The sequence below is a fragment of the Somniosus microcephalus genome, unplaced genomic scaffold, assembly GCF_052327205.1.
Source record: "Somniosus microcephalus isolate GS21.2 unplaced genomic scaffold, FLI_Smic_1.0 unresolved_chr4, whole genome shotgun sequence".
In the NCBI taxonomy this organism is placed as follows: domain Eukaryota; kingdom Metazoa; phylum Chordata; class Chondrichthyes; order Squaliformes; family Somniosidae; genus Somniosus; species Somniosus microcephalus.
In genome coordinates this window covers 2,426,443-2,549,773 of record NW_028225182.1, presented here as the reverse complement: position 1 = coordinate 2,549,773, position 123,331 = coordinate 2,426,443, and the positions used below count along the sequence as shown (strand labels likewise).

At 48.8% G+C, this 123,331-nt stretch overlaps 1 protein-coding gene and 2 non-coding genes across 3 annotated transcripts; 2 read left to right on the top strand and 1 right to left on the bottom strand.

Moving 5' to 3' along the window:
* Positions 1-5,333: 5,333 nt before the first annotated feature.
* LOC147088422 (NACHT, LRR and PYD domains-containing protein 3-like) lies at positions 5,334-100,713 on the top strand. Its single transcript, XM_085977180.1, has 13 exons — positions 5,334-5,517; positions 6,565-6,736; positions 48,518-48,682; positions 58,078-58,173; positions 61,916-62,082; positions 69,740-69,911; positions 70,017-70,082; positions 79,804-81,541; positions 90,127-90,213; positions 90,354-90,524; positions 90,667-90,837; positions 90,973-91,140; positions 91,288-100,713. The coding sequence occupies exons 4-13, from the start codon at positions 58,110-58,112 to the stop codon at positions 91,373-91,375; spliced, it is 2,892 nt and encodes a 963-aa protein (XP_085833306.1). The 5' UTR covers positions 5,334-5,517; positions 6,565-6,736; positions 48,518-48,682; positions 58,078-58,109; the 3' UTR covers positions 91,376-100,713.
* Positions 15,350-15,422, top strand: trnae-cuc (transfer RNA glutamic acid (anticodon CUC)). The gene has a single exon. It is a non-coding gene; the product is annotated as a tRNA-Glu (tRNA).
* A 20,324-nt stretch (positions 100,714-121,037) lies between the features above and the next one.
* Positions 121,038-121,111, bottom strand: trnan-guu (transfer RNA asparagine (anticodon GUU)). Its single transcript has one exon. It is a non-coding gene; the product is annotated as a tRNA-Asn (tRNA).
* Between the last annotated feature and the right edge of the window lie 2,220 nt (positions 121,112-123,331).

The window sequence follows — 123,331 nt, the reverse complement described above, 5'->3', positions numbered from 1 at the left end:
GTGGATGTGGTGTATTTGGACTTTCAGAAGGCTTTCGATAAGGTCCCACACAAGAGATTAGCGTGCAAAATTAAGGCACATGGGATTGGGGGCAAGGTATTGACTTGGATAGAGAACTGGTTGGCGGACAGAAGGCAAAGAGTTGGAATAAACGGGTCGTTTTCCGAGTGGCAGGCAGTGACTAGTGGGGTACCGCAAGGATCGGTCCTAGGACCCCAGCTGTTCACAATATATATTAATGATCTGGACGAGGGAATTGGATGTAATATCTCCAAATTTGCAGACGACACAAAGCTGGGCGGGAGGGTAAGCTGCGAGGAGGATGTCGGGAAACTCCAGTACGATTTGGACAGGTTGGGTGATTGGGCAGAAACATGGCAAATGCACTATAATGTGGATAAATGTGAGGTTATCCACTTTGGTGGCAAAAACAGGAAGGCAGATTATTATTTGAATGGCAATAGATTGGGAGAAGGGGAAGTGCAAAGAGACCTGGGCGTCCTTGTGCACCAGTCACTGAAGGTAAGCATGTTAAGAAGGCAAATGGTATGTTGGCCTTCGTAGCAAGAGGGTTCGAGTACAGGAACAAGGATGTCTTGCTACAGTTGTACAGGGCCTTGGTGAGACCGCACCTTGAGTATTGTGTGCAGTTTTGGTCACCTTACCTGAGGAAGGACGTTCTTGCCATGGAGGGAGTGCAGCGAAGATTCACCAGGCTGATACCTGGGATGGCAGGAATGACGTATGAGGAGAGATTGTGTCGATTGGGCTTATACTCACTGGAGTCTAGAAGATTGAGAGGGGATCTCATCGAAACCTATAAAATTCTGTCAGGTCTGGACAGACTAGATGCAGGGAGGATGTTTCTGATGGCCGGGGAGTCCAGAACCAGGGGTCATAGTCTAAGGATAAGGGGTAAGCCATTTAGGACGGAAATGAGGAGGAATTTCTTCACCCAGAGAGTGGTGAACCTGTGGAATTCTCTGCCACAGAGGGCGGTGGAGGCTAGTTCATTAAATATATTCAAGAAAGAGTTGGATATATTTCTTGAGGCTAAAGGAATCAGGGGATATGGGGAAAAGGCAGGGACAGGGTACTGAATTTGGATGATCAGCCAATACATTGAATGGCGGAGCAGCCTCGAAGGGCCAAATGGCCTACTCCTGCTCCTATCTTCTCTGTTTCTATGTTTCCAATTTATATCCGAAGGACCGTGAAACTTCAGTGTAAACTGCAGTCTATGTATTCGGTAGTCTAGGAGTTGGAACCTGTTGTTTCTGAGCAGTAGGTTATATAGATACATATATTTCGTAATACCTCCTCTTGCTATGATTTATTAACGCTTTGTTCTAAATTTGATAACACCTGTTTCAATACATTTTGTATAGAGAATATTGTTCCACGTTATTCGGTTCTGGGCACTGCTCCCTCGTAAGATATATTGGTCTTGGAGAGGATGCTGCACAGGTTCATTGGAATGACACCGGAGATAAAAGTGTTCAATTATGAGGACAGGTTGCATAGACTAGGTTTTCTATTCCCCAGAAGATGAAGTGGTGATTTAATTGAGGTTTTTAAGATGATTAAAGGATTCGGTAGGGTGGATAGACAGAAATTATTTCCTCTGGTGGAGGAGTCTTGAACAATGAGGCAGAACCTTCAAATTAGAACTAAGCTCTAATGATGTCAAAGTATTTCTCCACAAAAAGGGTTGTGGAAAACTGGAACTCTCTCCCCCTAAAAGCTGTTGCGGCTCGGTCAATTGAAAATGTCAAAACTGAGATTAGTAGATGTTTGTTACGCATTAAGGGTTAACGAACTACGGCGCATGCATTGAGTGAAGACCCAGATCAGCCATGATCTACTGGAATGGTGGAACAGTCTGAAGGGGCTGAATGGCCTCCTCCTGTCGCTATGTTCAGTTGTATTCCTCCCACCACTGGGGGCGATGTAGTGAACATTCCCGCTGTCCACCTTTTCCCAGGAGCGCAGTGAAGACATCCCAGTCCCTCTGCCTCAGTCTGAGCAAAGCCATGGAGATTGAGTTGTGATGAATTAAAAGCCTGCTCCCTCTCCAAGGAGAAACTAGACCGCGAGAGGCAGCGACAGCGACCCTCCGCTCAGCAAACTCCAGCCCGGCTTTCACACCGGGAGGCGGAGGGGGATTATCACGCAGGCGCAGTGATGTCACAGTCAGCCTGAAATATCAGAAACAACAACAGGAAATGCTGGAAAAACTCAGCAGGCCAGGCAACATCCATGGAGAGAAAAAACAGAGTCAAGGTGTCGGGTCGAACCCTTTTTCAAAACTGGAAAGGAAATAGATCGAAAGGCAGTGCTGGGAGAGAACAAAAGAAGTGAAGAGACATTGAGAGGTATTCAAAACGAGACGCGATGGTGATAGGACGAGTGGAGACAGAAGACGGCTCCAGATTAGGTGTGAGATGTTCTGGCAGAATGGGAGACAGCTGCCATGTGGGAGATCTGTTTCATTTCCTTTCCAGTTTTGAGAAAGGGTTCGACCCGAAACGTCGACTCTGTTTGTTCTCTCCACGGATGTTGCCTGGCCTGCTGAGTTTTTCCAGCATTTTCTGTTGTTGTTTCGGATTTCCAGCATCTGCAGTATTTTGCTATCGTACTGAAATATCAGAAATAACAACAGAAAATGCTGGAAATACTCAGCAGGCCAGGCAGCATCCGTGGAGAGAGAAACAGAGTTAACGTTTCAGGTCTGGGACCCTTCATCAGAACTGGAAAAAACTGGAGATGTAACATATTAAGCGGGTGCAGAGACAGGGGTGGGGGGGGCGGTTAGGAGGGGAGGAAGGAATTGAAAGAACACCCTGTACTATTGAAAGAGGCAGGAAAGATAAAATGTTGCAAATGGGAATGGCCTCTTACCCTCTCTAGATCTTATCATTGCTAACTGCCGACGTGACGTCGGCCGTCTCCATTTCTCTGCTCCCCTCACTCACTCCAACCTACCTCCCTCTGAACTTGCAGCACTCCGTTCGCTCCGATCCAACCCTAACATTATCATTAAACCTGCTGATAAGGGTGGTGCTGTTGTTGTTTGGCGAACTAACCTCTACCGTGCGGAAGCTGAACGCCAACTCTCCAACACCTCCTCCTACCTCCGCCTGGACCATGACCCCACTAGCAAACATCAAGCCATTGTTTTCAAGCGTGTCACTGACCTCATCTCCTCTGGAGATCTTCCCTCCATGGCCGCCAACCTCATAGTCCCCCAACCCCGCACAGCCCGCTTCTACCTCCTTCCCAAGATCCACAAACAGGACTGCCCTGGTAGTCCCATCGTTTCAGCCTGTTCTTGCCCCACGGAACTTATCTCTTCCTATCTCGACTCTATTTTTTCTCCCCTTGTCCCATCTCTTCCCACCTACATTCGCGACTCTTCCGATGCCCTCCGTCACTTTAAGAATTTCCAGTTTCCTGGCCCCAACTGCTTCCTTTTCACCATGGACGTCCAATCCCTCTACACCTCCATCCCCCACCAGGACGGCCTTCGGGCGCTCCGTTTCTTCCTTGAACAGAGGCCCAACCAGTCCCCATCCACCACCACCCTCCTCTGCCTGGCTGAACTTGTTCTCACATTGAACAACTTCTCCTTTGACTCCACTCACTTCCTCCAAATTAAAGGTATTGTTATGGGAACCCGCATGGGCCCTAGCTATGCCTGCCTGTTCATGGGATATGTGGAACATTCTTTGTTCCAGTCCTACTCAGGTCCTCTCCCTCACCTCTTTTTGCGGTACATCGATGACTGTATTGGTGCCGTTTCCTACTCTCGCCCAGAACTAGATAAGTTGATTCACTTTGCTTCCAATTTCCACCCTTCCCTCACCTTCACATGGTCCATCTCCGACTCTTCCCTTCCTTGACTTCTCCGTCTCCATTTCTGGCGATCGGCTTTCAACAAACATCCACTACAAGCCCACTGACTCCCACAGCTACCTGGACTACACTTCCTCCCACCCCGCTTCCTGTAAGGACTCTATTCCATTCTCCCAGTTTCTCCGTCTACACCGCGTCTGTTCTGACGATGCCACCTTCCATACTAATGCTTCCGACATGTCTTCCTTTTTCCTCAACCGAGGATTCCCCTCTGCTGTGGTTGACATGGCCCTTGACCGTGTCTGTTCTAATTCCCGCACTTCTGCTCGCACCCCTTCCCCTCCCTCCCAGAACCACGATAGGGTTCCCCTTGTCCTCACCTTTCACCCCACCAGCTTCCACATTCAACGGATCATCTTCTGCCATTTCTGCCACCTCCAACGTGATCCCACCACCAAACACATCTTCCCCTCACCTCCCCTTCCAGCATTCCGAAGGGACCACTCCCTCCGCAACACCCTGGTCCACTCCTCAATCACCCGCAACAGCCCTTCTCCTTCACCTGGCACCTTCTCGTGCAAGCGCAGGAGATGCAACACATGCCCTTTTACCTCCTCCCTTCCCACTGTCCAGGGCCCCAAACACCCCTTCCAGGTGAAACAGCGATTTACTTGTACTTCTTGCAATTTAATATACTGTATTCGCTGCTCACGATGCGGTCTCCTCTACATTGGGGAGACCAAACGCAGATTGGGCGACCGCTTTGCGGAACACCTCCGCTCAGTCTGTAAGGGTGACCCCGAGCTTCCGGTTGCCTATCACTTTAATTCACCGCTTCACTCCCACTCTGATCTCTCTGTCCTCGGGCTATTGCATTGTTCCAATGAAGCTCAACGTAAGCTCGAGGAACAGCACCTCACCTTTCGATTGGGCACTTTGCAGTCTGCGGGACTCAACATCGAGTTCAACAATTTCAGAAAATTATCCCTGCCCCCATTTTTCATGCAGTATGATTTTTGCCACTCCCATTTGCAACATTTTATCTTTCCTGCCTCTTTCAATAGTACAGGGTGTTTTTTCAATAACTTCCTCCCCTGGCCATCTCTGCACCTGCTTAATATCTGTTACATCTCCAGCTTTTTCCAGTTCTGATGAAGGGTCCCAGACCTGAAACGTTAACTCTGTTTCTCTCTCCACGGATGCTGCCTGGCCCGCTGAGTATTTGCAGCATTTTCTGTTGTTGTTTCTGAAATCTCAGAGTTGCATTGCCTTCCCGCGCAGGCGCAGTCGCGCTCCCTCTGTCTGACGCAGGCGCAGTACCGCTCTCTGACGCAACCGCAGTACCGCTCTCTGACGCAGGCGCAGTCGCGCTCTCTCTCTAACGCAGTCGCGCTCTCTCTCTGACGCAGGCGCAGTCGCGCTCTCTCTCTGACGCAGGCGCAGTACCGCTCTCCCTCTCTGACGCAGGCGCAGTCGTGCTCACTGCCGTCATTCCAGCTCAGTTTGCCTCTGGTGCTGGGCCGGGTTGATCGATGACTGAGGGTCAGGAACAGGATCATTGCCCAGGTTACGGGGGCCGCGCTCTGTGACTGAGGGAACTCGGCCCGACAGCGGCTGCTCAGCCCGGAGTTTAGATCACAGCGAGGGAGGGTCACCGCTCTGGTCAGTAACTCCGCACAGAAAATGGCGCATTTCCGTCTACAGCAGTGAGAATGCGGAAGTCTCGCTTCTCATTTTTTATATCACAGGGAGGGAGGGGATTCACAGGATCACAGCTCCGGTTAGTAACTCCCCGGGGAATGAGCTGAACCGGCTCACAATACAGGGGCTGGTCCGGGGGTGGAGGGCGCGGTGGGTTCATCAGGTCCCGGGGAATGAGCTGAACCGGCTCACAATACAGGGGCTGGTCCGGGGGTGGAGGGCGCGGTGGGTTAATCAGGTCCCGGGGAATGCGCTGAACCGGCTCACAATACAGCGGCTGGTCCGGGGGTGGAGGGCGCGGTGGGTTCATCAGGTCCCGGGGAATGAGCTGAACTGACTCACAATACAGCGGCTGGTCCGGGGGTGGAGTGCGTGGTGGGTTCATCAGGTCCCGGGGAATGAGCTGAACCGGCTCACAATACAGGGGCTGGTTCGGGGGTGGAGGGCGCGGTGGGTTCATCAGGTCCCGGGGAATGCGCTGAACCGGCTCACAATACAGGGGCTGGTTCGGGGGTGGAGTGCGTGGTGGGTTTATCAGGTCCCGGGGAACGAGCTGGACCGGCTCACAATACAGGGGCTGGTCCGGGGGTGGAGGGCGCGGTGGGTTCATCAGGTCCCGGGGAATGAGCTGAAGCAGCTCACAATACAGGGGCTGGTCCGGCGGTGGAGGGCGCGGTGGGTTCATCAGGTCCCGGGGAATGTGCTGAACCGGCTCGCAATACAGGGGGCTGGTCTGCGGGTGGAGGGAGCGGTGGGTTCATCAGCAGTTTGGACAGGAAATGGTGCATTTCTGCCCAGAGCAGTGTAAATGGGGGAGTCTCAGGAGGGTGGAAATTTACTGTGAGGAAAATCTCCAAACTAAACACACAGCTCCGGAACTGGGGATCTGAGGAAAGGGACAAAATCAAACAAATACTCGGCCTTGAAATTGAATTTTAATAAGCAGATTAAAAGTCTACATTACATTATTTCACGCTTTCAATATTGTTCTTATTTTCTGCTCTGCAGCAATTAGATCTCCCGGTGAATGATGGTGTGATTGCGGAAGGTGATCAGCTCGAAGTAAACAGGGATTGTAGACTGAGGAACAACAGTCGGTGAACCAGCACAGGATTGTGAGCACCAACCGGAGAGAACTCTTCCGATTCAAAGAGCTTCCATCGATGGACTGGGCCGAAAGGTAAGAGAGAGTCCCATTGACTCAGATACACTCTGGTCCTGTAGCTGGACTGGGGAGAAAGGTCAGGGAGAGTCCCATTGACTGAGATCCACACTGGTCCTGGAGATGGACTGGGGAGAAAGGTCAGAGAGAGTCCCATTGACTGAGATACACACTGGTCCTGGAGATGGACTGGGGAGAAAGGTCAGAGAGAGTCCCATTAACTCAGATACACACTGGTCCTGGAGATGGACAGGGGAGAAAGGTCAGGGAGAGTCCCATTGACTCAGATACACTCTGGTCCTAGAGATGGACAGGGGAGAAAGGTCAGAGAGAGTCCCATTGACTCAGATACACACTGGTCCTGGAGATGTACGGGGAGAAAGGTCAGAGAGAGTCCCATTGACTCAGATACACACTGGTCCTGGAGATGGACTGGGGAGAAAGGTCAGAGAGAGTCCCATTGACTCAGATACACTCTGGTCCTAGAGATGGACAGGGGAGAAAGGTCAGAGAGAGTCCCATTGACTCAGATACACACTGGTCCTGGAGATGGACAGGGGAGAAAGGTCAGGGAGAGTCCCATTGACTCAGATACACTCTGGTCCTAGAGATGGACAGGGGAGAAAGGTCAGAGAGAGTCCCATTGACTCAGATACACACTGGTCCTGGAGATGGACAGGGGAGAAAGGTCAGAGAGAGTCCCATTGACTCAGATACACACTGGTCCTGGAGATGGACTGGGGAGAAAGGTCAGAGAGAGTCCCATTGACTCAGATACACACTGGTCCTGGAGATGGACTGGGGAGAAAGGTCAGAGAGAGTCCCATTGACTCAGATACACTCTGGTCCTGGAGATAGACTGGGGAGAAAGGTCAGAGAGTCCCATTGACTCAGATACACACTGGTCCTGGAGATGGACAGGGGAGGAAGGTCAGAGAGAGTCCCATTGACTGAGATACACACTGGTCCTGGAGATGGACTGGGGAGAAAGGTCAGAGAGAGTCCCATTAACTCAGATACACACTGGTCCTGGAGATGGACTGGGGAGAAAGGTCAGAGAGAGTCCCATTGACTCAGATACACTCTGGTCCTAGAGATGGACTGGGGAGAAAGGTCAGAGAGAGTCCCATTGACTCAGATACACACTGGTCCTGGAGATATACTGGGGAGAAAGGTCAGAGAGAGTCCCATTGACTCAGATACACACTGGTCCTGGAGATGGACTGGGGAGAAAGGTCAGAGAGAGTCCCATTGACTCAGATACACTCTGGTCCTAGAGATGGACTGGGGAGAAAGGTCAGAGAGAGTCCCATTGACTCAGATACACTCTGGTCCTGGAGATGTACGGGGAGAAAGGTCAGGGAGAGTCCCATTGACTCAGATACACACTGGTCCTGGAGATGGACAGGGGAGAAAGGTCAGAGAGAGTCCCATTGACTCAGATACACACTGGTCCTGGAGATGGACTGGGGAGAAAGGTCAGAGAGAGTCCCATTGACTCAGATACACACTGGTCCTGGAGATGGACAGGGGAGAAAGGTCAGAGAGAGTCCCATTGACTCAGATACACACTGGTCCTGGAGATGGACAGGGGAGAAAGGTCAGAGAGAGTCCCATTGACTCAGATACACACTGGTCCTGGAGATGGACAGGGGAGAAAGGTCAGAGAGAGTCCCATTGACTCAGATACACACTGGTCCTGGAGATGGACTGGGGAGAAAGGTCAGAGAGAGTCCCATTGACTCAGATACACACTGGTCCTGGAGATGGACTGGGGAGAAAGGTCAGAGAGAGTCCCATTGACTCAGATACACTCTGGTCCTGGAGATAGACTGGGGAGAAAGGTCAGAGAGTCCCATTGACTCAGATACACACTGGTCCTGGAGATGGACAGGGGAGGAAGGTCAGAGAGAGTCCCATTGACTCAGATACACACTGGTCCTGGAGATGGACTGGGGAGAAAGGTCAGAGAGAGTCCCATTGACTCAGATACACTCTGGTCCTGGAGATGGACTGGGGAGGAAGGTCAGAGAGAGTCCCATTGACTCAGATACACACTGGTCCTGGAGATGGACAGGGGAGGAAGGTCAGAGAGAGTCCCATTGACTCAGATACACACTGGTCCTGGAGATGGACTGGGGAGAAAGGTCAGAGAGAGTCCCATTGACTCAGATACACACTGGTCCTGGAGATGGACTGGGGAGAAAGGTCAGAGAGAGTCCCATTGACTCAGATACACTCTGGTCCTGGAGATGGACTGGGGAGGAAGGTCAGAGAGAGTCCCATTGACTCAGATACACACTGGTCCTGGAGATGGACTGGGGAGAAAGGTCAGAGAGAGTCCCATTGACTCAGATACACACTGGTCCTGGAGATGGACTGGGGAGAAAGGTCAGAGAGAGTCCCATTGACTCATACGCACTGGTCCTGGAGATGGACTGGGGAGAAAGGTCAGAGAGAGTCCCATTGACTCAGATACACTCTGGTCCTGGAGATGGACTGGGGAGAAAGGTCAGAGAGAGTCCCATTGACTCATACGCACTGGTCCTGGAGATGGACTGGGGAGAAAGGTCAGAGAGAGTCCCATTGACTCATACGCACTGGTCCTGGAGATGGACTGGGGAGAAAGGTCAGAGAGAGACCCATTGACTCAGATACACTCTGGTCCTGGAGATGGACTGGGGAGAAAGGTCAGGGAGAGTCCCATTGACTCAGATACACACTGGTCCTGGAGATGGACTGGGGAGAAAGGTCAGAGAGAGTCCCATTGACTCATACACACTGGTCCTGGAGATGGACTGGGGAGAAAGGTCAGAGAGAGTCCCATTGACTCAGATACACACTGGTCCTGGTGATGGACTGGGGAGAAAGGTCAGAGAGAGTCCCATTGACTCAGATACACACTGGTCCTGGAGATGGACTGGGGAGAAAGGTCAGAGAGAGTCCCATTGACTCAGATACACACTGGTCCTGCAGACAGTACACACAGGTTACAAAATGAGGCAGGTCTTGGCGAGAATGAGAGTGGGAGTGTCTGACCACCGAGCACAATTATCCAGCATGAGGCCGTGCAATGGGATGTGAAGTGAGGTCAGTTTCTGTCTCTAAACACACAGTCACAATGAATCTTGTGCATGTTTTAAAGTAAAGGGGTTTGATCTAAGAGGTGACTCTGGAGCAGAGCCCAGCAGATGGACACATGTCTGTTTGTTAGGTGGGGCTGAACTCACACCGACACCTTCGGACCTCAGTGTTAAAATATTTCAGATCTGGTGACAAATCAAGGGGAAAGATTGAACAGGGAAACTAATTAAAATCAATTCATTGAACACGATTCAGAGACAAACCTATAGCCTGTGACCAGATATGGAGTATTGTCAGATAGTGAATGCTGAGCACAGCGTTATTATGTCAGAAGTAGGAGCAGAAGTCTGCCACACAGCCCCTAGAGCCTGTTCCACCATTCAATAAGATCATGGCTGATCATCGACCTCAACTCCACTCTCCTGCCCGATCTCCATATCCCTGGATTCCCCTAGAGTCCAAAAATCTATCTATCTCAGCCTTGAATATACTCAATGACTCAGCATTCGCAGCACTCTGGGGCAGAGAATTCCAAAGAGTCACAACCCTCTGAGTAAAGAAATTCCTCCTCACCTGAGTCTTAAATGACCGACCACTTATCCTGAGACTATGCCCCCTAGTTCTCGACACTCCAGCCAGGTGGAACAACCTCTCGGCATCTACCCTGTCAATCCCCTTCAGAATCTTATATGTTTCAATGAGATCACACCCCATTCTTCTAAACTCCAGAGAGTATAGGCCCATTCTACACAATCTCTCATAGAACATTCCTCTCATCCCAGGAATCAATCTAGTGAACCTTCGTTGCACCGCCTCCAAGGCAAGTATATCCTTCCTTAGATAAGGAGGCCAAAACTGTGCACAGTACTCCAGGTGTGGTCTCACCAAGGCCCTGTACAATTGTAGCAAGACTTCCTTACTCTTATACTCCAACCCCCTTGCAATAAAGGCCAACATGCCATTTCCCTTCCTCACTGCTTGCTGTACCTGCACGCTAGCTTTCTGTGTTTCTTGCATGAGGACACCCAAATCTCTGATCACCAACATTTGAAAGATTCTCACCATTTAAAAAGTATTCTTTTTTTCTTCCTCACAATTCCCTACATTATACTGCATCTGCCACCTTACTGCCCACTCACTTAGTCTATCTATATCCCTTTGCAGACTCTGTGTTCCCCTCACAGCTTACTGTCCCACCTAGATTTGTATCGTCAGCAAACTTGGATACATTTCACTCGGTCCCTTCATCGAGGTCATTAATATAGATTGTCAATAGCTGAGGCTCCAATACTGATCCTTGCGGCACCCCACTAGTTACAGCCTGCCAACCTGAAAAAGATCTGTTTATCCCGACTCTTTTTTTTGTCCGTTAACCAATCCTCTATCCATGCTACTTTATTATCCCCAACCCCATGAGCCCACATCTTGTGTAATAACCTTTTATGTGGCACCTTATCGAATGCCTTTTGGAAATCCAAATATACTACATCCACTGGTTCCCCTTTATCTACCCTGCTAGTTACATCCTCAAAAAACTCTAATTAATTTGTCATACACGATTTGCCTTTCATAAAACCATGTTGACTTTGCCTAATCATGTTATGATTTTTAAGTGCCCTGATACAACTTCCTTAACAATCGATTCCAGCATTTTCCGAATGACTGGCCTGTTGTTCCGTTTTCCCTCTCCCTCCTTTCTTGAATAGCGGTGTTACATTTGCGACCTTCCAATCCGCTGGGACCGTTCTAGAATCTCGGGAATTTTGGAAGATCAAAACCAATGCATCCACTATCTCTTCAGCCACCTCTTTTAGAACACTAGGATGTATGTCATTGGGTCCAGGGGATTTGTCGGCTTTTAGTCCCATTAGTTTCTCTAGTACTTTTTCTCGACTTGTATTAATTACCTTAAGTTCCTACCCTTGGTTCCCCACCATTTTTAGTATGCTTTTTGTGTCTTCTACTGTGAAGACAGATACAAAATATTTGTTTAACGTTTCTGCCATTTCTTTATTCCCCATAATAATTTCTCCTGTCTCAGCCTCCAAGAGACCAATGTTTAGTTTTACTACTCTCTTCCTTTTTACATACTTGTAGAAGCGCTTACAATCTGCTTTTATATTTCTTGCTAGTTTTCTCTCATTGTATTTTTCCCTTATCAATGTTTTGGTCAACCTTTGCTGGTTTTTGAATCTTCCCCCAGTCCTCGGGCTTACTATTATTCTCTGCAACATTATAAGCTGCTTCTTTCAATCTAATGCTATCCATAACTTCTTTAGTTAGGGTGGGGGCGGGGGGCTGGGCCAGTGGGTGTGGGGGGGGGCAGAGGCCTGGGCCAGTGGGGGAGAGCGGGGGCCTAGGCCAGTGAGGGGGCGGAGGCCTGGGCCAGTGGGGGAGAGTGGGGGCCTAGGCCAGTGAGGTGGCAGGGGGCTGGGCCAGTGTGTGTGGGGGGCGGTTTTAGTTACTTTCTGTCTCCTTCACTACAAGAGGAGCGAATGCGGAGAAATTTTATGCTCCTGATGCCGCGTTTCCCAAAAGAATGGGAGTGAAACCACATCGGACATGCTGGATCCGGCTCCAACCGTCCGCTGCAAGTTCGAATCCAGTCGGGGTCCCGCCATCTGCTTTTATACCGGGACAGTGTTTGTGGGAGGGGCTGTGGTGCAATAATAAATTTTAGAATGAGGTTTGTTCGACCATAGAGCTGTCTTTCTGTTACTTTGGATTTACACTCTGCCCAGTTGTATATACGAACAGTTAACAATGTTTAAGCGATGTGGTGTGTTCAATGTTTGTGCAGTAACTCGGTCACCCAGTGTGAGGCTGAAAGACAATCTCCCAGCCTGGGTTCGATCCTGGCTAACGGGAGTGTTGTGGCCAGTTAGCTCAGTTGGTGAGAGCGTGGTGCTAATAATGCCCAGGTCGTGGGTTCGATCCCCGTACGGGCCATCAGGATGTTTTCATAATTTTACGCTTTTCCCGCACATTTCCAATACAAACTTTATAAGGAAGCCAATGCACACAGACACTCACGGGGGATATATTTGGATTAACATCCTTTGCCACCGGGACTGAGAGACACATCTTTCTGTTCATTTGTCTTTCTGGGTTTGCTGTTGAAAGTTGAACAGGCGGCCTGTTGCCGATAAGGGTCACAGGCAGGTAATAGACAGACAGAGCGGCTCTGACCGCGCGAGATGGGCAAAAGGCTTCAGTTCAGGACAAATGCGTCAATGAATTGTTCGCCCAGCACCGAGAGAGACAACATCCAGAGAAAAACACAGGAGGAAATCGATTTCAAGTGGATGCCTACCCGCTCTTGGTGCCGTGCTTTCGCGAACACGTCTGTTGTGTTCTCGTGTAAAAAATATAATTTTGTCCGAACAGTTTGGCTGGCGCGAAAGGATCTGAATTGCAAAGGGGCAGGCATGAAAAGCTGCGTTGATGTGCTTGCTGCCAGGAGGCTGGCTGCGGCTTCCCTGGTGGTCTAGTGGTTAGGATTCAGCGCTCTCACCGCCGCGGCCCGCGTTCGATTCCCGGACAGAAGAACAGTGCGTTTTGGGGCTGTTTGAATTGCCACCATGCAATGCACCCTTTCGGAACAATGCTTCACCCCTGATTCAACTTTCCACACCCATGCTCAACATCACTCTTCATATAGCGATACAAAACACACATTCTTGATTTCTGTAAAATGCGTACTGTTTCAATGTCAGCAGGAATTGATTTCTGTCAAATTTAGACTAGCTGCCTTTAAATGTTGCCAACATTTAACTGCAGCTCACAGTGTCAGGGCAGTCATAGTTTTTATCAGTCTTCCGTGTACCTTCTTGCCCACTGCATCTCCCTAACAAACTTAGCTTATCACTGGCACGGCTATCGATTAATTCATTGCCAGTATGAAAAATGCAAATTTTGAAACTTACCAACGTGTGCAAGACTGGAATCAGAGAGTCCGTGATAACTTGAGCATTAAGATGTTCATTAGCCCTTCTTGTATTGCTCAGTTCATTAGCCTTTCCTGTATTGCTCAGTAGCCCACTGTGTGAGGAACTAAGAACCGCGGGCATTTTCACTTCTGTGTGGGGCTCAGCACCATACCTGCAGCTGAAGATTGAACTTGATTTGGCTCGTGATCAGTGCGGCTCAGTGAGACTTCGGCCCGTCTCTCCCTTCACAACCCATCAGTGTGGAGTAAAGAACAGGGAATTTTACACATGTGTTGTGTTCTGTAACTTTATTTGAACATGTCATTGCATTTCACGCTGTGTCCAACACGGTGAGGTCCCCCGTGCTGTGTCAGGTTTGTATCTTTATCAACACTGCAGCTTTACATTAACACAACCTGAGCTCCGAGATCTGTTCGGGTCACATTGCCCGAAGTGAGGAATGAGCGAGAGGGGCAATTCCACCCGGGGTTAGAAAATCCTCCAAGAAGAACGACCGAATACTGTGTTTGATGTGAAGCCGAAATAGCTCAGTTGGGAGAGCGAAAGGTCCCTGGTTCGATTCCGGGTTTCGGCAGGTTTTAGTTGCTTTCTGTCTCCTTCACTACAAGTGGAGCGAATCAGGAGAAATTTTACACTCCTGATGCCGCGTTTCCCAAACGAATGGGAGTGAAACCACATCGGACATGCTGGATCCGGCTCCAACCGGCCGCTGCAGGTTCGAATCCAGTCGGGGTCCCGCCGTCTGCTTTTATACCAGAACAGTGTTTGTGGGAGGGGCTGTGGTGTGATAATAAATTTTAGAATGAGGTTTGTTAGACCATAGAGCTGTCTTTCTGTTAGTTTCGATTTACACTCTGCCCAGTTGTATATACGAACAGTTAACAATGTTTAACCGATGTGGTGTGTTCAATGATTGTGCAGTAACTCGGTCACCCAGTGTGAGGCTGAAAGACAATCTCACAGCCTGGGTTCGACCCTGGCAAACAGGAGCATTGTGGTTGGTTCGCTCAGTTGGTGAGAGTGTGGAGCTAATAGCGTGAAAGTCGTGGGTTCGATCCCCGTATGGGCCATCAGGATGTTTTCATAATTTTACGCTTTTCCCGCACATTTCCAATACAAACTTTATAAGGAAGCCAATGCACACAGACTCTCACGGGGGATATATTTGGATTAACATCCTTTGCCAACGGGACTGAGAGACACATCTTTCTGTTCATTTGTCTTTCTGGGTTTGCTGTTGAAAGTTGAACAGGCGGCCTGTTGCCGATAAGGGTCACAGGCAGGTAATAGTCAGACAGAGCGGCTCTGACCGCGCGAGATGGGCAAAAGGCTTCAGTTCAGGACAAATGCATCAATGAATTGTTCTCCCAGCACCGAGAGAGACAACATCCAGAGAAAAGCACAGGAGGAAATCAATTTCAAGTGGATGCCTACCCGCACTTGGTGCCGTGCTTTCGCGAACACGTCTGTTGTGTTCTCATGTAAAAAATATAATTTTGTCCGAACAGTTTGCCTGGCGCGAAAGGATCTGAATTGCAAAGGAGCAAGCATGAAAAGCTGCGTTGATGTGCTTGCTGCCAGGCGGCTGGCTGCAGCTTCCCTGGTGGTCTAGTGGTTAAGATTCGGCGCTCTCACCGCCGCGGCCCGGGTTCGTATTCCCGGTCAGGGAACAGTGCATTTTGGGGCTGTTTGAATTGCCACCATGCAACGCACCCTTACGGAACAATGCTCCGCCCCTGATTCAACTTTCCACACCGCTGCTCAACATCACTCTTCATACAGCGATACAAAATGCACATCTTTGATTTCGGTAAAATGCGTGCTGTTTCAAAGTCAGCAGAAATTGATTTCTGTCAAATTTAGACTGGTTGACTTTAAATCTTGCCAACATTTAACTGCAGCTCACAGTGTCAGGACAGTCACGGTTTTTATCAGTCTTCCGTGTATCTTCTTGCCCACTGCACCTCCCTAACAAACTTAGCTTATCAATTAATTCATTGCCAGTGTGAAAAATGCAAATTTTGAAACTTACCAACGTGTGCAAGCCTGGAATCAGAGAGTCCGTGGCCCGTGATAACTTGAGCATTAAGATGTTCATTAGCCCTTCCTGTATTGCTCAGTAGCCCACTGTGTGAGGAACTAAGAACCACGGGCATTTTCACTTCTGTGTCGGGCTCAGCACCATACCTGCAGCTGAAGATTGAACTTGATTTGGCTCGTGATCAGTGCGGCTCAGTGAGACTTCGGCCCGTCTCTCCCTTCACATCCCATCAGTGTGGAGAAAAGAACAGGGAATTTTACACATGTGTTGTGCTCTGTAACTTTATTTGAACATTTCATTGCATTTCACGCTGTGTCCAACACAGTGAGGTCCCCCGTGCTGTGTCAGCTTTGTATCTTTATTTACACTCCAGCTTTACATTAACACAACCTGAGCTCCGAGATCTGGTCGGGTCACATTGCCCGAAGTGAGGAATGAGCGAGAGGGGCAATTCCACCCGGGGTTAGAAAATGCTCCAAAAGAACAACAGTATACTGCATTTGATGTGAAGCCGAAAAGCTCAGTTGGGAGAGCGTTAGACTGAAGATCTAAAGGTCCCTGGTTCGATCCCGGGTTTCGGTAGGTTTTAGTTACTTTCTGTCTCCTTCACTACAAGAGGAGCGAATCAGGAGAGATTTTACGCCCCTGATGCCGCGTTTCCCAAAAGAATGGGAGTGAAACCACATCGCACGTGCTGGATCCGGCTCCAACCGGCCGCTGCAGGTTCGAATCCAGTCGGGGTCCCGCCGTCTGCTTTTATTCCAGGACAGTGTTTGAGGGAGTGGCTGTGGTGCGATAATAAATTTTAGAATGAGGTTTGTTAGACCATAGAGCTGTCTTTCTGTTACTTTGGATTTACACTCTGCCCAGTTGTATATACGAACAGTTAACAATGTTTAAGCGATGTGGTGTGTTCAATGTTTGTGCAGTAACTCGGTCACCCAATGTGAGCCTGAAAGACAATCTCTCCAGCCTGGGTTCGAGCCTGGCCAACGGGAGCATTGTGGCCGGATAGCTCAGCTGGTGAGAGCGTGGTGCTAATAACGCTCAAGGTCACGGGTTCGATCCCCGTACGGGCCCGGGTTACAGGGCCTGCTCTGTGACTTAGGGTCAGAAACAGGATCATTGCCTGGGTTACAGGGAACGTTCTCTGTGACTGATGGTCAGATAGAGGATCATTGCACGGGTTACAGGGACAGCGCTCTGTAACAGGGGGTCAGAAACAGGAACATTTCCCGGGTTACAGGTGCCACCCTCTATGATTGAGGGTCAGAAACAGGATCTTTGCCCGGGTTACAGGGGCCACGCTCTGTGACTGAGGGAACTCTGCTCCATTCAGCACACGGCCCGCAAGCGCGACTGCTCAGCCCGAGTTTAGATCAGAGCGAGGGAGGGAGGGGCTTCACAGTGTCACAGCTCTGGTTTGTAACTCCGCAGAGAAACGGAGGGGAGATTCCTGTCAGCATCAGCTCCCGGGAAATGTGCTGAACTGGCTCACAATACAGGGGCTGGTCCGGGGGTGGAGGGTTAGGTGGATTAATCTGAACCCGGGGAATAAGCTGAACCAGCTCACAATACAGGGGCTGGTCCAGGGGTTGAGGTCGTGGTGGGTTCATCCGGACCCGGGGTATGAGCTGGACCAGCTCACAATACAGGGGCGGGTCCGGGGGTTGAGGTCGTGGTGGGTTCATCCGGACCCGGGGAATAAGCTGAACCAGCTCACAATACAGGGGCTGGTCCGGGGGTTGAGGTCGTGGTGGGTTCATCCGGACCCGGGGAATAAGCTGAACCAGCTCACAATACAGGGGCTGGTCCGGGGGTGGAGGGCGTGGTGGGTTCATCAGGTCCTGGGGATTGAGCTGAACCGGCTCACAATACAGGGGCTGGTCCGGGGTGGAGGGCGCGGTGGGTTCATCAGGTCACGGGGAATGAACTGAACGGGCTCACAATACAGGGACAGGTCCGGGGGTGGAGGGCGCGGTGGGTTCATCAGGTCCCGGGGAATGAGCTAAACCGGCTCACAATACAGGGGCTGGTCCGGGGGTGGAAGGCACGGTGGGTTCATCAGGTCACGGGGAATGAACTGAACGGGCTCACAATACAGGGACTGGTCCGGGGGTGGAGGGCGCGGTGGGTTCATCAGGTCACGGGGAATGAACTGAACCGGCTCACAATACAGGGACTGGTCCGGGGGTGGAGGGCGCGGTGGGTTCATTGGCACTTTGGACAGAAAATGGCACATTTCCGCCCAGAGCAGCGAAAATGGGGAACTCTCAGGCGTCTGGAATTCTACTGTGAGGAAAATCTCCAAATTTAATACACAGCCCCGGAATTGAGGGTTTGGAGAGAGGAGTGAGTTAGAATGAAAATAACAGTGAGATCAGACAGTGATTTACCCGGGGTGGATGGACCCAGTGAGATCAGACAGTGTGTAACCCGGGGTGGATGGGTCCAGTGAGATCAGACAGTGTGCAACCCCGGGAGGATGGGCCCAGTGAGATTAGACAGTGTGTAACCCAGGGAGAATGGGCCAGTGAGATCAGACTGTGTGTAACCCAGGGAGGATGGGCCAGTGAGATCAGACTGTGTGTAAGCCGGGGAGGATGGGCCCAGTGTGATCAGACAGTGTATAACCCGGGGAGGATGGGCCGAGTGAGATTAGACAGTGTGTAACCCCGGGAGGATGGGCCCAGTGAGATCAGACTGTGTGTAACCCGGGGAGGATGGGCCCAGTGTGATCAGACAGCGTGTAACCCAGGGAGGATGGGCCAAGTGAGATCAGACAGTGTGTAACCCGGAGAGGATGGGTCCAGTGAGATCAGACAGTGTGCAACCCCGGGAGGATGGGCCCAGTGAGATTAGACAGTGTGTAACCCAGGGAGAATGGGCCAGTGAGATCAGACTGTGTGTAACCCAGGGAGGATGGGCCAGTGAGATCAGACTGTGTGTAAGCCGGGGAGGATGGGCCCAGTGTGATCAGACAGTGTATAACCCGGGGAGGATGGGCCGAGTGAGATTAGACAGTGTGTAACCCCGGGAGGATGGGCCCAGTGAGATCAGACTGTGTGTAACCCGGGGAGGATGGGCCCAGTGTGATCAGACAGTGTGTATCCCAGGGAGGATGGGTCCAGTGAGGTCAGACCATGTGTAATCTGGGGAGGATGGGCCCAGTGAGATCAGAAAGTATGTAACCCGGGGAGGATGGGTCCATTGAGTTCAGACAGTGTGTAACCCGGGGAGGATGGGCCCAGTGAGATAAGACACAGTTTATGCCGGGGGGAATGGGCACAGTGAGATCAGACAGTGTGTAACCTGGGGAGGATGGGCCCAGTGAGATAAGACAGTGTGTAACCCGGGGAGGATGGGTCCAGTGAGGTCAGACTGTGTGTAACCTGGGGAGGATGGGCCCAGCGAGATCAGACAGTGTGTAACCCGGGGTGGATGGGCCCAGTGAGATCAGACTGTGTAAACCGGGGAGGATGGGTTCAGTGAGTACAGACAGTGTGTGACCTGGGGAGGATGGGCGCAGTGAGATCACACGGTGTGTAACCCGGGGAGGATGGGCCCAGTGAAATCAGACAGTGTGTAACCCGGGGAGGGATGGGCCCAGTGAGATCAGACAGTGTGTAACCCGGGGAGGATGGGCCCAGTGGGAACAGACCATGTGTAATCTGGGGAGGATGGGCCCAGTGAGATCAGACAGTATGTAACCCGGGGAGGATGGGTCCAGTGAGTTCAGACAGTGTGTAACCCGGGGAGGATGGGCCCAGTGAGATCAGACACAGTTTATGCCGGGGGGAATGGGCACAGTGAGATCAGACAGTGTGTAACCCGGGGAGGATGGGCCCAGTGAGATCAGACAGTGTGTAACCAGGGGAGGATGGGCCCAGTGAGATCAGACAGTGTGTAACCCGGGGAGGATGGGCCCAGTGAGATCAGACAATGTGTAACCCGGGGAGGATGGCCCCAGTGAGATCAGACAGTATGTAACCCGGGGAGGATGGGCCCAGTGAGATCAGACAGTGTGTAACCCGGGGAGGACGGGCCCAGTGAGATCAGACAGTGAGTCACCTGGCTAGGATGGGCCCAGTGAGATCAGGCAGTGTGTAACCCGGGGAGGATCGGCCCAGTGATATTAGACGGTGTGTAAACTGGGGAGGATGCGCCCAGTGAGATCAGACGGTGTGTAACCCGGGGAGGATGGGCCCAGTGAGATCAGACAGTGTGTAACCCGAGGATGATGGTCCCAGTGAGATCAGGCAGTGTGTAACCAGGGGAGGATGGCCCCAGTGAGATCAGGCAGTGTGGAATCCGGGGAGGAAGGGCCCAGTGAGATCAGACAGTGTGTAATCCGGGGAATATGGGCCCAGTGAGATCAGACAGTGTGTAACCCGGGGAGGATGGCCCCAGTGAGATCAGACATTGTGTAACCCGGGGAGGATGGGCCCAGTGAGATCAGACAGTGTCTAACCCGGGGAGGATGGGCCCAGTGAGATCAGACAGGGTGTAACCCGGGGAGGATGGGCCCAGTGCGATCAGATAGTGTGTAACCCGGGGAGGATGGCCCCAGTGAGATCAGACAGTGTGTAACCCGGGGAGGAAGGGCCCAGTGAGATCAGACAGTGTGTTATCCGGGGAGGATGGGCCCAGTGAGATCAGACAGTGTGTATCCCAGGGAGGATGGGCCCAGTGTGATCAGACAGTGTCTAATCCAGGAAGGATGGGCCCAGTGAGATCAGACAGTGTGTAACCCGGGGAGGATGGGCCCAGAGAGAATAGACAGTGTGTAACCCGTGGAGGATGGGCCCAATGAGATCAGGCAGTGTGTGTAATGATGCCAGCAAATAGTGATGTTATTTGCCTGTTTGATTATCATGCCTTACCAGCATAATTGCATGTATTGATTGCTTATGCCTGACCAGCAGAGGGCATGTGACCGAGACAAGCATGGCAGTTGAGTTTAGTTTCAGTTTCGTTCTAGATGCATCACGAGCTTGATGTCTCCTGTAAATGCTGTATAAAGAGTTGAACAGACTTTAGATTAAAAGACATTCTCTTTCATAAATGTCTCGTCATTGAACCCACAAAGAAATCAATACATGGTGTCAGAAGTGATTGAAAGAGATGAAGAGGAAACATCTGAAGTTAAATCAGCTCTCCACAGATTAGCAAGCCAAAAGAGAACATCGTTACTTACCATTAGAGAATAGCTAACGAAGTGAAAAATGGAAGGTTTACTCCCACCGGCGAAGCTTCACTTGACAGGTAATGTGGCTGAAAATTGGAGAAGGTTCAAACAACGTGTGGGGTTGTATTTATCAGCAATCGGAGCTGACGAGAAAAGTAATAAAAGGAAATCGTCACTGTTCTTACATGTCGTGGGTGATGAAGCGCTGGAGGTGTATAATAACTTCACATTCGCTGCTGATGGAGACAAAATGAAGCTAGAGAAATTAATGGAACAGTTTGAGGCCTACTGCATACCTAAACGTAACGTGACATTTGAGAGGCACAGATTTTTCACGTGTACCGAAAACGGGTGAGCCTATTGATCAGCATGTGACTGAACTGAGAAACAGAAGCAAATCGTGTGAATTTGGGGGACTGACAGACTCGCTGATAAAAGACAGACTGGTGTGTGGTATTCCGGATAATGGTCTAAGGGAAAGACTGCTAAGAGAGCAAGATCTAGACCTGGGAAAAGCCATAGCACTGTGTAGGGCTACAGAGACTGTGAAGTTGCAGGCAAAGGAGCTGTTCAGTGACAATAGCTGCAACGTGGATGCAGTGAGAAAGAACGGATACAAACCGTTTAACAAAACGAGCGCCAATGTGAAAAAAGAGGCGTGGCCAGCAAACAAAAATGAAAGGGACAATCAAAAGTCATGTAGTCGATGCGGTACACAGCATGCATCAAGAAAGTGTCCAGCATATGGTAAAACATGCAATAGTTGCAACAAAAACAACCATTATGCCCGTTGCTGTAAGAACCAAGTGCAACAAAGCAAGGTCCATACAGTAGATGAAAGCGAGATAGAGGAGTTCAATGTAGATCTTGTGTCTGAAAACAAAGAAGAAAAAAGAGACTGGATGTTGACACTAAAAGTGAATGACATACACATTCCATTTAAATTGGATACTGGAGCACAAGTTAATGTGATATCAGAGACTGATTTTAAGAATATTAGACCCAGACCAAAGATACATGGAATCAAAGTGAAAGTGACAGGATACACAGGTACTGATATACCAGTGAAAGGAAAATGCATTGTCAAAGTAACACACAAGGACAGAGAGCACACGCTAGCATTAATCGTGGTGCCAAAGGATGTGCAAGCCATACTAGGTTTAAAAGCCTGTGCGAGACTGAACCTGGTAAAGAGAGACCTCATTGTGGAAAGCGAAGGAGAGACAGTCTATGATGAACTGAATGTTGCGTACACACCGGGTAAGCTGATGTATACAGCAGACATGTTGTCCAGAGCTGTTGACCCAGGAGAGCCCGCAAACACAGTGAAAAGACTGATGTACAAGGCAAAAGACAGTGGAACTAACTTCTACCAAAGCATGCTTGTATACCGCACAACGTCGCTCGAGTGTGGTAAGCCACCAGCCCAACTCCTGATGGGACGTCGGCTAAGGTCAAACCTACCCATCCCGGAGAACCTCCTGAAAACAAAAGAGGGGGAGAAAGTGAGGAAGTTCAAAGAACAACAGAAAGAAAAGCAAAAGTACTACTATGACAGAGGCGCACAAAACCTACCTGAACTCCACACTGGTGACCAAGTAAGGTTCAAAGACAAAACAAACAGATGGACTCAGAAGGGAACTGTCCTGAGTGAAGTTCAACCAAGATCATACACCATTCAGACAGATGAGGTTGCTGTTCTGAGAAGAAATCGTCGAGATCCTCTCATGGGACCAGCCACAGCAGGTCAAGAGACTGATACTGTTGAACAACCTGATCACACAGCTGAGAACCAATCATCTGAGGCAACAACTCAGATTCAAGGACAATCAATCAGAAAATCCTCAAGACACGTGAAGCCTCCTGAGAGACTCATTGAGCAAATTTAAGGACTATTGTTAGAGAAGGAAGTAATGTTATCTTATTCTTTCTTCAAGTTCTAGTGTATTGACATATTTCATGTGAACACACAAAGCAAGGTTAAAAAACCTTGATCATGATAATGATAATGTAAGTTCATTAAGTGTTACAGTTAAAATGCAGATTAATACAAAGAAAACATGTTGTTAGTTAAAAGTAAAATACTTTTGTTTTAAGAAAGGGAGATGTAATGATATCAGCAAATAGTGATGTTATTTGCCTGTTTGATTATCATGCCTTACCAGCATAATTGCATGTATTGATTGCTTGTGCCTGACCAGCAGAGGGCATGTGACCGAGACAAGCAAGGCAGTTGTTTAGTTTCAGTTTCGTTCTAGATGCATCACTAGCTTGATGTCTCCTGTAAATGCTGTATAAAGAGTTGAACAGACTTTAGATTAAAAGACATTCTCTTTCATAAATGTCTTATCATTGAACCCACAAAGAAATCAATACAGTGTGCAACCCGGGGAGGATGGGCCCAGTTAGATCAGACAGTGTGTAACCCGGGGAGGATGGGCCCCATGAAATCAGACATTGTGTAACCCGGGGAGGATGGGCCCAGTGTGATCAGACAGTGTGGAAGCCGGGGAGGATAGGCCCAGTGAGATCAGACAGTGTGTTACCCGGGGAGGATGGGTCCCGTGTGATCAGACAGTGTGTAACCCGGGAAGGGTGAGTCCAGTGAGATCAGACTGTGTGTAACCCGGGGAGGATGGGCCCGGTGAGATCAGACAGTGTGGAAACCGGGGAGGATGGGCGCAGCGAGATCAGACAGTGTGTAACCCGGGGAGGATGGGTCCAGTGTGATCAGACAGTGTGTAAGCCGGGGAGGATGGGTCCTGTGTGATCAGAAAGTGTTTAACCCGGGGAGGATGGGCCCAGTGTGAACAGACACTGTGTAACCCGGGGAGGTAGGGCCCAGTGTGATCAGGCTGTGTGTAACCCGGGGAGGATGGGCCCAGTGTGAACAGACACTGTGTAACACGGGGCTGTAGGGACCAGTGTGATCAGGCAGTATGTAACCTGGGGAAGATGGGCCTGGTGAGATCAGGCAGTGTGTAACCCGGGGAGGATGGGCCCAGTGAGATCAGACAGTGTGTAACCCGTAGAGGATGGGCCCAGTGAGATCAGACAGTGTGTAACCTGGGGAGAATTGGCCCAGTGAGATCAGACAGTGTGTAACATTAGGAGGATCGGCCCAGTGAGATCAGACAGTGTGTAACCCAGGGAGGATGGGCAATGTGAGATCAGACAGTGTGTAACCCGGGCAGGATGGGCCCAGTGAGATCAGACAGTGTGTAACCCGGGGAGAATGGGCAACATGAGATCAGACAGTGTGTAACCCGGGAGGATGGGTCCAGTGAGATCAGACAGTGTGTATCCAGGAAGGATGCGCCCAGTGAGATCAGACAGTGTGTAACCTGGCGAGCATGGGCCCAGTGAGATCAGACTGTGTGTAAACCAGGGAGGATGGGCCCAGTGAGATCAGACAGTGTGTAACCCAGGGAGGATGGGCCCAGTGAGATCAGACAGTGTGTAACCCGGGGAGGATGGGCCCAGTGAGATCAGACAGTGTGTAACCCGGGGAGCATGGGCCCAGTGAGATCAGACACTGTGTTAGCTGGGGAGGATGGGCCCAGTGAGATCAGACAGTGTGTTAGCTGGGGAGGATGGGCCCAGTGAGAGCAGACAGTGTGTGACCCAGGGAGGATGGGCCCAGTGAGAGCAGACAGTGTGTAACCCGGAGAGAATTGGCCCAGTGAAATCAGACAGTGTGTAACATTGGGAGGTTGGGCCCAGAGAGATCACACAGTGTGTAACCCAGGGAGGATGGGCAACGTGAGATCAGACAGTGTGTAACTCAGGAGGATGAGTCCAGTGAGATCAGACAGTGTGTATCCAGGAAGGATGGGCCCAGTGAGATCAGACAGTGTGTAACCTGGGGAGCATGGACCCAGTGAGATCAGACACTTTGTAATCCGGGGAATACGGGCCCAGTGAGATCAGACAGTGTGTAACCTGGGGAGGATGGGCCCAGTGAGATCAGACATTGTGTAACCCGGGGAGGATGGCCCCAGTGAGATCAGGCAGTGTGTAACCCGGGGAGGATGGGCCCAGTGAGATCAGACAGTATGTAACCCAGGGAGGATGGGCCCAGTGAGATCAGACATTGTGTAACCCGGGGTGGATGGGCCCAGTGTGATCAGACAGTGTGGAAAGCGGGGAGGATGGGCCCAGTGAGATCAGACAGTGTGTAACCCGGGGTGGATGGGTCCAGTGTGATCAGACAGTGTGTAACCCGGGGAGGATGGGCCAAGTGTGAGCAGACAGTGTGTAACCCGGGGAGGATGGGCCAAGTGTGAGCAGACAGTGTGTAACCCGGGGAGGATGGGTCCAGTGATATCAGACTGTGTGTAACCCGGGGAGGATGGGCCCGGTGAGATCAGACAGTGTGTAACCCGGGGAGGATGGGCGCAGCGAGATCAGCCAGTGAGTAACCCGGGGAGGATGGGCCCAGTGAGATCAAACAGCGTGTAACATTGGGAGGATGGGTCCTGTGAGATCAGACAGTTTTTAACCCAGGAAGGATGGGCCCCATGAAAGCAGAAATTGTGCAACCCGGGGAGGACGGGCCCAGTGAGATCAGACAGTGTGTAACCCGGGGAGGATGGGCCCAGTGAGATCAGGCAGAGTGTAACCCAGGGAGGATGGGCCCAGTGTGATCCGACAATGTGTAACCCGGGGAGGATGGGCCCAGTGAGATCAGACAGTGTGTAACCCGGGGAGGATGGGCACAGTGAGATCAGACAGTGTGCAACCCGTGGAGGATGAGCCCAGTGAGATCAGACAGTGTGCAACCCGGGGAAGATGGGCCCAGTGAGATCAGACAGTGTGTAAGCTGGGGAGAATTGGCCCAGTGAGATCAGACAGTGTGTAACATTGGGAGGATGGGCCCAGTGAGATCAGACAGTGTGTAACCCAGGGAGGATGGGCAATGTGAGATCAGACAGTGTGTAACCCGGGGAGGATGGGCCCAGTGAGATCAGACAGTGTGTAACCCGGGGAGGATGGGCAACGTGAGATCAGACAGTGTGTAACACGGCAGGGTGGGTCCAGTGAGATCAGACAGTGTGTATCCAGGAAGGATGAACCCAGTGAGATCAGACAGTGTGTAATCTGGCGAGCATGGGCCCAGTCAGATCAGACAGTGTGTAACCCGGGGAGGATGGCCCCAGTGAGATCAGGCAGTGTGTAACCAGGGGAGGATGGGCCCAGTGAGATCAGACAGTGTGTAACCCGGGGAGGATGGGCCCAGTGTGATCCGACAGTGTGTAACCCAGGGAGGATGGGCCCAGTGAGATCAGACAGTGTGTAACATTGGGAGGATGGGCCCAGTGAGATCAGACAGTGTGTAAACTGGGGAGGATGGGCCCAGTGAGATCAGACAATGTGTAACATGGTTAGGATGGGCCCAGTGAGATCAGACAGTGTGTAACCCGGGGAGAATGTGCTCAGTGAGATCAGACAGTGTGTAACCCTGGGAGGAATGGCCCATTGAGATCAGACACTGTGTTAGCTGGGGAGGATGGGCCCAGTGATATCAGACAGTGTGTTAGCTGGGGAGGATGGGCCCAGTGAGATCAGACAGTGTGTGACCCGGGGAGGATGGGCCCAGTGAGAGCAGAGAGTCTGTAACCTGGAGAGAATGGGCCCAGTGAGATCAGACAGTGTGTAACATTGGGAGGTTGGGCCCAGAGAGATCAGACAGTGTGTAACTCAGGGAGGATGGGCAACGTGAGATCAGACAGTGTGTAACTCGGGAGGATGAGTCCAGTGAGATCAGACAGTGTGTCTCCAGGAAGGATGGGCCCAGTGAGATCAGACAGTGTATAACCCAGGGAGCATGGACCCAGTGAGATCAGACACTTTGTAATCCGGGGAATATGGGCCCAGTGAGATCAGACAGTGTGTAACCCGGGGAGGATGGGCCCAGTGTGATCAGACAATGTGTAACCCGGGGAGGAGGGGCCCAGTGAGATCAGACAGTGTGTAACCCGGGGAGGAGGGGCCCAGTGAGATCAGACAGTGTGTAACCCGGGGAGGAGGGGCCCAGTGAGCTCAGGCAGTGTATAACCCGGGGAGGATGGGCCCAGTGAGATCAGACAGTGTGTAACATTTGGAGGATGGGCCCAGTGAGATCAGACAGTGTGTAACCCGGGGAGGATGGCCCCAGTGAGATCAGACAGTGTGTAACCCGGGGAGGATGGGCCCAGTGAGATCAAACAGTGTGTAACCCGGGGAGGATGGGCCCAGTGTGATCCGACAATGTGTAACCCAGGGAGGATGGGCCCAGTGAGATCAGACAGTGTGTAACATTGGGAGGATGGGCCCAGTGAGATCAGACAGTGTGTAACCCGGGGAGGATGGGCCCAGTGAGGTCAGAGAGTGTGTAACCCGGGAAGGGTAGGCCCAGTGGGATCAGGCAGTGTGTAACCCATGGAGAATGGGCCCAGTGAGATCAGACAATGTGTAACACGGGGACGATGGGCTCAGTGAAATCAGACAGTGTGTAACCCGGGGAGAATGGGCCCAGTGAGATCAGACAATGTGTTAGCTGGGGAGGATGGGCCCAGTGAGATCAGACAGTGTGTGACCCGGGGAGGATGGGCCCAGTGAGATCAGACTGTGTAACCCGGTGAGGATGGCCCCAGTGTGATCAGACAGAGTGTAACCCGGGGCGGATGGGTCCAGTGAGATCAGACAGTGTGTAACCCGGGGAGGATGGGCCCAGTGAGATCATACAGTGTGTAACCCGGGGTGGATGGGCCCAGTGAGATCAGACAGTGTGTCTCCAGGAAGGATGGGCCCAGTGAGATCAGACAGTGTATAACCCAGGGAGCATGGACCCAGTGAGATCAGACACTTTGTAATCCGGGGAATATGGGCCCAGTGAGATCAGACAGTGTGTAACCCGGGGAGGATGGGCCCAGTGAGATCAGACACTTTGTAATCCGGGGAATATGGGCCCAGTGAGATCAGACAGTGTGTAACCCGGGGAGGAGGGGCCCAGTGAGATCAGACAGTGTGTAACCCGGGGAGGAGGGGCCCAGTGAGATCAGACAGTGTGTAACCCGGGGAGGAGGGGCCCAGTGAGCTCAGGCAGTGTATAACCCAGGGAGGATGGGCCCAGTGAGATCAGACAGTGTGTAACATTTGGAGGATGGGCCCAGTGAGATCAGACAGTGTGTAACCCGGGGAGGATGGCCCCAGTGAGATCAGACAGTGTGTAACCCGGGGAGGATGGGCCCAGTGAGATCAAACAGTGTGTAACCCGGGGAGGATGGGCCCAGTGTGATCCGACAATGTGTAACCCAGGGAGGATGGGCCCAGTGAGATCAGACAGTGTGTAACATTGGGAGGATGGGCCCAGTGAGATCAGACAGTGTGTAACCCGGGGAGGATGGGCCCAGTGAGGTCAGAGAGTGTGTAACCCGGGGAGGGTAGGCCCAGTGGGATCAGACAGTGTGTAACCCATGGAGAATGGGCCCAGTGAGATCAGACAATGTGTAACACTGGGAGGATGGGCTCAGTGAAATCAGACAGTGTGTAACCCGGGGAGAATGGGCCCAGTGAGATCAGACAATGTGTTAGCTGGGGAGGATGGGCCCAGTGTGATCCGACAATGTGTAACCCAGGGAGGATGGGCCCAGTGAGATCAGACAGTGTGTAACCCGGTGAGGATGGCCCCAGTGAGATCAGACAGTGTGTAACCCGGGGCGGATGGGTCCAGTGAGATCAGACAGTGTGTAACCCGGGGAGGATGGGCCCAGTGAGATCAGACAATGTGTTGTAATGATCAGTAACCTGTCATTCTGGAATGGTACACTATGTGGTGCTGTTTGTATATAAGAGTGGGCTACCCACAATGCACCAGGCAACCCACAAGGTAGCAGTCAAGATGGATGCCTTTACAGATACTGTACCTAGTCCACATGTGCTCAATAAAGTGTCTAGCAAAAGCTAGATGTTCCTAATAAAAACGAATAGTTATTAATGAACATAACATGGTACCAGGATTGGTAAGATCTGTTGAATATTGTGCAACGCGACATGGAGAATTTGAAGCCACCAGAGCGTTTGAAACTCACAGGAAATATCGACTACAATTGGCAGACTTTTAAACAACAATTCGAACTCTACATTGCTGCCATCGGGTACGGTACGAAGCCAGACGCAAGGAAAATAGTGTTGCTGCTCACGGTTGCAGGCCCACAGGTGATAGAGGTATTTAAAACATTTCTATTTAATCCAGAGCAGAACAGAGAAAAATTAGATGATGTGCTAAAGAAGTTTGATACACATTGTTCTCCCAAAAAGAATGAAACCTATGAAAGGTACATCTTCCATTCTCTGACACAGCAGCAAAATGAGACTTTTGATAGCTTTATGACTGATCTGAAACTGAAAGCACAGACATGTAATTTCTCTGAGCTGAAAGCATCCATGATTCGTGACCAGATTGTGTTTGGTATTCATGATAAAAAATTCAGGGAACGTCTGTTGAGAGAAACCGAACTAACATTGGAGATTGCTGTGAAAATATGCCAAGCCAGCGAGCTAGCTCAAAAGCACGCGAAGACTTGCAGTGAAATCAATAATGATGCGATTGTAATGAGTGATAATGCTGCTGTCGGTGCTGTGTCCTACAAGGGGAAGAAACGTCGGCAGAACAGAAATGGAAAGCAATCGGAGGATGAAATTTTTAATTGTAAACGCTGTGGTTTCAGACACCAGTTAAGACAATGCCCAGCGTTTGGAAAAATGTGCACAAAGTGTAATGGAAGGAATCACTTTGCCAAACAACGCTTTTCAAAAGTAAAAACAAAGAAAGGGCAACGAGTTAATGTGATTGAGGACACTGATTTAAGTGAGACATGTTTTGTAGGAATGGTGTCATGTGACAATATCAAAAAGGATACAGAAAATGTGCAGCCCTCAGGAATAACAATGCTGAACATAAAGTTAATGCAGTAGAAGAGAACAAATGGATGATCCCACTGCAGGTAAATGGAGCATTAGTTACATTGAAACTAGACACTGGGGCAAAAGCAAACTTAATCAGTATGAGTGACATTAACAATATGAAAGAAAAGCCAAAATACAGAAAATGTCAGTACTACTGTGATGCGCTATCAATTACCCAAAAGACTGAGGTTAAGCGAGTAACTAACAGGCTTTTATTAACAAGAGAATGAAGGTGTGCCTCGAGTGGTCGACCAGTCCAGAATACAGAGGGACTGTGGAGCAGTCACCTTTATACCTGGACTTGTGGGAGGAGTCAGCCGAGGCATGTACAGACATGTACACAGTGGAATACAAACACCCATACAGGCAGGTATAACAGTGGTTTACCACATTCACCCCTTGTTTAAAAATGAGTCCGGCGGGGTGAAGTGTATTAAAAGTTTGTGTATTGGAGTCTCTCCGGAGGTCTTGTCTGCCGCTGTGATCGACGTGGCGACGGCAGGGGTAGTGAAGCTTCCGGTGTCGAGTGCCGCGTAGGCTGGGGCACTGGTGTGTAGTCCTCATGGGTGTCGAGCGGGTCGCGGGGCCCAGCCATGCCGTCTGCTGGGGTTGGATATTGGATCGTGGGGGGGGTGGTAGTGGGTAGTGGGTTACTGGGGCCCCGGAGGGTGCGAGGTCTCGTATGGAGACTGTGTCCTCCCGCCCATCCGGGTACGCAATGTAAGCATACTGGGGGTTGGCGTGGAGGAGGTCGACCCTCTCGACCAGGGGGTCCGTTTTATGGGTCCTCACGTGTCTTCTCAGTAGGACCGGCCCTGGGGACGTCAGCCATGGCGGTAGCGATGTCCCCAATGTGGACTTCCTTGGGAAGACAAACATTTTCTCATGAGGGGTGGCGTTAGTGGCAATGCAGAGCAGTGACCGAATAAAGTGGAACGCATCGGGGAGCACATCCTGCCAGCGGGAGGTCAGAAGGCCCCTAGACTTTAAGGCTAGCAGGGCGGCCTTCCAACCTGTCGCATTCTCTCTTTCCACCTGTCCGTTCCCCCGGGGGTTGTAACTGGCGGTCCTGCTTGTGGCAATACCCCTAGCGAGCAGGTACTGGCGGAGTTCGTCGCTCATAAACGATGAGCCCCGGTCGCTATGGATATAGCTGGGGAAACCGAACAGGGTGAAGAGGTCGTTCAGACATATAATGACCGTGGCAGTGGTCATGTCTGGGCAGGGGATGGCGAACGGGAAACGGGAGTACTCATCAATAATGTTGAGGAAGTACACATTGCGGTCGGAGGAGGGGAGAGGCCCTTTAAAATCAACGCTCAGCGCTCGAAGGGGCGAGTGGCTTTTATCAGGTGAGCCCTGTCTGGTCTAAAAAAGTGCGGTTTGCACTCAGCGCAGACTTGGCAGTTCCTGGTCATGGTCCTGACCTCCTCAATGGAGTAAGGCAGGTTGCGGGCCTTGATGAAGTGGAAGAACCTGGTGACCCCCGGGTGGCAGAGGTCATTGTGGAGGGCCCGCAGTCTATCGATCTGCGCGCTGACGCAGGTGCCACGTGATAGAGCATCCGGGGGTTCATTGAGCTTCCCGGGCCGGTACAAGATCTCGTAATTGTAGGTGGAAAGTTTGATTCTCCACCTCAAGATCTTCTCGTTTTTGATTTTGCCCCTCTGCTTTTTGTTAAACATAAAAGCAACTGAACGCTGGTCAGTGAGCAGGGTAAATCGTTTTCCGGCCAGGTAGTGCCTCCAATGACGCACAGCCTCCACAATAGCCTGGGCCTCCTTCTCAACAGCGGAGTGTCTGGTCTCCGGGCCATGGAGGGTTCGTGAAAAGAAGGCCACGTGTCTCCCTGTCTGATTAAGGGTAGCAGCCAGGGCAAAGTCGGACGCGTCGCTTTCCACCTGGAAGGGGATGGATTCGTCCACTGCGTGCATGGTGGCTTTGGCAATGCCTTCCTTGATACGGTGGAAGGCTAAGCGGGCCTCTGCTGTCAAGGGAAAAGAGGTGGACTTGATCAGCGGATGGGCCTGGTCCGCATAGTGGGGGACCCACTGGGCGTAATAGGAGAAAAACCCTAGGCACCTCTTCAGGGCCTTGAGGCAATGGGGCAGTGGGAGTTCCATAAGGGGACGCATCCAGTCGGGGTCGGGACCGATGACTCCGTGTTGCACAACACAGCCAAGGATGGCGAGGCGGGTTGTGCGGAATATGCACTTCTCCTTGTTATACGTCAGGTTCAGGAGTTGGGCGGTGCAGAGGAATTTTTCGAGGTTTGCGTCATGGTCCTGCAAGTCATGGCCGCAGATGGTCACATTGTACAGATATGGGAAAGTGGCCTGCAACGCATTTTGATCGACCGTCCGGTCCATCTCCCTTTGGAAGATGGAGACCCCGTTGGTGACGCCAAAGGGAACCCTAAGGAAGTGATAGAGACGGCCGTTTGCCTCAAAGGCAGTATACTGGCGGTCCTCAGGGTGGATAGGGAGCTGGTGGTACGCTGATTTCAGGTCAATGGTCGAGAAGACGCGGTACTGCGCGATCTGGTTGACCATATCAGCTATGCGGGGGAGTGGGTAAGCATCCAGCAGGGTGTAGCGATTTATTGTCTGGCTGTAGTCGATGACCAAGCGCTGCTTCTCGCCGGTCTTAACGACCACAACCTGGGCTCGCCATGGGCTGGTGCTGCCCTCAATAATCCCCTCCTTCAGGAGCCGCTCCACTTCAGTTTTAATGAAAACCCTGTCCCCGGCACTGTATCGCCTGCTCTTTGTGGCGATGGACTTACAGTCGGGGGTGAGGTTAGCAAAAAGTGGGGGGGGGGGTGACTCTGAGTGTGGAGAGGTTGCACCTGGTGCGCGGTGGGCAGTTTGGAAGCTGCTGGCTGTGGACTGTGAGTGGGGGGAGGGGTCCACCATACGCCATCGTAACACTTTTAAGGTGGCACTGAAAATCTAACCCCAGTAGAACGGCAGCGCAGAGGTGGGGCAGGACCAGAAGTTTAAAATTATCGTACACAGTCCCGTCTACTAAGAGTGTCACCGCGCAGTAGCCGCCAATGTCCGCCGACTGGGACTCGGAGGCCATAGAAATCCGATGGTGCACAGGCAGGACTGGGAGAGAGGAACGCCGCACTTGGTCGGGGTGGATGAAGCTCTCCGTGCTCCCAGAGTCAAAAAGGCAGGTTGTTTCATGACCATTTACCTTAATGTCCATTGTGGACCGGGCCAGTTGGTGCGGTCTCGCATGGTCCAGCGTAACGGAGGCCAGCGTAGGGGTCGGTGTGTCGCTGCGGGTATCAGATGAGGCGGTGTTGGGGGCCTGCTGCGTCCCGGCTGGCGTCCAAGATGGCGGCGTCCATGATCCCCATGTGGCTGGAGACGTCCAAAATGGCTGCTGTTCCGGTGGTTCGCACATGGCTGGGGAGGCCCAAGATGGCGGCCCGCACGGCCCACACGCGGTGCTGCTGTGGTTCGGGGTGGCTTTGGCCCTGCAGACGCTGGCGTAGTGTCCCTTCTTCCAGCAGCCTGAGCAGATCACATTTTTCACCGGGCAGCGCGCTCTGGGTTGTTTGGCCTGGCCACAGAAGTAGCATTTCTGACCTTGGGACACTGCTGCGGTAGTTGGGCCGTTGCTGGGATGCGGCTGGGGTGGCACGGCGCTATGAGACGGTCCTACCGTGTCCCAGGCTGTCATTCCCCGCGGCGTCCATGGTGCAGAGGAGTAGGCATCCATGCCCCGGTAGGCTGCGTCCAATGATAGTGCGAGTTCAGAGGCCTTGTTGAGGTCGAAGTCACTCTGCTCCAACAGTCGCTGTCGGGTGTAATTGGACCTGTGGCCCGCTACAAAAGCGTCCCGGATGAGTTCCTCTGTGTACACAGCGGCCTTTACATCCTTACAACCACAGGCCCGGCCAAGCACAGACAGTGCCTGAAGGTATTCCTCGGTCGGTTCCCCAGGTTGTTGTTTACGACTCCCCAGGAGGTGCCTGGCGTACACCTCGTTCACTGGGCGCGTGTACTGGTCCTTGAGTAGCTTGAGAGCAGCCGTGTACGAGGTCGCATCCTGGATGACCGAGTACGCTCGGTGGTTCACTTTGGAGGTCAGGACATCCAGTTTGTCCTCATCCGATTTGACCGTTGCAGCGGAGGCAATCAGGAATTTTTCAAAGCACCTAAGCCAGTGAGCAAACTTGGTGGATGCGTCCGCCTCCCGATGGTCTAAGTCCAGGCATGCTGGTGTGAGGATCTTCTCCATTATAAAAAATCTTGTTAATAAAATTGATGCGCTATCAATTACCCAAAAGACTGAGGTTAAGCGAGTAACTAACAGGCTTTTATTAACAAGAGAATGAAGGTGTGCCTCGAGTGGTCGACAAGTCCAGAATACAGAGGGACTGTGGAGCAGTCACCTTTATACCTGGACTTGTGGGGGGAGTCAGCCGAGGCATGTACAGACATGTACACAGTGGAATACAAACACCCATACAGGCAGGTTTAACAGTGGTTTACCACATACTGAAGGACTATAATGGACAGAAAATAGATAGCTTAGGTGTATGCAGACTTAAAGTTACAGTCAAAGACAAAGTGCATCATCTCATGTTTTCTGTTGTGGCTGAAGGACGTGATTCACTACTGGGTGACAAAGCTTGTGAGGACTTAGAACTGGTCCAGAGAGTCTACTGTATAAACTGTGCCATAAGCAGGCCAGATGACTCGGTGGATTCTGTAGTGAATAATTTCCAGGATGTGTTCAAAGGATTTGGAGTTCTACCATTCACTTACAAGAGCCAGCTAAATGAGGATGCTCAGCCAGTGGTACATGCTCCACGAAGAGTTCCAGCACCCCTGCGTGACCGGCTCAAGAATGAACTGGACAGAATGACCACACTTAGGAGTCATCAGGAAAGTCGAAGAGCCAACAGACTGGGTTAACTCCATGGTATGTGTAAAGAAAAAGAACAATGATCTAAGAATATGCATGGATCCAAAGGACTTAAATGCAAACATAAAACGTGAACACTACCAGATTCCCAAGCGAGAAGAAATCACCAATGAAATGTCAGGTGCCAGATACTTTACAAAGCTCGATGCCTCACAAGGATTTTGGCAACTAAAACTGGATGAAGAGAGCACCAAATACTGTACCTTCAACACACCATTTGGCAGGTATTGTTTCCTCAGAATGCCTTTTGGGATAATATCTGCATCTGAAATCTTTCATAGAGCGATGGAACACATAATTGAAGGTCTGGAAGGAGTTCGGGTCTATGTTGATGATATCATCATCTGGGGCTCCACATTGAAAGAACACAATGAGAGACTGACTAAAGTGCTACAGAGCATACGTCGGAATGCACTAAAGCTCAAAAAAGCCAAGTGTCAGTTTGGCGTCCAGGAAGTCACTTTCCTAGGAGATAATCTATCTGGTAAATGAATAGAGCCAGATATGGAAAAAGTAAATGCCATACTCAAAATGCCCCGACCCACTGACAAAAAAGGAGTGCTACGCATCATGGGGATGATAAACTTCATTGGAAAGTTCATTCCTAACTTGTCAGCCATGACAGCCTGTCTGCGAGACCTGCTACGTAAAACAAATGAGTTCACATGGACAGAAAGACATGAACAAGAGTGGATAAACCTCAAAACAGTGCTGACAACCACACCTGTACTCACCTTCTTTGACCCAACAAAAAGAATCAAAGTGTCAATGGATGCATCAAAAGATGGCCTAGGTGCGGTCTTGCTACAAGCAGAGGGTGAAGATTGGAAGCCTGTTGCCTATGCCTCCAGGTCTATGACTGATACTGAGTGTTGATACGCCCAGATTGAAAAGGAATGTCTAGGCTTGGTAGTTGGACTAGAAAAGTTTCATGGCTACATATATGGACTTCCCACCTTCACAGTTGAGACAGACCACAGCCCACTGGTTTCCATCATAAAAAAGAACCTGAATGAGATGTCTCCAAGGATTCAACGACTCATGATGAAGCTGCAAAGAAATGACTTTGAACTGATGTGCGGGTTAGGTTGATTGGCTATGATAAATTGACCCTTAGTGTTAGGGGGATTAAATACGTGGGGTTACGGGGATAGAGTGGGATATGTGTTGGTGTAGGGGTTACGGGGATCGGGTGGGATATGTGTCGGTGCAGGCTCGATGGGCTGAAATGGCCTCTATCTGCACTGTGGGGTTTCTGTGATTCTGTGTGATCTACACACCAGGCAAATACATAGTGTTAGTAGATGCACTATCCCGAGCACCCACCATGTGAGCTCTACTGAAGAAGACGTGGATGTTCATGTGAGTATGGTCACTGCTGCGCTGCCCGTGTCAGACACAAAATCAAAGCAAATAGCAGAAGAAACAGTAAAAGATACAGTATTACAAACAGTAATAGAGAACATTCATCATGGTTGGCCAAAAGGTTCCTGTCCAAAATATTTTCACATAAGGTCAGAATTGAGTGTCGCAAGTGGTCTATTACTAAAACAGAACAGAATAGTCATTCCACAGGCTCTACGTCAAGACATGCTCAAAAGGATTCATGAGGGACACCTCAGAATTGAAAAATGCAAAAGGAGAGCAAGAGACACTGTTTATTGGCCTGACATAAATAAGGACACTGAGAACATGATAGGCAAATGTGAGACATGTCAGAAACACCAAAACAAACAAGCAAAGGAACCAATGATAGTAGCTGACATACCAACAGCACCATGGCAAAAGGTTGGTATGGACCTTATTCATTTAAATGGTAAAGACTATCTAATAGTGATTAACTACTATTCTAACTATCCTGAGATGGTGCTGCTCTCAATCACCACAGCAAGCAGTGTCATAATGCATGTGAAATCCATCTTCGCCAGACATGGAATTCCCAGGATTGCCGTTAGCGACAATGGTCCGTGCTTGAACTGTAAGGAGTTCGTGTCATCTGCAAACTTACTGAGGGGGCTCTGACCCAAATTTTCAGAACCTCTCTGGCCACAGGGGATGTACCAGAGGACTGGAGAACAGCTAATGTAGTACCATTATACAAGAAGGGTAGCAGGGATAAACCAGGGAATTACAGGCCAGTGAGCCTAACATCTGTGGTAGGGAAATTATTGGAAAAAATTCTGAGGGACAAAATTAGTCTCCACTTGGAGAGGCAAGGATTAATAGGGGATAGTCAGCATAGCTTTGTCAAGGGTAAATCATGTCTGACAAATCTGATTGAATTTTTCGAGGGGGTGACTAGGGAGGTGGATGAGGGAAATGCTGTGGATGTGGTTTACATGGACTTCAGTAAAGCTTTTGACAAAGTCCCGCATAGGAGACTGGTCAAGAAGGTAAGAGCCCATGGGATCCAGGGTGCCTTGGCGCGTTGGATCCTAAACTGGCTGAGTGGCAGGAGGCAGAGGGTGATGGTCGAAGGTTGCTTTTGTGACTGGAAGCCTGTGTCCAGTGGGGTACCTCAGGGATCGGTGCTGGGTCCCTTGTTTGTGATCTACATAAATGATTTGGATGAGAATGTAAAAGGGATGATCAGTAAGTTTGCAGATGACACGAAAATTGGTGGGGTGGTAAATTGCAAGGGGGAAAGCCTCAGGCTACAGGACGATATAGACGGGTTGGTCAGATGGGCGGAAAAGTGGCAAATGGAATTTAACCCTGAAAAGTGCGAGGTGATGCATTTTGCATGGACAAATAAGGCAAGGGAATACACAATGAGTGGTAGGACCCTAGGAAGTACAGAGGGTCAGAGGGACCTCGGTGTACATGTACATAGATCTCTGAAGGCAGCGGAACAAGTAGATAAGGTGGTTAAAAAGGCATATGGGATACTTGCCTTCATTAGCCGAGGCATAGAATATAAGAGCAGGGAGGTTATGATGGAGCTGTACAAAACGCTGGTGAGGCCACAGCTGGAGTACTGTGTGCAGTTCTGGTCGCCTCACTATAGGAAGGATGTGATTGCTTTGGAGAGGGTGCAGAGAAGATTCACCAGGATGTTACCTGGGATGGAGCGCCTCAGCTATGAAGAAAGACTAAACAGGCTGGGGTTGTTTTCCTTGGAGCAAAGAAGGCTGAGAGGGGACCTGATTGAGGTGTACAAAATGATGAGGGGCATAGATAGGGTAGACAAAGAGGAACTTTTCCCCTTAGTAGGGGGGTCAATAACAAGGGGGCATAGATTCAGGGTAAGGGGCAGGAGATTTAGAGGGGATTTGAGGAGGAACTTTTTCACCCAGAGGGTGGTTGGAATGTGGAACTCAATGCCTAAAAGGGTGGTAGAGGCAGGAACCCTCACAACATTCAAGAAGCATTTGGATGAGCACTTGAAATGCCATTGCATACAAGGCTATGGACCAAATGCTGGAAAATGGGATTAGACTGGACAGGGATGGATGGGCGGCGCAGACACGATGGGCCAAAGGGCCTCTTTCTGTGCTGTAAAACTCTATGACTCTATAACAGTTTGCAGCACATTATGACTTTCAACACATCACATCCAGTCCTTTGTATGCTCAGTCGAATGGTAAGGCAGAGAAAGGTGTTCAAGTTCTCAAGCAGCTACTGAAGAAAGCGACAGAAAGCAAGTCTGATCCTTATCTCGCCCTGCTGAGCTACCGAGCCTCACCTTTAGACTCTGGTTCTTCACCTGCTGAACGCCTAATGGGTCACAAGTTGCGTACCACGCTACCCTGCTGTGCAAAAGAAAAGCAGAGTAAGGAACTGAGACAGTTACTTCAACTGTTAAAGCTGAAACAGAAATCATACTATGACAAGTCATCCAAAACTCTGAAACCATTGACAAGGGATGACGTTGTCAGGATTGAAGATCCAGATGCATGGAACAGGAAAGATACAGTTCTTGAGGAAGTAGGACGAAGGTCATACACTGTTAGAACTGAGGAAGGACAGATTCTCAGGAGGAACCACCGTTCCCTCCTAAAAACACAGGAGACTATCGAAGAGCAAATCGATGACAATGCCGCAACTGAATCTTGTCACTCACCACCAAAACAATCTAACACAAATACACATACAGGCTCTCATGAAAACACATCAGACTTACCTGTGCTGAGAAGATCCACACGTGAAGTAAAAAACCCTGATAGACTTAATCTTTGATTAAAAAGAAAACTACATTGAAAATGTATTGACTGTTGAAGATGTTCATGATGCTATGATTGATTGATATTGATTGATACTGATTTTGTTTAAGCTCAAAGAAAGGGGGATGTAATGATCAGTAACCTGTCATTCTGGAATGGTACATTAGGTGGTGCTGTATGTATATAAGAGTGGGCTACCCACAATGCACCAGGCAACCCACAAGGCAGCAGTCAAGATGGTTGCCTCTACAGATACAGTACCTAGTCCACATGTGCTCAAGAAAGTGCCGAGCAAAAGCTAGCTGTTCTTAATAAAAACGATTAGTTATTAAAGAACATAGCCTGTGTAACCCGGGGAGGATGGGCCCAGTGAGATCAGACAGTGTGTAACCCGGGGAGAATGGGCCCAGTGAGATCAGACAGTGTGTAACCCGGGGAGGATGGGCCCAGTGTGATCAGATAGTGTGTAACCCGGGGAGGATGGGCCCAGTGAGATCAGACAATGTGTAACCCGGGGAGGATGGGCCCAGTGTGATCAGATAGTGTGTAACCCGGGGAGGATGGGCCCAGTGAGTTCAGACAGTGTGTAACCCGGGGTGGATGGGCCCAGTGTGATCAGATAGTGTGTAACCCGGGGAGGATGGGCCCAGTGAGATCAGACAGTGTGTAACCCGGGGAGGATGGGCCCAGTGTGATCAGATAGTGTGTAACCCGGGGAGGATGGGCCCAGTGTGATCAGATAGTGTGTAACCCGGGGAGGATGGGCCCAGTGAGATCAGACAGTGTGTAACCCGGGGAGGATGGGCCCAGTGTGATCAGATAGTGTGTAACCCGGGGAGGATGGGTCCAGTGAGATCAGACAGTGTGTAACCCAGGGAGGATGGGCCCAGTGAGATCAGACAGTGTGTAACCCGGGGAGGATGGGCCCAGTGAGATCAGACAGTGTGTAACCCGGGGAGGATGGGCCCAGTGAGATCAGACAGTGTGTAACCCGGGGAGGATGGGCCCAGTGTGATCAGATAGTGTGTAACCCAGGGAGGATGGGCCCAGTGAGATCAGACAGTGTGTAACCGGGGAGGATGGGCCCAGTGAGATCAGATAACGCCGGTTGCTCTAAAGCACAGAGAAATTGTATATTTCCATCCAGATTTCTGGTAATTTTTCAGAAGCCAAAGCGGGCAGGACGAGGATCTGAGGAAATGGAGAAAATGAAACAGAAATACTCGGCCCTGAACTTTTACTTCTCTGAAAAATTGGAGGAAAATTGTACACTACAATCCACTTCACAACATCAATATTGTTCTCATTTTCTGTTCTGTGGTAATTAGATCTCCCGGGAAGTGACGGAGTAATTGAGAAAGGTCCACAGCTGGCGTAAACATGGATTGTAGACTGAGGAACAACAGCAGGTGAAATAGCACAGGATTGTGAGAGCACCAACCAGAGAGAACCCTTGCGATTCAAAGAGCTTCTAGAGATCGACTGGGGAGAAAGGTCAGAGAGAGTCTCATTGACTCAGATACACACTGGCACTGGAGATGGACTGGGGAGAAAGGTCAGAGAGAATCCCATTGACTCAGATACACATTGGTTCTAGAGATGGACTGGGGAGAAAGGTCAGAGAGTCCCATTGACTCAGATACACACTGGTTCAGGAGATGGACTGGGGAGAAAGGTCAGAGAGTCCCATTGACTCAGATAGACACTGCTCCTGGAGATGGACTGGGGAGAAAGGTCAGAGAGAGTCCCATTGACTCAGATACACACTGGTCCTGGAGATGGGTTGGGGAGAAAGGTCAGAGAGAGTCCCATTGACTCAGATACACACTGGTCCTGGAGCTGGACTGGGGCGAAAGTTCAGGGAGAGCCCCATTGACTCAGATACACACTGGTCCTGGAGATGGACTGGGGAGAAAGATCAGAGAGAGTCCCATTGACTCAGATACACACTGGTCCTGGAGATGGACTGGGGAGAAAGGTCAGAGAGAGAACCATTGACTCAAATACACACTGGTCCTGGAGATATACTGGGGAGAAAGGTCAGGGAGAGTCCCACTGACTCAAATACACACTGGTCCTGGAGATATACTGAGGAGAAAGATCAGAGAGAGTCCCATTGACTCAAATACACACTGGTCCTGGAGATATACTGAGGAGAAAGGTCAGAGAGAGTCCCATTGACTCAAATACACACTAGTCCTGGAGATATACTGGGGAGAAAGGTCAGGGAGAGTCCCACTGACTCAGATACACGCTGGTCCTGGAGATGGACTGGGAAGATAGATCAGAGTCCCATTGACTCAGATACACACTGGTCCTGTAGACAGTATACAAAGGTTACAGGTTAATGCAGGAAATGGTGAGAATGGGACTGGGAGAGTCTGACCACTGAGCACAATTATCCAGCATGAGGCCGTGCAATAGGATGTGAAGTGAGATCAGTTTCTGTCTCTAAACACACAGTCACACTGAATCTTGTGTGTTGTAGAGTACAGGGATTTGATCTAAGAGGTGACTCCAGTCTGAGGCCGAGGCCAGTAGACTTTAACTATCTCCCCGCCCCCAGCACCAACTCAAAGAACTGACCTTTATGATGGCCATGATATCAGTATTATACTGCCTGTTAAGGTGATAACAGACATTCAATTATATTTCCTATCCAACTCTCTAAAGTCTTATAATTCTGAACTGGATGCTGGGTTTTACGAAAATGTATTTACTCTGATTCTTTTGCTGGATTTCACAATTGAAGTTGATTTACATGATTAATTTCTTCATAAACTGGTGATAAAATGATATATAAATCTTATATTTTAATAAAGATTTGTAAAATTGCAAACAGTTTATTATTTTGTGTGGTCACCTGATCCAGCTCCCTTCCTTGGCCGAGGGTTCTGTTTATTAAACTGAGAGAGGTGTTTGTCCCGATATTTTCTAGATTCCTTTCCCTGCTCGTTCAGCACAGTCCCCCGATTATCGTGGAGCCTAAAAGCACCATGTTTCAGCTCTTCAAAGGCTGACTGGAGTTTCCAGAATTGTCCTTTACTGAAATTTTGTAACATTTCAGATGTGCAACGGCGACGATCGGATATTTCGCCATCAAGTTCAGTATATTGTGTAATTTAAATGGTTACTGTGAACAGTAACAGATTTAGATGGTTTAAGACAATCTGATTTTCAGCAGTCACAGGGTGTATCTCCAACAATGTGACTTTTATTGATGTATTTCTGTAGATGCGGCGCTGCTTAATGTTCTGTACAGCTGGAACTGATGGTGGATTCAGTAAATCCGCAGTGTCAGGTCTGGTGGTGTAAAAAATCCGTTATTGGAATCGCAGCTTCATGGTTAGAAACACTGGCTGAATGTTCAGGGTTAATGTTCTGAACTAAACTCCGAACATGTGATGTTGGTTTTGCTATTTCTGTGTTCAGTTATTTTCGGCAATCGAGTTCCTCTATTTCTAGATCGCAGCACAAGGGGCCTTGGCTCCAATTTATATCCGAAGGACTGTGAAACTTCAGTGTAAACTGCAGTCTATGTATTCGGTAGTCTAGCAGTAGGAACCAGTTGTTTCTGAGCAGTAGGTTATATAGATACATATATTTCGTAATACCTCCTCTTGCTATGATTTATTAACGCTTTGTTCTAAATTTGATAACACCTGTTTCAATACATTTTGTATAGAGAATATTGTTCCACGTTATTCGGTTCTGGGCACTGCTCCCTCGTAAGATATATTGGTCTTGGAGAGGATGCTGCACAGGTTCATTGGAATGACACCAGAGATAAAAGTGTTCAATTATGAGGACAGGTTGCGTAGACTAGGTTTTGTATTCCCCAGAAGATGAAGTGGTGATCTAATTGAGGTTTTTAAGATGATTAAAGGATTCGGTAGGGTGGATAGACAGAAATTATTTCCTCTGGTGGAGGAGTCTTGAACAATGAGGCAGAACCTTCAAATTAGAACTAAGCTCTAATGATGTCAAAGTATTTCTTCACAAAAAGGGTTGTGGAAAACTGGAACTCTCTCCCCCTAAAAGCTGTTGCGGCTCGGTCAATTGAAAATATCCAAACTGAGATTAGTAGATGTTTGTTAGGCATTAAGGGTTAACGAACTACAGCGCATGCATTGAGTGAAGACCCAGATCAGCCATGATCCTTGAATGGTGGAACAGTCTGAAGGGGCTGAATGGCCTCCTGTCGCTATGTTCAGTTGTATTCCTCCCACCACTGGGGGCGATGTAGTGAACATTCCCGCTGTCCACCTTTTCCCAGGAGCGCAGTGAAAAGACATCCCAGTCCCTCTGCCTCAGTCTGAGCAAAGCCATGGAGATTGAGTTGTGATGAATTAAAAGCCTGCTCCCTCTCCAAGGAGAAACTAGACCGCGAGAGGCAGCGACAGCGACCCTCCGCTCAGCAAACTCCAGCCCGGCTTTCACACCGGGAGGCGGAGGGGGATTATCACGCAGGCGCAGTGATGTCACAGTCAGCCTGAAATATCAGAAACAACAACAGGAAATGCTGGAAAAACTCAGCAGGCCAGGCAACATCCGTGGAGAGAAAAAACAGAGTCAACGTTTCGGGTCGAACCCTTTTTCAAAACTGGAAAGGAAATAGATCGAAAGGCAGTGCTGGGAGAGAACAAAAGAAGTGAAGAGACATTAAGAGGTATTCAAAACGAGACGCGATGGTGATAGGACGAGTGGAGACAAAAGACGGCTCCAGATTAGGTGTGAGACGTTCTGGCAGAATGGGAGACAGCTGCCATGTGGGAGATCTGTTTCATTTCCTTTCCAGTTTTGAGAAAGGGTTAGACCCGAAACGTCGACTCTGTTTGTTCTCTCCACGGATGTTGCCTGGCCTGCTGAGTTTTTCCAGCATTTTCAGTTGTTTCGGATTTCCAGCATCTGCAGTATTTTGCTATCGTACTGAAATATCAGAAATAACAACAGAAAATGCTGGAAATACTCAGCAGGCCAGGCAGCATCCGTGGAGAGAGAAACAGAGTTAACGTTTCAGGTCTGGGACCCTTCATCAGAACTGGAAAAAACTGGAGATGTAACAGATATTAAGCAGGTGCAGAGACAGGGGTGGGGGGGTGCGGTTAGGAGGGGAGGAAGGAATTGAAAGAACACCCCGTACTATTGAAAGAGGCAGGAAAGATAAAATGTTGCAAATGGGAATGGCCTCTTACCCTCTCTAGATCTTATCATTGCTAACTGCCGACGTGACGTCGGCCGTCTCCATTTCTCTGCTCCCCTCACTCACTCCAACCTACCTCCCTCTGAACTTGCAGCACTCCGTTCGCTCCAATCCAACCCTAACATTATCATTAAACCTGCTGATAAGGGTGGTGCTGTTGTTGTTTGGCGAACCAACCTCTACCGTGCGGAACCTGAACGCCAACTCTCCAACACCTCCTCCTACCTCCGCCTGGACCATGACCCCACTAGCAAACATCAAGCCATTGTTTTCAAGCGTGTCACTGACCTCATCTCCTCTGGAGATCTTCCCTCCATGGCCGCCAACCTCATAGTCCCCCAACCCCGCACAGCCCGCTTCTACCTCCTTCCCAAGATCCACAAACAGGACTGCCCTGGTAGTCCCATCGTTTCAGCCTGTTCTTGCCCCACGGAACTTATCTCTTCCTATCTCGACTCTTTTTTCTCCCCTTGTCCAATCTCTTCCCACCAACATTCGCGACTCTTCCGATACCCTTCGTCACTTTAACAATTTCCAGTTTCCTGGCCCCAACTGCTTCCTTTTCACCATGGATGTCCAATCCCTCTACACCTCCATCCCCCACCAGGACAGCCTTCGGGCGCTCCGTTTCTTCCTTGAACAGAGGCCCAACCAGTCCCCATCCACCACCACCCTCCTCTGCCTGGCTGAACTTGTTCTCACATTGAACAACTTCTCCTTTGACTCCACTCACTTCCTCCAAATTAAAGGTGTTGCTATGGGAACCCGCATGGGCCCTAGCTATGCCTGCCTGTTCATGGGATATGTGGAACATTCTTTGTTCCAGTCCTACTCGGGTCCTCTCCCTCACCTCTTTTTCCGGTACATCGATGACTGTATTGGTGCCGTTTCCTGCTCTCGCCCTGAACTAGATAAGTTCATTCACTTTACTTCCAATTTCCACCCTTCCCTCACCTTCACATGGTCCATCTCCGACTCTTCCCTTCCTTGACTTCTCCGTCTCCATTTCTGGCGATTGGCTTTCAACAAACATCCACTACAAGCCCACTGACTCCCACAGCTACCTGAACTACACTTCCTCCCACCCCGCTTCCTGTAAGGACTCTATTCCATTCTCCCAGTTTCTCCGTCTCCACCGCGTCTGTTCTGACGATGCCACCATCCATACTAGTGCTTCCGACATGTCTTCCTTTTTCCTCAACCGAGGATTCCCCTCTACTGTGGTTGACATGGCCCTTGACCGTGTCCGTTCTGTTTCCCGCACTTCTGCTCACATCCCTTCCCCTCCCTCCCAGAACCATGATAGGGTTCCCCTTGTCCTCACCTTTCACCCCACCAGCCTCCACATTCAACGGATCATCCTCTGCCATTTCTGCCACCTCCAACGTGATCCCACCACCAAACACATCTTCCCCTCACCTCCCCTTTCAGCATTCCGAAGGGACCACTCCCTCCGCGACACCCTGGTCCACTCCTCAATCACCCCCAACAGCCCTTCTCCTTCACCTGGCACCTTCTCGTGCAAGCGCAGGAGATGCAACACATGCCCTTTTACCTCCTCCCTTCCCACTGTCCAGGGCCCCAAACACCCCTTCCAGGTGAAACTGTGATTTACTTGTACTTCTTGCAATCTAGTATACTGCATTCGCTGCTCACGATGCGGTCTCCTCTACATTGGGGAGACCAAACGCAGATTGGGCGACTGCTTTGCAGAACACCTCCGTTCAGTCTGTAAGGGTGACCCCGAGCTCCCGGTGGCCTGTCACTTTAATTCTCCGCTTCACTCCCACTCTGATCTCTCTGTCCTCGGGCTATTGCATTGTTCCAATGAAGCTCAGCGTAAGCTCGAGGAACAGCACCTCAGCTTTCGATTGGGCACTTTGCAGCCTGCCGGACTCAACATTGAGTTCAACAATTTCAGATAATTATCCCTGCCCCCATTTTTCATGCAGTATGATTTTTGCCATTCCCATTTGCAACATTTTATCTTTCCTGCCTCTTTCAATAGTACAGGGTGTTTTTTCAATAACTTCCTCCCCTGGCCATCTCTGCACCTGCTTAATATCTGTTACATCTCCAGCTTTTTCCAGTTCTGATGAAGGGTCCCAGACCTGAAACATTAACTCTGTTTCTCTCTCCACGGATGTTGCCTGGCCTGCTGAGTATTTCCAGCATTTTCTGTTGTTATTTCTGAAACGGTGGCATAGTGGTTAGCACTGTTGCCTCACAGCGCCAGGGACCCGGGTTCGAATCCGGCCTCGGGTGACTGTGCAAACTCCACACAGACACTCTCCCCGTGTTTGCGTGGGTTTCCTCCGGGTGCTCCGGTTTCCTCCCACAGTCCAAAGATGTGCGGGTTAGGTTGATTGGCTATGATAAATTGACCCTTAGTGTTAGGGGGATTAAATACGTGGGGTTACGGGGATAGGGTGGGATATGTATTGGTGTAGGGGTTACGGGGATCGGGTGGGATATGTGTCGGTGCAGGCTCGATGGGCCGAAATGGCTTCTATCTGCACTGTGGGGTTTCTGTGATTCTGTGAAATATCAGAGTTGCATTGCCTTCCCGCGCAGGCGCAGTACCGCTCCCTTGCCTTCCCGCGCATGCGCAGTCTCACGCTCCCTCTGACGCAGGCGCAGTGCCGCTCTGTCTCAGACGCAGGCGCAGTGCCGCTCTCTCTTTGACGCAGGCGCTGTCGCTCTCTCTGACGCAAGCGCAGTACCGCTCTCTCGCTCTCTCTCTCTCTCTCGCGCGCTCTCTCTGACGCAGGCGCAGTACCGCTCTCTCTCTGACGCAGGCGCAGTACCCCTCCCCCCTCGCTCGCTCTCTCTCTCTCTTTGACGCAGGCGCAGTGTTGCTCGATGCCGTCATTCCGGGGATTGCCGGTCCGGCTCAGTTTGCCTCTGGTGCTGGGCCGGGTTGATCGATGAGTGAGGGTCAGAAACAGGGTCATTGCCCAGGTTACGGGTGCCGCGCTCTGTGACTGAGGGAACTCTGCTCCATTCAGCACTCGGCCCGACAGCGGCTGCTCAGCCCGGAGTTTGGATCACAGCGAGGGAGGGTCACCGCTCCGGTCAGTAACTCCGCTCAGAAAATGGCGCATTTCTGTCTACAGCAGTGAGAATGCGGAAGTCTCGGTTCTAATTTTTTATATCACACGGAGGGAGGGGATTCACAGGATCACAGCTCCGGTTAGTAACTCCCCGGGGAATGAGCTGGACCGGCTCACAATACAGGGGCTGGTCCGGGGGTGTAGGGCGCGGTGGGTTCATCAGGTCCCGGGGAATGAGCTGAACCGGCTCACAATACAGGGGCTGGTCCGGGGGTGGAGGGCGCGGTGGGTTCATCAGGTCCCGGGGAATGAGCTGAACCGGCTCACAATACAGGGGCTGGTCCGGGGGTGGAGGGCGCGGTGGGTTCATCAGGTCTCGGGGAATGAGCTGAACCGGCTCTCAATACAAGGGCTGGTCCGGGGGTGGAGGGAGCGGTGGGTTCATCAGGTCCCGGGGAATGAGCTGAACCGGCTCACAATACAGGGGCTGGTCCGGGGGTGGAGGGCGCGGTCGGTTCATCAGGTCCCGGGGAATGAGCTGAAGTGGCTCACAATACAGGGGCTGGTCCGGGGGTGGAGGGAGCGGTGGGTTCATCAGGTCCTGGGGAATGAGCTGAAGCGGCTCACAATACAGGGGCTGGTCTGGGGGTGGAGGGCGCGGTGGGTTCATCAGGTCCCGGGGAATGAGCTGAACCGGCTCACAATACAGGGGCTGGTCCGGTGGTGGAGGGCGCGGTCGGTTCATCAGGTCCCGGGGAATGAGCTGAAGTGGCTCACAATACAGGGGCTGGTCCGGGGGTGGAGGGAGCGGTGGGTTCATCAGGTCCTGGGGAATGAGCTGAAGCGGCTCACAATACAGGGGCTGGTCTGGGGGTGGAGGGCGCGGTGGGTTCATCAGACCCCGGGGAATGAGTTGGACCGGCTCACAATACAGGGGCTGGTCCGGGGGCGGAGGGCGCGGTGGGTTCATCAGCAGTTTGGACAGGAAATGGCGCATTTCTGCCCAGAGCAGTGTAAATGGGGGAGTCTCAGGAGGGTGGAAATTTACTGTGAGGAAAATCTCCAAACTAAACACACAGCCCCGGAACTGGGGATCTGAGGAAAGGGACAAAATCAAACAAATACTCGACCTTGAAATTGAATTTTAATAAGCAGATTAAAAGTCTACATTACATTATTTCACGCTTTCAATATTGTTCTTATTTTCTGCTCTGCCGCAATTAGATCTCCCGGTGAATGATGGCGTGATTGAGGAAGGTGCTCAGCTCGAAGTAAACAGGGATTGTAGACTGAGGAACAACAGTAGGTGAACCAGCACAGGATTGTGAGCACCAACCAGAGAGAACTCTTCCGATTCAAAGAGCTTCCATCGGTGGACTGGGGCGAAAGGTAAGAGAGAGTCCCATTGACTCAGATACACTCTGGTCCTGGAGATGGACTGGGGAGAATGGTCAGGGAGAGTCCCATTTACTCAGATACACACTAGTCCTGGAGATGGACTGGGGAGAAAGGTCAGAGAGAGACCCATTGACTCAGATACACACTGGTCCTGGAGATGGACTGGGGAGAAAGGTCAGGGAGAGCCCCATTAACTCAGATACACACTGGTCCTGGAGATGGACAGGGGAGAAAGGTCAGAGAGAGACCCATTGACTCAGATACACACTGGTCCTGCAGACAGTACACACAGGTTACAAAATGAGGCAGGTCTTGGTGAGAATGAGAGTGGGAGTGTCTGACCACCGAGCACAATTATCCAGCATGAGGCCGTGCAATGGGATGTGAAGTGAGATCAGTTTCTGTCTCTAAACACACAGTCACACTGAATCTTGTGTATGTTTTAAAGTAAAGGGGTTTGATCTAAGAGGTGATGCTGGAGCAGAGCCCAGCAGATGGACACGTGTCTGTTTGTTAGGTGGGGCTGAACACACACCGACACCTTCAGATCTCAGTGTTAAAATATTTCAGATCTGGTGACAAATCAAGGGGAAAGATTGAACAGTGAAACTAATTAAAATCAATTCATTGAACACGATTCAGAGACAAACCTATAGCCTGTGACCAGCAGATATGGAGTATTGTCAGATAGTGCATGCTGAGCACAGCGTTATTACGTAATAAGTAGGAGCAGAAGTCTGCCACACAGCCCCTAGAGCCTGTTCCACCATTCAATACGATCATGGCTGATCATCGACCTCAACTGCACTCTCCTGCCCGATCTCCATATCCCTGGATTCCCCTAGAGCCCAAAAATCTATCGATCTCAGCCTTGAATATACTCAATGACTCAGCATTCGCAGCACTCTGGGGCAGAGAATTCCAAAGAGTCACAACCCTCCAAGTGAAGAAATTCCTCCTCACCTCAGTCTTAAATGACCGACCACTTATCCTGAGACTATGCCCCCTAGTTCTCGACACTCCAGCCAGGTGGAACAACCTCTCGGCATCTACCCTGTCAATCCCCTTCAGAATCTTATATGTTTCAATGAGATCACACCTCATTCTTCTAAACTCCAGAGAGTATAGGCCCATTCTACACAATCTCTCATAGAACATTCCTCTCATCCCAGGAATCAATCTAGTGAACCTTCGTTGCACCGCCTCCAAGGCAAGTATATCCTTCCTTAGATAAGGAGGCCAAAACTGCACAGTACTCCAGGTGTGGTCTCACCAAGGCCCTGTACAATTGTAGCAAGACTTCCTTACTCTTATACTCCAGGCCCCTTGCAATAAAGGCCAACATGCCATTTCCCTTCCTCACTGCTTGCTGTACCTGCATGCTGGTTTTCTGTGTTTCTTGCATGAGGACACCCAAATCTCTGATCACCAACATTTGAAAGATTCTCACCATTTAAAAAGTATTCTGTTTTTCTTGCTCACATTTCCCTACATTATACTGCATCTGCCACCTTACTGCCCACTCACTCAGTCTATCTATATCCCTCACAGCTTACTGTCCCACCAAGATTTGTATCATCAGCAAACTTGGATACATTTCACTCGGTCCCTTCATCGAGGTCATTAATATAGATTGTCAATAGCTGAGGCTCCAATACTGATCCTTGCGGCACCCCACTAGTTACAGCCTGCCAACCTGAAAAAGATCTGTTTATCCCGACTGTTTTCTGTCCGTTAACCAATCCTCTATCCATGCTGCTTTATTATCCCCAACCCCATGAGCCCTAATCTTGTGTAATAACCTTTTATGTGGCACCTTCTCGAATGCCTTTTGGAAATCCAAATATACTACATCCACTGGTTCCCCTTTATCTACCCTGCTAGTTACATCCTCAAAAAACTCTAATTAATTTGTCATACACGATTTGCCTTTCATAAAACCATGTTGACTTTGCCTAATCATGTTATGATTTTCAAGTGCCCTGATACAACTTGCTTAACAATCGCTTCCAGCATTTTCCGAATGACTGGCCTGTTGTTCCGTTTTCCCTCTCCCTCCTTTCTTGAATAGCGGTGTTACATTTGCGACCTTCCAATCCGCTGGGACCGTTCTAGAATCTAGGGAATTTTGGAAGATCAAAACCAATGCATCCACTATCTCTTCAGCCACCTCTTTTCGAACACTAGGATGTATGTCATTGGGTCCAGGGGATTTGTCGGCTTTTAGTCCCATTAGTTTCTCTAGTACTTTTTCTCGACTTGTATTAATTACCTTAAGTTCCTACCCTTGGTTCCCCACCATTTTTAGTCTGCTTTTTGTGTCTTCTACTGTGAAGACAGATACAAAATATTTGTTTAACGTTTCTGCCATTTCCTTATTCCCCATAATTTCTCCTGTCTCAGCCTCCAAGAGACCAATGTTTAGTTTTACTACTCTCTTCCTTTTTACATACTTGTAGAAGCTCTTACAATCTGCTTTTATATTTCTTGCTAGTTTTCTCTCATTGTATTTTTCCCTTATCAATGTTTTGGTCAACCTTTGCTGGTTTTTGAATCTTCCCCCAGTCCTCGGGCTTACTATTATTCTTTGCAACATTATAAGCTTCTTCTTTCAATCTAATGCTATCCATAACTTCTTTAGTTAGGGTGGGGGGCGGGGGGCTGAGCCAGTGGGTGTGGGGGGGGCAGAGGCCTGGGCCAGTGGGGGAGAGCGGGGGCCTAGGCCAGTGAGGGGGCGGAGGCCTGGGCCAGTGGGGGAGAGCGGGGGCCTAGGCCAGTGAGGTGGCAGGGGGCTGGGCCAGTGTGTGTGGGGGGCGGAGGCCTGGGCCAGTGGGGGAGAGCGGGGGCCTAGGCCAGTGAGGTGGCGGGGGCCTAGGCCAGTGAGGGGGCGGAGGCCTGGGCCAGTGTTGGGGCGGTGCGGAGTGCTGGGCCGTAGGGGGCGGGTATCTGGGTCAGTGAGGTGGCGGGGGGCTGTGCCAGTTTGGGGGAGGGGGTGCTGTGCCCGTGGGGGGACAGAGGAACAACATCACTTGAATTGTACAGGATCGGTCAGAAGGTAAGTTCCATGTTGCTGAGCCTCTGCAAGTAAAATATGCATTGAATGAGGTGTTTGATAGAAACATAGAAGATAGGAGCAGGAGAAGGCTATTCGGCCCCTCGAGCCTGCTCCGCCGTTCAATTAGATCATGGCTGATCATCCAATTTCAGTACACTGTCCCTGCCTTCTCCCCATATCCCTTGATCCCTTTAGCCTTTAGAACTATATCTAACTCCTTGAATATATTTAATGAATTGGCCTCAACTGCCTTCTGTGGTAGAGAATTCCACAGGTTCACCACTCTCTGGGTGAAGAAATTCCTCCTCATCTCAGTCCTAAATGGCTTACCCCTTATCCTTAGACTGTGACCCCTGGTTCTGGACTCCCCCACCATCAGGAACTTCCTTCCTGCATCTAGTCTGTCTAGTCTTGTTAGAATTTTATAAGTTTCAATGTGTCCTCCTTTGTGAAGACAGAACCAAAGTATGTATTTAATTGGTCTTCCATTTCTTTGTTCCCCATTATAAATGCATGAGGGAGAAAGGAATCTCAGGCTATGCTGATGGGGTTAGATGAAGAGCGCTGGCAGCAGGCTCGTGTGGACCATCAAGTGGCACAGACCACTTGGGCTGAATAGCTTGTTTCTCTGCTGTTAATTCCATGTAAAACAGGAGGTGACGATGCCGCATTTTCTGAGACAGTTTGGTATAAAGAGAACATCAGAAGCTTGGCTCTAATTCTGTAACGTGCAACAAGCAAACTCCTCCGGTGGAACTGGGAGATTCCAGTCGCCCAGCCAGAGCACGTGGAATATTCTGTAAAAGTGAAATGAGTTTAACTGTTTCTATAACATTGAATCACAAATAAGGTTTGTGTATTTCACAGAAGAGGGTTTGATCAGAGACTCGTCCTGTTTGCCACGTGGGTGAAGAGTCAGGCAGGTGCATCTCCATCTCCAGCCTCCCTTTCCTCAATGTTTTGCCGCCTCCCGAATTTCTGCCCATCTTTTTCACAGCCTCATGTTTGAATCTCTCCAATCAGGTTTCTGCTCCTGCCACAGCACTGAAATGGCAGCAACCAAAGTCCCAATCGACACATTCTGAGACTGTGACCATGGTAAACGATCCCTCCTCATTCTTCTCGACCTCTGCCGTCTTTGACACGGTCGAGCACGACATCCTCCAAGGCCTCTCCCCCGTTGTCCAGCTCAGTGGGACTGCCCTCACTTGGTTCCACTTTTACCTACCCAGTCGTAGCCAGAGAATCTCCATCAATGGCTTCTCTTCCCGCTCCCGCACTGTTAACACTGGAGTCCCCCATTGATCGCCCCTCGCCCCCTCCTGTTTCTCATCTCCGTGCTACCCCTTGGAGACAGCCGAAGACAAGTGGTCGGCTTTCACATGTACCCTGACCCCACTCTGCTCCACATCTCCACCAGCTCTCTCGAACCCGCCACTGACTCTGCTTTCTCAAGCTGCTTATCCGACATCCATCTGTGATTAGCTGCACATTTCTCCAATTAAACATTGGTAAGACCCAAGACATGGTCTTTGGCCCCTGCCAGGAATTCTGTTCCCTCCTTGTACCCAATCAGTGTCTCAGATTTAAACATACCATTCACACGTGATATCAAGAAATGGCTGCCTGCACTGGATACAGGAAAGGGTATGGGCCCCGACAACATCCCAGCTGTCGTGCTGAAGACTTGTGCTCCAGAACTAGCCGTGCCTCTAGCCAAGCTGTTCCAGTACAGCTACAACACTGGCATCTATCCGACAATGTGGAAAACTGCCCAGGTGTGCCCGGTCCACTAAAAGCAGGACAAATCCAACCTGGCCAATTACCGCCCCATCAGTCTACCCTCAATGATCAGCAAAGTGATGGAAGGTGTCGTCGACAGTGCTATCAAGAGGCACTTATTCACCAATAACCTGGTCAGTGATGCCCAGTTTGGGTTCCACCAGGACCACTCAGCTCCCGACCTCATTACAGCCTTGGTCCAAACATGGACAACAGAGCTGAATTCCAGAGGTGAGGGGAGGTGAGAGTGACTACCCTTCACATCAGGGCAGCATTTGACCAAGTGTAGCACCAAGAAGCCCTAGTAAAACTGAAGACAATGTGAATCGGGGTGGGGGGGGGAAACGCTCCACTGGCTGGAGTTATACCTAGCACAAAGGAAGATGGTTGTGGTGGTTGAAGGTCAATCATCACAGCCCCAGGATATCACTGCAGGAGTTCCTCAGGGCAGTGTCCTAGGCCCAACCACCTTCAGCTGCTTCATCAATGTCCTTCCCTGCAACATAAGGTCAGAAATGGGGATGTTCGCTGATGACTGCACAGTGTTCAGCGCCATTCACAACTCCTCCGATAATGAAGCAGTCCATGCCCGCATGCAACAAGACCTGGACGACGTTCAGGCTTGGGCTTATAAGTGGCAGGTAACATTCGCACCACAGAAGTGCCAGGCAATGACTATCTCCAACAAGCGAGAGTCTAATCACCACCCCTTGACATTCAATGGCATTACCATCACAGAATCCCCCACCATCAGCATCCTGGGGCTTACCATTGACCAGAAACTTAAACTGGACCAGCCACATAAATACTGTGGCAACAAGAGCGGGTCAGAGGCTGGGTATTCTGCGGCGAGTGTCTCACCTCCTGACTGCCCAAAGCCTTTCCACCATCTACAAGGCACAAGTAAGGAGTGTAATGGAATACTCTCCACTTGCCTGGATGAGTGCAGCTCCAACTACACTAAATAAGCTCAACACCATCCAGGACAAAGAAGCCGTTTGATTGGCACCCCATCCACCACCTTAAACATTCACTCCCTCCACCACCGGCGTACCGTGGCTGCAGTGTGTACCATCTACAAGATGCACTGCAGCAACTCACCAAGGCTTCTTCGGCAGCACCTCGCAAACCCGTGACCTCTTCCACCTAGAAGGGACAAGGGCAGCAGGCGCATGGGAACACCACCACCTCCAAGACCACCTCCAAGTTCCCCTCCAAGTCACACACCATCCTGACTTAGAAGTATATCACCGATTCTTCATCATCGCTGGGTCAAAATCCTGGAACTCCCTACCTAACAGCACTGTGGGAGTACCTTCACTATAAGGACTGCAGCGGTTCAAGAAGGTGGCTCACCACCACCTTCAAGGGCAATTAGGGATGGGCAATAAATGCTGGCCTTGCCAGCGACGCCAGCTGCCATTAGCGAATAAAAAATAAAAAAAAGTTTTATGGGATGGACAATGGAGACGTGGAACATAGAAAAGGATACCAGATGAGAATATATCGAATGCTGTTGGAAGGTGAATGATGGACAAGGAAGGGTTACACACCATGGTCACAGTCACAGAGATTGGAGTTTGTGACTGTTCAGGGCAGATTAGATTTACATCGATACTGCAGCAGAGAAACAGTCCATTCGGCTCTAGTGGTCTATGCTGTGTTTATACTCCACGGGAGCCTCCTCCCACTCTAATTACATCTTGACACCGTATCCACTTACATTCAAGGGCGTTAGACTCGCGACACCAATATTAAATAACATTCAGAATGCCGGAGAACCCATCCTCCTGGAATGGATTGAGCGAGTTTGTCGCACTCCCCTCACTTCAGGAAAAATGAGCTCATTCACGTTGGACCTAAAAAGGATAGATCAGAGAATTTTCTAAATGGTTAGAAGTTAGGAACTATGGATGATCAGAGAGAACTTGGGGGCCAAGTACAGAAATCACTAGAAGCTAGTTGATGGGCACCAAAATAAGTAAAAGTCTGATGGAATGTTGGGCTTTATCGCGAGGGCTGGAATACAAAGGGGTAGAAGTTCTGTTCCAGCTGTACAGAGCTCTGGTTAGACCCATTTAGAGAACCGCACCTTGGGAACAATATCTTGGCTTTGGAGGTGGTGCAGCTCAGATTCACCAGAATGATACCGGGACTAAAAGCTTTAAATTATGAGGATAGATTGCACAGACGAAGCTTTTATTCCCTTGATTATACAAAGTTAAGGGGTGATCTAATTGAGGTGTTTAAGATGATCAAAGGAATTGCTAGGACAGAGAGTTAAACTATGTCCTTTGATGGACCAGTCCAGAAAAAGGGGGCATAACCTTAAAGGCAGAACGAGGCCGTTCAGGGGTGATGTTAGAAAGCACTTCTTCAGACACAGTGTAGTGGAAATCTGGAACACTCGCCCTCAAAAAGCTGTTGAGTTTCGGTCAATTGAAAATGACAAAACTGTCATTGATAGATTTGTGTTAGGCAATGGTATTTAGGGTTATGGAACCAAGGCGGGGAGATGGAGCCATGATCGAATTGAATGGCGGAACAAGCTAGAACGAGTGAGTGGCCTACTCCTGTTCCTATGTTCCTGGGCCTCTATTTATAAAGCCAATGTTCCCATATATGTTTCTAAAAGCCGTATCGCCATGCCCTGCCACCTCATTGAAACTTATAAAATTCTGACAGGACTGGACAGACTTGATGCAGGAAGGGTGTTCCCGATGGTCGGGGAGTCCAGAACCAGGGGTCACAGTCTAAGGATAAGGGGTAAGCCATTTAGGACAGAGATGAGGAATTTCTTCACCCAGAGAGTGGTGAACCTGTGGAATTCTCTGCCACAGAAGGCAGTTGAGGTCAATTCATTAAATATATTCAAGAAGGAGTTCGATATATTTCTTAAGGCTAAAGGGATCAAGGGATATGGGGAGAAGGCAGGGACAGGGTACTGAATTTGGTTGATCAGCCATGATCTCATTGAATAGCGGAGCAGGCTCGAGGGGCCGAATGGCCTACTCCTCCTATCATCGATGTTTCTATGTCAAAGATTTCTGTATCTATACCCCAAAGTACTTCTGTTCCTGCAACCTCTTTAAATTGTACCAGTTGGTTTAAATTGCATCGCCTCATTCTTCCTTCCATAATGCAGCATTTCACACTTCTCTGCATTAAATTTCACCTGCCATGTGTCAGCCCATTTCACCAGTGTCTCGATTTCCTCCTGAAGTCTTCTGCTATCCTCCTCGCGGTTTACGACTTTTCCGAGATTCGTGTCATCGACAAACTTTTAACTTATGCCCTGTATACCCAAGTCCATGTCATTGAAATATATCAAAAAGAGCAGTGGTCCTAATCCCGCCCCCTGGGGACACTGTATACTTCCCTCCAGTGTGAACAATATCGGTTCACAACTGTCTGTTTTCTGTCCCTTCACCAATTTAGTATCCACGCTGCCACTGCTCCTTTAATATCATTGGCTCCAATTTTTTTAACCAGTCTATTATGAGGTACTTTATCAAAGGCCTTCTGAAAGTCCATATACAGAACATCAGCTGCACCACCTTCATCAACCCTCCTATTTCATCGATTCGTTCATTCAAGTCAGCCAGATTTGATTTGCCTTTTAAAACAAATCCATTTTGGCTGTCACTAGTTAACCCATGCTCTTCCAAGTGACGGTTAATTTTGTTTTGGAAATGTTGTCCCGAGGAGTTTCATCAACACCGATGTTAAGCTGAGTTGCCTGTGGTTATTTGGTTCATCACTCTCTCCTTTTTTGAACAATGAAGTAATGTTTGCAGCCCTCCAGTCCTCTGGCACCTTTCTCAGATCCAAGGATTGGAAGATTGTGGCAGAGCGGGTGACATTTCTGCTTTGAGCCCAATCAACCGTTTTAATACATCGTCCTAATCGATTTATACCCTGTCCAATTTCTCTACCACCTCCTCCTTCACTGTACGATTGGCAGCATCCTCTGCTTTAGTGAATGCGGAGGCAAAGTGCTAATTTATTACCTCAGCTGTGTCCTCTGCTTCCACAAGATGATTGCCTTTTTGGCCCTTAATCGGCCCCACCTTTCCTTGGACTATTCTTTCACGCTTTATATGTTTATAAAAGGCGTTCGTGTTCCCTATTATGTTACCACTAATAATTTCTCATACATTCTCCCTGCCCCTCTGTTGCTGTTGTGTGTTTATTACACTAGTGGCAGCGTTTATAAAATTCAGTACGTTGCCGTTTCATTAAGTCTCAAACTGGTACTGAATTAACTGAATCGCTTTGACATTTCCACAGTGGGGAAAGGAAAGACCGCTGATTGATAGTTTCAATGGACACACGTGCGCGGGCTCACGCACAAATGGAGAATTATGATTGTAAAACAGCAGTCACATCTACCATTTGTATATTCATGGTGTTTTCTGAGATCCCAGAGCTGCCAGCTGCTGCACTGTTGAGGGAGGAGGGCCTTGATATCATGTTTAACAAGGCAACGTTCTCCTCATCATTTTAATATTTCCCTCGAACCCTCCTATTAATATTATATTTGTTACAGAGCATCAGAGCCTGGGAACGCCTGTCACCGCCATGGCCGAAGGTCCAAACAGGGAAGAAGATCCAACATCTTCAAAAAGAATGAGAATGGACACAGGTAGGTTCACAAAATACTTCAAATACAATTGCTGTCCTGATAAAATGTCCAGAACTAGTTCAAGAACCTGCAGCTCTCACAGGTCGAGGGAACAGGACAGGGGCTGAGTACGAAGAGGGAAACGAGTGACCATCTAGAGGGTCACTGCAGTCTCGGGTGGAGGCAGTCTCTGAGTACTGAAACTGTCCAATGGATGCCTGGTATTGGGGACTGTAAGGTGGAGAGAGTGATCAGAGGAGGGTTTTCCTGAGCAAACAGTGTGACTCCAGAGAGCAGGAGGCCACCCAGCAGGGTGAGAGTGAGAGGTAGGTGGGGCCCAGGAATAGGAGAGCGGTACTGGTGGCAGATTGTATAGTCAGGGGAATAAACAACCTCATCTGCGGCCCTGAGCATGCCCCGAATGGTTAGTTGCCTTCCTGGTGCCAGAGGGAATAACATCCTGGAACAGGTGGGGCCACCTCTGGGAAGGAAAGGAGAGCAGAAAATAGCCATGTTCAGAACCCGTAACACGGATAGAAATACGTTTCTAGAGGGACTATTGAGACTGAGGCACTAAACTAAGAAACCAGGCCTCAAGCTGTTGAGCTCCGGATTGTTTTGCACTGGGCTGCTTAAGGCGGGAAATATGAGGCTGGTCAATGTGCGGCTGCAGGGCTGGAGCAGGAGGGAAGTGTTCACGTTCTTGGGGTGTTAGTGAGTTCCGATGGAAGGGAAGCGACGGCCGCCATCTGTACCGACCAACAATAACGGTTTTACAGAAAAGGTGAATGGAGCAGTGGGAGGGTATCGGGATGTGACTGGAGATTGGGAAATATCCGGATCGGAGACAAGAGAGCGGAATTAATAAAAATGTAGGAGCTGAAACAGAAGATTTAAGAAATAGTGAAAAAGGTATTAGCAAGAAAAAGGAAGGAGGATTTGAAATAGTGAGAAACAAATTCACTTGGTTTTTAAAAAAAAAAAAAGAAACTGGGACAAGTCAACATTCCCAGTGTTGGAGCTAGTATTGAGTGTTGTGTGTGTGTACAAATCATTCCAAACATTCAGAAGTATGAGATATGTGATCAGGTATCTATAAGACAGGGCCTTGGTTTTCACAGGACTCAGAGGGAGATGTTCCTGGTGATAACATTTTGAGGGAAGAGTGAAAGTTTGTGACTGCCAGTATTAATAAAGCATTCGATGACAGCTTAGAACAACAACATGGACACACTTACGTTTATATAGCACCTTTAAAGTAGTAAAACGTCTCAAGGTGCCTCACAGGAGTGTTAGCAATCAAAGTTTGACACCGAGTCACATAAGGTGATATTAGGACAGGTGAGCAAAAGCTTGCTCAAAGAGGTAAAGTTTAAGGAACGTCGAAAGGAGGAGAGCGAGCAAGAGAGCGAGGCGGAGAGGCTTAGAAGATAAGGGTGTTCCAGGGAGCTATGCTAAGATGGAATCCATATGTACACAGTTCAGCAATAGGAAGGGAGTTAGCACAATTCTCTGGGTTTTACAGGTCAGCGAGCAGTGGAGCTGAGATAAAGGTGGGACTGGGGAAACTAGCTGTGAAGGATGCAATTTTGGGGAGATACCAAATATTTCCTTAACTTTCTAAAAATGATGGTTGAAGTGAGAATGTTGATGTACTGGAGGAGAATGTGGGTCCATAGTTAGAGATCACTGTAGAGAAGGATTTGGATCTGAGTAAAATAGCCAAGGTGGAGAAGTCACTGGGCTCAGAAATAATGCAGCCCAGACTGTTAGAGGAAGTCAGAGAGGCAATAGGAGGGACTGCCCCCAGCATTTCAACCCACGTTTAATATCAAAAATATACTGGTGTACTGAAGAAGCCCAAGTGATGATTCTGTTCTAATGTGGAGAGTGGATTAACCTGGTAACCAGAGACCATTGTATAGAAACTCCACCAAATCTGTTAATCCAGGTCGAATTAGTGAGCATTTAGCGAGAAAGAGTATGCTGAGGGGAGGCTGGAACGGATTGGATGTAGAAAAGTCGTATATGACAATTTTACGAACAATGACGGACAGGTAAAGATCCATTGGTCCATCCAGACTCTCCCAGGCAATTGCGATGCTTTGCCATACTTTGTTCTAGCCATCCCAAACCAAACCATGGGTGAGGTGAAAAAAAACAGGTAAAAACACAGGCCAATTTGGGGGATTAAAATAGGGGAAATTCCTCTCCGACCCTCTAGGCAATTGAAACTAGTCCAGCAGATGAATCTTACACTGAATTCCCGGAAGTGTCTTCCTGTTGCAAGAGGTGATGTCCGCACCGAACAGGAACAGGTCCAGCTCTTGCCTGAAGGAGTTCACCGAGTCACTGTCCACCGCCAGAGAAGGTATCCTGTTCCAGAGGTCGACTATCCTCTGGGAAAAGAACCACCTCCTGACACCTAACTTAAATCTGGCCTTGCACAACTTAAAATTGTGACCCCGGCCCTCCGTAAGCTATGTAATTGGAACAAAGTGTCAAATGGAACACAATCGATTCCCTCCATCATCTTATAAACCTCAATCAGATCACCGCTAAGTCTTTGCTTCTCTAAAGTGTAGAGTCCAAACTCTTAGCCTATCTTGATAACTAAGCTGCTTTATACAGGAAACTTTGTGCTATCCGGCACCCATGGGACCGAGCTACTGCCGTTTTTTTAAAAGCTCCGGATAGACCAGCGTCAATGTTATCAGATAGGAGCTTTTCATCGCAGTATCTGACCACAAACACTGTTGCTCAGCAACAGCTTGTAAACACTCGGCCCGTGGCTTGGAAGCGTCTCTGAAGCTGTTGCTAAGATACAGAGACGCTTTCTAGAGCCTGCTGTATCTGACCACAAACACTGTTGCTCAGCAACAGCTTGTAAACACTCGGCCCGTGGCTTGGAAGCGTCTCTGAAGCTGTTGCTAAGATACAGAGACGCTTTCTAGAGCCTGCCGTGTCTGACCACAAACACTGTTGCTCAGCAACAGCTTGTAAACACTCGGCCCAGTAGCTTGGAAGCGTCTCTGCAGCTGTTGCTAAGCGACAAAGACGCTTTCCAGAGCCTGCCTGTGAAAAGAATGCTAGGAGGAAAAAAAACACCTAACCAAAACGGCTGCTGATTTCTGCTGTTAGATCAAAGTTGCCGGACATTCAACTTCCGGATAGCACAAAGTTTCCTGTACTGGGAATTAGTCTAATGTCCCTCCTCTGCAACAGTTTAAAAGCCTCAATCTCACCCACCATGTGAGGAGACCAAAACTGGACACAGTATTGCAAGTGAGGCCTTTACCAAGGCCTTGTACTAAGAGAAAATAGGTTGTCTTATACCCAACTGTCCTATGAATGCACCCTAATACCCCCTTTGTTCTAACTATCGCTTCACGGCATTGCTCCTGTACTTTTAGAGATGTATGTACTAGAATGCCCGGATCTTCCTTTCTTCCCCTTATTTAATGCCATGAAGGGTGTATGAATGTTGAGCACTCGCCCTGCCCACAGGCATAACATGGCACTGATCCAAGCTAAACATCATTTGCCAGTCATGTGCCCAATCTCCCAACACATTAAGATGCAGTTTTGTGGAGATGTGACTATACAGGGTTTTGGAATGTTGCCCATGCGGTGTGAATGTGTTATCAGAAGGTGATCGATAATGTGGCTCACAGGAAGCTGCAGCCGTTTGGTATACGATGAAATGTAGCCGCCTGGGTAGAAAGTGGATAATGTGTTTAGTTTTCTCCATTTGTGTTCACAGATCCGGACTCTACAATCACTGAGTTCTTGACAAAGTGCGACGATTACCAGCTGTTCCAGTTCACGAAATTCTACCAGGACAGACTGGAACAGGCGATTGAAGGAGGGGTGGACGGAGTCAGCTCGTTGTTAACATACGAGAGGCATTTCAGTGGACAAGAACATCGGGTGAGTGGGAGGCACACAGAATGAGTTTGGAATATTTAAACATCACAGAACTGACAGGATATCAGAACTTAGAATCACAGAATGTTACATAAGAGAAACATGTCAAATAGGAAAGAAATGGATAAAACGGAAAATATTTATAAGGCCCAGAAATTCGGGTCTCCACGGGTGACTACGCACGGGGTATTCACCCGTAGGCCCAATGGAAGTGCCGGTTTCCTGCATGCACGGGAAACCGGCACTTCTGTTCCCCTGAAAGATGGGGTTAAGAGGTCGAACACGTGCGCAGGAGAGGCTGTGCGTGCGCATCGAACTTGTGTTCTTTTTGCAGGTTTTCCCGGGAGGGTAAGTCTCCAGAAGTTACACATTTAAAAAGCAGGCGTAAGGCCTGTTTTTTTTACAAGGTAAGTGGTGAATTAATTAAAATTAAAACATTTTTTCCACAGGTTTATTATTTTTAAATACTTTAAAGCAAGGTAAGTTTATTTTTAGCCCCGTTAGAAAATAAAATTATTTTTTCAAATTTAAATTATTGTATAAAAGTTATTTCATGTAATTTATAGTTTATTTAAAAAATGTGATTTTTAAAAAATTTATTTGAAGATTTAGTGATGTTTTGGGGCCCGTAGTATTTATAAGTTTTGACAGCTCTTCCTGTCAAACTTATGAATGATGCATACCCTGCTCCCCATGGCCCACGTGATCCCAGGGGACGCATCGAACTAACTGCGCCCCTGGGATACGCAAGCACTGCGTGCCGGCAGTTGGAGGAGGCCCAGGATCGGAATCCCACACGGGCCCACAGCTCAACGGTCGGCGCGCCAGGTAAGTGCAGGTCGGGGGCTTGCACCCGCGGGAAGCCCCCGACCCGAATTTCTGGGCCATCGTGAATCTGAAACGATACGAAGAGGTGAAAATACCCAGCGGATCCATCCCTATCTGTACAAGGGACAGGGGAACGGTTCGGGTATAACTCTTTGTGGACTGAAAACAAAGGGAAACAGTTTTAGTGGGACTGGGAAAAGGAGAGACCAGAGGCAACAGACAGCAGTATTTTGCTATCGTGTTAGAGGGAAGGTCATGAGTTTACTGACTTGCAAACGACTTAACGTAAATTAAGGAACTGGGAGATGACAAAAATCACCTGTAGAGTAAATGAGAGGTATTTCAAGAACAAAAACAAAATGGTAAAATGGTTAAAATGTAGAGACCCGAACAAGAAATCTAACGCCCAAAAAATGGGAATTAAAAACCCAAGGCAGTGCAGGTTTTTCCTCCCCCTGCATCACCAGGAGTCAATTCCAACTTCGGCAAGAGACTCAATACGAGCGCTAGAACCTGTTGTGGAGCGTCACTCCCCGGGACAGCACTTCAGGAAATTACAGCAAGCAGCCTGTAATGTTCTATCAATTACCTGTAATGAAACAGAACTAAATGGAAATTATAATCGGGCAGGGTGTATAATGGACGGTTGATCTGCGACCACATTTCCAAGTTAATAATCTGGGAAACTTACTCTCATCCCAACCTCCTGCTCACTACGCATTACTGTTAATATCCCACCTAGTCTAATCCCAACCTCCTGCTCACTACCCATTACTGTTAATATCCCACCTAGTCTAATCCCAACCTCCTGCTCACTACCCATTACCGTTAATATCCCACCTAGTCTAATCCCAACCTCCTGCTCACTACCCATTACTGTTAATATCCCACCTAGTCTAATCCCAACCTCCTGCTCACTACCCATTACTGTTAATATCCCACCTAGTCTAATCCGAACCTCCTGCTCACTACCCATTACCGTTAATATCCCACCGAGTCTAATCCCAGCATCCTGCTCACTACCCATTACTGTTAATATCCCACCTAGTCTAATCCCAACCTCCTGCTCACTACCCATTTACCGTTAATATCCCACCTAGTCAAATTCCAACCTCCTGCTCACTACCCATTTACCGTTAATATCCCACCTAGTCTAATTCCAACCTCCTGCTCACTACCCATTACCGTTAATATCCACCTAGTCTAATCCCAACCGCCTGCTCACTATCCATTACCGTTAATATCCCACCTAGTCTAATCCCAACCTCCTGCTCACTACCCATTACTGTTAATATCCCACCGAGTCTAATCCCAACCTCCTGCTCACTACCCATTACCGTTAATATCCCACCTAGTCTAATCCCAACCTCCTGCTGACCGCATAATGTTTAGAATTCCAATTAGTCCAGGTGTATTCTTCTGTTCAGCCCCCATACTCCAGCATTACCTTCTATCCACGCAGCAATAGAAATAGATTTTATCAAAAAAATGTTGACTTGCTTCCACAATAGTCTGTGGTTGAATTATGCTTTCTTTCTTACCACCTCATGTGTAAATACATTTATCAACCTTCACCTCAATTCTTCAAATTAGCCTAAATATGTACCTGCTGGGCAATCAGTGGAAACTATCAGTAACTTTTTTGATCTTAGCTATTCCAAATCTGAAGACTTGCAGCAACTCCTCACTTAATCTGCTCACCTCTAGTGGAATGAGCCCAATGTTCTCAAATCGCACTCTCTGACAGTAACTCCACATCCCTGGGAACATCCTAGTGCAATTACACGCCAGTTTTTCCATTGCTTTTACATCCTAAACATGGAGTGTCCAAACCTGGACATAACTGGTTAAATTACCTGCCCCTGTGCTCTTGGTGTGGAACGTCACTCCCCAGGGGGGAACATGAGGAAATTGAGATTTCTCAGTCTGTAATTACCTGCCCCTGTGCTCTTGGTGTGGAACGTCACTCCCCAGGGGGGAACATGAGGAAATTGAGATTTCTCAGTCTGTAATTACCTGCCCCTGTGCTCTTGGTGTGGAACGTCACTCCCCAGGGGGGAACATGAGGAAATTGAGATTTCTCAGTCTGTAATTACCTGCCCCTGTGCTCTTGGTGTGGGACGTCACTCCCCAGGGGGGAACATGAGGAAATTGAGATTTCTCAGTCTGTAACATTCCGTCCACTCACTTTAATGGTTTGGTTTCTGCACCATTTTTTTCACTGGGTGAGTGACTGGTAGTTTCATATTTTCGCAATAGGACAGATTTTGCGGTAGAAATAACGATGGGGCTAACAGCGCTCACTTATTAAAGTGTAAATTGGACAGTAACTTCCAACGACTGCACATGCGGAGTTAAACACGAAAATGGTGAAGGTCCTGTCCGAGTTGCCCTGCTGCTCCCAAAGCTGCACGAGGATGGTATCTCGCCGAGAGACTCGCCATTGAAATGCATGGAACGGCGTAAAATGACTGTACTTACCTGATAGATACACAGGAAACTCACCAGGAAAAGTCGGGGCTTGCCTATTCCAGTGTAATTATTTGTTTAACAGCGTGATCAGTCTTAACTAATGCCAAGCAACCTCTCTGGTGCAGAAAATTAACTTTTACAAGTGTGGAGTCTCATTCCTTTGGATTTTAATTATTGTTGAGCTGTATAAACAAAAATTCAATAATGTTTGTATCTTTTCTATCTGACTCTTTTTTCGCTCCCTCTGAACATAAGAGGATAAGAAATATTAGCACAAGTAGGCCATTTATCCCTTTGAGCCTGCTCTGCCATTCAGTAAGATCATTGCTGATCTATCTCATCTCCCCTTTCCTGCAATATCCCCATGTCCCTTGATTCCCTTAATATTCAAAAATCTATCGATCTCTGTCTTGAATATACTCAACGACTGAGCCTCCACAGCCCTCTGGGGTAGAGAATTCCAAAGATTCACCACCCTCTGAGTGAAGAAATTTCTCCTTACCACAGTCCTAAATGGCCGACCCTTTTTTCTAAGACTGTGACCCCTGGTTGCAGACTCCCCAGCCAGGGGGAAACATCCTCCCTGCATCTACACTGTCAAGCCCTGTAAGAATGTTGTATGTTTCAGTGAGATGCATTCTGAATCCAATCTTTCTTTCCCTCTCTTTATTTCACTTTCTGCAGGTGATTTGACATTGCATTCTATATTCTAACTAAGACTTCCTGGTTCAGACTTTGCGTAAAGATTCTTCAAACTGATTGGTTAAGGAAGCATACAGTCGCTTCTCCTGTTCCCTCTGTAGAGGGTGCTGGGCGTTTTGGCTTTAATTTACACTGACGATGAAGGAACGGCGATACATGTTCAAGTCAGGATTGTATGTTACTTGAAGTGGAACTTGGAGGTGGCGGTGTTTCCATGCGGATGCTGCTCTTGTCCTTCTAGGTGGCAGAGGGCGCGGGTTTGAGAGGTGCTATCAAAGAACCTTGGCGAACTGCTGCAGTTCTCTCTGTAAATAGCACACACTGCATTGATGGTGCACCGTTGGTGGAGGGATTGGATGTTTAAGGTGGTGGGTGGGCTGCTGATGAAGCGTATTTCTCTGTCCTGGATTGCGTGGAGCTTCTTGAGTGTTGTTGCAGCTGCACCTATCCAGGCAAGTGGAGAGTTTTCCATCACACGCCGCAGTTGTACCTTATAGGTGCAGGAGAGGCTCCTGGGTGGCCAGGAGTTGAGCCACTCGCCACAGAATCCCCAGCCTCTTACCTGCTCTAGCAGCCACGAGTTTTTTTGTGGCTAGTCAATGGTAGGGATTTGACGATGGCAATGCCAGTTAATAACAAAGGGACATGGTTGGACTCTCTTGTTGGAGATGGGCATTGCCTGACACTTGTGGGACGCGAATGTTGCTTGCCACTTGTCTGCCCAAGCCTAGATTTTTGTCCAGGACTTGCTGCATGCGAGCATGAACCGCTTCATTATCTGACAAATTGAAAATGGAGCTGAACACTGCAATCATCAGAGAACATCCCCACTCCAGGCTTTATGATGGAGGGAAGGTAATTGGCGAAGCAGCTGAAGTGGTTAGTCTGAAGACTCTGCCCCGAGGAACTCCTGCAGTGATGTCCTGGTGCTGAGACGATTCTCCTCCAATAACCACACTCCATGGTGCCACACACGTCGAATACTGCCCCGAGGAACTCCTGCAGTGATGTCCTGGTGCTGAGACGATTCTCCTCCAATAACCACACTCCATGGTGCCACACACGTCAAACACTGCCCCGAGGAACTCCTGCAGTGATGTCCTGGTGCTAAGACGATTCTCCTCCAATAACCACACTCCATGGTGCCACACACGACGAATACTGCCCCGAGGAACTCCTGCAGTGATGTCCTGGTGCTAAGACGATTCCCCTCCAATAACCACACACCATGGTGCCACACACGATGAAAACTGTCCCGATGAACTCCTGCAGTGATGTCCTGGTGTTGAGACGATTCGCCTCCAATAACCACACTCCATGGTGCCACACACGTCGAACACTGCCCGAGGATCTCCTGCAGTGATGTCCTGATGCTGAGATGATTCGCCTCCAACAACCACACTCCATGGTGCCACACACGACGAACACTATCCCGATGAACTCCTGCAGTGATGTCCTGGTGCTGAGACGATTCGCCTCCAACAACCACACTCCATGGTGCCACACACGTCGAATACTGCCTTGATGTGAAGCACAGTCACTGTCACCTCACAGCTGGAATTCAGTTCTTTGGTCCTTGCTTGGAGTCGATTGGTCCTGGTGGAACTTAAATTGAGCCTCGGTAAGCAGCTTTTTTGTGATTAAGTGCTGCTTGTTAGCAGTGTTGATAACTCCTTCCAACACTTTGATGATGATTGCGAGCGGGCTGATAGGGCGGTAATTGACCGGGATGGATTTGTCCTGCTCTTTGTGGAATGGACATATTTGGACAATTCTCCATCTGTGTTCACTATGGAGAAGGACGATGTAGGCATAGAAATCAGGCGGGGGGTTGTGATATACTTGAACACATTAGTATTGAGAGGGAGGAGGTACTAGCAGTTTTAGCGGGCTTAAAAGTGGATAAATCCCCAGGCCCTGACAAGATGTATCCCAGGCTGCTGTGTGAGGCAAGGGAGGAGATTGCAGGGGCTCTGACATTTTTAGAACCTCTCTGGCCAAAGGGGAGGTGTCAGAGGACTGGAGAACAGCTAACGTAGTACCATTATTCATGAAGGGTAGTAGGGATAAACCAGGGAATTACAGGCCAGTGAGCCTAACATCAGTGGTAGGGAAATTATTGGAAAAATTCTGAGGGACAGAATCAGTCTCCACTTGGAGAGGCAAGGATTAATCAAGGATAGTCAGCATGGCTTTATCAGGGGGAGATCATGTCTGACCAATTTGAATGCATTTTTCGAGGGGGTGACTAGGTGTGTGGATGAGGGTAGTGCAGGTGATGTGGCCTACATGGACTTCAGTAAGGCTTTTGACAAAGTCGGGCATGGGAGACTGGTCAAGAAGGTAAGAGCCCATGGGATCCAGGGCAACTTGGCACATTGGATCCAAAATTGGCTTAGTGGCAGGAGGCAGAGGGTGATGGTCGAAGGTTGTTTTTGTGACTGGAAGCCTGTGTCCAGTGTTGTACCGCAGGGATAGGTGTTGGGTCCTTTGCTGTTTGTAGTGTACATTAATGATTTAGATATGAATGTAGGAGGTATGATCAGTAAGTTCGCAGATGACACGAAAATTGGTGGGGTGGTAAATAGCGAGGAGGGAAGCCTCAGGCTACAGGACGATATAGATGGGTTGGTCAGATGGGCGGAACAGTGGCAAATGGAATTTAACCCTGAAAAGTGTGAGGTGATGTATTTTGGATGGACTAACAAGGCAAGGGAATACACAATGAATGGTAGGACCCTAGGAAGGACAGAAGATCAGAGGGACCTTGGTGTGCATGTACATAGATCCCTGAAGGCAGCAGGACAGGTAGATAAGGTGGTTTTAAAGGCATATGGGATACTTGCCTTCATTAGCCGAGGCATAGAATATAAGAGCAGGGAGGTTATAATGGAGCTGTACAAAACGGTAGTTAGGCCACAGCTGGAATACTGTGTGCAGTTCTGGTCGCCACACTATAGGAAGGATGTGACTGCATTGAAGAGGGTGCAGAGGAGATTTACCAGGATGTTACCTGGGCTGGAGTGCTTCAGCTATGATGAGAGACTGGACAGGCTGGGGTTGTTTTCCTTAGAGCAGAGAAGGCTGAGGGGGGACCTGATTGAAGTGTACAAAATTATGAGGGGCATAGATAGAAAGGAACTTTTCCCCTTAGTAGAGGGGTCAATAACAAGGGGGCATAGATTCAAGGTAAGGGGCAGGAGGTTTAGAGGGGATTTTAGGAAAAGCTTTTTCATCCAGAGGGTGGTGGAATCTGGAACTCACTGCCTGAAAGGGTGGTAGAGGCAGGAACCCTCAACATTCAAGAAGCATTTAGATGAGTACTTGAAACGCCATAGCATACTAGGCTACGGACCAAGTGCTGGGAATTGGGATTAGAATAGACAGGGCTTGATGGCTGGTGCGGATGCGATGGGCCGAAGAGCCTCTTTCTGTGCTGTATGACTCTATGACTCTAAATTTCTTGGCCATTAATGAGTGAAACAAGATACTTACAGAATATTCAGCCCATGTTCAGAATGGATCGGAACCCGGCCCAGTGATTACTTTTTGTGCTCAAGAAATAGGAGATCCCATCACTGAGCAGATTCTTTCCTTCTCATTCTCCGTGTTTATCTTTCACTTCGCTCCTCAATATATTCATTATTATTCTTTACAGAAAGTCACTGATCTCGCGGAGAAGGGAAACCGGGCGGACAGTTCCAAACTTCTCCTAAATCTGGTGATGGAGAAAGGAAACCGGGCCCGAAGGGTGATGTGGGAATCCTTTGTGAAAATGCGCCATGGGGTGCCAAAGCTGGAAAAAATACTGAAAGAAATACAGGAACGTGGTACGGTAAACTCCGACACTGCATTCAATTTCAGATTCAAACACTGCAGATTTTACTGTAATATTACACAGATCTGAGTTCATGAACTCTCATTGATTTAAACAGGTTTTGACCAATATGATTACATGAACATCGCACACGGTTTATCCGAAGTACCCAGTCAACTGAAAGGTAAGTGATGAAGTGGAGATTTCAATACATTTATCTCACTTCTGAAAATCCGAATATTTGACTGGATCCGATTGTTTAAAGATTGTCAGAAGCTGGGAATGAGAAGTTCAAAGGCTAAGGAAATAGGATTGACCATTGTTTGGATTCTTGATTAATCCACAAAAGTTCAGCATAGATTCAATTTACAATTAACGCCGATTTTTGATTTATTAAATTTAAGGGTCTTGTATGCTCCAGTTATTGCAACACACAACACATAGACGTGGCAGGATCCTGATACACTGTGAAACCCCATACACACCAGGCAGGATCCTGATACACTGTGAAACCCCATACACACCTGGCAGGATCCTGATACACTGTGAAACCCCATACACACCTGGCAGGATCCTGATACACTGTGAAACCCCATACACACCAGGCAGGATCCTGATACACTGTGAAACCCCATACACACCTGGCAGGATCCTGATACACTGTGAAACCCCATACACACCTGGCAGGATCCTGATACACTGTGAAACCCCATACACACCTGGCAGGATCCTGATACACTGTGAAACCCCATACACACCTGGCAGGATCCTGATACACTGTGAAACCCCATACACACCTGGCAGGATCCTGATACACTGTGAAACCCCATACACACCTGGCAGGATCCTGATACACTGTGAAACCCCATACACACCTGGCAGGATCCTGATACACTGTTATACCCCATACACACCAGGCAGGATCCTGATACACTGTGAAACCCCATACACACCTGGCAGGATCCTGATACACTGTTATACCCCATACACACCTGGCAGGATCCTGATACACTGTGAAACCCCATACACACCTGGCAGGATCCTGATACACTGTTATACCCCATACACACCTGGCAGGATCCTGATACACTGTGAAACCCCATACACACCTGGCAGGATCCTGATACACTGCGAAACCCCATACACACCTGGCAGGATCCCGATACACTGTTATACCCCATACACACCAGGCAGGATCCTGATACACTGTGAAACCCCATACACACCTGGCAGGATCCTGATACACTGTGAAACCCCATACACACCTGGCAGGATCCTGATACATGTTATACCCCATACACACCTGGCAGGATCCTGATACACTGTGAAACCCCATACACACCTGGCAGGATCCTGATACACTCTGAAACCCCATACACACCTGGCAGGATCCTGATACACTGAAACCCCATACACACCTGGCAGGATCCTGATGCACTGTGAAACCCCGGCTACCGACCATAGAGCACATATACCAGAAACGCTGTTTACGGAGGTCACGGACCATCATCAAAGACCCTACCCACCCCAGCCACAGTCTGTTCACCCTCCTGCCATCTGGGAGACGCTACAGATGCATTCGCACCCGAACGACCAGATTTAGGAACAGCTTCTTTCCCAGGGCTGTCATCCTACTGAACTCGACAAACAAACTCTAAAGCCTGCACATCTGCCAATGCACTTTATAATGTTTATGTTAATGTATTACAAGCCAAATGAATGTTGTATGTTTAAATGTCTCCAAATGTACACACTCGGGAGCCGCAAGCCTACGTTTCGTTGTACTGCACTTGTGCACTAACAATGACAATAAAGTTTATTATTATTATACCCCATACACACCAGGCAGGATCCTGATACACTGTGAAACCCCATACACACCTGGCAGGATCCTGATACACTGTGAAACGCCATACACACCTGGCAGGATCCTGATACACTGTGAAACCCCATACATACCTGGCAGGATCCTGATACACTGTTATACCCCACACACACCTGGCAGGACCCTGATACACTGTGAAACCCCATACACACCTGGCAGGATCCTGATACACTGTGAAACCCCATACACACCTGGCAGGATCCTGATACACTGTTATACCCCATACACACTTGTGTATTGTGGGGTGGATGAGGGAAATGCTGTGGATGTGGTTTACATGGACTTCAGTAAAGCTTTTGACAAAGTCCCGCATAGGAGACTGGTCAAGAAGGTAAGAGCCCATGGGATCCAGGGTGCCTTGGCGCGTTGGATCCTAAACTGGCTGAGTGGCAGGAGGCAGAGGGTGATGGTCGAAGGTTGCTTTTGTGACTGGAAGCCTGTGTCCAGTGGGGTACCTCAGGGATCGGTGCTGGGTCCCTTATTGTTTGTGATCTACATAAATGATTTGGATGAGAATGTAAAAAGTATGATCAGTAAGTTCGCAGATGACACGAAAATTGGTGGGGTGGTAAATTGCGAGGAGGAAAGCCTCCGGCTACAGGACGATATAAACGGGTTGGTCAGATGGGCGGAAAAGTGGCAAATGGAATTTAACCCTGAAAAGTGCGAGGTGATGCATTTTGGACGGACAAATAAGGCAAGGGAATACACAATGAGTGGTAGGACCCTAGGAAGTACAGAGGGTCAGAGGGACCTTGGTGTACATGTACATAGATCCCTGAAGGCAGCGGAGCAGGTAGATAAGGTGGTTAAAAAGGCATATGGGATACTTGACTTCATTAGCCGAGGCATAGAATATAAGAGCAGGGAGGTTATGATGGAGCTGTACAAAACGCTGGTGAGGCCACAGCTGGAGTACTGTGTGCAGTTCTGGTCGCCTCACTATAGGAAGGATGTGATTGCTTTGGAGAGGGTGCAGAGAAGATTCACCAGGATGTTACCTGGGATGGAGCGCCTCAGCTATGAACAGAGGCTGGACAGGCTGGAGTTGTTTTCCTTGGAGCAGAGAAGGCTGAGGGGGGACCTGATTGAGGTGTACAAAATAATGAGGGGCATAGATAGGGTAGATAAAGAGGAACTTTTCCCCTTAGTGGGGGGGTCAATAACAAGGGGGCATAGATTCAGGGTAAGGGGCAGGAGATTTAGAGGGGATTTGAGGAGGAACTTTTTCACCCATAGGGTGGTTGGAATGTGGAACTCAATGCCTGAAAGGGTGGTGGAGGCAGGAACCCTCACAACATTCAAGAAGCATTTGGATGAGCACTTGAAATGCCATTGCATACAAGGCTATGGACCAAATGCTGGAAAATGGGATTAGACTGGACAGGGATGGATGGGCGGCGCAGACACGATGGGCCGAAGGGCCTCTTTCTGTGCTGTAAAACTCTATGACTCTATGACACCTGGCAGGATCCTGATACACTGTTATACCCCACACACACCTGGCAGGATCCTGATACACTGTGAAACCCCATACACACCTGGCAGGATCCTGATACACTGTGAAACCCCATACACACCTGGCAGGATCCTGATACACTGTGAAACCCCATACACACCTGGCAGGATCCTGATACACTGTGAAAACCCATACACACGTGACAAGATCCTGATACACTGTGAAACCCCACACACACCTGGCAGGATCCTGATACACTGTGAAACCCCATATACATCTGGCAGGATCCTGATAAGCTGTGAAACCCCATACACATCTGGCAGGATCCTGATAAGCTGTGAAATCCCATACACACCTGGCAGGATCATGATACACTGTGAAACCCCATACACACCTGGCAGGATCCTGATACACTGTGAAACCCCATACACACCTGGCAGGATCCCGATATACTGTGAAACCCCATACACACCTGGCAGGATCCCGATACACTGTGAAACCCCATACACACCTGGCAGTTTCCTGATACACTGTGAAACCCTATACACACCTGGCAGGATCCTGATACACTGAAACCCCATACACACCTGGCAGGGTCCTGATACATTCTGAAACCCCATACACACCTGGCAGGATCCCGATACACTGAAACCTCATACACACCTGGCAGGACCCTGATACACACGGAAACCCCATACACACCTGGCAGGATCCTGATACACTGAAACCCCATACACACCTGGCAGGATCATGATACACTGTTATACCCCACACACACCTGGCAGGATCCTGATACACTGTGAAACCCCATACACACCTGGCAGGATCCTGATACACTGTGAAACCCCATACACACCTGGCAGGATCCTGATTCACTGTGAAACTCCATACACACCTGGCAGGATCCTGATACACTGTGAAAACCCATACACATGTGACAAGATCCTGATACACTGTGAAACCCCATACACACCAGGCAGGATCCCGATATATTGTGAAACCCCATACACACCTGGCAGGATCCCGATACACTTTGAAACCCCATACACACCTGGCAGGATCCTGATACACTGTGAAACCCCATACACACCTGGCAGGATCCTGATACACTGTGAAACCCCATACACACCTGGCAGGACCCTGATACACTGTGAAACCCCATACACACCTGGCAGGATCCTGATACACTGTGAAACCCCATACACACCTGGCAGGATCCCGATATATTGTGAAATCCCATACACACCTGGCAGGATCCCGATACACTTTGAAACCCCATACGCACCTGGCAGGATCCTGATACACTGTGAAACCCCATACACACCTGGCAGGATCCTGATACACTGTGAAACCCCATACACACCTGGCACTTTCCTGATACACTGAAACCCCATACACACCTGGCAGGGTCCTGATACATTCTGAAACCCCATACACACCTGGCAGGACCCTGATACACACGGAAACCCCATACACACCTGGCAGGATCCTGATACACTGAAACCCCATACACACCTGGCAGGATCCTGATACACTGTGAAACCCCATACACACCTGGCAGGATCCTGATACACTGTGAAACCCCATACACACCTGGCAGGATCATGATACACTGTGAAACCCCATATGCACCTGGCAGCATCCTGATACACTGTGAAACCCCATACACACCTGGCAGGATCCCGATATACTGTGAAACCCCATACACACCTGGCAGGATCCCGATATACTGTGAAACCCCATACACACCTGGCAGGATCCCAATACAGTGTGAAACCCCATACACAACTGGCAAGATCCTGATACACTGTGAAACCCCATACACACCTGGCAGGATCATGATACACTGTGAAACCCCATATACACCTGGCAGGATCCTGATACACTGTGAAACCCCATACACACCTGGCAGGATCCCGATATACTGTGAAACCCCATACACACCTGGCAGAATCCCGATATACTGTGAAACCCCATACACACCTGGCAGTATCCCGATACACTGAAACCCCATACACACCTGGCAGGATCCTGATACACTGTGAAACCCCATACTCACCAGGCAGGATCCTGATACACTGTGAAACGCCATACACACCTGGCAGGATCCTGATACACTGTTATACCCCACACACACACCTGGCAGGATCCTGATACACTGTGAAACCCCATACACACCTGGCAGGATCCTGATACACTGTGAAACCCCATACACACCTGGCAGGATCCTGATACACTGTGAAACCCCATACACATCTGGCAGGATCCTGATACACTGTGAAACCCCATACACACCTGGCAGGATCCTGATACACTGTGAAACCCCATACACACCTGGCAGGATCCCGATATACTGTGAAACCCCATACACACCTGGCAGGATTCCGATACACTGTGAAACTCCATACACACCTGGCAGGATCCCGATACACTTTGAAACCCCATACACACCTGGCAGGATCCTGATACACTGTGAAACCCCATACACACCTGGCAGGATCCTGATACACTGTGAAACCCCATACACACCTGGCAGGATCATGATACACTGTGAAACCCCATATACACCTGGCAGGATCCTGATACACTGTGAAACCCCATACACACCTGGCAGGATCCCGATATACTGTGAAACCCCATACACACCTGGCAGGATCCCGATATACTGTGAAACCCCATACACAACTGGCAAGATCCTGATACACTGAAACCCCATACACACCTGGCAGGATCCTGATACACTGTGAAACACCGTACACACCTGGCAGGATCCTGATACACTGTGAAACACCACACACACCTGGCAGGATCCTGATACACTGTGAAACCCCATACACACCTGACAGGATCCTGATACACTGTGAAATCCCATACATACCTGGCAGGATCCTGATACACTGAAACCCTACACACACCTGGCAGGATCCTGATACACTGTGAAACCCCATGCACACCTGGCAGGATCCTGATACACTGTGAAACCCCATACACACCTGGCAGGATCCTGATACACTGAAACCCCATACACACCTGGCAGGATCCTGATACACTGTGAAACCCCATACACACCTGGCAGGATCCTGATACACTGTTATACCCCACACACACCTGGCAGGATCCTGATACACTGAAACCCCATACACACCTGGCAGGCTCCTGATACACTGTGAAACCCCATACACACCTGGCAGGATCCTGATACACTGTGAAACCCCATACACACCTGGCAGGATCCTGATACACTGTGAAACCCCATACACACCAGGCAGGATCCTGATACACTGAAACCCCATACACACCAGGCAGGATCCTGATACACTGAAACCCCATACACACCTGGCAGGATCCTGATACACTGTGAAACCCCATACACACCAGGCAGGATCCTGATACACTGAAACCCCATACACACCAGGCAGGATCCTGATACACTGAAACCCCATACACACCTGGCAGGATCCTGATACACTGTGAAACCCCATACACACCTGGCAGGATCCTGATACACTGAAACCCCATACACACCTGGCAGGATCCTGATACACTGTGAAACCCCATACACACTTGGCAGGATCCTGATACACTGAAACCCCATACACACCTGGCAGGATCCTGATACACTGTGAAACCCCATACACACCTGGCAGGATCCTGATACACTGAAACCCCATACACACCTGGCAGGATCCTGATACACTGTGAAACCCCATACACACCTGGCAGGATCCTGATACACTGAAACCCCATACACACCTGGCAGGATCCTGATACACTGTGAAACCCCATACACACCTGGCAGGATCCTGATAAACAGTGAATCTGAATACAAACCACCTCTGTGCCACGCAGACATTCTGGGATCGCCAAGTGCCTTGGGCCAGTTATTCAGGTTTTCCTGCGACCCTAGAAATCTGTTCCACCATAGAGTGCAGGGAAAGATCGTGACATGCGTAATAGTAAAATGTTAGCACATCTCAGCACAAAATAAGGTTTTGGAAATTGCCATACCTGATCTGAGAAGATGTGCAGGTGTTCACACAATGGAACCTTATTCCGTGTCGAAATGTGAGAAGTGTACTATGTTCAGTTTGACTAGGAAGTTATTGGCTTTCTTCATTATGGTATTGAACGAGAGACCCTCATTCTACTCCAAGAATAGTCCTTTAAATCACGTGTATTTTAACCCAATGTAACGACTAACAGAAACACGTTTGTAATTACCCAAACCAACACTTTAGGAAACTTATAACAAATTGAAAAAACAACAGAACAGTTCAAATCGACGGTGAATGTTTTCTGCTCCAACATTAAACTGGGTGAAGTGGGCGGCAGTTCTATTTCTAATTCTAAAGCAAGATACTGCGGATGCTGGAAATCTATTTCTAATTCTAATCGGTGATATAACAGGCTTGTTATAAAAACATATTTAGTGATTTTATGTTTAAAACTGCTGAAACATTGTTTGTGATTTCAGAGATAAAATGTAAGCAGAGAATGATTAGGGACAGGAAAATACCGGTCGGGTCAATCCAGTCTGTCCCTGTTAGAGAGATGAAGCCACCGAAGATTCCTCTGAGTATCCACAGAAACACCTTCAATTGTCTCTAGACCCCACTTACACTGCCCTTTAGTGCCCTTCCCTGGTAACTGGTCTCCCTGCTGTATTACCCTGTGGGTGAAAAAGTGCCCTGATTTCCATTCTTACTTTTGATTTTCAATTTTCTCCATTATTAATTATTTTGCTACTTGTTTCCTGCACTAATGTTGTGAATTCCATTAAAACATTTCATAACTATATCTCTTGGCCAAAACACCCTCAAGCTAAACTCCTAAAATCTTAAATCATCTTCCTAATTCCCCTCTGTACCATCAGAATGCCAGTAACCTTTACCTGTGTTCAGGTAACTTTAGCAGTGCAGGTAATACCCCAGATAACTGCGGTCAATTCACAGTCTGCCTCTCTCTCTATGCACAACACACCAGATAACCTGCCCGAGTCCTGATTTAATACCAGTGGAACTTCTGTTAAGAGAAGGAGAGGATTCGGGAGGGATTTCCAGAGCTTCGGGCCCAGGAAGCTGATGGGGCGTCCGCCAATGGTGGAGCGATGACAATCGGAGATGCACAAGAAGCTAGAATTGGAGTAAGGCAGAGATCTCTGAGGATACTAGGGCTGGAGATTACAGAGATAGGGAGGGACAAGACCATGAAACAATTTAAAAATAAAAATGTGAAAATTAAAACCAAGGCGTTGTTGCGTCAGGAGCAAATGCAGCTCCGCGAGCGCATGAGGTGATGGATGAACGGGAGTTGGTGCAAGTTAGAATATGAACAGTAGAGTTCTGTATTAGCTCAAGTTTATGGCAGGTACATTGTGGGAGGCCGACCTGGACAGTATTGGAATAGTCGAGTCTGGATGTAACAAATGCATTGATGAGAGTTTCAGTAGCAGATGAGTTGAGGCGGACAGAGATGAGCAATGCTTTGGAGGTGGAAGTAGGCGGTGTTGGTGGTGAACAGATATACAGTCGGAAGCTCAGCTAAGGGTCAAATAAGCCCCCGATTAGAACTTCTGACCTCTTAGTCTGTTTCACACCCAATTCACACAATACCCCAGCTGCCATGCCTACGGTCCGATATAGGAAGAGTGGACCAGCTGAACATTTCGAGTTTATCCCACTCCCAGTACACACAATCCTCCAGATAACCATCCCACGGTCTGATACAATGAGAGTGGGACTCCTGGCCATTCACAGTCCATCCATCTCCCAATATGCGCAATCCTCCAGATACCCTTCCCACGGTCTGATACAATGACATTGGGACCCCTGGTCATTCACAGTCTGTCCCTCTCACAGTACACACAATCCTCCAGATAAAATTCCAACGGTCTGATACAATTACTGTGGGACTCCTGGCGATTCAATCTGTCCCTATCCTCCTCCTCATGTCTTCTAGCTGCTCCCTTTGAAGATTGATCAATGAGAACCACTACTGTTGTATAACCAGGATCATGTGTGGATTTATAATGAGATGTCTGTTATAAATCTCCTCATCATCAAGAAACTACTCATGAAATAACACAGGACGGCCAGCTGGTGGTGCCGTCCAAGGAGTAAAAATACTCGGGCATGGGCCCAGCTTATCCAGGGACATTTTGTAAGACAAGGAGCTAGTGAAATACAACTAGACTTCCATGTTCTGAAACAAGTTGATTCAGGCCTTGCTTTATGCTCAAACCAAGTGTGTAGTGAGTTTTATTACATCAATGTTTCCAGTACAAAGCAGGGCTGATGGCATTAACCGTCCGAGGGAAAATATCACTCGTAGAAATCTCCATATTCAGTGAATATTAGAATCAAGAGGATTTGAAACTTTTCTCGGCCATTGTTAACTTTCCAACAACGTTTCCATTAACTGAGTTTTAATTTCTACACGCAACTCTATTGAAGTTGTGAATTAAATTTTGCAATATTTTACTGAATAGTGAAATGGTATTGAGAAGTTGCTTTATGTCAATGCAACTAACATTGAGACCACTTTCTATCTGTTTTATTGAAGATGTTCAACAGAAACACAAGGAAACACTCCGGGTACAAACTGAAACACTGAGCGTGAACACGATCCTAATAAAGGAGAAGGTTCAGATTTTCCAGCTGGTTGATCGATACGCTGAGCTAACGATCATTTCTAATGTTCGAGATCGGACACTTGTAGAACATGAACTGCTGGCAAGAGGCCGAGACCATGAAGAGTTGAGAGAGAAACATCTCCGGAAAGAACTGGAAAAAATCCGAACTGATCAATTGTTCCAGAGCAGTTTTTCCCGGAGAAAATCCAAATCTGGGAGTTCAGCAGCAGTGAGCGGAGTCCCTGGGATTGGAAAAACAACAATGGTACAAAAGATTGTTCATGACTGGGCCACTGGGAAAATATACCCACACTTTCAATTTGTTTTCTGTTTTAAATTCCGGAATTTGAACGCTATTAACTGTAAAATAAACCTGTGGAACCTGATAATCATTTTCTATCCTTACATCGGGAATATTCTGGGAGAGCTCTGGAAGAACCCGGAGGGATTGCTGTTTATATTCGATGGTCTGGATGAATTCAAGGACGGGATCGATTTTGCTGACAATCGGAGAAAGACAGAACCTCAGCACATGTGCACAGATCCCGAATTCCGGTGTGAAGTGTCTGACATTGTGTACAGTTTAATACAGCACAAGCTGCTCCCAGGATGTTCAGTGCTAGTGACCAGCCGCCCCACTGCATTACATTTATTGGAAAAGGCTGAGATCAGTGTCTGGGCTGAAATCCTGGGATTTGTTGGTAAAGAACGGAAGGAATATTTCAACAAGTTTTTTGAAGATCAGACGGTGGCAGCAGCTGTTTTCAAACACGTGGAAGAGAACGAGATTCTGTACACCATGTGCTACAACCCTTCCTACTGCTGGATCCTCGGTCTGTCACTGGGCCCCTTCTTTACACTTAGAGACAGGAATCAGCAACAAGTTCCCAAGACCATCACCCAACTATATTCCTACTATATTTACAACATTCTGAAAAACCATGGCCGAGAGATTGAAAGCCCCCGTGATGTGTTACTGAAGCTTGGTGAGATGGCCTTCACAGGAGTCTCCGAGAAGAAGATTGTGTTTAGAAATGGAGATTTGATCAAGTACAATCTGCAACCTTCCCAGTTCCTGTCCGGGTTCATGATGGAACTTCTGGAGAGAGATGATTCTGTCCAGAGCGTGGTGTACACATTCCCGCACCTCACCATCCAAGAGTTTGTAGCCGCACTCGCACAATTCCTGACTCCAGATCCCGGGGACATCCTGAAACTCCTCAATGAAGCCCACAGCGAGGAAGATGGGCGATTTGAGATATTTCTCCGTTTTGTTGCTGGTCTCTCCTCCCCACAGGCAGCTCGGCCCCTGGAGGAGTTTCTGGGCCGATTTCTTCATCAAACCACCTGCCGAGTGATTGACTGGGTGAAGGAGAAGGTGGAAGGACAGATTGGGAACACAGAGAGTGAAATTGGTAAAAGGAACCTCCTGAACACATTCCACTACCTGTTTGAGTCCCAGAATAAAGCACTGGCTCGGATAACAGTGGGGTCTGTGGAAACACTGACATTTAGCGGATTGACATTGACCCCGATTGACTGTGCAGTCCTGTCTCACATCATTGGTCTGTGTGATACAATAAAAGAACTCGATCTACAATACTGCCACATTCAGTGTGAAAGACTGCAGCGGCTGGGACCCGTACTGCACAAATGCCAGGTGTTGAGGTAACTGTTTATTTTTCTCTAACTGTTGGGCGAGTTGTAGACCAGTCACGGAACATAAAAACTGACTGTAAAAGCTTCTACAGATATGTGAAGAGAAAAAGATTGGTGAAGTCAAGCATAAGTCCCTTGCAGTCAGTATCGGGGGAATTTATAATGGGGAACAAAGAAATGGCAGACCAATTAAATACATACGTTGGTTCTGTCTTCACAAAGGAGGACACAAAAAACCTCCCACAGATGTCGGGGAGCATAGGGTCCAATGAGAGGGAGGAACTGAATGAAATCAGTATTTGTAGGGAAATGGTGTTAGGGAAATTGATGGGATTGAAGGCCGATAGATTCCCAGTGCCTGATAATCTACATCCTAGGGTACTTAAGGAAGTAGCCCTAGAAATAGTAGATGCATTGCTAGTCATTTCCAAAATTCTATAGACTCTGGTACAGTTCCCATGGATTGGAGGGTAGCTAATGTTACCCCACTATTCAAAAAAGGCAGTGGAGAGAAAACGGGGAATTATAGACCGGTAAGCCTGACATCGGTAGTGGGGAAAATGCTAGAGTCCATTATAAATGATGTAATAGCAGAGCACTTGGAAAACAGTGACAGTATCAGACAAAGTCAACATGGATTTACAAAAGGTAAATCGTACTTGACTAATCTACTGGAATTTTTTGAGGATGTAACTGGTAGAATAGATAAGGGAAAACGAGTGGCTGTGGTGTATTTGGATTTTCAGAAGGCTTTCGATAAGGTCTCACATAAGAGATTAGCATGTAAAGTTAAAGCACATGGGATTGGGGGCAAGGTACTGACTTGGATAGAGAACTGGTTGGCAGACAGGAAGCAAAGAGTTGGAATAAATGGGTATTTTTCAGAGTGGCAGGCAGTGACTAGTGGGGTACTGCAGGGATCGGTGCAAGGACCCCAGTTATTCACAGTATATATTAATGATCTAGACGAGGGAACTAGATGTAATATCTCCAAGTTTGCAGAAGACACATAGAAACACAGAAGATAGGAGCAGGAGTAGGCAATTCGGCCCCTCGAGCCTGCTCCACCATTCAATGAGATCATGGCTGATCATCCAAATTCAGTACCCTGTCCCTGCCTTCTCCCTATATCCCTTGATCCCTTTAGCCTTAAGAAATATATCTCACTCCTTCTTGAATATATTTAATGAACTGGCCTCCACCGCCCTCTGTGGCAGAGAATTCCACAGGTTCACCACTCTCTGGGTGAAGAAATTCCTCCTCATCTCAGTCCTAAATGGCTTACCCCTTATCCTTAGACTATGACCCCTGGTTCTGGACTCCCTGGCAATCGGAAACATCCTTCCTGTATCTAGTCTGTCCAGGTCTGACAGAATTTTATAGGTTTCGATGAGATCCCCTCTCAATCTTCTAATCTCCAGTGAGCATAAGCCCAGTCAACACATTCTCTCCTCATACGTCATTCCTGCCAGCCCAGGTATCAGCCTGGTGAATCTTCGCTGCACTCCTTCCATGGCAAGAACGTCCTTCCTCAGACAAGGCGACCAAAACTGCACACAATACTGAAGGTGCGGTCTCACCAAGGCCCTGTACAATTGCAGCAAGACATCCTTGTTCCTGTACTTGAACCCTCTTGCTACGAAGGCCAACATACCATTTGCCTTCTTAACTGCCTGCTGCACCTGCATGCTTACCTTCAGCGACTGGTGCACAAGGACACCCAGGTCTCTTTGCACTTCCCCTTCTCCCAATCTATTGCCATTCAAATAATCTGCCTTCCTGTTTTTGCCACCAAAGTGGCTAACCTCACATTCATCCACATTATTGTGCATTTGCCATGTTTCTGCCCAAGCACCCAACCTGTCCAAATCGTACTGGAATTTCACGACATCCTCCTCACAGCATAGCCTCCCACCCAGCTTTGTGTCGTCTGCAAATTTGGAGATATTGCATCCAATTTCCTCGTCCAGATCATTAATATATATTGTGAACAGCTGGGGCCCTAGGACCGATCCTTGTGGTACCCCACTAGTCACTGCCTGCCACTCAGAAAACGACCCGTTTATTCCAACTCTTTGCTTTCTATCCGCCAACCAGTTCTCTATCCAAGTCAATACCTTGCCCCCAATCCCATGTGCCTTAATTTTGCCCGCTAATCTCTTATTGACACAAAGCTGGGTGGGACTGTGTGCTGTGAGGAGGATGCCTAGAAACTCCAGTATGATTTGGACAGGTTAGGGGACTGGACAGATGCAGTATCATGTGGATAAATGCGAGGTTATCCACTTTGGTGGCAAAAACAGGAAGGGAGATTATTGTTTGAACGGCAATAGATTGGGAGAAGGGGAAGTGTAACGTGACCTGGGTGTCCTTGTGTACCAGTCACTGAAGGTAAGCATGCAGGTGCAGCAGGCGGTTAAGAAGAAAAATGATATGTTGGCCTTCGTAGCGAGAGGATTCGAGTACAGGAACAAGGATGTCTTGCTGCAGTTGTGCAGGGCCTTGGTGAGACCACAACTTGAGTATTGTGTGCAGTTTTGGTTGCCTTATCTGAGGAAGGATGTTCTTGCCATCGAGGGAGTGCAACGAAGATTCACCAGACTGATACCTGGGATGGCAGGAATGACATATGAGGAGAGATTGGGTTTATACTCGCTGGAGTTTAGAAGAATGAGGGGATCTCATTGAAACTTATAAAATTCTAACAGGACTAGACAGACTAGATGCAGGAAGGATGTTCCCGATGGCGGGGGAGTCCAGAACCAGGGGTCACAGTCTAAGGATAAGGTGTAGGCCATTTCTGACAGAGATGAGGAGGAATTTCTTCACACAGAGAGTGGTGAACCTGTGGAATTCTCTACCACAGAAGGCAACTGAGGCCAAGTCAGTAAATATATTCAAGAAGGAGTTAGATATATTTCTTAAGGCTAAAGGGATCAAGGGATATGGGGAGAAGGCAGGGACAGGGTACTGAGTTTGGATGATCAGCCATGATCTCATTGAATGGTGAAGCAGGCTCGAGGGGCCGAATGGCCTACTCCTGCTCCTAGCTTCTATGTTTCTATGTCTATGTTTCTATTGGGCTGGATTTTAATTCAGGGGCTGGTTGGAGTCGTGTAATCCGCATTTTGTGTTATCCACACAAATCCAAATCGATGTGGGAGATTGATGCGATTTTAACTTAATTGGCCAATTGATTTCCAGCGTGTGGCAACCCATGGCAAATGATTTTTTCCAGTCTGAAATTCGCCGCTGATGACGTCATCATTGCTGCTGCATTTAATGTCTGCAACAAGCCTTGCTTCTTCCGCAGACTGCCAACATTTTGGCCTTTCATGCTACAGGGACCTGGAGGCAGAATGGCCTGTGAAAGACCAAGGTCTGCTCCAAGGTTTGACGACGTTGCCCTGCAGACTTTAGTTGAGGGAGCAAGAGCTCACAAGGAGGTGCTCTTCCCTTCTTCATGGAGGAAAAAGCCTCCCCAGCAGACCAAGGCTGTGTGGCTGCAAGTGGCAGAGGAGGTCAGCTCATTCTCAGTTACCTGCAGAACCTGGACACAGTGCAGGAAGAGATTTCACGACCTTCTGCGCACTGGAAAAGTGAGTATGAATTTCCCATCACCCTCAATCTAATCCCCATTGCTCCTCCTCACCAGCACTCGGCTTTAGCAATTTCTTCCTCCACATCCCACTTGACACTGCCATCCATGCACCCTTACCCATTCCCTCGCTCTCTATGGTCACATTCACCTAACTATTCCAATATGCAGCCCTCACACTCCCTATCACTGTGATGCTATGAAAACAACTAACAACACACAGGGAGGGCCCTTGGTCTTGCCACCTCATTCCATCTTTGTCTCCTTCTAAGTATCTATGCTATGGAATCTCTACACTCACTCCTTCATTCTCACTCACCCTCCACTTGTCTCCGTCTTTACAGGAAAAGGGAGCTCACAATAAGCGCGAAAGAGCGAGGACAGGAGGAGGGCCACCCTCAGTAGCCCACCTCACCCGCTGGGAGGAGGTGGTCCTGGAGATTGTAGGAGTGGAGGAAGTTGCGCAAGTGGCGACGGACAGAGGGGTGCATCACAACAAGCTGGTGACAGAATAGTTTTCCATCTCTCTCACTGACATTGCATGAGTCACTGATAATGATTCTGAAGCTCTAATAGATGGACTTATGATCATCTGCAATGTGCATATAACCTTGGCATCACATCTCTGACTCTTTCCTTTACTCCCCCACAGGACCATCGCAAGCACCCGTCCCCACTAGCCTGGAGGAAGGGCATGAGCCTCAAGACTCCTCAAAGGAAGCTGCAACATCTGAGGGCGTAGCATCAGCAGAATTAAGCGCATCCAGCACCAGCACAGACACTCTCACCTCAGTGGGACCTTCCGGACATAGAGTAGTGTTGTCACCTGGTGTATCACAGCTCACAAGTGAGCATCAGCAAATTGTGGAGACAGGAACAGCAGTGGAGAGTCCTAGTCGGAGGGCGCAGGACTCTGCCAGCTCGGCTCAGCTGCATGGCAACCCTCTGCCTCTGGGTCCATCCATAAGATCAGCAGTGCTGGAACTCCAGGAACAGATGCAAGAGTCTCTGGCAGGTTTTGTCTCCAGGGTCGCTGTGAGTGTGGAGCGAATGGAGGAGTCCATAGCAAACATGAACAGAGCCTTTGTGAACGCATCAGCATGGAAAGGATGGCAGCCTCCATGGAGGTGATAAGTCACCAGAATGCAGAAAACATGGTGAGTGTTCAGAATAGAATGACATCTCTGGAGGAGCGATGGTGATCTATTGAACAGAGAAACCAGACCTTCATGGAAGTCCTCCTGAGTAGGACTGCCAGTGCAGATACGGGTCCCTATGGCCCCCCGATATGCAGCAAGGTGCTCTCAAGCCACTTACAAGTGCTGAGGGGGACCTGACCCATGAGAGGGAAGTTGGTGGCAGACATCAAGGAATTGGGGGCTCCTCTCCAAACATTCACACTTCCATGCCACTGCAGAGCCCTCGGTCGCAGAGCCCTCGGTCACAGCCCCACCAGAGTCCACACCCAACTGAGATCGGCGACTCAACCCCTGCACAGCCGCAGGAGCAGCAGGCTGTTGACGAGCCCTCACAGGTTCGCAACCCAGAGGACGATCGCCAAAGGTGTCGAGACAGGAGCAGCAGGAAAGTGAGCAAGGGGCCTCCACATCTGCTGAAGCCACAGGGGAAGCACCACGTAGGAGCACGCGTAAGAGAATGATACTGCACAAATAGTCACAATGGTAGTCACTTGGGTGAAATTTGATGTTTTCTGTGAAAAAGCCATCAGATGAATAATGTAAAGAAAAAATCTGATGGCTACTGCTGTAGTTGTGGCGTGTGTCTTTTCGCAAATGGGACTTTCACATTGAGGGCTTAGGATTACTTGCAATTGCCAGTATGGTGGTGAAATTGCTTGAAATCCGCTGGTCCTTGGCCATTGTCGATGCTCAGGTAAGAAGCTGCGAGGCAAAAGTGCTTAATTGGCTAGGCTAAGCAAATTTGGACAAGGTGAGTGCGTTCCTTGCATCCTGGCCAGCAATGTGGTCGCGCGCTGGCGCCTTCTGGCCTGTGCAGCTTCAGGTGGGTGAGCGGGAGCTTGGCGCACCTGCTGTTGCTGCTGCTGTTGGTGGTGCTGTTGTTCATGGTTCTGCTGGTGCCGTGGCTGGTCTTCGTCCGAATCTGATGTCCAGGAGGAAAGGAAATAAATGGTTCCCATGCTTCTGGTATATGCCTCAGTTGAGGAAGCGCTCCGTGAAGGTGGCGAGAGGGGTTTCCCAGGAGGTCACACTGGAGATGGGTGTCAGGCTCGAAACTTCCACAGCTGTGGTTAAGCCTTCTAAAAGTTACCCCAGACCTGAGACTACAAAGTCCTGCCACCTGCAAATGATGGCTGATCAAATCTCCTCTTTCATGGTTGACCTGCAGCTGATAGTCAGCAATCCAATTGTGCTCCCGCCAGTTTTCACCGTCGTGTTTCAGAACAGGCGTGTTTCATGTGGGAAAAGGGTGAAAATCGCAAAGGCCTTTCAAAATGGCATTTTAGAGCCAATTTAGTGCTTGTTAAGGGCCTTAACGGCCTCTCCCGCCTCCTGGAGGTAGCACGGAGACAGGACCACTAGACATGAATGATTTAAAATTGATTGGAAACGGGATGGAGGCGGGGTTGGGCCCGCCTGCCAGTTTATGCAATTTTAACCCCCCACAAGCCTCCAATCCCACCTCCATGGCCCAATGAAAATCCAGCCCATTAATTCTGTTTTTCTCTCTAGATGCTGCCTGACCTGCTGGGTATTTCCAGCATTTTCTGTTTTTATTTCAGCATAAATTCTCCTTATATAAAATCCTGGGGGACGGATTTTACAGCAGCAGTTACCGTTTCACAATATAACTCACCCCGATATATTATACAGATTAATATAACGCAGAGAGTATAAATTACAGGGAAGCACCGCTTTATCATTTAATTCTGGGAAAATCATCCCATTTCCATAAAGTCCGGGACTTAAGGAGCAGCAAAAATGAGACAAGTTGCTCCAACCATGACGAGGCCGGTCACTGAGCTCCAGGAGCTAATTCTGATCATCAGGGAATGAGACCGGACTGAGGGACATTTAAAGGCTTCGCACAGACAGCACTTTATTTAATTAATACATTTACGGACAGTCCCTGAATATATGGGAAGTTGGACAGAGTGAGATTAAATCCCAGTGACAGGAATAGTGGTGAATTTCGCAGGGGTCAGCGGGCGTGATCGGTGCCAGGTAGGATGGGCAACTGGATTTATTCCCAGCGGGTCGGGACCCCACTGTCAACCCGCCGCCATGCCCCCGCCCCCACCCCCAGACCTGACCTGCAGTGGCAGGGGAGGCAATTCAGGTCATTATGACCTTGCTAACAAAGGATTAACAACTATTTTCAGCTCACCTTCAGAGTTTATCAGGTCACCCGTGTGGTCTGCGCTGCTCGGGGATCACGTCAGGTAAGCTGGGCGGGAGTTGAAAGGCCATGGAACCATTTCATTACTTGACAGCTGGAAATGTGCTATAAAAGCTCCCATCTCACAGCTGTTCACTTTCCAAGCTCAGAAGCTGTTGCTTCCTGCATTTGGAAGACGGATTGAGCTTTATGCAGTTTGCAAGTGTTTGGAGCAAACCCTCTATCCAGTGACCCCTCAATGGATCAACCTCTTTCACCTTTGACCGTTTGCTTCTGTAATCTCAAGTTCACCTGCCATCTATTACATCAGAATGTGTACGGTTTATACTGTCTCACCTTGGGCCTCAGAGTCACACCACGATCAGCCCCAACACCTGCAGGACCAGGCACACCAGCAGCACCAACACCAACCTTCACCATAACTCCTGATTCTGCACAGCACAGATGGCATCAACACCCGATCACATTGCTGACCGGGTCACCAGAGATAGCCTCAACATGGTCAGATATACTTCACATAACGCTGGATGCCACATGATGTGCCAGGTTAACACCAGCCCACACCAACAACACAAAGCATCCCATCAATGCCCAAACCATTCCTGTCACACTCATCATCATTGCGGGGGCAACGTTATGTCTCACCAGTCAATGAAACTCACTAAGCCATTTCCGAAGGTGCACACAAATCTGTCAAAGAACGGAAAGTGTTGAAAAGAAAGATTTCAATGTTTGACAAAACATTAACAGAAAGATCACATGAACATTGGCTAAAACACACAATTGCCTACCCTTGTGTGTTGTTAGTTGGTTCAATTGGACTAGGATGAGGGTGAGTGTGATGGCTGTCTAGTGAGATGGGGATGTGATAATATAGACAGAGGGATGGGTGGAGGTTCAAGGTAAGTTGGTGTGAGTAAGAATGTGCAGGAGTATGGTAGGGAAGGCAGAGTGAAGGGGATGTGATGAGTAGCACAGCAGGATGAGGTTGAGGATGCCTTTGCAGTAACGTTTCGTGATCTACTGAGATCATTGAAATGTTTGCGCCACTGCAGGCTGGTCCTCCTGACAACATTCCTGCTTGAGCCCCACTGTGCACTGTGCAATGTGCAACCAGGCTGTGTTTGTCTTTTCCACCCCTTGGAAGTGACGCGAACCTCCTTGCATGCTGTGGCTCCCTCCATACGCATATAGAAGGAGTTACGGGAGATCCTGGGTGCAGCCCTGCTCCTCTGTGCTGATGTTGTCAGTGTTTGTAGCACCTCAATACTGTAGAACACTGACATCACAATGGTCAAACTCATGTTGTCAGTGTTTGTAGCACCTCAATACTGTAGAACACTGACATCACAATGGTCAAACTCAATGTGTGAGTCATCAAATGAGGTCATCAAACCCGCTTCCCCCAATTCTCCAGAGCGAGGCCGCGACCCGGCCCCACCCCCACCCGACCCGACCCCGGCCGCACCCATCCTGCCCAGGGAGCGAAATCGCGGGAGGTAATTGGTTTATTAATTTCCTGAAATACTTTCAGTGATTAATGTAATATCCAAGAGAGAAAAATATATCAGATCCGGGCTTTGATTCAGTTTGTTTCCCTCTCTGTGTTTGTGTTTAGACTGAGTTACAATAAACTGGGAGATTCAGGAGTGAAACTATTGTCTGCGGCTCTGAGGAACCCGGACTGTAAAATACAGACACTGTGGTAAGTACCAGACTGTGTGAGATTGTGTTTATAATAACTGGATGTCTGACACTGAACATTATTATTAGTATCAGTAACAGTGTTAGTGTCAATCCAGAGTTTACTCTGATTCCTGTTATTTCTCTCTCTCTGGTCCCCAGGCTGAGTGATGTTGGTCTCACAGATTCTTGCGCCGGGGATCTCGCCTCCGCTCTCAGTACAAACCGGTCATTGATGGATCTGAACCTGGGTAATAATAAACTGGGAGATTCAGGAGTGAAACGACTGTCTCCAGCTCTGAGGAACCCGGACTGTAAAATACAGACACTGTGGTAAGTACCGGACAGTGTGAGATTGTGTTTATAATAACTGGGTTTCTGACACGGTACATTATTATTAATATCAGTGATAGTGTTATTAATAAACACTGGGGATTTACTCTGATTCCTGTTATTTCTGTCTCTCTGATCTCAGTCTACGGGCTGTCGGTCTCACAGATTCTTGTGCCGGGGATCTCGCCTCCGCTCTCAGTACAAACCGGTCATTGATGGATCTGAACCTGGGTAATAATAAACTGGGAAATTCAGGAGTGAAACTACTGTCTGTGGCTCTGAGGAACCCGGACTGTAAAATACAGAAACTGGAGTAAGTACCAGACCGTGTGAGATTGTGTTTATAATAACTGGATGTCTGTGACACTGTACATTAGAATCAGTAATAGTGTTATTAATAAATACTAGGGATTTACTCTGATTCCTGTTATTTCTCTCTGATCCGCAGGCTGTATATTAACGGTCTCACAGATTCTTGTGCCGAGGATCTCGTCTCTGCTCTCAGTACAAACCGGTCACTGATGGTTCTGAACTTGGTAGCAAACTCCTTCACAGACCCATCTGTCCCCACTCTCTGCCGCATCATACTGACCTGCAGGAGTCTGGAACGGATCGTGTGAGTGTGTTAATGTTAATAGGATTCAGTCACATTTTTGAGTAATATTTGTCTATAATTATTATTGAAAAATTAACCCCAGGCTCTCTGTTATTTACACTGTTGTTCAATCTGTTTATTTCCTGTTTAATCTTTAATCTGTTTCAGGCTGTTGGGGAATCAGTTCAGTTCAACCGGAAAGAAACAGCTGGAGTCGCTGCAGGGATCCAGACCCGGACTGAGTGTGGATGTGTGAACATTTCAATTGATGACGTCACTGCTCTCATTATTTGACTATTTTTGGCCGATGACTTGATTTTAATTTAATTTAAGGGTTTCCAGCTCGAGCTGATCGCGTCATCTCCCATTGTGAGGTCAGAGGCCCAGCCACAGGGTCACGAGCCTCAGCCGGCCAGCCCCACAGCACTGCTTCTGCAGAATATCCAGGGCTGAATGTTCCCCAATGGGGCACTGGGCAAATGCACAGACAGGAAGTGCCCAGGGTGGGGCTCAGTCTGGGCTGCAGTGGGACACTGACTATTCCACTCAGTGTTCCTGGGTGTCTCTCCCAGTGAGGAGTGAGGCTCTGTAACCAGTGTCCCTGTGTACAGTGTGTATCTCTCCCAGTGAGGAGTGAGGCTCTGTAACAAGTGTCCCTGTGTACAGTGTGTATCTCTCCCAGTGAGGAGTCAGGCTCTGTAACCAGTGTCCCTGTGTACAGTGTGTCTCTCCCAGTGCGGAGTCACACTCTGTAACAAGTGTCCCTGTGTACAGTGTGTATCTCTCCCAGTGAGGAGTGAGGCTCTGTAACAAGTGTCCCTGTGTACAGTGTGTGTCTCCCCCAGTGAGGAGTCAGGCTCTGTAACAAGTGTCCCTGTGTACAGTGTGTATCTCTCCCAGTGAGGAGTCAGGCTCTGTAACAAGTGTCCCTGTGTACAGTGTGTATCTCTCCCAGTGAGGAGTGAGGCTCTGTAACAAGTGTCCCTGTGTACAGTGTGTATCTCTCCCAGTGAGGAGTCAGGCTCTGTAACCAGTGTCCCTGTGTACAGTGTGTCTCTCCCAGTGAGGAGTCAGGCTCTGTAACCAGTGTCCCTGTGTACAGTGTGTGTCTCTCCCAGTGCGGAGTCACACTCTGTAACAAGTGTCCCTGTGTACAGTGTGTGTCTCCCCCAGTGAGGAGTCAGGCTCTGTAACAAGTGTCCCTGTGTACAGTGTGTATCTCTCCCAGTGAGGAGTCAGGCTCTGTAACAAGTGTCCCTGTGTACAGTGTGTGTCTCCCCCAGTGAGGAGTCAGGCTCTGTAACAAGTGTCCCTGTGTACAGTGTGTGTCTCCCCCAGTGAGTCATAGAGTTATACAGCACAGAAAGAGGCCCTTCGGCCCATCGCGTCCGCGCCGGCCATCAAGCCCTGTCTAATCTAATCCCATTTTCCAGCATTTGGTCCGTAGCCTTGTATGCTATGGCATTTCAAGTGCTCATCCAAATGCTTCTTGAATGTTGTGAGGGTCCCTGCCTCTACCACCCTTTCAGGCAGTGAGTTCCAGATTCCAACCACCCTCTGGGTGAAAAAGTTTTTCCTCAAATCCCCTCTAAACCTCCTGCCCCTTACCTTGAATCTATGCCCCCTTGTTATTGACCCCTCTACTAAGGGGAAAAGTTCCTTTCTATCTAACCTATCTATGCCCCTCATAATTTTGTACACCTCAATCAGGTCCCCCCTCAGCCTTCTCTGCTCCAAGGAAATCAACCCCAGCCTGTCCAGTCTTTCTTCATAGCTGAAGCACTCCAGCCCAGGTAACATCCTGGTACATCTCCTCTGCACCCTCGCCAAAGCAATCACATCCTTCCTATAGTGTGGCGACCAGAACTGCACACAGTTCTCCAGCTGTGGCCTTACCAGCATTTTGTACAGCTCCATCATAACCTCCCTGCTCTTGCCTTCATTAGCCGAGGCATAGAATATAAGTATCCCATATGCCTTTTTAACCACCTTATCCACCTGTTCTGCTGCCTTGAGGGATCTATGTACATGCACACCAAGGTCCCTCTGATCCTTTGTCTTTCCTAGGGTCTTACCATTCATTGTGTATTCCTTTGCCTTGTTAGTCCGTCCAAAATGCATCACCTCACACTTTTCAGGGTTAAATTCCATTTGCCACTGTTCCGCCCATCTGACCAACCCATCTATATCGTCCTGTAGCCTGAGGCTTCCCTCCTCGCTATTTACCACCCTACCAATTTTAGTGTCATCTGCGAACTTACTGATCATACCTTTTACATTCACATCCAAATCATTAATGTAGACCACAAACAGCAAGGGACCCAGCACCGATCCCTGCGGTACCCCACTGGACACAGGCTTCCTGTCAGAAAAACAACCTTCCACCATCACCCTCTGCCTTCTGCCACTAAGCCAGTTTTGGATCCAATGTGCCAAGGCACCCTGGATCCCATGGGCTCTACCTTCCTGACCAGTCTCCTATGCGGGACTTTATCAAAAGCCTTACCAAAATCGATGTAAACTGCATCCACTGCACTCCCCTCATCCACACACCTCGTCACCACCTCGAAAAATTCAAGCAAATAGGTCAGACATGATCTTCCCTTGACAAAGCCATGCTGGCTATCCCTAATTAATTCTTGCCTCTCCAAGTGGAGACTAATTCTGTTCCTCAGAATTTTTTCCAATAATTTCCCTACCACTGATGTTAGGCTCACTGGCCTAATTCCCTGGTTTATCCCTACTGCCATTCTTGAATAATGGTACTACGTTAGCTGTTCGCCAGTCCTCTGGCACATCCCCTGTGGCCAGAGAGGTTCTGAAAATTTGTGTCAGAGCCCCTGCAATCTCCTCCTTTGCCTCACATAGTAGCCTGGGATACATCTCGTCCAGGCCTGGGGATTTATCCACTTTTAAGCCTGCTAAAACCGCTAGTACCGCCTCCCTCTCGATGCTAATATGTTCAAGTATATCACAGTCCCCCTGCCTGAATTCTATGTCCACATCATCCTTCTCCATAGTGAACACAGATGCAAAAAATTCATTTAAAACCCCACCTACATCTTCTGGCTCTACACACAGCTTGCCACTTTGGTCCCTAATGGGCCCTACTCTTTCCCTAGTTATCCTCTTGCCCTTAATATACTTATAAAACACCTTAGGATTTTCCTTTATATTGCTCACCAGTGTTATTTCATGGCCCCTCCTCGCTCTCCTAATTTTTTTTTGAAATATCCCCGTGCACTTTTTATACTCCTCTAGGGTTTCCTCTGTCTTTAGTCCTTTGTATCTGCAAAAAGCCCCCCTTTTTTTCCTAATCCATTCTTGTATATCCCTTGACATCCAAGGTTCCCTGGGCTTGTTGGTCCCACCCTTGACCTTTACGGGAACATGTTGCCATTGTACTCTCTCAATTTCCTTTCTGAAAGACTCCCGTTGCTCCGATGTGGATTTTCCTTCAAGTAGCTGATCCCAGTCCACATTGGCCAGATCCTGCCTTATCATATTAAAATCGGCCTTCCCCCAATTTAGAACCTTTATTTCCGGTCCATCCTTGTCCTTTTCCATGACTACCTTAAATCTCACCGAATTATGGTCACTGTCACCAAAGTGCTCACCTACTAACACATCTACCACTTGCCCGGCCACATTCCCTAGAATTAGGTCCAGTACCGTCCCCTCTCTTGTAGAACTTTCTACATGCTGGCTCAAAAAGCTCTCCTGGATGCACTTTAAGAATTCTGCACCCTCTAAGCCTTTTGCACTCTGACTATCCCAGGTAATATCCCAGTGAGGTGTCGGACACTGTAACAAGTGTCCCTGTGTACAGTGTGTCTCTCCCAGTGTGGAGTCAGCCTCTAACAAGTGTCCCTGTGTACAGTGTGTGTATCTCCCAGTGAGGAGTCAGCCTCTAACAAGTGTCCCTGTGTACAGTGTGTGTATCGCCCAGTGAGGAGTCAGCCTCTAACAAGTGTCCCTGTGTACAGTGTGTCTCTCCCAGTGAGGAGTCGGACTCTGTAACAAGTGTCCCTGTGCACAGTGTGTGTCTCCCAGTGAGGAGTCAGACTCTGTAACAAGTGTCCCTGTGTACAGTGTGTCTCTCCCAGTGAGGAGTCGGACTCTGTAACAACTGTCCCTGTGTACAGTGTGTCTCTCCCAGTGAGGAGTCACACTCTGTAACAAGTGTCCCTGTGTACAGTGTGTCTCTCCCAGTGAGGAGTCGGACTCTGTAACAAGTGTCCCTGTGTACAGTGTGTGTCTCTCCCAGTGAGGAGTCGGACTCTGTAACAAGTGTCCCATGTACAGTGTGTGTCTCCCAGTGAGGAGTCGGACTCTGTAACAAGTGTCCCTGTGTACAGTGTGTCTCTCCCAGTGAGGAGTCAGACTGTGTAACAAGTGTCCCTGTGTACAGTGTGTCTCTCCCAGTGAGGAGTCAGACTGTGTAACAAGTGTCCCTGTGTACAGTGTGTCTCTCCCAGTGAGGAGTCACACTCTGTAACTGTGTCCCTGTGTACAGTGTGTCTCCCAGTGAGGAGTCGGACTCTGTAACAAGTGTCCCTGTGTACAGTGTGTCTCTCCCAGTGAGGAGTCAGACTCTGTAACAAGTGTCCCTGTGCACAGTGTGTGTCTCTCCCAGTGAGGAGTCGGACTCTGTAACAAGTGTCCCTGTGTACAGTGTGTCTCTCCCAGTGAGGAGTCGGACTCTGTAACAAGTGTCCCTGTGTACAGTGTGTGTCTCTCCCAGTGAGGAGTCACACTCTGTAACAAGTGTCCCTGTGTACAGTGTGTCTCTCCCAGTGAGGAGTCACACTCTGTAACAAGTGTCCCTGTGTACAGTGTGTCTCTCCCAGTGAGGAGTCGGACTCTGTAACAAGTGTCCCTGTGTACAGTGTGTCTCTCCCAGTGAGGAGTCGGACTCTGTAACAAGTGTCCCTGTGCACAGTGTGTCTCTCCCAGTGAGGAGTCACACTCTGTAACAAGTGTCCCTGTGTACAGTGTCTCTCCCAGTGTGGAGTCGTACTCTGTAACAAGTGTCCCATGTACAGTGTGTCTCTCCCAGTAAGGAGTCGGACTCTGTAACAAGTGTCCCTGTGTACAGTGTCTCTCTCCCAGTGAGGAGTCAGACTCTGTAACAGGTGTCCCTGTGTACAGCGTGTCTCTCCCAGTGAGGAGTCGGACTCTGTAACAAGTGTCCCTGTGTACAGTGTGTCTCTCCCAGTGAGGAGTCGGACTCTGTAACAAGTGTCCCTGTGTACAGTGTGTCTCCCCCAGTGAGGAGTCACACTCTGTAACAAGTGTCCCTGTGTACAGTGTGTCTCTCCCAGTGAGGAGTCGGACTCTGTAACAACTGTCCCTGTGTACAGTGTGTCTCTCCCCCAGTGAGGAGTCACACTCTGTAACAAGTGTCCCTGTGTACAGTGTGTCTCTCCCAGTGAGGAGTCGTACTCTGTAACAAGTGTCCCTGTGTACAGTGTGTCTCTCCCAGTGAGGAGTCAGACTGTGTAACAAGTGTCCCTGTGTACAGTGTGTCTCTCCCAGTGAGGAGTCGTACTCTGTAACAAGTGTCCCTGTGTACAGTGTGTCTCTCCCAGTGAGGAGTCAGACTGTGTAACAAGTGTCCCTGTGTACAGTGTGTGTCTCTCCCAGTGAGGAGTCACACTCTGTAACAAGTGTCCCTGTGTACAGTGTGTCTCTCCCAGTGAGGAGTCAGACTGTGTAACAAGTGTCCCTGTGCACAGTGTGTGTCTCTCCCAGTGAGGAGTCACACTCTGTAACAAGTGTCCCTGTGTACAGTGTGTCTCTCCCAGTGAGGAGTCAGACTGTGTAACAAGTGTCCCTGTGTACAGTGTGTCTCTCCCAGTGAGGAGTCAGACTGTGTAACAAGTGTCCCTGTGTACAGTGTGTGTCTCTCCCAGTGAGGAGTCACACTCTGTAACAAGTGTCCCTGTGTACAGTGTGTCTCTCCCAGTGAGGAGTCGGACTCTGTAACAAGTGTCCCTGTGTACAGTGTGTCTCTCCCAGTGAGGAGTCAGACTGTGTAACAAGTGTCCCTGTGCACAGTGTGTGTCTCTCCCAGTGAGGAGTCGGACTCTGTAACAAGTGTCCCTGTGTACAGTGTGTCTCTCCCAGTGAGGAGTCGGACTCTGTAACAAGTGTCCCTGTGTACAGTGTGTCTCTCCCAGTGAGGAGTCACACTCTGTAACAAGTGTCCCTGTGTACAGTGTGTCTCTCCCAGTGAGGAGTCACACTCTGTAACAAGTGTCCCTGTGTACAGTGTGTCTCTCCCAGTGAGGAGTCAGACTGTGTAACAAGTGTCCCTGTGTACAGCGTGTCTCTCCCAGTGAGGAGTCGGACTCTGTAACAAGTGTCCCTGTGTACAGTGTGTCTCTCCCAGTGAGGAGTCGGACTCGGTAACAAGTGTCCCATGTACAGTGTGTCTCTCCCAGTGAGGAGTCGGACTCTGTAACTGTGTCCCTGTGTACAGTGTGTCTCTCCCAGTGAGGAGTCAGACTGTGTAACAAGTGTCCCTGTGTACAGTGTGTCTCTCCCAGTGAGGAGTCACACTCTGTAACAAGTGTCCCTGTGTACAGTGTGTGTCTCTCCCAGTGAGGAGTCAGACTGTGTAACAAGTGTCCCTGTGTACAGTGTGTGTCTCTCCCAGTGAGGAGTCGGACTCTGTAACAAGTGTCCCTGTGTACAGTGTGTCTCTCCCAGTGAGGAGTCAGACTGTGTAACAAGTGTCCCTGTGTACAGTGTGTCTCTCCCAGTGAGGAGTCACACTCTGTAACAAGTGTCCCTGTGTACAGTGTGTCTCTCCCAGTGAGGAGTCAGACTGTGTAACAAGTGTCCCTGTGTACAGTGTGTGTCTCTCCCAGTGAGGAGTCGGACTCTGTAACTGTGTCCCTGTGTACAGTGTGTCTCTCCCAGTGAGGAGTCGGACTCTGTAACTGTGTCCCTGTGTACAGTGTGTCTCTCCCAGTGAGGAGTCAGACTGTGTAACAAGTGTCCCTGTGTACAGTGTGTCTCTCCCAGTGAGGAGTCACACTCTGTAACAAGTGTCCCTGTGTACAGTGTGTGTCTCTCCCAGTGAGGAGTCAGACTGTGTAACAAGTGTCCCTGTGTACAGTGTGTCTCTCCCAGTGAGGATTCAGACTGTGTAACAAGTGTCCCTGTGTACAGTGTGTGTCTATTCCAGTGAGGAGTCAGACTGTGTAACAAGTGTCCCTGTGTACAGTGTGTCTCTCCCCGTGAGGAGTCACTCTGTAACAAGTGTCCCTGTGTACAGTGTGTCTCTCCCAGTGAGGAGTCACACTCTGTAACAAGTGTCCCTGTGTACAGTGTGTCTCTCCCCGTGAGGAGTCGGACTCTGTAACAAGTGTCCCTGTGTACAGTGTGTCTCTCCCAGTGAGGAATTGGACTCTGTAACAAGTGTCCTTGTGTACAGTGTGTGTCTCTCCCAGTGAGGAGTCACACTCTGTAACAAGTGTCCCTGTGTACAGTGTGTCTCTCCCAGTGAGGAGTCGGGCTCTGTAACAAGTGTCCCTGTGTACAGTGTGTCTCTCCCAGTGAGGAGTCGGACTCTGTAACAAGTGTCCTTGTGTACAGTGTGTGTCTCTCCCAGTGAGGAGTCACACTCTGTAACAAGTGTCCCTGTGTACAGTGTGTCTCTCCCAGTGAGGAGTCGGGCTCTGTAACAAGTGTCCCTGTGTACAGTGTGTCTCTCCCAGTGAGGAGTCACACTCTGTAACAAGTGTCCCTGTGTACAGTGTGTCTCTCCCAGTGAGGAGTCACACTCTGTAACAAGTGTCCTTGTGTACAGTGTGTCTCTCCCAGTGAGGAGTCACACTCTGTAACAAGTGTCCCTGTGTACAGCGTGTCTCTCCCAGTGAGGAGTCAGACTCTGTAACAAGTGTCCCTGTGTACAGTGTGTGTCTCTCCCAGTGAGGAGTCAGACTGTGTAACAAGTGTCCCTGTGTACAGTGTGTCTCTCCCAGTGAGGAGTCGGACTCTGTAACAAGTGTCCCTGTGTACAGTGTGTCTCTCCCAGTGAGGAGTCAGACTCTGTAACAAGTGTCCCTGTGTACAGTGTGTCTCTCCCAGTGAGGAGTCAGACTCTGTAACAAGTGTCCCTGTGTACAGTGTGTCTCTCCCAGTGAGGAGTCACACTCTGTAACAAGTGTCCCTGTGTACAGTGTGTCTCTCCCAGTGAGGAGTCAGACTCTGTAACAAGTGTCCCTGTGTACAGTGTGTGTCTCTCCCAGTGAGGAGTCGGACTCTGTAACAAGTGTCCCTGTGTACAGTGTGTCTCTCCCAGTGAGGAGTCGGACTCTGTAACAAGTGTCCCTGTGCACAGTGTGTGTCTCTCCCAGTGAGGAGTCGGACTCTGTAACAAGTGTCCCTGTGTACAGTGTGTCTCTCCCAGTGAGGAGTCACACTCTGTAACAAGTGTCCCTGTGTACAGTGTGTGTCTCTCCCAGTGAGGAGTCAGACTCTGTAACAAGTGTCCTTGTGTACAGTGTGTCTCTCCCAGTGAGGAGTCACACTCTGTAACAAGTGTCCCTGTGTACAGTGTGTCTCTCCCAGTGAGGAGTCAGACTCTGTAACAAGTGTCCCTGTGTACAGTGTGTCTCTCCCAGTGAGGAATTGGACTCTGTAACAAGTGTCCTTGTGTACAGTGTGTCTCTCCCAGTGAGGAGTCAGACTCTGTAACAAGTGTCCCTGTGTACAGTGTGTCTCTCCCAGTGAGGAGTCGGACTCTGTAACAAGTGTCCCTGTGTACAGTGTGTCTCTCCCAGTGAGGAGTCGGACTCTGTAACAAGTGTCCTTGTGTACAGTGTGTCTCTCCCAGTGAGGAGTCAGACTCTGTAACAAGTGTCCCTGTGTACAGTGTGTCTCTCCCAGTGAGGAGTCACACTCTGTAACAAGTGTCCCTGTGTACAGTGTGTCTCCCCCAGTGAGGAGTCACACTCTGTAACAAGTGTCCCATGTACAGTGTGTCTCTCCCAGTGAGGAGTCACACTCTGTAACAAGTGTCCCTGTGTACAGTGTGTCTCTCCCAGTGAGGAGTCACACTCTGTAACAAGTGTCCCTGTGTACAGTGTGTCTCTCCCAGTGAGGAGTCAGACTCTGTAACAAGTGTCCCTGTGTACAGCGTGTCTCTCCCAGTGAGGAGTCACACTCTGTAACAAGTGTCCCTGTGTACAGTGTGTCTCTCCCAGTGAGGAGTCACACTCTGTAACAAGTGTCCCTGTGTACAGTGTGTCTCTCCCAGTGAGGAGTCACACTCTGTAAATGTGTCCCTACAACCCTCCGAGATTTCTCCACTCCTCTGACCTGTTGCACATCCTCGATTTTCGTTGCTTTGCATTGTTGCCATAACTTCAGCTGCCAAGACACTGAACTCTGGTATTCCCTCCCTAAACCTCTTCGCTGCTCTACCTCTCCATCCTCCTCCATTAAACGCTTTTTAAAACCTACCAGATACCCCGAGTTTTGGGCCATCTCTGATAAAATCTCTACGTGGCTGTGTGTCAGATTTTGTCTGCTAATTGCCTTATGTCGGTTCATTTCATTAAAGCTGTTATATAAATACAAGTTATTGTTGTTGTCCCTGTGTTGTGTTAATAAAACTCCACCGCTTACTTCAGCTCATGCCTGGTCTCCTCGACATTCTCAATAACTGGTTTCACTGTTTTAATATATTAAATAAAGGTTTCTCTAAAGTACATCCCAACTACTCCCCCTCTGAAGAAGGCCTCGGTCGGTCCCCTCTGAAGAAGGTCTCGTTCAGTCTCCTCAGGACCAGGCCTCGGTCAGTCCCCTCTGAAGAAGGTCTCGTTCAGTCTCCTCAGGGCGAGGCCTCGGTCGGTCCCCTCTGAAGAAGGTCTCGTTCAGTCTCCTCAGGACCAGGCCTCGGTCAGTCCCCTCTGAAGAAGGTCTCGTTCAGTCTCCTCAGGACGAGGCCTCGGTCAGTCCCCTCTGAAGAAGGTCTCGTTCAGTCTCCTCAGGACGAGGCCTCGGTCAGTCCCCTCTGAAGAAGGTCTCGTTCAGTCTCCTCAGGACCAGGCCTCGGTCGGTCCCCTCTGAAGAAGGTCTCGTTCAGTCTCCTCAGGACGAGGCCTCGGTCAGTCCCCTCTGAAGAAGGTCTCGTTCAGTCTCCTCAGGACCAGGCCTCGGTCGGTCCCCTCTGAAGAAGGTCTCGTTCAGTCTCCTCAGGACGAGGCCTCGGTCAGTCCCCTCTGAAGAAGGTCTCGTTCAGTCTCCTCAGGACCAGGCCTTGGTTAGTCCCCTCTGAAGGACATCTGACAGTAAAAGCTGCTGTGGAATCTTTGCATTATTCTACTTCCCCTCTACTCAAATCAAGACAAGACAGGCAGGCAGACAGACATATGAAATTAAGACAACATGCAGAATAGAAATCAAAACAGAAAATGCTGGAGATACTCAGCAGGTCAGGCAGCATCTGTGGAGAGAGAAACAGAGTTAATGCGTCAGGTTGACGACCTTTCGTCAGAGCCTTGACAGAATCTGACGAAAGGTAATGGAGATGATACGTTAACTCTGTTTCTCTCTCCATTGATGCTGCCTGACCTGCTGAGTATTTACATCATTTTCTGTTTTTATTCCCATTTCCAGCATCTGCAGAATGTTGCTTTTGATGCCGAATGGAGAGCCTGTAGCTGTAGGACGCAAAAATTAAAAGACAAGATACTGAAAAGTGTATTTTTGCTTATAAACTGCCAAACACAGCAGAGCAACGAGAGAAATCAACTTTCTTTCATTGCTGATAGTGTTGTGTGCCAATTTTACAGGCTGGCCTGTGTGAAAGAGAGAGAGAGACAGCATTAGCTGGTGTTTATGCAGGGCTTGGCTGAGTTCAAGTTACCTGCCGTGTGCATTGGTATTGCATCTCATGTCTGAAAAAACAACGTATACACCATTAGATCATACTGATTTAATTCCAGACTGCAATGCTGTGGGATCTTACTTTGCCTTTCTTTCAAGACTTTTGTAAAAAGCAAAGCTACACATATACATCAAGCAAATTGATTTTTTCTGTACTTTATCGAGGAATGTATGTGGGCTGTTTCAGAGCATATCTTGCAGTGGGATCTTACTCTACCATTAAGCCCAACCCAACCAAACCAAGTCAAGACTTTTGTAAAAACAAAGCATATATATAAAAAATATTTTCAGAATAATCCATTTGATGTTTTTCGGGACTGGTCTTTATTGGGGAATGTGCTTGGGGTGTTTTCAGAGCAAAAGCTGCTGTGGGATTATTCCATTCATTTTATTCCATTCCACTCAAATCACAGACTAGCAAACATTTAGTTAACAAAATTAAAGTCAATATATTATTATTTATCCCTGATTGTATTTCCTTCTTTTCACCCTCCCGGTCTTTAATTTCCTTGTGGTGAACTGGATTTCTGGGGCCTCGGCTTCTTCTCTTCCTGTTGGATTCTCCTCATCAAACATGGCCGCAGAGCCAGAAAGGGACATCATCAAAAATAGACACTCCCAGGCTGCAGCCCTTTCAAAATGGAAGTGTGAGTTTCTGCAAATTGCAGAGTCTGTCTGAGTGTGTCTATATGGGCGTGGGTGTCTGTTTCTGCAAATTGCAGAGTCTGTGTGAGTGTGTCTATATGGGCGTGGGTGTCTGTGTTTCTGCAAAGTGCAGAGTCTGAGTGTGTCTATATGTGCGTGGGTGTCTGTTTCTGCAAATTGCAGAGTCTGAGTGAGTGTCTATATGGGCGTGGGTGTCTGTGTTTCTGCAAATTGCAGAGTCTGTGTGAGTGTGTCTATATGGGCGTGGGTGTCTGTTTCTGCAAATTGCAGAGTCTGTGTGAGTGTGTCATGTTACTGTAAATTTTAGTTCAATGTAGGATGGAGGGAGACTGAGTGACACACAGACAGTCAGTGCGAGCGAGAGAAACATGAAATCAAAAGGCAAGTTGCAGAATAAAGCCTGTGTCTGTAGGCCACAAAGTGAAAAGATAAGATACTGAAAAGTGTCTTTTTGGTTTTAATCTTCCAACATGGCAGTCATCCCTCTGCAGGCTGGCCAGGCTATGAGTGTGTGTGAGAGAGAGATAGAGAGGGCAAAAGCTGGTGTTTGTGTGAGATGTGGTCTGCTGTCTTATTACCTGCTGTTGTTGTATTGAACCCTATTGATGTCATTCTGGTCTGGCCCACATGTGATGCTGCTGTGTATCACTTCATTGCACTTTATTTCACTTTACTTCAAGACAGACAGTCAGTCAGTGAGATACTGAAAAATGCCTTTGAGGACTATCTGACAATAAAAGCTGCTCCGGGATCTTTTCATTATTGTTATTCCACTCCACTCAAACCAAGACAAGGCAGACAGGCAGTGAGAGTCACCTGAAATCAAGACAACAGGCAGAATAGAAATGAAAACAGAAAATGCTGGAAATACTCAGTAGGTTATACAGCATCAGTGGAGATACAGAGAAACAGAGTAAACGTTTCGGCTCAATGACCTTTAGTCAGAACCTTGCCACAATCTGACAAAAGGTAATCGAGCTGAAACATTAACTCTGTTTCTCTCTCTCTCTCTCCACAGATACTGCCTTACCTGCTGAGTATTTCCAGCATTTTCTGTGTTTATTTCAGATTTCCCACACCCACAGCATTTGCTTTTGATGCAGATTAGAAAGCCTGTTCCTGTAGGCCAGAAAATGAAAAGATAAAGGCCTAGAAATTGGGTTGGGGTGCCAAAGTCGCCTGAGCGCAGGATTTAGCGCAGCGTTCAAGGCTTTAGCGATCGTCAGATATTCAGTTTCATTGCCCCTAGAGGGAGACGGGGCGAGGCTCCAGGTGCTCCGCGTCCCTCTTAGGGTGCTGAAACTGAATATCGCAGCGCAACGTGCCGCAGTGCCACACGCTGCGGCACGGCACGCTGCGGTACTGCAGGCCTTCCTCCCATCGTTAAGGGGGAGGGGCCTGCAACAGCACGGTCCCCGCTCACGAGTGCCGGCAAACGAGCCCGGCACCAAGGAGAAGTGCCAGGCTCTCAGGAAACAGTCGGCAATGCCGCGGGGGGGTGGTTAGGAGGCCGGGGATGGAGGTGCTGGCAGGCGGCCGCCAAAAAAGGCGGCCGCCCCGCACCTCCACCTTAACTTGCGCCGCTGCCGGCACAGCAAGGCCCCGTGAACCGGGCGCGGGTAGCGAACGGCGCAACTGCGGCGTTCGCTACCAAATATCGCGAAAGGGGCGCTAATGGGGTGCGGCGCACACCGATGACATAATCGGTGGCGGCGCAGCGCAACAGGCTAACGCCACCATTATCGCCCTAACTCAATATCGTAGGTGGCGCAGCCAGTGGCGCTAAAGCCACTGACTGCCTCTTTAGGCGCTAACAGGTGGCGCTACTCACCCAATTTCTCCCCCAAAATACTGAAAACTGTCTGTTTGCTTTTGAACTGCCGAACACAGTGGAAGAATGATAGAAATCAACTTTCTTTCATTTCTGACAGTTTTGTGGCAGTTTTAAAGCCTGTTTGTGTGTGTGACAGACAGACAGACAGCAAAATCTGGTGTGTATGCAGGGCTTGTCTGTGTTCAAGTTATCTGCTGTGTGCATTGGTACTGCATCTCATGTCTGGGAAAAAAACCAAAGTATATACCATTAGATCATACTGATTTAATTCCAGACTGCACTGTTGTGGGATCTTACTTTGTCTTTCTTTCAAGAATTTTGTAAAAAGCAAATCTACATATACACATCAAGCCATTTGATATTTTTCTGGACTGTACTTTAGAGGGGAATGTTTGTGGAGTGTTTCATGGCACATCTGCAGTGGGATCTTACTCTCCCTTCAGCCCAACCCAAACAAGACAAGACATTTGTAAAAAAAAAGTATGTATTATTCCTATTTAATTATTTTCAGAATAATCCATTTGATTTTTTCTGGACTGGGCTTTATTAGGGAATATGCTTGGGATGTTTTCAGAGCAAAAGCTGCTGTGTGATCTTTCCATTCATTTTATTACACTCCGGGCAAACCACAGACAGGCAGATTGTTAGTTAACAAAAGTAAAGTATATATATTATTTATTCCTGATTGTATATACTTCTTTTCACCCTCCCGAGCTTTCATTTCCTCTCGGGGACCTGGATTTCTGGGACCTCGGCTTCACTTCTTCCTGTTGGATTGTCCTCATCAAACATGGACTCACAGCAAGGAATGGACATCATCAAAAATAGACACTCCCAGGCTCCACATCTTTAAAGATAAATGTGTGTGAGAATTTCTGCAAATTGCAGAGTCTGTGTGAGTTTGTCTGTATCTGCGTGGATGTCTGTGTTTGTGCAAATTGCAGAGTCTGTGTGAGTGTGTCTGTATGTGAGTGGGTGCCTGTGTTTCTCCAAGCTTCAGAGTCTGAGTGTGTGTGTCCTGTTAATGTAAATTTTAGTTCAATATGGGTGGGAGGGAGACTGTGTTAGTGAGAGCCCAGACAGACAGTCAGTGAGAGACATGGGCCTCGATTTTCATTGGGCCGTGAGGCGGGCTTTTCGGTGTGTGGGGTGTTAAAATCACAAAAAAAATGGCGGGCGGACACCCCCCACCCAGCCTGGTTCCCAACTCCAAGCAATTTTAACTCAGGCGTGTCTGCTGGTCCTGACTCCGTCCCGCATCCAACAGGCGGGACTGGTCTTGAAGGCCCTTAATTACCACTAAATGGCCTCTATAATCCTATCTTAACAGGCCCTTGCAACTTTAACCCTTTTCTCACATAAAACACGCCTGGTGGGAATCACGAATGTGAAACCTGGCGGGAGCACGATTGCATTAGTGACTTTCAACTGCAGGTCAACCACTAAAGTTGAGTTTTGATCAGCCATCATTTGCAGGTGGCAGGACTTCGTGGTCTCCGGTCTGGGGCAACTTTTACAAGGCTTAACCACACCTGTGGAAGGTTGGTGCCTCACACCCATCTCCATTGTGACCTCCTGGGAAACCCCTCTCGCCACCTTCACTTAGCGCTTCTTCAACGGAGGCATATACCAGAAGCATGGGAGCCATTTACTTCCCATCTGGGCATTAGAGGAGCTCGAGCACCAGCCACGCTACCAGCAAAACCAAGAACAACAGCAGCAGCAGGAGCACCAGGCTGCTGCTCACCCATCTGAAGCTGCACAGGCCAGAAGGGGCCAGCACCTGGAAGCCCGTCGGGGCAGGAGATACCCCCCAAACAGGGTCTACAGACGCAGGGTCTGCTACCTCAACATGTCTGGGCAGCAGTGCCAAAAGCGGTTCTGACTTTCACGAGAGGTAGTGACTGACATCTGCGCAATGCTACAGCAAAACCTGCTGCCCCGAGGACCAGGTGGACTACCATTACCAGTGGCCGTCAAAGTCACCAGCGCACTCAACCTTTTTGCCTCAGGCTCATTCCAGGGATCAGCAGCAGATATCAGTGGCATCTCCCAGGCGGCCGCACACACTTGCATCACGCAGGTAACCGATGCCCTCTTTGCCCTCGCGCACAATCACATCCATTTCACCAAGGATCGAGCAAGTGTCACTGCGCGAGCGGTTGGATTAGCTCATCTGGCAGGCTTTCCAAGGGTGCAGGGCGTGGTTGACTGCACACATGTGGCCCTTAGGGTACCCCATCGTAATCCAGGTATTTTTGGCAACCACAAGGGCTTCCACTCCCTCAACATTCAGCTGGTGTGCGACCACAAGAAGGAAATTTTGCATGTTTGTGCCATGTACCCTGGCAGTTGCCATGACTCCTTCCTACTGCGCCAGTCTAGTGTGCCTCCACTATTCAGTCCGCCAGACCAACTTAACAGATGGCTATTTGGAGACAAGGGCTATTCCCTCAGGACATGGCTAATGACGCCATTGAAGAGGCCAGCCAACGAAGCGGAGGAGCGCTGCAACTCCAGCCACATTTCCACCAGATCCAGTATCAAGCAAACCATCGGTTTACTGAAGATGCGCTTCAGATGCCTGGATAAATCAGGTGGAGCCCTACAGTACTCAGCAGCCAGGGTCTCCAGAATCGTCGTGGTTTGCTGTGTACTTCACAACATGGCAGCGTCGTGGCTTGCAGATTCCTGAGGACCAAGTGGCTCCTCACGCATCCTCCTCCTCAGAGGAGGAGGAGGGCGAAAATGAAGATCCTGCAGAGGCCCATCAACCAGCGGCAGCATTACGCGACAACATTGCTGCCCGGGATGCAAGGAACGCACTCATCCTGGCCAGATTTGATTAGCCTAGTCAATCAAACACTTTTGCTTCGCAGCTTCTTACCTGAGCATCGACAATGGCCAAGACCCTGCGGATTACTAGCTATTTGACCAGCATACTGACAAGTGCAAGTAATCCTAAGCCCTCAATGTGAAAGTCCCATTCGCGAAATGACACATGCCAGAACTGCAACAGCTGCCATCAGAATTTTTATGTACAAGAACCAACTGATGGCATTTTTACAGTAAACTCATTTCACCCAAGTGACTACCCTTGTGACTACGTGTGCAGAATTTTCCTGTTACGCATGCTCCTACGTAGTGCTTTCCCTGTGGCTTCAGCAGATGTGGAGGCCCCTTGCTCACTTTCCTGCTGCTCCTGTCTCGACACCTTTGGCGGGCCTCCCCTGGGGTTGCGAGCCTGTGAGGGATCATCAACAGTCTGCTGCTCCTGCGGCTGTGCAGGGGTGGAGATGCCTATCTCACTTGGGGGTGTGGACTCCGGTGGGGCTCTGACCGAGGGCTCTGCAGTGGCATGGAAGTGTGAGCGCTTGGAGAGGAGCCCCCACTTCCTTGAGGTCTGCCACCAACCTCCCTCTCATGGGTCAGGTCCCCCTCAGCACCTGCAAGTGGCTGGAGAGCACCTTGCTGCACATCAGGGGGCCATGCGGACCCGTATCTGCAATGGCAGTCCTACTCAGAAGGACTTCCGTGAAGGTCTGGTTTCTCTGTTCAATAGATACCCATCGCTTCTCAAGAGATGTCATCCTATTCTGAACAATGACCATGTTTTCCATACCCTGGCAACTAAGCTCCTCCATGGCCATAGCCCTCCTCGCCTCTACCGTAGCCATCCTCTCCTGCACGGTAGCCAGCCTTAACACGGAGGTCGCCATCCTTTCTGTGTTGATGCGTTCATTTGCCAATGACTCCACAAAGGCTCTGCTCATGTTCGCTATGGACTCCTCCATTCGCTCCACAATCGCAGCAACCCGAGAGACAAAACCTGCCAGAGACTCCTGCATCTGTGCCTGGAGTTCCATCACCGCTGATCTCATGGATGGAGCCAGAGGCAGAGGGTCGACATGATGCTGAGCCGAGCTGGCAGAATCCTGCGCCCTCCGAGTTACAGATGTGATGCCAAGGCTACATGCACATAGCTTTTTGCAGATGCTCATAACTCCATCTGTCACAGCTTGAAAACCATTATCAGCGACTCATGCAATGTCAAAGAGAGAGATGGGAAACTTGTGTGTCACCAGCTTGCTGTGTTGCACCCGTCTGTCCGTCCCCCATGTGCGAATCATCCCCAATACCAATGATTTCCAGGACGGCCTCCTCCCAGGGCGTCAGGTGGGCTATTGAGGGAGACCCTCCTCCTGTCCTGGCTCGCTCTCTTTTGTTGTGAGCTCTCTTTTCCTGCAATGAAGGAGACAAGTGGAGGTTGAGTGAAAATGAAGGAGTGAGAGTAGAGATTGCATGGCATAGATACTTAGAAGTAGACAAATATGGAGTGCGGTTACAAGACCAAGGGCCCTCCCTGTGTGTTGTCAGTTGTGTTCAGAGCATCAGAGTGAGAGGGAGTGTGAGGGCTGCATGGTGGAATAGTTATGTGAATGTGAGCATAGAGAGAGAGGAAATGGGTAAGGGTGCATGGATCTCAGTGTTAAGTGGGATGTGGAGGAAGAGAGTGCTGAAGCTGAGTGCTGGTGAGGAAAGGCAATGGGGATCAGATTGAGGGTGATGGGAAATTCATACTCACTTTTCCAGTGCGTTGAAGGTCATGAAATCTTTTCCTGCACTGTGTCCAGGTTCTGCGGTTGACTCCCAAGGAGTTGACCTCCTCAGACACCTGCATCCACACTGCCTTGTTCTGACTGGGAGGCCTCTTCCTGATGAAGGGAACAAGACCTCCCTGTCGGCCCGAGCCCCATCCACCAATGCCTGAAGTGCCGCCTCGTCAAAGCGAGGAGCTGCTCTTGCCCTCCCGCTTGCCATCTCTCCTGCAGGTCCCTCTGACACCAAATGGAGGAAGCTTGGCAGCCTGCAGAAGAAGCAAGGCTTGCTGTGGACCTTAAATGTAGCAGCAATGATGACGTCATCGGAGGGGACATTCAGTCATGAAAAAAACATTTGCAAAGGCTTCCCACACTTTGGAAATCAATTGGCCAATTGAGTTAAAATTGCATCAATCTCCCACATCCATTTAGATTCGTGTGGGAAACACGAAATTCGGATAACATGACAACAGCCCGCAACTGAGTTAAAATCATGCCCACAGTGTGTGAGAGAGTGAATCTGAGAGAGTGAGTCTCGGATAGATAGTGTGTGAGAGAATGAGTCTGAGAAAGACAGTGTGTGAGAGAGAGTCTGAGGGAGACAGTGTGTAACACATTGCGACAGAGAGAGAGAGTGTGTGAGAGCGAGTCTGAGAGAGACAGCGTGTGAGAGAGTGAGTCTGGGAGAGTTGTGTGAGAGAGTGAGTCTGAGAGGGACTGTGTGAGAGAGTGAGTCTGAGAGGGACTGTGTGAGAGAGTGAGTCTGAGAGGGACTGTGTGAGAGAGTGAGTCTGAGAGAGACAGTGTGAGAGAGTGAGTCAGAGAGACAGTGTGTGGGAGAGTGAGTCTTTGAGAGAGACAGTGTGTGAGAGTGAGTCTGAGAGACAGTGTGTGAGAGTGAGTCTGAGAGTGTGTGAGAGTGAGTCTGAGAGAGACAGTGTGTGAGAGTGAGTCTGAGAGAGACAGTGTGTGAGAGTGAGTCTGAGAGAGACAGTGTGTGAGAGAGAGTCTGAGAGAGACATGTGTGAGAGAGGGGGAGTTTGAGAGATGAAAGTGTGTGAGTGAGACTGAGAGCGACAGTGTGTGAGAGTGAGTCTGAGAGAGACAGTGTGTGAGAGAGTGACTGAGAGACAGTGTGTGAGAGAGTCTGAGCGAGACAGTGTGTGAGAGAGTGACTCTGAGAGACAGTGCATGAGAAAGAGTCTGAGCGAGACAGTGTGTGTGAGAGTGAGTCTGAGCGAGACAGTGTGTGAGAGAGTGACTCATAGAGAGACTGTGTGTGAGAGACAAAGTGAGAGTGACAGAGTGAGAGAGAGTCTGAGAGAGTGTGTGTGAGTGAGTCTTAGAGAGACAGTGTGTGAGAGACAGTGTGTGAGAGATTGTGTCTGAGAGAGACAGTGTGTGAGAGAGAGTCCAAGCGAGACAATGTGTGTGAGAGTGAGTCTGAGAGAGACAGTGTGTGAGAGAGAGTCTGAGCGAGAGAGTCTGAGAGAGTGTGTGAGAGACTGCGTCTGAGAGTGACAGTGTGTGAGAGAGTGAGTCTGAGAGAGATAGTGTGTGAGAGTGATTCTGAGAGAGACAGTGTGCGAGTGAGTGAGTCCAAGAGAGACACTGTGTGAAAGAGTCTGAGAGAGACATTGTGTGAGAGAGTGAGTCTGAGAGCGATGGTGTGTGAAAGAGTGAGTCTGAGAGACAGTGTGTGAAAGAGAGAGAGTCTGAGAGAGACAGTGTGTGAGAGAGTGAGTCTGGGAGAGAGTGAGTCTGAGAGAGACAGTGTGTGAGAGAGAGAGTGAGTCTGAGAGAGAGTGAGTCTGAGAGAGAGTGAGTCTGAGAGAGACAGTGTGTGAGAGAGTGAGTCTGAGAGAGACAGTGTGTGAGAGAGTGAGTCTGAGAGAGACAGTGTGTGAGAGAGTGAGTCTGAGAGAGACTGAGTCTCAGAGGCTGTGTGTGATTGTGAGCATGTAAATGAGGGAGGGAGGGTGAAAGATGTTGTTGATACAAGAGTGAGAATGAGACAGACTACGGGCAACAAAGGGGAGAAACAATTTTTATTGAGAAGGACAGAGAAATGTGGTAAAGAGTCTGTTTGTGTCCGAGAAATAAGGGATAAAGAACGTGAGAGGATGGAAAGGAGAGAGGCAGAGAGACAGGGAGACAGAGACAGAGATGTTAACAGCTGTTTTTTGCACTGGAAGGATTTAAACAGTGGTGATCCCCAGGGGTCAGTGTGGGTGCCATTGCTTTTCTCAGTATATGTGGTTATGATTGACCTGAATTTGGGTGTTAGGAGCACAATATCAAACATTGCAGCTGCCACAAAGTTAAGGAGTGCGGTTAACCATAAAGAGGACTGTAGGCAACTTCAGGAGGAGAGAGAGAGACAGGTGAGCAGATTAGACAGGTAGATGTCAGATGGAAGTTAATGCAGAGAGATGTGAGGTGAGAAGAATAAGGAGAGGAAATAGACACTATACGGTAACACTGTAAATGGAGTGGAGGAGCGGAGAGATTCAGGCATTCAGATGCACAAATCTTTAAAATTAGGAGGCAAGTTGATAAAGCTGTTCTACAAAATTCCACATGAGATCCGAGGATTTATAACATAGAAACAGAGAAGATAGGAGCAGGAGTAGGCCATTCGGCCCCTCGAGCCTCCTCCGCTATTCAATGCGATCATGGCTGATCATCCAAATTCAGTACCCTGTCCCTGCTTTCTCCCCATATCCCTTTAGCCTTAAGAAATATATCCAACTCCTTCTTGAATATATTTAATGAATTGGCCTCTACTGCCTTCTGTGGTAGAGAATTCCACAGGTTCACCTTTTTCTGGGTGAAGAAATTCCTCCTCATTTCTGTCCTAAATGGCTTACCCCTTACCCTTAGACTGTGACCCCTGGTTCTGGACTCCCCGACCATCGGGAACATCCTTCCTGCATCTAGTCTGTCCAGTCCTGTTAGAATTTTATGAGTTTCAATGAGTTCCCCTCTCATTCTTCTAAACTCCAGTGAGTATAAGCACAATCGACCCAATCTCTCCTCATACGTCATTCCTGCCATCCCAGATATCAGCTTGGTGAATCTTCGCTGAACTCCTTCCATGGCAAGAACATCCTTCCTCAGATAAGGCGACCAAAACGGCACAGAATACTCAAGATGTGGTCTCACCAAGGCCCGATACAACTGGATCAAGACATCCTTGTTCCTGTACTCAAACCCTCTCGCTACGAAGGCCAACATAGCATTTGCCTTCTTAATCACCTGCTGCACCTGCATGCTTACCTTCAGCGACTGGTGCACAAGGACACTCGGGTCTCATTGCACTTCCCCTTCTCCCAATCTATTACCATTCAGATAATAATCTGCCTTCCTGTTTTTGACACCAAAGTGGATACATACGGGCACAGATTATAAATGGAGATTTAATGCTACACCTGGACAAATCATTGGTTAGGCCACAGTCAGAATATTGTTCCCAGTTTTTGGTGCATTACTTTAGTAAGAATGTGAAGGCCATGGAGAGGTGCAGAAGAGATTCACTGAGATGATCCCAAGGACGGGAGTCTTCATGTAACATTCCTTAATAGATACGTTGAAAAGGAGATCAATTAGAGGGGTTCAAAATTTTGAGGGGGTTTTTGATCAAGTAACTGATAAAAAAATTATCCCCACTGGTTAGTGAGTCGGGAACCAGAGGATATTAATTTAAGACCAAAATAATTAAGTGGAAGGTTGATTTTTCCTTTTATAACAATGTCTTCCTGAACACATTTACAGTCTCATTACTGTTTGTCAAATCTGCTACTTTTGTGCCATCAGCAAATGTTCAGCTTGTGCTCCTGATTCCCAAATCCGAACAGTCTCTGTATAGGGAGAAGAAAAGTGGGCCCAGCACTGAGCCCTGGGGTAACCACTTCCAACCCTTCACCAATCTGAGCAACTCCCATTAACACTGAGCCTCTGTTTCCGATCCTCAGCCAACTTTCTCCCCGCACTGTTCCACTTCCTTTTAAACTGCCCACCTGAACAGAGTGGCCATTACCCCGGGGATCCCCAGTTACCTGAACAGAGTGGCCATTACCCCGGGGATCCCCAGTTACCTGAACAGAGTGGCCATTACCCCGGGGATCCCCAGTTACCTGAACAGAGTGTCCATTACCCCGGGGATCCCCAGTTACCTGAACAGAGTGGCCATTACCCCGGGGATCCCCAGTTACCTGAACAGCGTGGCCATTACCCCGGGGATCCCCAGTTACCTGAACAGAGTGTCCATTACCCCGGGGATCCCCAGTTACCTGAACAGAGTGGCCATTACCCCGGGGATCCCCAGTTACCTGAACACCGTTGCTCGCCATGTCCCTGATTTCACTTTACGTCCTTCACAGTCTCATCAAATTGTCTCGGTGCCTTCCGGCCATGTGATCATCCAAAGCGGTTTCCAGTGGGAATGAAGTTTTCTCCGGAACATTTCTTCAACCCCAGGGCCGCCCTCCCTCTAATCTCAGGGGCCGCCCGCTCGCTCTCTCTGGCCGGAGACTGGAGCCGCCCCCTCACACCTGACCCTCGGCCCCGGGGCAAACCACCAATCAGCGGCCCTCTGACATCAGCCAGCATTGTGGCGTCACCCGCCGCACGGCCACCATCTTGGTGCGACCCAGCTCACTGCGCATGCGCGCTGTTTACGGCCATAAAACCGCGCGCGATTAAAAGGAAAAGTGACGTCAGCTTCCAGCAAAATCAGCGCTCGCTCTTAACCGAGAGACTGAAAGTTTGTCCCGCGCCGCAGAGAGAAAGCGGCGGCTCATCGGGTGCCTCAGGTGCGCATGTGCGAACTCTGCTCCCAGAGTGCCGCGCGGCCTGTCACAGACATAGGGTCCTTTCACTGGCGCTCGGCATTGTGGGAGCTGCAGCCCACCATGGCGCCCCGGCTACAAATCAAATCGAAAGCTTTCGACTGAAGATATAATGGTCCCTGGTTCAATCCTGGGTTTCACTAATTTTGTTTCATTTGTTTTTCCTTCACTATAAGGGGAGAGAATCAGGAGAGATTTTCGGATCTTGAACCCATGCCTCCCAGGCCAATAGGAATAAATTTGGTCCACCAATCTATGATTCGGATGAGGGGACCAAATGTATTATATCAAAGTCGGCTGATGATACAAAGCTGGATGGGAATGTAAGTTGTGAGGAGGATGCAAGGAGGCTTCAAAGGGATTTAAACAGGTTAAGTGAGTGGGCAAGAACATGACAAATGAAATATAATGTAGAGAAATGTGAAGTTATCCACTTTGGTAGGAAAAACAGAGTATTTTTGAAATAACAACAGAAAATGCTGGAAAAACTCAGCAGGCCAGGCAACATCCGTGGAGAAAAAATAGAGTCAATGTTTCGGGCCAAACCATTTCTCAAGACTGGAAACGCACAGGAAATGAAATAGATTAAGAGGCCAGGCTGGGAGAGAACAAAAGAGAAGTGAAGAGACATTAAACGTTTCAAAATGTTGGTCTTTATTACAAGATGATTTTGAGTATAATAGTAAAGACTTCTTCCTGCAATTATATAGGCCCCTGGTGAGACCATACCTGAAGTATTGTGTACAGTTTTGATCTCCTTACCTCAGAAAGGATACACTTGCCATAGAGGGAGTGCAACGAAGATTCACCAGACTGGTTCTTGCGCTGGGTTGATGCTCCTATGAGGGGAGATTGAGTAGACTAGGCCTATATTCTAAAGAATTTACAAGAATGAGAGGTGATCTCATTGAAACATACACAATTCTTACAGGGCTTGACTGGTTGGATGCAGGGAGGATGTTTCCCCTGGCTGGGGGAGTCTAGATCCAGGGATAACAGTCTCAGAGTAAGGTGTTGGCCATTTAGGACTGCGATGAGGAGACATTTCTTCACTCAGAGGGTGGTGAATCTTTGGAATTCTCTACCCCAGGGGGCTGTGGAAGCTCAGTCGTTGACTATATTCAAGACAGAGATCGATAGATTTTTGAATATTAAAGGAATCATTTATGTTCTTATGATATGGGGATAGTGCAGGAAAGTGCATATGAGGTAGAAGATCAGCCATGAACTTATTGAATGGCGGAGCAGGTTTGAAGGGACAAATGGACGACTCCTGCTCCTATTTCTTATGTTCTTATATGTAAACCACATCTGACCCTCTGGATCCGGCTCCAGCCACCCGCTGCGTGTTCGAGTCCGGTTGTGGTGACAGCGGCTCAGGGTCGCGCTGGCTGGTTTTGTATCAGGACAGTGTTTGAGGGAGGGACTGTTCAGCGGTGGTGTGATAATAATTTTCAGAATTAGGTTTGTTATATTAAAGAGCTCTTTTTCTGTTACGTTCGATTTACACTCTGCCCAGTTGTATAAATGAACAGTTAACAATGTTTAAGCATTGTGGTGTGTTCAATGTTTGTGCAGTAAATCTGTCACCCAGTGTGAGCCTGGAATACAATCAACCAGCCTGGGCTCGAACCTATCCAAGGGGCGCTTTGTTGCCGGTTACCTCAATTGCTGAGAGTGTGGTGCTGATAACGCCAAGGTCACGGGTTCGATCCCTGTCGGGGTCATTAGAAGATTTTCAGCATGTAACGGTTTTTCATAGCATTTAAAATACAAACTTGATAAGGAAACAAATCCACAGCGAATCTCAATGGGGCATTATTTGGATGAACATCCATTGCACCTTTGACACCGGGGCGGAGAGACACATAGACCATAGAATCATAGATTGATACAGCACAGACGGAGGACATTCGGCCCATTAAGTCTGCACTGGCACATTGAAAGCGCTCTCCAATTAGTCCCACTCCCCTCCTCTTTCCCCACAGCCCTGGATATTTGTCCTTTTCAATATTTATCCAATTCTCCTTTGAAAGTTATGACTGAATCTGCTTCCACCGTCCTTTCAGGCAGCGCATTCCCAATCACAATAACTCGCAGCGTAAAAAAACTCCTCATCTCCCCTCTGGTTCTTTCGCTGGTTATCTTCAATCGGTTTCCTCTTGTTACCGACCCTCCTGCCACTGGAAACAGTTTCTTCCTTATTTTCAAAACCTCAATTAAATTTCCTCTTAACCTTCTGAGGAAAACCATCCCAACATCTCCAGTCTCTCCACATAACTGAAGTCCCTCTCTCTCTGTGTCTCTATCTGTGTCTCTCTTTGTCTCTGACTCTCTCTCTTTGTCTCTGACACTCTCTCTTTGTCTCTGACTCTCTCTCTGTGTCTCTATCTGTGTCTCTCTTTGTCTCTGATACTCTCTCTTTGTCTCTGACTCTCTCTCTTTGTCTCTGACTCTCTCTCTTTGTCTCTGACTCTCTCTCTTTGTCTCTGTCTCTCTCTCTCTTTGTCTCTGACTCTCTTTGTCTCTGACTCTCTCTCTTTGTCTCTATCTGTGTCTCTCTTTGTCTCTGACACTCTCTTTGTCTCTGACACTCTCTCTGTCTCTGACTCTCTCTCTCTGTCTCTGACTCTCTCTCTTTGTCTCTGACTCTCTCTCTCTGTCTCTGACTCTCTCTCTTTGTCTCTGACACTCTCTCTTTGTCTCTGACTCTCTCTTTGTCTCTGACTCTCTCTTTGTCTCTGACACTCTCTCTTTGTCTCTGACTCTCTCTCTGTCTCTGACTCTCTCTCTGTCTCTGACACTCTCTCTTTGTCTCTGACTCTCTCTCTGTCTCTGACTCTCTCTCTTTGTCTCTGACTCTCTCTTTGTCTCTGACACTCTCTCTTTGTCTCTGACTCTCTCTCTCTGTCTCTGACACTCTCTCTCTCTCTGACTCTCTCTCTTTGTCTCTGACTCTCTCTCTCTGTCTCTGACTCTCTCTCTTTGTCTCTGACTCTCTCTCTGTCTCTGACACTCTCTCTTTGTCTCTGACTCTCTCTCTTTGTCTCTGACTCTCTCTCTTTGTCTCTGACTCTCTCTTTGTCTCTGACTCTCTCTCTCTGTCTCTGACACTCTCTCTCTTTGTCTCTGACTCTCTCTTTGTCTCTGACTCTCTCTCTTTGTCTCTGACTCTCTCTTTGTCTCTGACTCTCTCTCTCTGTCTCTGACTCTCTCTTTGTCTCTGACTCTCTCTCTTTGTCTCTGACACTCTCTCTCTGTCTCTGACACTCTCTCTTTGTCTCTGACTCTCTCTCTCTGTCTCTGACTCTCTCTCTTTGTCTCTGACTCTCTCTCTCTGTCTCTGACACTCTCTCTCTGTCTCTGACACTCTCTTTGTCTCTGACACTCTCTCTTTGTCTCTGACACTCTCTCTCTCTCTGTCTCTGACACTCTCTCTTTGTCTCTGACTCTCTGTCACTGTCTCTGACTCTCTCTCTTTGTCTCTGACACTCTCTGTCTCTGACACTCTCTCTTTGTCTCTGACACTCTCTCTCTGTCTCTGACTCTCTCTCTTTGTCTCTGACTCTCTCTCTCTGTCTCTGACACTCTCTCTTTGTCTCTATCTGTGTCTCTCTTTGTCTCTGACACTCTCTCTTTGTCTCTGACTCTCTCTCTCTGTCTCTGACACTCTCTCTTTGTCTCTGACTCTCTCTCTTTGTCTCTGACACACTCTCTCTGTCTCTGACTCTCTCTCTTTGTCTCTGACTCTCTCTCTTTGTCTCTGACTCTCTCTCTGTGTCTCTGACTCTCTCTCTCTGTCTCTGACTCTCTCCCTTTGTCTCTGACTCTCTCTCTTTGTCTCTGACTCTCTCTCTCTGTCTCTGACTCTCTCTCTTTGTCTCTGACTCTCTCTCTTTGTCTCTGACTCTCTCTCTCTGTCTCTGACTCTCTCTCTTTGTCTCTGACTCTCTCTCTTTGTCTCTGACTCTCTCTCTTTGTCTCTGACACACTCTCTCTGTCTCTGACACTCTCTCTTTGTCTCTGACACTCTCTCTGTCTCTGACTCTCTCTCTCCGTCTCTGACTCTCTCTCTTTGTCTCTGACTCTCTTTGTCTCTGACTCTCTCTCTCTGTCTCTGACTCTCTCTCTTTGTCTCTGACTCTCTCTCTTTGTCTCTGACTCTCTCTTTGTCTCTGACACACTCTCTCTGTCTCTGACACTCTCTCTTTGTCTCTGACACTCTCTCTTTGTCTCTGACACTCTCTCTGTCTCTGACACTCTCTGTCTCTGACTCTCTCTCTTTGTCTCTGACTCTCTCTCTGTCTCTGACACTCTCTGTCTCTGACACACTCTCTCTTTGTCTCTGACTCTCTCTCTTTGTCTCTGACACTCTCTCTCTGTCTCTGACTCTCTCTCTTTGTCTCTGACACTCTCTCTTTGTCTCTGACACTCTCTCTCTGTCTCTGACTCTCTCTCTTTGTCTCTGACACTCTCTCTCTGTCTCTGACTCTCTCTCTCTGTCTCTGACACTCTCTCTCTGTCTCTGACTCTCTCTCTCTTTGTCTCTGACTCTCTCTTTGTCTCTGACACTCTCTGTCTCTGACACTCTTTGTCTCTGACACTCTCTCTCTGTCTCTGACTCTCTCTCTTTGTCTCTGACTCTCTCTCTCTGCCTCTGACTCTCTCTCTTTGTCTCTGACTCTCTCTTTGTCTCTGACTCTCTCTCTTTGTCTCTGACTCTCTCTTTGTCTCTGACTCTCTCTCTTTGTCTCTGACTCTCTCTCTCTGTCTCTGACTCTCTCTTTGTCTCTGACTCTCTCTCTCTGTCTCTGACTCTCTCTCTCTGTCTCTGACTCTCTCTTTGTCTCTTGACACTCTCTCTCTTTGTCTCTGACTCTCTCTTTGTCTCTGACACTCTCTCTCTTTGCCTCTGACACTCTCTCTTTGTCTCTGACACTCTCTCTTTGTCTCGGACACTCTCTTTGTCTCGGACACTCTCTCTGTCTCTGACTCTCTCTTTGTCTCTGACACTCTCTCTCTGTTTCTGACTCTCTCTTTGTCTCTGACACTCTCTCTCTTTGTCTCTGACTCTCTCTCTTTGTCTCTGACACTCTCTCTTTGTCTCGGACACTCTTTGTCTCTGACTCTCTCTCTGTCTCTGACTCTGTCTCTGACTCTCTCTCTTTGTCTCTGACACTCTCTCTCTGTCTCTGACTCTCTCTTTGTCTCTGACACTCTCTCTCTCTGTCTCTGACTCTCTCTCTTTTCTCTGACACTCTCTCTCTGTCTCTGACTCTCTCTCTTTGTCTCTGACTCTCTCTGTCTCTGACACTCTCTCTGTCTCTGACTCTCTCTCTTTGTCTCTGACACTCTCTGTCTCTGACTCTCTCTCTTTGTCTCTGACACACTCTCTCTTTGTCTCTGACACACTCTCTCTGTCTCTGACTCTCTCTCTTTGTCTCTGACTCTCTCTGTCTCTGACTCTCTCTCTCTGTCTCTGACACACTCTCTCTTTGTCTCTGACACTCTCTCTTTGTCTCTGACACTCTCTCTCTGTCTCTCTCTCTTTGTCTCTGACACACTCTCTCTTTGTCTCTGACACACTCTCTCTCTGTCTCTGACTCTCTCTCTTTGTCTCTGACTCTCTCTCTTTGTCTCTGACACTCTCTCTTTGTCTCTGACTCTCTCTCTTTGTCTCTGACTCTCTCTCTTTGTCGCTGACACTCTCTCTCTGTCTCTGACACTCTCTCTCTCTGTCTCTGACACTCTCTCTTTGTCTCTGACTCTCTCTCTTTGTCTCTGTCTCTCTCTTTGTCTCTGACTCTCTCTCATTGTCTCTGACTCTCTCTCTTTGTCTCTGACTCTCTCTATGTCCGACTGTTCTGTCTCTTTCTCACTCTGTGCACAGCTCGACTGCTGCTCTGACAGTTTCGGTATCTGTTCGTTCCTCGTTAGTATAGTTGTGAGAATCCTCGCCTGTCACGCGGGAGACCGCGGTTCATATTTCCCAATGGAGAGGAGCTTTTTAACATCCCCAATGTTTAACCTTTGGGCAGCTTCTTATATTGCTCCTTGGAACAGTTGAACAGAAAAAAGAATTCGGGACACAAATTTGAGGTGTTGGGCAAGAGATAAAGAGGGGATGTGAGGAAAAACTTTTTTACGCAGCGAGTGGTGAGGATCTGGAACTCACTGCTGACGGAAGTGGTGGAAGCGGAGAAACTCAATATTTTCAAGGGGTGAATGGATAGGCACTTGAGGGCAATAAACTTGCAGGGCTACGGGGATAGAGAGGGGGAATGTGACAGACTGGATTGCTCCACAGATAGCCGGCATGGACTCGATGGTCCGAAAGGCCTCCTTCTGTGTCTTGTGACTCTGTGATTCTATGACACTGTTACCTGCATTTGTAGAACGCCGTTCTCTTCTGTGATGTTCTTACTACAGCTCACGGAGATGAGTTTCCGTCGTGTAGTGGTTACCACATTCACCTAACACGTAAAAGGTCCCGTTAGAAACCAGGCGGAAACATTTTGTAGAACATTCCCCATTAAAATTGAATTAATATGATAAAGTTGAATAAATTTTCTGATTAAACATGAATAAAATAAAATATCACATAAAACACGTGTATTTTCTCTGTACAATTCTGGAGCATCAGCAGCAGCAGAATTGTATTCAACCACAATCTGTAGCCTCCTAGCCTGGCAGATCCCTCACTCTACCATTACCGTCAAATCAGGAGACCAAACCTGGTTCAATGAAATGTGTAGAATAGCAGGCCAGGAGCGGCACCAGGCGCACCTAAAAATGACGCCATTCCAAACTGGTGAATCTGGATATGGAACCAAGGCGGGCCAATGCAGTAGAGATACAGATTATCCAGGATCTAATTGAATGAAGGAACAGGGCTGAATGGCCTCCTCATGTTCATATTAGTTGGTCACCATTAAGAAAATGCTTATCTCGGATCCCAGTGGAAGACCTCATACTCACCGACATTGTAACCAGTGCTACAGTTTATCCCATTATCTTGCAGCCAAAATACACATTTTGATAAACCTAGAAATGTTAAAACACCGTCCCTGGGTGGGCTCGAGCCACCAACCTTTCGGTTAACAGCCGAACGCGCTAACCGATTGTGCCACAGAGACCTGCTGGAATACTGATTACAACATATACTAAAGCCGGAGAGTACCGAGATAAAACCTCAGGTCACAGAGAGCAAGACAATAATTGTCCAGTCTCTGTTTACTTGTCCAAATTAAAGAAATGTAACATTCATTGTCAGAACATGGAAATAGTCGCTGAAAGAAAATCTATTAAAAGAATTGTTTTGAAAACCCGCTTTGAGCCATTAGATCGGTTCATCAACCAATGGTGTCGGTGAGATATTAACATGGTGTCTGGGTTTCTCACAACTGTTGGAATCTTCCCACGAGTTCTTTTGCTGTTATATTTGTTCATCAATGTGGAGATCAGATATACACGTGGTCGCGTCACTGGGTGCCCCGGGAACCAGATACAACAGAGCACAGGCAAATGATGGGACTCTGCCCTGTCTGCTCTATGTGGGGGTCAGTAGAAACCGAATGAGAACAAAGAACGACAGGCCTGGACTGGAGCCTTGGCCCATCCATCTGTGTGGGGCTCAGCACCATTCTGGATGAGATCAGCAAACTGAGCGCAGTCCGGGAACGGATCCTGATAACACCCTGCTCTTAGTGGCTCCACTGTGTGAGAACATCAGCACAGGCCGGATATGAAGCCTGGGCCCTTCCTGCTCCATGGGGCTCAGTAACACACTGCTTGAGATGGAGTAACATACCACAGGCCGGGGATGGAGCCTGGGCCCTTCCTACTCTGTGGGGCTCAGTAACACACTGCTTGAAATGGAGTAACACACCACAGGCCGGGGATGGAGCCTGGGCCCTTCCTACTCTGTGGGGCTCAGTAACACACTGCTTGAAATGGAGTAACACACCGGGGATGGAGCCTGGGCCCTTTCTACTCTGTGGGGCTCAGTAACACACTGCTTGAGATGGAGTAACACACCACAGGCTGGAGATGGAGCCTGGGCCCTTCCTACTCTGTGGGACACAGTAACACACTGCTTGAGATGGAGTAACACACCACAGGCCGGGGATGGAGCCTGGGCCCTTCCTACTCTGTGGGGCTCAGTAACACACTGCTTGAGATGGAGTAACACACCACAGGCCGGGGATGGAGCCTGGGCCCTTCCTACTCTGTGGGGCTCAGTAACACACTGCTTGAGATGGAGTAACACACCACAGGCCGGGGATGGAGCCTGGGCCCTTCCTACTCTGTGGGGCTCAGTAACACACTGCTTGAGATGGAGTAACACACCACAGGCCGGGGATGGAGCCTGGGCCCTTCCTACTCTGTGGGGCTCAGTAACACACTGCTTGAGATGGAGTAACACACCACAGGCCGAGGATGGAGCCTGGGCCCTTCCTACTTTGTGGGGCTCAGTAACACACTGCTTGAGATGGATTAACACACCACAGGCCGAGGATGGAGCCTGGGCCCTTCCTACTCTGTGGGGCTCAGTAACACACTGCTTGAGATGGATTAACACACCACAGACCGGGGATGGAGCCTGGGTTTCCCTGTTCTTCGTGGGACTCAGCACCACACCGCCTGCAATAAACTAACAGGCCTAAGGCCGAGGAAGGAACCTGATCACATTCTGTTGTGTGGGACTCAGTAGCACACCAGGTAAGATCTGAAAACTCTGCTCACAAGCGGAGCCCCTGGGGCAGAGCCACCAGCTGCCTCCCTGCAATAACAGACAGGGAGGAGGGAGTGAGGCTGTTATTTCAATGTTTTAAGCTGATTTCACAGGCGATCCCCAGCTGTGAATCTCCCAGTAGAGAATTCAAGGAGAGTTTGATATAAATGAGATCCAAGAACAGTGTCCGAACATTACTCCTTGATTCGGGACTCTGATCTCTCTCCAGCATCTCGCTGCTGAAGATTGAATTTGCTATAATTTCACCTTGTCTCGTGATCAGTGCGGCTCATTGAGACTTCGGCCCGTCTCTCCCTTCACAACCCATCAATGTGGAGAAAAGAACAGGGAATTTTACACATGTGTTGTGCTCTGTAACTTTATTTGAACATTTCATTGCATTTCACGCTGTGTCCAACACGGTGAGGTCCCCCGTGCTGTGTCAGCATTGTATCTTTATCAACACTCCAGCTTTACATTAACACAACCTGAGCTCCGAGATCTGGTCGGGTCACATTGCCCCGAAAGTGAGGAATGAGCGGGAGGGGCAATTGCGCCCGGGGTTAGATTTTCCTCCAAGTGGATGATACAACATTTAATTTACTGTGAAGCCGAAATAGCT

Bases quoted from the DNA above. Each gene is read 5' to 3' on its own strand.
- LOC147088422 (XM_085977180.1), top strand. From the start codon at position 58,110: ATGGCCGAAGGTCCAAACAGGGAAGAAGATCCAACATCTTCAAAAAGA. The intron at 62,083-69,739 runs GTGAGTGGGAGG...TATTCTTTACAG, and splicing joins TCAGTGGACAAGAACATCGG to AAAGTCACTGATCTCGCGGA. The intron at 90,525-90,666 runs GTAAGTACCGGA...CTCTGATCTCAG, and splicing joins TGTAAAATACAGACACTGTG to TCTACGGGCTGTCGGTCTCA.